Raw genomic sequence first — 131065 nt, forward strand, 5'->3', positions numbered from 1 at the left:
GAAAGTTCTCCATTCATCAGACAGCCCTGCTGCTTGTCTGCATGGTCCCAGCTTGTTAGGGAGGAGTGTATCAGTGGGAGAACCAAAAGATATTCATCGTGGAAGTGGTAGAGAGGAAGGTGTGATGTTTCAACTGAATATGTGTTATTACTGTTATGCCCAAATTCCAGTTTTTTGGGAAGAAAGGCCAGCCTCCCTAAATTTGGACTCTGAGATGTTAGGGGTGACTTGTGAGATTATTTCTGCCCACAGTAAGGGTAGAAGCAGTTAAGAGAAGACTCCACAGGTCCCTGATGTTCCTCACAGAACAGAGAATGGACATGCAATGCTTGTTTCCCAGAAGCAGACCCTGAGATGAGGATTCATGTGAAAAGGATTTATGAGGAAGCATTCTCAGGGGAAACTGGGAGGGGAAGGAGGGAAATAGGGATCTCAAGGGAAGGAAAAGAGGCCGTGCAGGGACGTGGTACCAAGGACAGTTCCAAGGGAGTAATCTTCACTTAATCCTGCAGGGGCAGCTCTGGAGACAGTGTAGTCAAACCTTGGAGTTGTCCCTATAGGAGGCGAGGGGGTTGGAGTATTTGCGCCCCTGCACCTGTCAGTCACTAGTTAAGGGAATTCCCAGACTCTTGGGGTTCTCTGTGTCACCTATGAGGCAGCCAGCATGCATGAAAATGGTAAAGGGATCCAAGGCAATCTGGATGGAGCCCTGACAGTGGTTGCCACTTCTCCCCAGAGCAAAATTGCTCAGTCTTTAGAGCCCCAATTCAAATCCTCAGCAACAGAACTCTGATTGGTACTGTGTGAGTGTGTTGACCACCCCTTTCTCAAACAGGTGTGGCTGGGGGATTGCGTAGGACATTAAACGGCCCATTTGAAGGAAGGTTGTAGGTGGAGCAGGGTTAAAAAGAAAGAGCTAAGGGGAACCGGTCACATCCCTAGTACAGAGATGTTCCTCAGCAAATGTATGTTGGAAGAATGCTGTGTACCTGGCACCGGGGCCAGGTTCCTAGCAGATGCAAAGATGTCAAAGACAAGAGCGTCTTTGAGATAACACTGGGATAGTGGTTTCCCCAACAGCCATGTGAATTTTTCAAGGGCTAGGACCACATCTTATTGAGGCTTCTGTTCACACAGATCTAGCACACAGTAGGTGCTTAGTAAATGTTGGTTAAGCTGAATTGATGTTCGTTGAGTTCAGCCGTGGGGAGGCAATGCTGTTGGCATTTTGCTCCCACCCCCCACTGCCCACCTCCTTGATCTCACCCTCGGCCATTTCTTCTGACTCCACCCAGAATGAGAAGGACCCACCAGGGCAGCAAGGGGGTTCTAGAGTGGAACCCCGCTGAATAGGATGTCATGATGTTTGAGTTTCAGTCACAGCCTTGCCTGACTGTATGAAATCAGGGTCCCCACTTCCCCAGTACAATGAGGAGGGGCCTTGCTAAGGTCCTTGTTCATGCCACCATTCAGAAATGCAGTTAACGATGTGGTCAAATGGTCAGTGTTGGAGAAAGCTTCTGAGGTCAAGGCCAGCTCTTCCACTCTCTGGTTTGCCTTTGGGCTAGTTACTTGACCTTTCAGTGCTGTAGTTCCTCATAAGAAAACTGGCATGGTAATGACAGCTCTTCCTTGTGGGGCTTTTGTGGGGATTGGATAAGATGTTACAATATTCTTCAGCCATGATGGACTGATAGAGGCTGCAACATGGAGGAACCTTGAAAACCGGATGCTGAGGGGAAGAAGCCAGAGCTGAAAGGTCACATACTGTGTGATCCCGCTTATGGAAAATGTCCAGAATGGGCAAATCTATAGAGACAGAAAGTAATTAGTGGTTGCCAGAGGCTGGAGGCAGGGAGAATGAGAAGTTAGTTTCTAACAGGTACAGGGTTTCTTTTGGGGTGATGAAAATGCTCAGGAATTAGATAGCGTTAATGGCTGCACAACCTTGTGAACATTTAAAAACTACTGAACTGTACAATTTTATTTTTTATTACTTTTATTGAAGTATGGTTGATTTACAATGTTGTTGGTTTCAGGTGTACGGCAAAGTGATTCAGATCTGTCTATCAAAATCCATATATGTATCCTTTTTCAGATTCTTTTCACTTACAGGTTATAACAAAATATTGCGTATAGTTCCCTGTGCTATACAGTAGGTCCTTGTTATTTATCTACTTTATATATAATGGTGTGTACATGTTAATCCCAAACTCCTGATTTATCCCTCCCCACCCCCACTTTTCCCCTTTGGTAGCCATAAGTTTATTTTCTATGTCTGTGGGTCTGTGAACTGTATAATTTTAAATAGTGAGTTTTATGGTGTGGGGATTATATCTCAATTCAAACAAGCAAACAAAAAGATGTGGTTTGTAAAGTCCCTAGCTCACAGCAAGTACATGATGAATTATCTTTCCCCTGGGTTATTGCAGTGACCTCCTAACTGGTCTTTGCACCTCTCCCCTTGCTCCCCATCAGTGCACTCAGTGGTTTGTAAATTCATGTCACTTGGGCTCTCTGAACTCTTTTGTGGCACCTGTCTCTCTGAGTAGAAGCCCAGGTCATTACAATGACCTATAAGACCCTACACCATCAGGCTCCTGGCTTCCTCTCTCATAATATCTCTTGGAATTCTTCCCTTGGTCTCCCTGTTCTGGCAGTATTAGCCTCTTGCTGCTCCACAAACACATGCTAGGTATGTCCCTACCTCAGGACCTTTGCACTTGCCATACCCTCTGCCTGAACAAATGTCCCTTAGATGTCTGCTGTGCTTGCTCTTCTGCCTCCTTCAGGTGATTGCTCAAACATTACCTTCTCAGTGGGACCTTCCCTGACCATTCACTGTATTTAAAATAGAAACCTCTTACCTGGGTGCTCCCTATTCACCTGCCCAGATTATAGTGGCACTTAAACGTTTATTGCCAGAATGTCATGAGGGCAGGATTTCTGTGTGTCTTGTACACTGCTATCTCCCCAGTACCTGGCACCATCAGTACTCAATATTTTTTGACTGAGTAAATAAGTGTTAGTGCCTACTATAATTGTTAATAAACTTTCTGAGACTTTTGATCCTTTTATTTTCTTCTCACGAATGTGTCTTGCAGATTTCAACCTGCCACTGTTTTGAGGCTTCTTTCGTCCTTCCAGCGTATTCCTACTGGGTGTTGGTTTTAGGGGTGTTTTAGAGGTAAACATTGTCCTTGTGGTATAATTATGAAGTTGCTCTAGAAAATAGTTTCATCTCCCTTTGAAGTGAATCCTCTTCTTGAAAAGGCATCGGAACCCCCTACTGAATTCTTCACCGCAGCGAAATTAGTTTCCTAAAGCTGACGGGGAAGCTGATTTGTGTATTGCTGTCAGTTGGAAGGTTTTGAAATTAATTGTCTTAGCTAACCTTGTTGAGATCTAACCATGTTACGTTTAGTGTGTAAAAGCATTATCTCCTCATTAGTGTCTGGTGGGATGTGGGTCCTGCCTTATTCTCTTTTCAGCAGGAGAATGTAATTTTTGTTGGTTTCAGAATTAAGATGGAGAGCTAAGTGGTTGTGGGAAGAACTCTCAGATTGGGAGGCAGATTTTAGAATTTCAATTCTAGAAATATCCCTGAAGTAGACTGATCATATGGCTTGGGGTCAGGCTATCCCTTCTGGACCTTTTGGAGGGGGTACATCCTGAAATAGTTTTAAATTACATAAGTAACAGAGAATACACTTTTATAAAAAATTAAAATTTACAGGCAAAGCCAGTATCGCCTTTGACCATGACTCTCCCATGTTCCTAAAGTATCCTATTTGTTAGATGTTTATATTTCCAGATAATCTTTATGCATCTGTGTATTAATATGTATAGTATTGTTATATGAATGTGTTTTACATAAATGTACAATACTGTAAGATTGTAATCACAACTGGCTTATTCCACCCAACATGTGTCTTAAAGTTCTTTCCATGTCATTACATATATGTGTGTTATATTTTTAAATAGCTTCACGGTATTTCTACTGGTCAGCTCAGGCTACACAACAAAATGCCACAGACTGGGTGGCTTAAACAAGAGACATTTATTCCTCACATTTTTGGAGGCTGGGAAGTCCAAGATCAAGGTGCCAGATGAGTTGGTTTCTGTGGAAGCCCTCTTCTTGACTCACAGCTGGCCTCCTTCTCTGTGTCTTCACCTGGCAGAGAGAGAGCAAGTTTTGGTGTCTCTTCCTCATCTTACAAGAATGTTAATTCCACCATGGGGTCCCCACCCTCATGCCTCATCTAAACCTAATTACCTCCCAAAGGACCCACCTCCTAATACCATCACCCTGGGGGTTAGGGACCCAGCATATGCATGTTAGTTGGGGGGGAGGGCAACAAACATTCAGTCCATAACAGTATTCCATCGTACAGATATGTCATTACTTACTTAGCCATTTTCTTTTCTTTTTTTTTTACATCTTTATTGGAGTATAATTGCTTTACAATGTTGTGTTAGTTTCCACTGTACAACAAAGTAAATCAGCTATATGTATACATATATCCCCATATCTCCTCCCTCTTTTGTCTCCCTCCCACCCTCCGTATCTCACCCCTCTAGGTGGTCACAAAGCACCGAGCTGATCTCCCTGTGCTATGCACTGCTTCCCACTAGCCATCTATTTTACATTTGGTAGTGTATGTATGTCCATGCCACTCTCTCACTTCATCCCATTAACCATTTTCTTATTGATGAATGCTGTACTGTAGTTCTGTCATCCTTAAAGTGAGGAAACTGAACAAGTTAAACTTTAAATCATTTCCATTATAACGTGGGTATAATTGGCATCCCATGTGGCCCAGGCTTTGTTCTGTGTCAGTTCAAAGAAATAACAATTTGACCCAAAAATACAGTTGAACACTATTTCATTTATTACTAGGTTGTCCAGGAAATCCCCAAAGGTAGTGGTGTGGTGTGGTATGGGCAAGGGTCAAAGTTAGAAGTACATTCTTTTTAGTGTATTGGTATGTTTGTTGTTTTCAGGTATTATTATTATTTTATTTTGCTGCATCGGTTCTTCGTTGTTGCGCGCGGCTTCTCTAGTTGCAGCGAGCTGGGGCTACTCTTCATTGCCATGTGCGGGCTTCTCGTTGCGGAGCCAGGCTCTAGGTGTGCGGGCTTCAGTAGTTGTGGCTTGTGGGCTCTAGAGCGCAGGCTCAGTAGTTGTGGCGCGTGGGCTTAGTTGCTCCGCGGCACGTGGGATCTTCCCAGACCAGGGCTTGAACCCGTGTCGCCTGCATTGGCAGGCGGATTCTTAACCACTGCACCACCAGGGAGGTCCCAAGTACTATTTTGATTCTTTTGATTTCAGGTAGAATTGTGTTTATCCTTATGGAGGTTGGCAAACCAGTTTTCTTTCCGTTTGAATGATAAATGCACACATAGATAAGAGGTATACATGGTTACAAATTAAAAGACAGAAAAGGATATGAGGTTAAAATCCTCCCTCCCACATCTGTTCCCTAGTTCTCTTGCCAGAGACGTGCACTAATTCCAGTCTCTTATATATCCCCTTGTCTATGAAAACAAATTGGCTTAAACACAAATGGTGCCATACTGAACATAGTTGGGACACTTGTCTTTTTAATTTTTTACCTATGGAAAAATTCAAACATAAACAGAAGTAAAGAGAACGATATGCTAAATTCCTCTGTACTCATCATTCAGCTGAACAATTACCAGCATGTTGCCCTTGCTTTTTCAACTATGTCATACATCTTGGACCTGATTCCATTTCAGTTTGTGCAGACTTGCCTCATTTATTTTCATGGTTGCTTAGGATTCTATAGTAAGACATCCCATAATTCACTTTACCAGTGTCCTGTTGATGGACATTTATATAGTTTCTAATCTTATGTCACTACAAACAGTGCAACAGTGAATATTCTTTTACATCCCTGTTTGGGCACATATGGGAAAAAATCTGTAAGAAATTCCTGGAAGTGAAATTGCTGAGTCAAAGGCGAATGCATTTAGAATATTGATACGGATTGCCAAATGGCCCACTAATGGAATTGCATTAATTCTTGCTCTCACATGTAGTATATGAGAGTGTTCATTTCCCCCCATGCTCATCAACATGATGTATTATCACATTTTTTATCTTTAAAATACTCTCTGGTTATGTCTTCAGCTGTGTTTCTCAAACCGAGAAGTGAGATCTGTTTAGTAGGTTGTGAAGTCAATTTAGTGGGTAGAAATCAGCATAGAATAGAATAGAACATAACAGAGAACATCCTTTTTGATAAGGGGAAGTGTTGTTTTGTGAAACTTCTGCTTTGGTCACACATCTGGGTATGTGTGTGTGTGTATATGAACTGGGTTGTGATGTAAAACATAGTTTTTACCATGGGTCTTCGTCTAAAGAGTTTGAAGAACATTGCTCTACAGTGATGGCAGCTACTTTCTAGAACAATCTTCTCTCACTTTCAACTCTCACTCTAAACTTAAAAAAAAGAAAATCTCCCAAATCCTCTCTTTCTTGCAGTTTCCCTTTCCCTTTCATCTCTCATCCTGTCCTTTGAGAAAAATATCCTGATGCAAATTCACTTCAGCCGGTCTCCCTTCTGTCACCCGAGCCCACCTCACCTCATGTCAGGTGTGACTTGGTTTGTTTCACAGAAGGAAGCTATTTACATTCAGAGTACATCAGCCTTTCTGGTGAGGAACTGTCCTGTACATTACAGGGCATTTAGAATCCTTGGCCCCAGACACTAAATGCCAGGCACATCCTCCTAGCCCCTGCAATTAAAAAAATGCCCCTTCTCTACTTTCCTGAGTTCCCCCTAGGAGACTGTACCATCCCCAATGGAAGGTCTTGCTGCTGGTTCTGGGGTGGTGGAAACAATGGCTGTAGCTGTACTTGAAAAAATTTTGTTTCAGTCACCTTTGCTTTAAAGTCCTTCCTGCCTTAGAGCCTTCAGATGTGCTGTTTCCTCTGTTTGCAACACTCTAGGCCCCCAGTTCCCGCCCCCACCCCCATCCCGCCAGCTTGGCCATTTCCTCTATTTATCCTTCAGGTCTAAGTGCCACTCATTTCAGGAGGTCTCCCCTGTTAGAAGCTCTTTCCCTTCATCTCACTCTGCACAATTGCAGTGCTATTCTGTTTCTCATTTATTCGGTATATGACCTGAATCTCCCTCTAGTGTTTATGCTCCTCCACTAGGGCAGCGACCCCGGTTGTCCCATCCACAGATGTATCCCCAGTGTGGTGTCTAATATCTAGAAGGCAATCCGTAGATATTTCTAGAAAGAATGATTTATATGTGTTCTCGTTTAGAATGATTTATATATGTTCTCGTTTAGAATGATTTATATATGTTCTCGTTTAGTATCAGAGGAGGTACTGATGGACCAATGACCATATCCTAAGGGTATTAAATGACTCTGCCTCCTTTGGTGAGAGGCTCTTTGCCGTCTGCGAAATGATAGCCTGAGGAAATTCTGATGAATTGTCCTAGACAGGCGTATCAGCCAGGGCCATGGCAGGAACAGGCCAGAAACAGAGGCACATTCAACCCAGGAGATGAACCCAGGAGATCTATGGAAGGCAGGGTTTAGGGAATCTTCCAAATATTGTGCAACAACTAGGGGGCTTGAACCAGCAGGAGAAGGTTACAGCTCTAGGTATTAAGGGATGAGGGGAGGGACAAGTTACCTGAAGCTTGAGAGAGAAAGTTGTGGAGAGCTCCACCTGACAGGGGCAGGGTGGCATTTGGCTAAGGGACTGGGCCAACCCATGGTGACTCCACTGGAGGGGGGCATGGGAATAAATACGCCAGCTCTCTCTCCTCCCATCCCCTGACCTCCTGCCAGGGCCTCCCCTTAGCCGAACCCAATGGGCAAGGGAGCCCAATGATGCAGTCTATATAGGTCAGCCTCCTGTATGCTCAGTCTGTACAGAGCAGGGTGGACAGGGGTGGAGAGTGCTCTGAAGGAGAAACAGAGTTGACTGGGACAGGGATTTTTCTTAGGGGACAGTAATGGCGTGGCCTTGAGAGGCCATGGAATAGAGTGGTTAAGAACATGGGTGCCAGGGAGATCAGCTCGGTGCTTTGTGTCCACCTAGAGGGGTGGGATAGTGAAGGTAGGAGGGAGACGCAAAAGGGAGGAGATATGGGTATATGCGTATACGTATAGCTGATTCACTTCGTTATATAGCAGAAACTAACACACCATTGTAAAGCAATTATACTCCAATAAAGATGTTAAAAAAAAAACAAACCAAAAACCATATGATCATTTAAAAAAAAAAAAAAAGAAGAACATGGGTGCCAGAGGCACTGTTCCTGGGTTTAGATCCTGCTCTTCCACTTCCTAGGTATGTCACTTCTCTCTGCCTCAGTTTCCTCATCTATAAAATGGGAATAATAATGGTGCCCAGTACATAGAGTTGTGTGGGCCATTGAATGTGTTATATAGCATGTCAAGTACTTAGACTAGTGATTGACACATGGCGAGTGCTCAGTAATTGCTAGCTCTTATTAATACTGTCATTGGGACATTGTTCTCCTAGGCTTATACAGAAATTTGAAGAGGAGGAGAAAATAAATAAGACCTTTCTTTGAGGGATGGGGCTTTGCAGAAGCAAAAAGAGGTAAAATATAATGATGGTGGAATTGGTTCCCTGGTGTGGAAAAGATCTTTCATTTCTTTTCCATTATGAAGCTTGACCCCAGCTTTGAAATTTTGATTGCTAGTACAAATTGAGTTTATTTATTTTTCTCACTTTCAGCACTGTCATCTTTTTTTCAGAAAAATAATCTATAGGCTGATGGAACATATTTGAATGGAGAGATTAAGTTAGTTTTCATTTGCTACTTTGTAATGTTTTAATCCCCTGAAGAGAAAGATTAAAGCTCTTTACAGACGGGAGGGGTATATTTTAAAAAAATTAATGTTGATATTCAGCATTCCACAGAATCTTCCTTGACTTCCTGGTGTCAGTGGATAGAATCATTTTGTTGCCCACATTACCGCCAGGCCATAGTGAAGGAGAAGCAGGGCTTGGGGGAGGACTGAGAGTACTGGAAAGGAAAATCAAATAACAAGTTTGCTTCATAAAGAAAGGCACAAGGGAAGGGAACGATACCAAGAAGATGTACCAAAGCACGTCCTAACAAAGGAACCAGCCATGTTGTGAAAAAATATATATCTTCTCTATCTTTAGATATCTATGGATTAATTTAACTGTAGGGACAGATCTCTATAGAGACAGACATAGATATACAGATATAGATAAATAGGTATTTTGGATTAACAAATTTTTAATAAGGGCAAAGAGTTTGGAATGAACGGAGAACTCTCTCAAGCCTGAGAGACAAGGTCTCAGACTGTCACTGTGTACAAAGTGTTATGATTAGTAAATGTGAATAAAATATTTATGATGAGGGAACACTAAACCTTGCTCAGTTGCCAATGCCCTGGAGACTTCTGAGACCACTGAGTTGAGAGTCTAGAGAACTGGCTTCACCCTTTGGAAATTCCTGTCTTTGGTTTGTTACCCTTCCAAAACATTGCGTCTTCTCAGCCTCGTATCTTGATTATACTATGTCTACTGCTTCCCTTGCAAGGTTTGGGTTAGTGAGTATGAAAATCCTTTGAAGAGTATAAAAGTTGTACAAAGAACATAGTATATGTTTAAAGCATAATAATAAGCAAATAATAAGTATCCATTCATACAGGAAGATTTATTGTCTAGGTACAGTGTGCCAGGCATTGTGCTAGGCCCTGGGGATACAGGGGTAACTGACTACTTTGAGGGAGAGAGAGAAACAGTGCTTGATGTGTAAGACAGTTGATAGAGATTAAAATTTATTCTAAGATACTGTCTTGGAGGAGGATAGAGAAATGGATTCATTTTAGATTAAGTCCCATATGCATGTTAAAAGGGGAAGGTAGCCACTGAAAGAATAGAAAGAGTATATAACTTTCCTATTAGCAGTGGGGGAAATAGGAGGCAAGAGAGGCAGAGGGAGGACCATGCAAAAAGCAGGGTAAACAGAAAGCACAAAATAAGATGGTAGAGAAAAATTCAAATATCTCAGTAATCATAATAAATATAAATGGTCTAAACTTGCTAGTTACAAGATAGAGATCAGGGAATTCCCTAGTGGTCCAGTGGTTAGGACTCGGCGCTTTCACTACTGTGGCTCAAGTTCAATCCCTGGTCAGGGAACTAAGATCCTACAAGCCATGTGGCATGGTCAAAAAAAAAAGATTTTAAAAAAAGGTAGAGATCAGAGATGGAGAGTGGGGAGAATCCAGTATATCTAACATATAAAAACAGAAAAAGGTTGAGTTGAAATATGTTTTTCCTCCCGGGGGTGGATTATAATTGTGTCCAACATCTTTTATCACTACTTTCATTTCCCACTTTCTCTAGGGACTTCATAATAAAGCTGGGATTGAGTTAAATTGGCTGGAGAGAAATCAAGGGTGGCAGAGAAAAGAAATGAGAGGGCATCTATTGAGTCAGGTCTGTGCTGGGTGGTTTTGAAAGGGAACAAACTTGTTTAGGATAGAAATGTTCATTCTGGTATAGCCTATTAGTCAAACACTCAGACTGTGGTGTCGGACAGACCTGGACTGGGATTCTACTTCATTTAGTCATTCATTCACTCACTTAACTAATATTTATTGAATACCTGCTATGTGCTAAGAAATTTGCTGGGAAGTTGCTTTAATCTCTCCATGACTTAGTTTCCTCATTGTATCAGTTATCTCTTCCTATGCTAATGTTATGTAAGAAACAGTCACAAAACCCCAGTGGTACATAACAATAAACATTTATTACTGCTCACTAGTCTGTAGGTAGCCTGGGTGGAAATGCCAATCAGGACAGGGCTTGGCTAGTCTTTCTGGGGTTGCATAGGGGCTGTGGGTCTCGGGGAGCCGGCTGGTTACAGATAGCCTAAGCTGGGCTTAGTTGTGTCTCATGTGACCTCTCTCATCTTCCAGCAGGACAGTTTGGGTTTATTACTGGGCAGGAGTTCAGGAGAGGAAGTAGAAGTTGCAAGGCCCCCTGAAGTCTAGGCTCCTGGCATTCTATTGGTCAAAGTAAGACACAGGCCAGCCTGATTCAAGGAGTAGAGAAATTGTTCCATCTCTTGATGGACAGAGATGCAAAATCTCATTGCCATGTGAAGTCACATTGCAAGGGCTGTGGGTACAGGAAAAGGAAGAATTAGGGCCATTTTTGCAACCAATCTGCTACAAGCTTCTTGTTATGCTGAGGTAATATTAACACTTACTTCTTAGAGTTATTGTGAGAATTCGGTGAGATCATGCATACGAAGCAGTGATTTTGAGCCAGGCTTGCTGGAAGGACTCAGCAAATAATAGCCATTTCTGCTGCCGTTGTTGTTGGGATCATTAATGTTATTATTATTATTGATCTGAGTCCTCCTCATCCCTGGGCAGTCTGCTCAGTGCAGTTCAGAGGTTCAGATCCCCGAGCCAAGCTTTGCTCCTGCATACCTGATTGCTTTTCCGCTTAATAAAGGAGCAAGTCAGTTGATGGAAAATTTCCTTGATTTTGCGAACACAGATGCCACTGTGTGTTAGCATCCTTTGGCCATTAGCTGTCAAGGCAGCCAGGGCAGAGATCTATTTAAAGAACACGTAGGTGCCTTTGCTTTTTGCCATCAAAGCTGTGCCAGGGAAAGAGACACATCTGAAACAGGGGCAGAGGGTCCTAACATAAGACAGACCTTCGTTTGCCATCTGCATTTACTCAAGAAAGTGGAATTAATTGCCTAATGAGGTTTGGTCTCCTCATGTTAATTAATGATGCCGCAGCCAAATGTTAGTGGTTTGTTATTTGCTTTTATTTGCAAAGGAGAGAGATTGAGCCCCCGGGTTAGAAATGCCTCACAGGCTGCAGTTATGCTAAATTCTATAGTCCTGCTCACAATGCCTCAAGCAGGCTGGGTGCTCCTAGTTGAGGTAAGAGAAAAGGGATCATTGAGTCTTGGCTTTGTTGGGGCTCTTGTTTATTGCCAAGGAAAGAATGGCCAAGATGCTTTTCACCATGTGGGATAAACCTCAATGTGGTTGATATTATGGGCCTGACATCAGCCTCCTTTCCAAATGGAAGGCACCCGCATTTGCAAAAAAGAATCTACATGTAGGGAGAAGAGCAGAACAAATTTATTGATATAAACCTCCACATATTTTAATTTTTTAAAAGAAGGGAAACACCTCTTTTGAGTTCTACCCCAAAACAGAAGAGCCAGAGATGAAATGTGTGATTCATCAGAAAACAGACAGGTTTTATTTCTCTTACTTTTAGAAGGAGCTGTCTAGGTACTGGGTTCTGTCGAATGAGAGAGGGATTATATTTGGAAATCCTAATTGTGGAGAGGCTTTCTTTAAAAAGCAGCCTAAAGCCAAACTGGCTCCCACTGATGCTTCTTTGGTTGTTTCTTTTTTTTTCTTTAATCCTTCTGACACTCTGAAAGTAGTTCACACATGGAATTAAAGGAATCCATTTTGTCCATCCTTGATGTTTACTTGACTTTGTAGTTCTTCTGTAGAAGCCCCAATCTCATCCTCTGGCCCTCACTTTGAAGAGTGATGTCGGGAAAATTGTGAATTTAATTTTTTTAGTTGGAACACTCAAATAGGCTAAAGCAAAAAAAAAAGAAAAAACACCAAATCAAAAAACAAGCAAGGAATATATTGACTTATATTATGGACAAGTGTAGGAGCTTCAGGCATGGCTGGATCCAGGCACTCAAATAATGGCATCAGGAATCAGTTTCTCACATCTCTCTCTCTTTTGCACAGAGTTCAGTCTCAGGCTGGAGGGAGGCAAAGATTCCCCTCAGCAGCTCCAGACTTACATTCTACCAGCTTAGCAATCCAATGTAGAAGGTATGCCTTCTTCCTAAGAGCACTAGCAAAGTTTCAGATAGGAATCTCATTGGCTTGCATGGGGTCACATGCCCTTCTCTGTACCTAACATTGGCTATTATGGCCAATCCGGTAGATAAATTGGTCAGGCTTGGGCATGTGCCAGCCCCTGGAGTAGAGGGAGGCATCAGCTCCACCCAGACCTCATGGACCAACTATGAGGGAGAAGTGATTTACTTGAAAGGCAGTCAGGAGCAGGGAAACGTGTGCTACTTGGGCAAAGGTAACAGAAGATTTTGGGATCATGCGCTAGTCTGGGTCCTTCAGGAAGCAGACACCAAGATGGGATTAAATATGCAAGGATTTAATTAACAGAAACACCTATGGGAGAAAATAGAAAGGGAGCTGGGAAGGCTTGGAGAGCCATCAGACCCTGAGTGAAGGGGAGAGGGAAGGAAGATTCAGTGGGAGTGTCCTAGACTCCCGTGCATTGTAAGGAAGTTTCAGCAAGGCGTCGGGAGGCCTTTCCTGTCAGTCTCTGTCAGAGGAGTCCCATGTCTCCCTGATTAGGCCTGTTTTAGTATTCCTGCTGTGTTCAGTTACTGGCTGGGAACAGCCTATGAGAAGCGTGGCCTTGTTTGTACCAATGGATTTGAGAGCACAGCAGCTGGGGCCCTCAGTCAATTACGCTTCCTGTAGCTGAAGTTCTATAAGGCACTTTCTCATGGCTCTCAAAGATAATAACTCATATTTATAAAGTATATCATAGATTAAAAGGTGCTATAATAGGTCTTGGCTTAGTTAATGCCTGTGATACAGATAATATTGTCATCACCTTTTCCCATTTTACAGATGGGGAAGGTAATACAGGAGAGGTGATGATTTGTCCAAGGCGCTCCGCTCCACCAGTTAGTGAAGAGCTGGACTCAGATCCTGACCTGCCTCCTTACCTATCATAACCCCTCTGCACTCAGTTGAATTGCATCCCCCAAATTCATGTCCACCTGGAACCTCAGAATGTAACCTTATTTAGAAATAGAGTCTTTGCAGATATAATTAGTTACGTTAAGATGAAGCCATGCTGGATTATGGTGGGCTCTAAATCCAGTGTGACTGGTGTCCTTCTAAGGAGAAAAGATGAGGACACAGCCACAGAAGAGACAGAGGGGAGAAGGCCATGTGGTGACAGAGGTAGAGATTGGAGTGATGTAGCCACAAGCCAAGGATTACCAAGGATTGTCAGCAACCACCAGAAGGTAGGAGAGATTCATGGAACAGGTTCTTCTCTACAGCCTTCAAGAGAGAGCATGGCCTTGTTGACACCTTGATTTGGACTTCTAGCCTCCAGAACTGTGAGAGAATAAGTCTGTGGTTTTAGCCATCCAGTTAGTGGTAATTAGTTATGGTGGCCCTAGGACACTGACACCCTCTTAAAAGAACCTGTCACCCCTCTGGTTCCCCTCTCTGTTCATGCTGTGTGACTCTGCCCCCCACCCAGCACCATGGGCAGTGCTGATTGGATAAATCCAAAGCCACAGAGTCTGTGGTTAATTAGTAGAGGCACGGAAATGCTGGGCCAAGAAGATTTGCGTCATATGCAAGTCCAAGGATAGTGTCTGAAAAAGAGACATAGTCATGTTGATACCATATACCCCCGATGGGCTGTGATAAGAAGGGATTCTTGCTCAAAGTCCGTAACTCCAGTCTAATCATGAGAATCATCAAAAAAACCCAAATTGGGGAGATATTATACAGAATATCTGATCAGTACTCATCAAAAGTGTCATGGTCATGGAACAAGGAAAGACTGAGAAATTCACAGATTGGAGGAGTTTAAGAGATGAGATGACTAAATGCAATGTTGGATCCTAGAACGACCAAAAAAGACATAAGTAAAATCCAATGAAGTCAGTTAGTATTGTACCAATGTTAATTTCTTAGTTTTGACAAATGTACCATGGTAACGTAAGATGTTAACATTAGGAAAAGGTGAATGAAAGGTATATGGGAACTCACAGCTTTTCTGTAAACCTATAATCATTACAAAATAAAAACATTTATTTAAGAAAAGAGACAAGAGGCAGAGAAGCAAAAGCAAAGAAATACTCTGGGGCCACTCAGAGATAGAGATAAACCTTAGTTTATGATGTACCTCTTTCAAATCATATGAGATCTGTCTAAATTTCATATCCTGTCCCTGGATATATCTGTCCATCCATCCATCCATCCACCCACCCATTCATCCATCTATCCATCCATCCAACAAATTCTTATCGAGCATCTGTTATATATCAGATACTATTCTAGGTTCTAGCGGTATAGCTGTAAAGGCTCTTAGGTGTCTGATCTCATGAAACTTATATTCTTACAAGAAGAACAGACTATGTGTCTACACAGTTTAATAATAAACCATCAGATGGTGATAACTGCTATGCAGAAAACCAAAATAGGCAATGAGGAGGAGGTGATCAGAGAAGGCCTCTCTGAGGAAGTGACTTAAACTGTACCTGATGGGCAAGGAGGAAACCTGCCATGCAAAGAACAGGAGGAAGTGCAGTCCAGGCAGAAGGAATGGCTGGTGCAAAGGCCCTGGGGTGGGAACAAGTTTGGGTGTTCAATAAACAGAACAAAGGCCTGAGGCCAAAGCATAGTGAGAGAGGGAAGGGTAGTAGGAGGTGAGAGCAGAGAAGCACACAGTGGGAGTAGGGGGCAGATGATACAGGACCTGTAGGGCAGGTAAAATCTTTTTTTAAAAAAAGTACATTGGGAAGATACCAGAGGGGATTTTAGGAGAGGGAATGACATGTTTTGGTTTGATTTTGAAGATATGCCTTTGGTTGTATGCAGAGAATGCACTGTAAGGACATAAGCTTGGAGGAGGCAACTGAAGTTTACTGTGGAGTTGATAATGGCTCAGAGGCTGGAGATTGGACTCAATGAGATCCGTCTTTACAATAAGCTTCTCTTTTCACTCCAGCTACTTGGAGGGGCAGCTACTTGGAGGGGTTTCTGTTTCTTGCAGCCACATATGCACTGATTATAACTCGGGTCTTCTGATGCCACATCTCATGTTTCCCCACTGTGCTGTGAGGTCTTCTGTGAAGTTAGCAAAGCTTTTTCTGTTAGTATGTCTTACTTTCTTATTCCTTGTCTCTCCCCGCGTTTCTCCTCTCTGTGTAGCCAGAACTCTCATAATATTTCTCTTCGTGGGGCTCACTTTGGCCTGACCTCTGAGAAAACACCTCATGATCCCTCATTTTTCTCTTCTTTCTTTAAAACTTAACCTGCCCCGTGTCCATTCAATCAAGTCTCTTGAGAAGGATAGGGTGGTAAATGTAATCTCAATACATTGGAAAGGAGTGTTTTTCCAGGTAACAGTGGCGTTTCTGTGGTGATTTTTTACTGCCTTCAGACTAAACAGGCATTGTTTTAATTAATTTATTTATTTATATTTAGTTGTGCCCAGTCTTAGTTGCCGCAGGCAGGCTCCTTAGTTGTGGCATGCGAACTCTTAGTTGCAGCATGCATGTGGGATCTAGTTCCCTGACCAGGGATCGAACCCGGACCCCCTTCATTGGGAGCGTGGAGTCTTAACCACTGCGCCACCAGGGAAGTCCCTGAACAGGCATACTTTGAACTCTTACTATTTTCTGAGCTTTTTACTGGGTCCTTTCATGTGTTTCAATCCCCTTTGATCTTTATAAACATCGAGGAAAGTAGATACCCTTAATCCCATTTTACAGGTGAGGATGGAGAGGCTCAGATTCTCCTCTCCCTTTCCCTGCAATGAATTATGGCAATATCAGAATGGGCCAAGGAGGAGAAATGATTTTGTGCTCTGATGCCCCTTAAGGTTGACTAGAGAATGACATATAAATTCTTATGAAAAGTACCCTCTGGAACTTATCTGGTTCCCCTGAAAAACCAGTAGGCATTTTCAAATGCAGCCAGATTCGTGTCCCCTGTGGCTTTCTCTCTCTTTGTTTCCTGTGCTAGAAAGGGTTGGCGTGAGGTTTCTGGGTTTGCTGTCTGAATGAGCAGGAATGTCCCATGTGGCTGCAGCTTTAGAAGCATCAGCTCTGGGGCAGGAGATCTGCAGCTGACCTCCTCCACAACCATCACTCCCCATCTTTCCTCCTATCCTCCTCTTCAATTTGTTCCAGATCCATGAGAGGGGCTCTGGGTGAATGGGTGGACTGAATTTCTGCTCAATTTCTTTGCAGTTTCCTGAGTGTGGTGATGATCTTGGAAGGCTCAGTGAGCTACAGGCATCCAGCCCAGGGGAAAAACCTTTTATCCAGGACATAAATGGCTAGCAAAAATTATGCCCTTTTTCATTCATTCATTCATTCAGCTGTTTATTTAGTATTTATCCTGTTAGGTACATAAGATAGATATAGTCCCCTGTCCTCAAGGAACTGCTATCTGGATGTAGCTAGCAACTCTGGCATTGATTTTCTGGGGTGATGATCTAGTCTAGGTCCTTTATTTTCCAGGGTTGCTGTAATCATTAAACAATAACCTGCATGTAAAGAACTTAGCTAAGGTCTTAGGAAATTGTTGTTATCAACCTTCATAAATTCTGGTGGGACAATCAGGGATCAGAAAAGAGGAACTATCAGAGGGGTCTCCCTGGAGGAAGTGACCTTTGAGTCTCTAAGCTTGGCAAGAGCAGGGATGGTATTACTTTTGCATCCTTCTGTATCCCCAGCGTCTGGCACATAAGTTGGTTCTCAGCATGTTTGCTGAGTGAATAAATGAATGCCTGGCCAGGACTTTGAAGGAGGGATATAATGTGCACGTAGAAGGACCTTTCTAACATTTCTCTCTTCCCAGGGACCATATTTATTAATGGGGTCAAACCATATATACCATTTTGTAGGGTTTTTAAAAAAATATGGAGATTACATCTTTTTAAGGTTATACCAAGACTATCAAGGTGTGGGGCTGCTTCACCTCCCCTGGTATGGAATATACCACATTTATTTAAATGACCCTCCTGTTGTTGGACATGTAGGTTGTTTCCAGTTTGTCACCATTATAAGCATTGTCGTGATGATAATCTCTGTACATTCGTCTAATTATTTCTTTAGGTTAAATTTGCCAAGAGAGTCTCATGGGTCAAAATGGTAGGTGTATGTAATTTTTAAGGTTTTGGACACATAGAGCTAGATCACCCTCCAGGAAGGCTGTGCCAACGTACGTTGCCATCTACCAATCAGCTAATCTGATCACCAGTCTGCTTCCTGAGAGATGGCCTCTCACCACTTCCATAGCACTTTTCACTGCCTTGCCTGCTTGGCCAAATGGGATTGGTGGGGAGAGCTAGCCTCTTCCTTTTTCAAGCCCGCTGGATATCTGTCGTGTCTTGTTAGGATTACATAAATGTGATGTTGAGAAATCTCCTTGGAGGAGAGATGCTCCCCAGATGTTGAAGCAAGTACTGGAGTAGGGAGGGAGGAAAGCTTGGGACACTGAGAGGTTGGTCACGTGGCATGCCCCCCTTGCCACCCATCCACTTCCCTGGGCTCCTGTGGAGGTAACCTTGTTCTGCCTCTCCCCACCGCACACACAGAACAGAGATAAGTGTCCTCTCTGTAGTATGCTTCTCACGGCTCTTTTATAGTGCTTGTCACACACTATTTTGTAATTTGGGGGACTCTTTTCTATCTCTCTGGCTGGCCTGTAGCATGGAGGGGTAGAATCTTACTCATTTCAGTATCCCCAGCATCGGGTAGAAGGTAATGATAAAAAACAATAAAATGAGGACAGTACTAATAATAGCAACAACTAATGTGTTGAGCACTTACTATGTGCCAGGCCCTTTACAGACTATTTTATCTCACTGAATGATTCCCATAAACCTATGCTGTAGCTATTATTATTATCCCCATACAGATGAGGATGCTAAGGCTCAGAGAGGTGAAGTGACTTGCCCAAGGTCACATAGCCAGTGAGTGGAAAAGGTGGGACTCAAGGCCCGCTCCCTCTCAGTCATTCTGCTAGGTGCTTGGTGAGTATCTAAGTCACTTCATGAGGAGCCAGCTTTCCCTTTGCTCCCTCCCTAATACTAGCTAATGACTGGAAGGTGCCGAAAGCTACCTTTTCCCAGCAGAAGTGAGGAATCTGGTTTATTTATTTCAAGGGAAAAGCCAGACTGGGGTTTTGAGAGGGTCTTCTTAGAGGTGTGCTTTGAAAGACCTAACAGGATATAGTTCTACCTCTCCTGACCTCCCCACCTCCAGTCAGAGTGCCTGGGATTCCTCCATTATGGATTCATGTTGTTGTTTTTTTTTAAGTCAGAGCTTAAAGCTTCTTATGAAAGTATGGATTCTTCTAGCAAATGTCAGTCTCCTCCACCCTTCACGCCTCGGTGGGCGTCAGGACAGCTGAGCTTATTTTCTCCAGCTGCTCTTCCTCACTCTACTCTTTTCTTTCCACGTGTCTAAATTCAACCAGCTCAGATCTCACTCCTCAGGCGAGTTTCCTGGCCTCTTCTAGCTTGTTCTGCTTTCTCCCTGTAGCCAGCAACTCTGGCATTGATCAACTTGGATGATGATCTAGCCCAGGTCCTCCTAAAATTGTTCAAAGCTAGCAGCATCTTGAAGATATGGGGCTCCTTGCAGAATCCCACAAACTGCTGGCATATTCCATTTATGATGACTAAACATGCAATTTCAGGTGGTCACATGCCCCATTCCTCAGATTACGATAAGATAAAAGATACAAACATTAAACATTCTCAGAATAACTCACTTATTCAGCATCGACCAGACATCACATTGATTCTGGGCCCTGAGAACTTAGAGATACACAAGACTGAACTGTGTTCTTGGAATATTCAGTCTGATGGGAGAACTGATTATAATGTAGGCTGGATCCAGGGAGAAGGTTAGGCTATATTTCAGGAGCTCAGATGAGGGACAAACAAATGGTTAGTCTTCGATAAGTGTTAGTTATTTATTTGTTATAGACCAGGAGCAGATTCTGGAGGGGACTTGGGTGCGCAAAGATTCTGCATGCTTCCTTGATTTTCTTGGCATTAGACCATGCTTCTGGATTTCCTCGAGTAACTGGGAAACCACACCCGAGAGATACAGTTGCTAAGGGTGTGTGTGAGGGGGGCGGTTGGGTAAATCTAGCATACCTAGAGGACAGACTCAGGGCAGATAATGCTCTTCAGGTGCTGGGAATGAAAGAGAAAATCAAACTTATTTTTGCCTTACATTACAGCAACTTAAGTATACTTGCATAGAAGAAAGCATTATGTCACTGTTAGAAATGGAAATACAATATTTTTTTCTAATGCACTTTAAAATAAATAAGTAACATTAAAACCTTAAAAAAATGTGTCTATAGGCCACCTAACATCATGTCTTGTTTCTCAGCACAGCATGTATCACCCTTTGGAAAACAGCTCTCTTCAGTAATAATCATCATCACAATAGTAACGATAATAAACAAAGATGATACACATAGGGCTTCCTATATGCCAGGAACTCTTCTGTGATTTACATACATTAGCTAATTTGATCCTCATGACAGCCATATGAGGAAGTACTGTTATAATCTCCGCCTTACTTATGGGGACACTGAGGCACAGAGAGGGTTAGTATGTGGCAGAGCCAGATTGGAACCTAGGTAACCTTACCGTAAAACCTGGCTTTTTAACCATTTCATTATACTGTCTCTGCTGATGCTCCTTCTTCCAGTACCGGTGGTAGTTTGGGGCTGGATGCTTAACTACACTCCTTGAGGAAGAAAGCCTAGTTAAGCACACAGCACACAGTAGGTGCTTAATAAATGGTAGCTGCTACTTGTTATTTAGAGGATACAACACTCATCCACATCCATTAGCTCAATGAAACGTCCTAGCCACATTGGTAGGTAGGTGGGAAAGGTGTTGCAGTCCCACTTCACAGTTGACAAAACTGAGGTTCAGAACATGCAGGTGACATGCCCAAGGTGACACAGCTGGTGAGTGGGGAAGCCAAGGATCAAGCTCAGAGCACCAGAAGGCAAGTCCAAGTTTCTTTCCCCTAGAAGTACCTTGCCTGATAACACTGAATTGACTGATTAATAAATAATCCTTGTTGACTTATCGTAAAAGCTTGTTTCGCCAAGTCCTGCAACATCTTCTCTGTAATTACCCTATTTTCTCCTAAGGGGGCTAATGGGCTTTCCCAAGACTTGCCCCTTTCCCGGTGAGATGGGATCCGTTGGGGCACAAAGGCCAACCTCAGGGACACAGCAGTTTGCTCTCTCCCTCTTTAGCTCATTTTTTTCTTTCTTTTTCTTGCTCTCCTGTCTCTTTGCTCCATCTACTTGTTTTGTCTTTGACTGATCTCCTGTGATGAGTTGTGCTCCTGGAAAGCTGCCCTGTGACATTTCTTCTCTTTTGTGTTCCTGATGATAACATTTCCCTGGAGGCTCTTAAAGAGAAGAAGGAAGTGAATAAAGCATGTTGTGCCCTGGCAGTGCCATCCAGCGACAGAGCTTGACGGTCAGGCTGAGGCTTTGAGCATGAATCTTTCCTCTTGTACGGCCTCCTTCTGTGTGCACACGTGTGCAGGTGCGTGTGCACGTGCACACACATGCACACACATGTACACTGTATTGTTTAGAACAGGCAGTGTTATGATTAAAGCACTGGATCCTCTGGCCAAAAGGGAGCTCAGTCGTGATTCCTAAGGTTGATGTGCTATGGGCTTCTCTTTGTAGGGTCCTACACAGTATGCTCTTCAGTATGCAAGCTTGCTGTTGGTTTCCTATGGCTTCTGTAACAAATAACAACAAACTTAGGGGCTTGCAACAACACGGATTTATTATCCTACAGTTTTGGAGGGCAGAAGTCCTAAAATCAAGGTGCTGGCAGGGCTGTGCTCCTTCTGGGAGCTCTAAGGGAGAATCTGTTTCCTTGCCTTTACTAGCTTTTAGAGGCTTCCCTCATTCCTTGGCTTGTGGCCACTTCCTCCATCTTCAAGGCCAATAACATAGGTTCTCTCTCTCAATCCTACACTCCGTTATCACTGCTCCTCTCTGACCCTCCTGCCTCCCTGTCCCCTTTTAAGAATTTTTGTGATTACATTGGGCCCACCCAGATAACTCAGGGTAATCGCTTTATCTCAAGATCCTTAACTTAATCATACCTGTAAAGTGCTGTTTGCCATGTAAGGTAACATGTTCACCACTTCTGAGGATGAGGTTGTGGACATCTTTGGGGGCCATTATTCTACCCCACTTGCCAAGTGAAATGGGAACATTCTTTCTTTCTGGGCAAATTCAGCACCATTTCTTTGGGAGACAGTAGAGCACGTGGGCCCTGAGATACACTGTGCAGATTTGCACCCTGCCCTACCCTCTCTTCCTAGCTGTATTACGTTAGGCACATCACCTGGCCTCTTTGTGTCTAATTTCCTCATCGCTAAGATAGGCAAATAATGTAGTACAACTTCATTTCACTGTTATAAGTCATGAATAGTGCTGGGGTGATAAAACATGTCACCTGGTGAATCATAAGCACCCAAAATAAATGGAAGAGGCAGTTATAACTAGGATGCCATATAGCATAATAGTTATAAACTTAGAGGACCTTCGTTCAAATCCCAGTGCCACCACTTATGAACTAATGGGCTAGTTGTTTTAGGCAACTGAGTCTCAGTTTTCTCATTTGTAAAATGGAAATAAAACGATCACCATCTTAACACATAGGATTCTTGTGAGGATGAAATAACAGCGTGGTACACACAAGTCACCCAGAACATAGTGGGTAGTTTTGTTATAGTTATTACCACCATCGTCACTGCTTGTCTACTCTGGGGGTGATGGAGAGTCTTAATGGGCTGCCTCTGGCCTCAGCAGAACAAGGGCCGGACAGGGCAGCTTGCTGAATCCAAGGCACTGAGAAATCCCTTTGCCGTGCTCCATCCTTGAGAGGACCAGAGCCTGGTTGGGCTCAGCCTTGGGGTGTCTGGTTTCCAGGCGTCTCCCTGCAGCAGAGCTGTCAGAGCTTACAGCAGCAGCTGGTTCTTTGAATGAAGAGTTCTCCAGAAGCTCTCAGAACAGAAGAGGGATTTGGAGATGGTGAACAGGGAGGTGGGAAGGCTGGAGGCAAGATTCCCTGAGAAGGCAGAGCTAGTTCTTAGATGGCATGGTCACCAGGGAAGGTGCAGAGCTCTGGTTTCAACCATATTATTACTTTTTAATTTTGCTGCAAAGCTCTGTTCCAATGAAGGCTTGGGCAGCTGCCCAGTATGCAAAACATTTAAAAGCACAACTGCTCAGGTTGAAACCAGGGGTGGGGGAGGGGGGATCTCAGGCCTCATTTACAGTCCAACAGGGGCCTCTTGGGTGGGGGGTGCGGGTGTGTGTGTGGGGGGGGGGTGAGGGGTGGGGCGGGCAGTCTGAGGAAAAAACTAGCAGGGTGGCAAAAACAGAGGCCTTGGAGTCAGACAGACCCAGGATTTGCATCCCTGCCTGTGCCACTCCTTGCCTGTGTGAGTTTCAGGGCTTTCCTTCACGTGTCTGAGTCTCAGTCTCAACAACTGAAAATGGGACAATAATAGCACCCACCTCGTAGTTGTGAAGACTGGAAGTGGCAACTGTAAGATGCTTAATACAGGTGGTAGATGTCTAGACATTTAGCAGGTTGTAGCTATTTTCATTCCCTAAGGGTGATCTGAATTCATGACAGACCCTCCCAGAACATGTGCCTAATGCCAGGGAAGCTGTGAGGTGCAGGTAGAGATTCCTTGGGACTGGGAGCCAAAAGGCTTGGAACTAATCGGATTCTGATTCCACCACCAGCATCCTGTGTGGGCTTCTTGAATCACTCTTCAGATGTTTATTGAGGGCCTACCATATACCTGACACTATTCTAGACACTGGAACACAGGACCTGGCATCTGAAAAGCCTGAGTTCTAGACTCAACTCTGCCACTTTCTAGCTCTTTGGCTATGGGCAAATCACTGTCCCTCTCTGGTCCCCAGTTTCTCCATGTGTACAGTGAGGGCATTAAACCTATGTCAGAGGATCTTCCTAGAAAAAATTCAATGAAGTCCTGCCAAAAAATTGTAGAATGCATTTGAACTTGACTCTGAGAGAGACATTCTGAAGCATGGGCTTTGGAATCATACAACCCTGGGTTTCAATCCTGTGTCTGCCACTTACTGTATAAACTTATGCAAGATAATTAATTTCTTGAGTCTCAGTTTCCTCATCTGTAAAGTGGAGATAATCATAGTTCCCTCAAAAGGTCATGGTGAGGATTCAAGGAGATGACACATGTAAAGTTCCTAGCAGAAGGGCTGGTGTGTAGTTGATTCTTGATAAATGATAGCTGCCATCATCGTCACTACCACCAGCATCACCACCAGCATCATCACAAGACCATCACCACCACCATCATCATGATCATCTATAAAGTGAAGTTCTAAATGGTCTCTAAGATCCTGACATTTTAAGTTCTACTTTTCAAGGTGGGGAGGGGGATTAAGTGACAAATGTGGTGGCTCACCCTGGGCCATCTAAGTGGGACCGTTTAGAGAAGGGTCCCCAGTAAAGAGGGTTCTTATTTACTTTGCAGAGAAGTTCTAAACAGATCTTGGCCTATTTGAGATTTCCTGCCCTTTCCTCACAATAAGCAGGAATAAGACCCTTGAGATCTGGAACATTGGAAGCCATGGGAATAAATTTCTCTTTGTATATTTCTCTTTTTAATGATTTTATTTTCTTGTCCATATAGTGGTTTCACTTCAGAAGATGAATCTGGGTCTTTTGGGGATAGGTCTTTGGCTATGGCTCAACTGTCTGATTTAGACCTTCTGTAATCTCCCAACTTCATCCCACTCAAACTGTAAACCGAAAGGTGAGGCTGGCACATACCATTCTGGATTGGCTGTCAATTCCTTTCTCCTTTTGTCAAAGACATTTGAATCACAGGACAGGTTATGGATCATGGGATTATACCAACCCAAAACTTGGGTGTTCTTATTGTTGCTTTTTTTTTTGTAGGTACGCGGGCCTCTCACTGTTGTGGCCTCTCCCGTTGTGGAGCGCAGGCTCAGCAGCCATGGCTCACGGGCCCAGCTGCTCCGCGGCATGTGGGATCTTCCCGGACCAGGGCACGAACCCGTGTCCCCTGCATCGGCAGGCGGACTCTCAACCACCGTGCCACCAGGGAAGCCCGTTATTGTTGCTTTTTAACTTCTTGCTTCCTGTCTTGAGGAAAATCAGATAGTCATATGCTCATTTTGCAGATAAGACTTGGAGACGTTCAGTGACTTTTCCAAGGTTGTATGGGGGCTAGACTTGGTTCCAAAAACCTGTCAAGTGCTATTTCAACTAAGCCATTCTGCCCCATAGAAATTTCCATTTCCTAAGCCTCATCTTCCTGCTCTGAATTCTGAGGCATCTGAGGTATAGGTCAGAAATCTGCAGCAATGTGGGTGAAGACAGGTCAACTGGGCTGATTTGTGGGGTGGGGGGAGAAGCCACTTTGAGGCTCCCACACTGGGGTCAAACTCTTTTCTGAGCAGAGATGAGCAGTGAAGGTCTGGGGGCGTGTGTGGGAAAGGGGCTGTGAAGTTACAGCTTCTTTGCTCTGAGAGTGAGCGACAAGATTAGAACAAGTGTGTGGTAGGTAGGCTGTCACTGACTTCACTGTGTGATGTTGAGAAGTCCTGTTCCCCCCCCCCACCTCCCCTGGACTCTCCCCCTTTTCTGTTCTTACCATCCAATAACTTGACTTCGCAGCCTAAGGGTTCGCTTCCCGCCCATACCATCCGCCGCCGCGTTTTAGCGCTGTCCGCGGTGCTGATCGCCAATCTCCTGATTGCTTTTCGACCAGCTAGGATCTCTGGTGCGCCCAATCTCTCCTCGCGGCCTCCTACCTCTCTTTCTCCAGGCACCTCACACTTAAATCACGGGTGGAAGGCAGGCTCGGTTCCCCTTGCGCCTGGAAGCTGCTGCCCCCTCCCTTGCTCACACCGGGTTTTGCAGCAGTGGCGGCAGCTGCCACTGATTCCGGCACTGGGGAAGCAATTGATACGTCTACTGCCAGCAGCGCGGAGTCGTCTACGCGGACGACAGAGAGAAAGAGGAAGAGAGAGAGAAAGAGAGAGGAGAGAGAGAGAGAGAGATTGATTCACAGAGCAAAAACCTTCATCCATGTGGAGGGCAGTCTAAGGGAGCCACTGTGTGCCTTGTCCACTGAGTGGTCTGAGTTTTCTCCTCTTCTGGCAGTGGTATTTCTTTTCATCATGGACCTGCATGATTTAGGGGTAGTTGGTGTGTTTGTGTGTGTGTGTGTGTGTGTGTGTGTGTGTGTGTGCGTGCGCGCGCAGTTGCTTCGATTTTATTTTGGGAAGAGTAGGAGAGTCAAATGAACAATTTTCTTTCAGGCATCTCCGCTGAGCTTTCAAACCAAGTCATCCGGAGTTAGCATTTTCCCACCCGGCAGGGAAGAGAGTAGTTGGCAAGAATTTGGCTCACCCATTCCCCCTGCAATCCTCTGGTGTCGCGGTAAGTGATATTCTTCTCAACTGTGCAAATGGGCTAGGGGTATTGGAATCCCAGTTGTGAGGAGATGTGTACATGAGCTTGTGGGATAGAGGGCTGGTGGGAGGGGAGGGGTGTTCAGGAATGACCACGTTTGTTTGCCCACATTCTGCGGTGTTTGATCGCCTAAGCAACACCCCAAAGCCAAATGAGATTTCTGCTCATTGCCCAGGGTGGGGGTAAAATATGCTAATGTTTTAGGTAATGCGATCAAAATTGTGGCTTCTGCCCAATTTGTCCTCTCCCTTGCAGCAGAGGCTGTTGGAAGTAGCCGGCAGTTCTCTGAGTGAATTAACCCTTTGTGGGGCTGGCCAGCCTGGCATGGGGGGATCACTGGGTGTTCTGATCTAGTGGGTGGGCACTTTGACTCTGGATGGGAAACGGCCACCTAAGGCTGAAGGGTTCACCCTTGCCTAGGGTAACCTAGGCATACCAAGTGAGTCTTGCATAGGACTGGGCTCAAAGAGTACCATATTCCAGGGGCAGCTGAATAATTTAATTGTGGTGGGGTTTTTTTTTTTGCAAGCTTGGATGTTCTAAGCTTCCTGAAATGAGAGAACTGGGAGACATGAAAGGACCACATTTTGCTTGGAATGAGTGGTCAGGCAGGCCAGAGGGCAGCGGTCAGCTGTCTGCTGAGCAGACAGTGTTTTATTTTCACAGGTGGTATAACCTGTAAGTGATTGTATAGAGGGTGCACCAGCCCAGGGGACTTTATCCTTGAGTCTGTCTCAGAGTAGGGAAAGAAGGGAACAATGTTTGTTCAGATTCTGGGGAAGGGCTCCAGGCTCCAGGCTCCAGGCTCCAGCTTCAGATCTGTTCCAGGGCAGACCATACCCTGCTCTAGTTTCTTTATTCTGATGGAATAAACCTCACCAACCTGTTAGTGAGTGGGAAGGGGAGGTCCCTTGTAACTGAATCCAAAACTCACATTTAATTTTAAATGCCTTTGCTGCTAATCTGTGACCCATCAAAAGGGGATTTTCTTTGCTTCCTGCTTTGATTACATCTATCTTTCTGGAAATGAATGTCCTTATTTTCAGCATCTTCGCTATTATCTCATGGGCCACTTCAGTGTTCCGCACCCCCAAGGATTTCCTCTTTCAGTTTTCGGTCTTGGAGGTGGGAGGAATAAAATATCAGCCCCAGAGACTGGCAAGCGTAAGCAGAGTCCACTCAGTCATTTTCTCCAGCCCCAGGGCCAAGTGGGAACACCAAAATCCCGGGGCATATGACTGCTCAGGAAAGATATGTGAGGCAGAGGGGGAGGGATGCTTGGTGGTTAGTGCCAAAGATTTGGTTCTCAAAATCCTAGGCTTTCCTTGTTGGGTGACCTTGAGGAGGAAGTTGCCTTCGTTTCCTCCCTGGGAAGCCTAAGTGTGAATGATGAATGTGGGGAAATTTGGTTCAAATAAGGAACCACGGATCTGTCCATGGGTGATATTTAAAATATTGAACTTTCCATTAACTGGTCAGACTGGACCATGGCTGGGGCCCTGGAGTGGGGGATCTTAGGGGTCCCCTGCTGTGCTGAGTGTTAACTCTTTAATTGCTGGATTATGGGGAGGTTTAGGGGGACAGGGGAGTATCAAGGGAACCACAGGGGCCTCGGTGCAATATATCCATACAGTACAGAAGTATTTATATATATATAATATATTATAGAAGAATATTATATATTAGAATATGTAATATATATTTAATATTCTAATATATAATATGTAGAATATATATGAATATATAGAGTATATAATATGTAGAATTTATATGTTTTTATATATCTATATATATATAAGTATAGTTGACTTACAGTGCTGTGTGAGTTTCAGGTGTACAACAAAGTGATTCAGTTATACATATATATTATAACAACTGGTTCAGCCATGCAGTGCATGCCAGCCCACCTGAGGTAGCTGGGACTGGGCTGTCCACACGTGGGTGTTTTTGAACATCTACTTGCTGCCTCCTAGCCTTACTTCCTTGGGGGTGGTGAAGATCCAAGAGGCTGCCCTCCCTCCTCCCTCATCACATTTGAATTGGTGCATTATGGTGCACCAGGGAAAGGGAAACAGAATCTCCTGGAAAGAGCCTTGGACTTGGATCAGGAGACCTGGGTTCCAGCCCCAGCTCTGCCTCCCCTTTCTGGGCCTCAGTTTCTCCATCTTTGCAGTGAGGTAGTTGGTCTGTGTGACCCCAAGGCCCCTTCCAGCTCTGAGGTTCTATGACTGTATGGTGAGTTTGCATGTGTGTGCACATACTCACGCTTCTAGGAATGGTTAGCACTGTGTTTGGGAATTTATCATATGTGTTGAGGAGGTTTTGTTTGGGTGAATCAGGATGGGGATCGACCCTTTGAGAACTTTGCTAGGTTCCTAGAATCCTGTGCTCAGCTGGAGAGGGGTCTTCTTTGTTTATGGCTTCAGTTGCATAGACATCCAGGTTTGGCAGCACTTGAAGTCCCTATAGAGATTTATCCCAAGGAGACACCAAGGACCCCTTTGAGAACCTCCACTCTGAAAAGGTGCATATACCCTATAGCCCCCCTGAGCACCTCCAGTTCGGAACGTCTGATCTAGTCTGACCCTTCACGGGCCCCAGAGAGGGAAAGCAACTTGCCCAAGACCACACAGTAAGTCGTGCACAGCAACATAAAAGACAAGGCATTATGCTCCCATTCCTGGCTCCAGCAGCTCCCACTCCCCACACCCAGCCAGGGTGCAGGGGGAGGACTTTCAGCCGCTCCTCTCCATCCTGTGCTGGTAATCAGGAAGCATAACCGTGGAGACAAATGTGGACATTTCCTTTCTCGCTGGTGGGAGGGAGGCAGCGGCCAGAGAGTCTGCAGTCCAAAACGGTGGCCTGGGAAGTCAGTCTCCCCAGCTTGCTCTGCCTTTTCTCTTTTCTTGCTGCCTGTACACATCCTGGCTGCCTAAGGCTGTGGGTCTGGTTAGGGTGGTTTATTTGTAGGCTGTGGTATTTACTTTTATTTAACCCTCTCTTTCTTTCTCTCTCTGCGGGTCATAGAGAGTTTGTGACTTTCTAACAAAAACCACCATGACATATGGACCTGTCTTCTGGTCTTTATCGCCTTCAAGAGGGGAGCTGATCATGAATGCAGACAAATCGGAGTTGATGTAAAGGCGATGAGAAGTGAACAGCATGGTTTATTTCTGTTAAGCACTGTGGCTGTAACCTGGGATAAAAATAAATCTGGGACCCAGTAGTGGTGGGCTGGAGCCGATGAGCTTAAATTATTCAGCTGCCACCCAGGACGGAGATCCTTGATGTGCTGGGAGAGTGAAGGAGGCACCACAGAAATAGCCCCCTCTCCTTCCTGTTCCCCACCCCTGTCTGCTTCATTAACCAGCCTTTTTAGCCTCCAGGGGCTGCAGTGTGGGTCCCTGGGAGCAGCCAGACCTGAGTTTGAATCCTGGCTCCAATGCTTCCTTGCTGTGTGACTTCAGGCAAGACCCTAAACCTCTCTCAGCCTCATTTTCCTCAGGTGCAGTGTGGTGGTGAAGAGTGTGGGCTCTGGAAATAGATCTCTTGGGTTTAGATCCTGGTTCTAGCACTTTCTAGTTATGTCATATCATCTCTCTGGGCTTCAGTTTCTCCATCTTTAAAGTAAGGATAGTAAAGGAACTGTGAGAACTTTGAGTTAATGTTTGCAGTGTGCTTAGTACTGAGCCTGGCAAGGAGTAAGTGTCCAACAAATGTGAGTGATGGGGATGCTGTTGGTGATGATAACAGTGAAATCACCCCGACCAAAGTAAGACTGGGCTAGGATAGAGGAAGGTGAATCCTTTGTGCCAGGCATACAGCTCTGGGACCCAGGAGGAAGAGGACATGGCTTGGAGACAGTAGACTTCCAGTCCCACTTATTCCGTATGTGGTCTTTGTGCAGTTGCTGAGGGTCCCCAGACCTCAGTTTATTCACCCATGAAATGGGCATAATGACTCTCTTTCTTTAAGCCTGTGAGGCCCTGAGGAAACAGGGCAGTTGTGAGTGTGGTGGGTAGGCCCTGGGGGAAGGAGTTCAGGAGGAGAAGCCCTCCTGACTACTCTGAGTCTTTCGTTCCTCCAAATCCTTGGGAGGCTTTTGCTGAATCATCTCGACTCACCAGCTTGGAGCCCGAGGATTTTTCCTAGGAGTCCTGAGCTTTCCCTCCCTTCCCTGTTATGGTGCTTTCCCTGCCACGATGCTCCTGCATACGGCTCCTGAGATGCTACAAGACAAGATCCTTGCAGGCCAAGGCTGTGCCGTCTTCATTTTTGGAGTCAGATTCAGCACACAGCAAATGCTCATCAATGACTTGCATGAATGAATGAATGAATGAAACCTGGATTGACTAGTGAACTGGTCAGTTTGGGGAGGTGCCTTTGACCTATGGTCCAGCAAGAGAGCTGCATACAGTAGGTGCTTAGTTACTGTTTGTTGATTATGATGAGTCATTGGTGAAGAGTTTAAAAGGGCTTGGCTTTCATCTCAGATCTGCTACAGGCAAAGGACTGGCCTCTCTCTCCTCCTGTCAAGAGTGTTAATTGACATTTATTCATGTGTCATACATTTATGGAGTACTTACAGTATGCCTGGTACCATGGTGGGCATTGGCAAAAAATAGTGACAAAGACATAATCCCTTTGGGACTTAGATAAAGTAAGCGGCTGCCTACAAAATGTGATCTTTTGGGGGGTTGGTACAAAGAGGGCTTCCTTTGTCACCCTAAAACGCTCAGTTCACTGATACGTGATATTCCATCATTAAAGTTTCATCCTTTGTCTTTAGACTTTGCTCTTGGATAAAGATGCTTTTGGGTGGAATAATGCATCCAGCCTTATTAGTCATTTACACTTCGGTGAGGAGGAGTTGTAAAATCCTCTCTGAAAAGTGAGGGGAGTGCTTTTTGGGAATGGGGAGTGGAATTTGCACATACTAAGCTTGAGGTTTCACCTGAGAGGGCAAAAGGCAAAGAAAGACAAACACTGCTGGATTCATATTCTGCTGTAAAAAGCTCTCAATGCTCAAGACTGATTCGCATGAATTGGGTGGTTCATCTAACTCAGTGGTTCTCAGACTGTGGTCCTGGCCACCTCCCCGCCCCCCCCACCCCCCCGCGGTATCGGCATCACCTGAGAACTTGTTAGAAAGGCGAATTCTTGGGTTATATTCTGGACCTGTCCCATGAGAAACTCTGAGTGCAGGGCCCTGAGATCTGTGTTTTCCTAAGCCTCCAGTGCTGTAAAGGAGTTTTTGAAATGCAAAACACTTTTACAGGTGTTAGTTATAACAGTTCTGGGTGTGTTGTGAGCTTCAGAATTTTTGCCAAGGTCCCCCACCCTCATCATCCCCCGAGGGGATGCTCCTCAGCTCACATCATTTACTTTTTGCTACTGGATCCCTCTGTTTCGTACGGGAGCACGAGCTGGACCTACCAGCGTTGACCCCATTCCCTGCTAACCTGAGTGCTCCAGGGGGCTGCTTCTTTCTCAGGCAGCACCCAGGGATTCAGGTTATAGGATGGCTCATTGTCAAGGCGTCAAGGGTCAGCCCTCCAGCCTGGCTAGGGAACAGACCTGGTTCCTCTTAGCCCAACACAGCTTCCCATTCGGGCCAGGGAAATGTGGGACACCACTGTGCAGTGCCGAGGCATCAGACTGCCATATGCAATGTCACTGTGGTTTCTTCGAAGTAATTGTCTTGCTGTCATTAGTTTTAATGGCATATAATGCACGCTTAAATCTCATTGCAATGGAGCTGTGTCAGACTCTGTCTTAGGAATCCAGCTAGTGAGCAAGATAACATGCCTCAAGAAGCTGGGGTTTTTGCCCACCCCTCTGCAATTAATCAACAAGAGGAAATTCATATGACAGCATCATTATGATGTTTGGTTTGTGAAGGATTTATTTGCAGAGTGGAAGAAAAAAAAATTTCTCCACATCTCTTAATATAATCTTCTAAGTTCATTCAGCTGCCTTTTTCTTTCTTCTCTCTCTCTCTCTCCCTCCCTCCCTCCCTCCTTTCCTTCCTTCCTTCTTTCCTTCCTCTCTCTCTCTCTCTCCCTTTCTCTCCTTTCTTTCCTCTTGTAATGCATCTACACCATGACAAGCAGCAACTTGTGAATGGAAGCAGCTTTCAGTAGAGAATAGATTCGGTAAGCAGGTTTGGTGCCAGCCATTGATGATGAGGCTGCATTCCGGGGCTGCTGAGAAGAGAGATGATTTCTTGAAGTTTGTTGGGAGGCCCTCCCTGCGAGATGCTGCCAAAAGGCATCTGTGTGGTCCATTCTGCCCCATAGCCTGTGCCTGCCCCCGTCCCCTCCCCCTCTACCTGTCAGTTTTTCCTGTCACCATAGTGCTGTGTCTCTAAGTCTGTCTCTGTCTCTGTCTTTCTCTCTCCCCTTTTCACACCCCCAACCCATCCCCTTTCCCATCTTTCCCATCCTTTAAAAATTCCCTTTCTTTCTTCCTGTGGTTCATCTTTCCTCCCCTTTCCCCCACCCGTCATCTGAGCTCTCCTGTCTCCCTTCCACTGGCATTTTCTCCCAATCTCTTTTTATCTTCCTGTCCTAACCCCTGCCCTTCCCCATCCCATCTTTAGTCTTGTCCATGCAGATATACCAGAGTGACTTGGGAAGGGAATGCATTTGTGAGTCCCAAGACCCCAAGTCAGGCCTCCAAGTAGGATGACCAGCTGTCCCAGTTAGCCTGGGACTGAGGGGATTCTTGGCAGGCAGGACTTTCTGTGTTCAAACTGGGAGAGGCTCAGGCAAACCAGGACGAGGTGGTCATCTTACTGCTAAATCAAATGCTTGGGATTTTGTGGAGCTTTCAAAAGACCAGACATGTGGCTTTCTGGGCAAACTGCCGGCCCTCCTGCTCGGGGGAGGGACACAGTGGTCTCCGAAGCCCTTCCCAACCTTGGTGTGCTCTGCATGGCTCTGGGGCCTGAAGACTACCTGGGCATGCAGAGGCCAGTTGTCAACCAAGGGCACAGGGCTGACTCCTTCCTCCTTCCCTACTTCCTCCCCCCCGCCAACAAGACTGACCACCCAGTCAGTTAGTTATACACTCCTTAGTCACAAGAGGGGATCCGGTGAGAGACTGTAGGTGGTTCTGTGACAGAGTTTCGCAAACTTAAGCCTGTGTCAGAATCCCTTGGAGGGCTGTTAAAACAGAGTTTCTGATTCAGTGGGTGGGGCCCAAGAATTTGCATGTCTAACACATCACTCCCAGGTGATATGGATTCTGCTGCTCCAGGAACCCCACTTTGAGAACCACTGCTTTCTACAAACTCATTCCATTTCATTTATTTACTCCTTCATTCATTCATTCTCAAATATTTATTGTATACTACCATGTGCCAGGCACTGGGGACTCAGCAGTGAATGAGACAGAGTTCCCTGCCTTCCTAGAGCTTGCAGTCTAGTGGGGAACAAAGGCAATAAACAAGGAAACACACAAATAAGTTGGTTTTAGGCCATGTTAAGTGCTATGAAGGAAATGGTATGACGTGATCCAGAGTGATAAATGGTGGGGGAAGAGAGATAATTTAGTTATTACAATTTAGTTATGAAAAGGATGGCCAGGGGAGATGGTAACATTTGGATTGAGAGCTGAGTTTCTAGAAGGAGCCAGAAGGATCCAGGCTGGAAGAACAGCAAGTGCAAAGGCAGAGACAACTGTGGTGTCTTGAGGGAATAGCAAGAAGGCCAGTGTAGTGGGATGAGGGGAAAGTGAGGGGGATGAGGTCGGAGGGCCCTGGGGACTGCAGGAGCTGCCAGGGTAGGCAAGGAGTCTGGATTTTATTTCACTGGGAAGGGGGGTTTAATCAGGAGAGTGACGTGACCTAATTTACAATTTTGGTAATGATCACTTTGGTTTCTGAGTGGAGAAAGGACTGCAGGAGGTGGGGTGGAAGCCAGGAGACCAGTGATGGGGAGCAACGATGGTGCCTGGGCCAAGTGGTAGAAGAAAGAAGGTGGTAAGATCTGGGGTGGGGGGCTTCGGCAGTAGCTCAGTCAGGTCAGGTATGGGGGAGAGGGAGGAACCAGGGCCTACACCAGGGGATGGGACCCTTCTTGGCAGTGGTTCAGCGGTTGTGATTCTGGGGATGTGGAGAGGGGCCAGTGGGTTAAGAGGCAAGACCAACAGGGTGTTCAGAGGGAGGGGCCTTTCAGTGAGGTCTGCAAATTCCCTTCCCACCCGGTTAATGTGCACCATCCCCCCCTCCCCAGAGGAAAAGGCAGCAACAAAGCCTAAAACCAACAGAATGTGAAAAAATGCTGGAAAAAGCAGACAGTTAAAATTGTGCCCCCAGCATCCTTCCTGGTGGGGCCCCAGCAGCTGGGGCTGTGAGTGCTTCCAGGTGGGTGCTCCAAGTCACAGAGCACCTGGCTACCGGCAGGTGGCTGATTCCCATGGGGAGCTGGGAGCCCCAGGGTAAACATACAGGGTTCTGTAGGCTACTTCTCATGCTTTGGGGGAAGTTGGGTATCTCCCTCTCCCTCGGCTTCTGTCCTCACCCCCCTGCATGTGCCATGAGCAAACCTCTGGGCTCTTTGTTCTTCAGCACCACCAGTTGGTTGGCTCAAGCCAGGGGTGTGTGTGTACCAGGCATTTGTAAAACCTGACTTGCCTGTGGGATAGCCCAGCAGTAAGGGGCTCAGCAATGAGAGCTAAGACTCCTTGGGTTCAAATCTGCACTTCATCCCTTTCTAACTGTACAGACTTGGCCAGTTACCAAAGCTCCCTGTACCTCAGGGTTTTTTTCCAACTATAAAATGGGGATGCTGTTAACAACAACATGTATTTTACCTGTAAAATACATGTTGTTCTCATAAGGATCAAATTGGTTCATATGGGCAGAGATCCCAGGACCCTATCGTCACCATTGTTGTTATTTCATAGTAGCCGATACAAACTCGTTCTAAGATCTTTGGATCTTCCTAGTTCAGGAAGGCTCTTGGAGATCACTTGCTTATGCTCGTGGTTTCCAAACATGCATCTGGCCTGTTATAAAGTTCCCACTGGCCTTGATGAAAGAAGGAAAATTAGGCCTTTACAGATAGGCAAAATATTGCCAACTAAATTTTCCTAGAACGGATTTTCCTTTAGTCTGACATTGTCTCTTCTGCTCGTTTAATGTTAAATTGTGTTCTTCAGAAATGAAACATTGGCAATAGTTGATGGTAGTTTCTTTCTTTAAAAAAATATTTTAGTGCCTTTCCTTGGAAAGTAACAACAACAATAAAAGTTGACAACCCTAGGGAGGGCTCCCCTAAAATTTGGAAGAGAATTTTACTCACTTGAGAAATCCAAATGTCTGGGAGCTAATTTTGCTTAATCGTTAACTTCAGGGATTATCAAATTTTACCATATTCAAGAATCTCCTGGGGCATTTTTTTTAATTCGCAAGGTCCATCCCTAGAAATTCTGATTCAGCAGGTTGTACCCAGGAACCTGCAGGGTGAAGAGTTTCCTGACCGATTTGGTTGCAGCCGGTCCATGGGTCATTCTGGGAGGAACGCTGCTCTTTCCCGTGGGTGAATCCTCTTCATCACTCCTAGGCCAATGGGCTTGAATGCCTCCATGGTGGTTGGCTCAGCACCTACAAAGTCATTCCACACATTGCTGGACAGGTCTGATCAGCATGATTGTCCTTCCTGGTGTTAACTTCGATCTGACTCCTGTCGCTCCTGATCATTTTACCTTCTGGAGCCAAACTGAAGAAATAAAAATCCTAAGACAGAACATGATCTGTAAGAGTTAAGTGCACATTAGGAGGTGATTGCATGAAGCTATAAATCTGAGTTCGTTTTTGTTAGGGGGATAATTCAGAAAAGAATGTCTAGTCTCCTCTGCATTGAAGTTAGGGGTCCCCTCAGTCGACATACAATCATTTTATTCATTCAACATACAATCATCACTATTCAGTTGATAGATATTTATTGACTGTCTACTACCATGTAGGTCAGATGGCCCCAAATACAAGGCTGACCTTCAATTTCCGCATTTTCCCAGTAAAATCAGTAGGAGCTGAAAATAATCTGTTAGGAGCTGAAAGAAAGAAAACAAAACCTATTAGGGATGTAGATGAAATGGTCAAATGTCCATTTATAGTATTTGATTCATCAATCATATTATACAAACATACTTAAAATCACATATTATATAAAATAATCAATTAATCATAAAAACTATTTTTTCTGCCACTGACACATATTTTATTTATTTATTTATTTATTATTTTTATTTTTTTTTGCGGTACACGGGCCTCTCACCGTTGTGGCCTCTCCCTTTGCGGAGCACAGGCTCCGGACGCGCAGGCTCAGTGGCCATGGCTCACGGGCCCAGCCGCTCCGCGGCATGTGGGATCTTCCCGGACCAGGGCACGAACCCGTGACCCCTGCATTGGCAGGCAGACTCTCAACCACTGCGCCACCAGGGAAGCCCGACACATATTTTAAAAATAATCAACAGACCAGAAAAGTAAGGAAAGTTTTATAACTTTAATAAAAGTCATCTACTGCAAAAACTTTTGTTGAAGAATGGGAAAAGGAAGAGATACCATTTGGAGCCTGATGGATGAAAAGTTTAGAAAGAATTTACGTAAACTATTCCGTTATTCAAAAAAGTAAATTGAGAGAGATAATGAGAGACACTTGACAGTGTAAAAAAATATTTTAAGGACCTGGATAGAAGGTGGATTTCTGTTTTCTGAGGGATATTTGGTTGGGGGATACTTATCTTCTATCTGGTCATTAGTAGTATTTGTCAGGCACTGTGCTCACTGTTGGGATATAGTAGAAAACAATTTAGAGTTGGTACCTTCCCTCAAGGAGATAGACATAAATCAGTAATTATACAAATGGATGTATAATTAGAACCTGAGGCAAGGGTTCTAAAGAGAGGAACACAGGTCTGTGAGAGCATGTGACAAAGAAATCTGATGTAATCTGAGAGGGCTTCCCTGAGGAAGTGACATTTGACCTGGGAGCTGAAGGATGAATAGGAGTTAACCAAGTAAAAAGAGGAGAAAAAACATTCATGGCAGTGAGAACAGCATGTGCCAAGGCCCTGAGGTGGTGGTATTCCAGGATCAAAGAAGGCCAGCATGGCTGGAGCACAGGGTTGGGGGGAGTGCAGTGCGAGATGAGGTTGATAGTACCTGCAGGGCCATGGTGTGGCAACTTGTCTTTATCCCAAGAGCAGTGCGGTTTCACAAGCAAAAGGATGACCTGATCTGATCTGTTTTGTAAAGGGCTCCCTAGTTGCAGTACAGGATTCACAATCAGGGGAGGAAATACTCTAAACTGACCCAGGAGTTTCATGTATTGGCCAATCCCCCTGCACCCCACCCTCTTTACAGCACTGACTCCCTAGAAAGGAGGAGGACAGTGGGACCCCAACCAGGGAGAGATTATGTTCTGCAGTTAACCATGGTGTAGGGTCCCTTCCTGAAAATGAGGGCGGTGAGAGTGGAGGGAGGAGGTAGGGATAGTTGCCAGTCTGCCTAGGTTTGAATCCCAGCTCTGCTGCTGTGTGACTGAGCAAGTTACTAAATCTCCCTGTACGTCAGTTTCCTCATCTGGAAAATATGGATGACAATAAATAACATCTACCTCCTGGGGTTGTCTTGGGAATTTAACAAGTCAATATATATAGTCTCTGCTTGGAACAGGCATAAGAGGTGCTCAATAAACATTAGTTGTTTTTATTTTGATGGTGGTGATGATGATGATGATGATGAAATCTCAGAGCTCAACATTCTAGAGAGGGTACTCTTAATCCTTTCCACTCTCTGCCCACTACCTCACTTCCTTTTGGACGTTCCTTAAACATCGCCTTCACAGTGAGGCCTTTTTGGATCATCTTATTTAAAATTGCACCCCCCTCCAGAATTCTACTTCTTCCTTCTTTATTTTATTTTTCTCCCTAGCACTTAGCACCATGTGACACATGATTTTACTTATTTATTTCATTTGTTGTCTATCTCTCCTCACTAGAATGTCAGTTCCACCAGTGCAGGAATATTTGAGTGTTTTATTTATGACAGTAAGCTCAGTGCACTGTATCCCACAGTGTCGGCACACAGTAAGTGCTCAATAATTAGTATTTGTTAGATAAATGAGCACTGACAGTGTCAAGCTAACGCTCCTTGCTCTTGTTCGAAACCTGACCCACTCCCCAGGCTGCTCTGACTCATCCTATGGTTCATTAAACAGCAAAAGCAGTAAAAGAAAAAACAATCCCCATATCTTGAAAGGGGTGGGGGACAGTCAGGGAAGGTGTTGAGGCACCAGAGATTTTGGTGATGGGGAAGAAAGTGAAGGTCTTTTATAAAACCAGCTCAGCAGCCTGAGCTTTGTAACCTGATTAGTCGTATTAAGCCTTTGTCGACATCGACATTACCTCAGCCCTGGCTGTGGCAATGGAGGAGCAGCAGACTTATTCAATATTTAAGAAGACCTGCATTGCAGGAGAAGGGTTTGGGCCGTGTGTGGAAGAACAAGCAGCAAATTCTCAGGGACAGTCTCTTAAGTGGTGGATTATTTTTATTTTATTTTTTTTATTTTTTTTTTTGTGGTACGCGGGCCTCTCACTGCTGTGGCCTCTCCCGTTGCGGAGCGCAGGCTCCGGACGCGCAGGCCCAGCGGCCATGGCTCACGGGCCCAGCCGCTCCGCGGCATGCGGGATCCCCCCGGACCGGGGCACGAACCCGTGTTCCCTGCATCGGCAGGCGGACTCTCAACCACTGCGCCACCAGGGAAGCCCTGGATTATTTTTAAAAGGAGAGAAATAAGAGAAGAAAAAGCCCCAGAGTATTCAGCCTCCCCCCTGGCCTTCCTTGGTTTCTGGTAACATCTGCTCTGACCCAGAGCAAAGAGGATGCAGTCGGCAGAAGAGAAACCATGGACCAGGATATTTGGTCTCCTGGGTTCCGTTTTTCTAGCACTGCACGCAGGGGTGGTCCCCAGAGTGTGTGTGGCCCCTAGACCAGCAGCATAACATCACCTGGAACTTAGAAATGCAACTTTTGGGGCTCTGTCCCAGGCTTCCTGAATCAGAAACTCTGGGGCTGGGAAGTGGGCATCGATCTCCTTTCCTGAGCCCTCCAGGTGACTCTGATGTACATTCAAGTTGAAGGTGCCCTGGCCGGAGGAAAGGGAGCCTGGAGAGAGTGTGGATCTGGGCACATGGTTCTAAGCTGGTGGTTCTCAGCCCCAGCTGCACATTATAATTACCAGGTGGACTTTCAGAAAGTATGATGTGGGTACCCACCGTGAGCATCTTCTTTAGTTGGTTTGGTTGGGATTCTGGAATTAGCATTATTAATTCCTCTCGTCCCGCACCGTGATTCTAGGGTGCAGCCAGGGATGTGACACTTTGTTCTAAGGCAATCCCTCTGTTTACCACTGATGTGCCTTTGGTGAGTCATCTTACCTTATGTGTCCTCATTTTTGGCATCTTTAAAGTGGGCCCTAAAACTCCCATCTTATGTGACTTGCAAGGAAATGGTGACGCTTAAGAGGGACGCTGTTGTGAAATCTTTGCAGTGTGTTAAAGTGCTATGCAGATAGGGGAGTTGATGAGGGTCTCCTGGGGTTGTGTCAGTGCCTTTTGACAGTTCTTGACCATTTCCTTCTGGTTGCCCCTCAGCCCCCCTCATCATCTTGGGGATCTAGGGCCACAGAATGCTCACCCCCCGAGCTTTTTAAAAGATCACTGAGGCTCCTCAGTATGGAGATTACTGTACCTGGCAAAGGAAGGGGCAGCACAAGGTGCAGAAGGCAGAAAAAACAAAAGGACATGAGTGTAAGTTCAAACCTTACAGGCTGTGGTTGGCAATGAGGACTTTGTATTAGAATTATCATTATTCTGGAATGAGAGCTGCCAGTTACTGAGCATTTAATGTGGGCCAGCACCATGCTGGGAGCACTACGTGTCTGATTTCAACCAGTTCTTCCATCGGTCGTGAGTAGAAGGTGCAATGATAAGCCCTATTTTCTGGACAAGGAAAGCGAGGGGCCAAGGAACTTGCCCAAGGTCCCAGGCTAGCAAGGGATAGAGCCAGGACCAGCCCTAGTGAAGTGTCTAGATTTAAATACTTCATATCCAATGAGTCCCTAAACTGAACACAGGTTGGTTTCCTACGAGAGGTGATTATTGAGGAGAGGTTCTGAAGATGTCCCCAGAAGCACTAGATGAAATGACAGTGGTAGGAGTTGAACATCACCTTCTTTCCTCTTGCCTCTAAATCCAGACCCTTAATACAATGCCTCCTGCTAGCTTCAGTTCTAAGTCACAAGAGCTTGGTTTTTCACTCAGGGTTTCTCTGTCCCCAGGTCCCACGAAGGCTTGTTGGGGACACTGTCGTTTCCTTTCTTGATTTTCCTTGCAGCTTGGCCATGCAAAAACCAGACCAAAAACTCAGAAATAACTGCAAAGCTTTAACTCTTCTTTTAGAGAGAAATGATCTTCAAGTTTTCCTTTCTTTCCTGAAGAAGGAGCTGGAAATCAGGGCCAAGGGGACTCAATCCTCACTTGTCCTCAGCTTTGAAAGATGAGGACCGTCCTACTCCCTCAAATCAGCCCTCATCAGTGACCCATTTTATTGCAGAAACTGAGCTGGCAGCCTGGCTGGAGAGGAACCACTTGCAACTACCCCTGGCTCACTGCAAACCTTCTGCCTCTGAGCATGCTCTGCGGATGCTAGAGATTGAAAATACACTTACCAACCCATTTGCTCCCAGCCCTGGTTTGTTATCTGATTAGGCTCCAGAAGGACTGTGTACTAGATGATTCCTGCAAGATTTCCATCCCCAGTGAATCCCCAAGTCAATTTGTTCACTCCTGGCTGGTTTCCATTCTTCTGCTTCACCTCATTCTGCCCCAGAAAGGTGATGGTATAGGAATGGGGTTTGAAATGCACCTTTGGTTTTGCATGGGAGAAAGTGGCCAGGAAACAAGCCATAATGACAGTACTTTGTAGGTCCTTGGCACTTTTCCTCCCTAATTACCTGTTTGCATCAATTATCTTATTATCTGCCCTTTGCCTCTACCACACTTGAAAAATAAAATAGAAAACAGACCAAACTACTAAGCATTTGTCCCACTTAATAGTCCTTATTGTAAGAGGAAAAGTGGAAATGTAGGAGTGCTTGCTGATTAGTCTAGTATTTTATATATATTTACATATAATACATATGTATGTATATAACATCATTACATATTATGTATATATTATTTATTTTATATATACATATAACTTGTATATATGTATGGGTATGTATATATCAATATATACATATCTATACATATATAGGGGAAGAGAGAGAGAGTTGATGATCATTATTTGTAGTAGTTATGTTCTTTGAAGCACCATGATCACTGAATTAGCAAATACTCAACCATTGCTCCCAGGGGAAATACAGGGTTAGGTTCCTGCAAGCTTCTGGTCACACTGCATCAACCAATCCATACATATCCATGTTTCATGTGTTTCTGTAAAAAAAAAAAAAACCTTATTTAATACTGATGGCAAACCTAACTCAAACTAATTCAAGTGATACAAAGGGACATCTACTGGCCAGTGTAATCAAAGAGTCCAAATCACAGCTGAGGTGTGACTGGATCCTGTGGCTCTAGGACTGAGTTCTAACCATCTCTTAATTCTGCTTTCCTTTGGGTTAGCCTCACTATCAGGCAGGCTTTCTCCACCTGGTCGAACCTCACCAAGTCCAAGTTTGTATTTTCCCATCTTCAGCCCAGTAAGGAAAAAAACAGAGAATCTCCTTCCTAAGATATTCCAACAAAAGTTGCAGAATTGAGTCTCATTGTCTTGTATTGGGTAACTAATACGACTTTGAACCAGAAGAGGGGAATATGCTGACTGCCCATACCAGGGTCATGTGACTGCCCCATAGCTGGTAGTTGAGGTCAGCTCCATCAGAACCCCATGGGTAAGATAGGAAAAAGATGGTTCACTAAAAGAAAATTGGAGCGTTGATAACAGAAGTTCCATTCCTCCATGAAATTTTCAGTCTTGTGGATGATGATTTCTGTGAACTATGGGAGGCTAAGCCCTGAGTTTCTGAATTCCAAGTACATTAAAATTTCAGAGAAGAGAGGGCTCAGGTGACTGTAGAAGGCATTATGGGACAGTGAGGGTTGAACTGGGATTTGAGGTGTTAAGTGGAGGAGCAGGAACATTTCAGGGGATGAAAAAGGCTTCTCAACACCATACCATCCTGGTAGCTTCTGCTGCATGAACCTCAGGGAGAAAAGTGTGAGTCACATCATAAGGGGATGGTGGATCCTAACTTTTAGGAAGTGCATCAGTTACTGGTTTCATCCCTACACACACGCACACACACACACACACACACACACACACAGAGAGGGAGAGAGAGAGACACACACACAGAGAGAGAGAGAGAGACACACACACACACAGACACACACACACAGAGAGAGAGAGAGAGAGACACACACACACACAGAGAGAGAGACACACACACACACATAGAGAGAGAGAGACACACACACACACACAGACACAGAGAGAGAGAGAGAGAGAGAGAGAGAGACACACACACACACACAGACATACACCCACTTCCATATATTTACTAAAACGGGGAGTAAAGTACATGTGCCGCTGTCTATGGTCTTGAATCATAGCTTTGGCCAAATCTCTGCTGACATCTCCCCAACTTTTCTGAGGAATGAGGGCTTCTAGTTTGTTGCTGCTGTTGTTTTCTGTCTCCATGAAATATATGTGCTGTTGACACTGCCTGTGTCAATCAGGATCCCAGCAGGAAAGAGATGGCAATTCAAACTGTGTAATTTGAGGACAGTTTTTAAGAGGAACAAAGCATGAGCAGGATTAAGGAAAACCAACCATGGTTAGTGAAGTACCCTGGGGCTAACAATAATGGGGAGCTGTTACCACCCCTAGTTCTGAAGGGGGAGATAAATAGAATTACCAGAATCATGTGAGAGCTGGAGATGTAGTTATAGGACAGGGCCTTCTGACCAGAGATGTGACCTTTGTCAAGGGAGGCAGCCAGCCCATGACAACACTGCAGAAAGGGAGCCCTGACCTCACTCTCCTACCTCCATCCAGTCTCCCCTAGTGCTCTCCATGGGAAAAATCAGAATGGAAGCCAGGGGACAAGGGAGTTGATTGAAGTAATATATACAAGTCAGCCTTCCACAGAGTAGAAAAGGGTGGGTAGTAGATGTGGAGGGGCAAGCAGAAGATATGGCACACTACCAGTATCAGTTAGCTATTGCTGCAAAACAAATCAGTCCCAAAGTTAGTGGATTAACACACAACCATTTATTTACTTGTAATTCTGCAATTTGGGCTAGAATCAGTTTGGTGGTACTTCTGTAGGTCTTGCCTGGGGTCACTCATGTGGCTACAGTCATCTGGATGCTTGATAGCTATATAGTACAAGATGGTCTCGCGCACCTATCTGTTGATCATCTGGGCTCTTAGCTGGGAGCCTTAATTTTCTTCCATGTAAGTAGACTGGATTTCTAACATGGTGGTAGGAACACTCCAGAGGGTAAGTCCCAGTAGGCAAGCACTTATCAAGCCTCTGTTTGTGTCATATTTATTGACTTCCCATTGGTGAAAGAAAGTCACATGCTAAACCCAGAGTTAATGTGGGAGGGACTACACAATGTGGAGGCATGTTCATTGAGGACATCATTTCAACAGGCTACCGTGCTGCCCCAGTACAGATAGAATCATTGCCAATATTTTACATTTTTGCTGCTGGCTTCATATCCTTTTGCCAGTTCATGCAAGTTCCTGACTATTAAAAAAATGATTCCTGGAAAGTTGGATGTTGAGAGGGTGTGTGTGTCCATGTCTGCCCCTAGTGCAATATAGATGTTTCACTTACTAGAGTGAGAAGAGAAACTAGGCCAGCTTCAGATGTAGTTTTGATATAATGTCTCTTGAGAAGGTCTTAAATCAGGGAATGAACAGTTCTTAAATCAGGGAATGAACAGTGGCTTATCTGGTGTAGCTTAAGGTAGGGTGTATGTGTGTGTGGTGTAATACATGTATGGTGTATGTATATCTCTGACATCTGGGATTTGAATCCTGGCTCATTGTTTGTGACTTTGGGCTAATACCTAACCTCTCTCTGCTTCAGTTTCCTGGTATAAAATGGGGCTAATGATTGAGCTGAGGATTAAGTGAGGTAATACTGTGTTAAGTACCAACATGTGGAAAGCACTTAGCACTGTGCCTGAAACAGGATATTTATTAAGGGTTCAGTGAAGAAGGATGGGGAGGAGGAAGAAGACAGTAGGGGGTGATTTAGAGTCAATCAGGACTGTGTTTAAAGCAGCCCTACTTCTTACTGGTTCTGATTCAGTCTTGGGGAAAGCCAATGAACGTTTATAAACGTCCATTTTTCTATCTGTAAAATGGACTCAGTGGTGTCTCTTTGCAAGTTTTGTATGAGCCAGTGTATGTAAATCACTTAGTGTGGTGCCTGGCACACAGTAGATGGTAAATACCATTATAGCTGTTATTCTCAGCCTTTATATCCTGGAGATGTGACAAGGGTAATGTACTTCTCTCTATTTAATTCTAACCATGTACCAGACACTGTTCTAAGCACTTTACAAGTATTAACTCATTTAATCCTTTAACATCCCTATGAAGTAGATACTATTATCACTATTATTATGAAGTTTTTCATACGAGGAAACTGAGGCACAGAGAGGTTTAGTAATTGTCCTAACATCCTACAGCTAGAGAGAGGCAGAGCTGTAATTTGAACTCTGGCCGGTCAGCACTTTTCAACCTCTGCACTCCTCTGCCTCCAGTGATGAGGGGCATAGCGCCCACCTGCCTGGTCATTGTGAAGACCAAGGGCTTTGTAAATTGCAGAGTGCTCCATCCATACTTAATGTTCTGATGGCCGTTTTCATGGGGACATAGGGAGAGGAACAGGAACTTTGAGGTTCATTCATATTCTCCAGCCAACACTGACCAAGATTGATTTTTCTGCTGCTTCCCCCCACCTGGTGTCAGGAGGGCCTGCACAGGAGAGAGGAAGGGATGGAGCCGAGTCTTGAAGATTTATTATTCATGGGAACTTTGTGATGTGGTCTCAGTTTTCTTAGAATCCACATTCCAGGGAAGTAGCCATGGCTGGACTGTATGAGGCAAGAAGTATCCTTCCTGGCCAGAGACCCTGTAACCTATGTTATTTTGGAGGGTGGGGTTCTGCAAGAGCCCCTGGGTGACACCTAGTGAGGGTTTGCCTTGCACCAGAACTAGACTTGATACTCTCTGCTACTGTATTTTCCACTCCAACCTCTCAACAACCCTATGAAGTAGGTGCTGTTACAGTCCCCATTTTACAGACAAGAAAATCGACGCTTTGAAATGTTAAGTATTTTGCCCAGGCTCACCCAGCTTGAGTTTAGCTGGGGGTTGAATCCAGGTGTGTGTGACTCCAAAGCCTGAGCTCTTGACGGAAGATTCTGTCATGACATTTGTACCATGGGTGAAAGTGAGGGTGGTGTGCGTGTGTGTGTGTGTGTGTGTTTTGGAGCTGAAGGTGCTTGGGGTGTAGGTGCAGTGGGTATGGGAGTGACTGGTGTAGATGTGGGTGTGTTGTGGGTGGGATGGTGCTGGGGGTGTGGGGGAGAGGTGAGCAGGAGCATGTGGAGGGTGTGGTGGACGGCGTGTGGGCGTGGAGTGTGAGTGTGGGCGGGAATGAGGGCATGAGAAGCGCTGTCAGTGGGAATGGGCAAGTGTAGGTGTGTGGTGTGGTGGGTAGGAATGGGGCTGAAGCAGGGTGTGTGTGTGTGTGTGTGTGTGTGTGTGTGTGTGTGTGTGTGTGTGTGTGTGTGTGTGTGTTGAGGTGAGAAGACAAGTAAAGCTCTTCCCTGGGCTCTAATTGCCTCTTCTTCCAAGGATGAAGTGAAATATGCATTTTCCCAGGACAGGGAGCATCTAAGGCCAGAGTACTTATTCTTTCTGTCTTGTAACCAGAAACTGGCTCTACTTGCTTGATAGGAGAGCCAGACCAAGTCAAAGATGAGGAGCTTTGCCTGCATATGAGAGGAGAGTCTGTGAGCTTGAACCGTTCCTTTCCAAATGCAGAAAGAGGCCATCTCAGAAAAGCATATTGCCCTTTTTACAACAGCCCCAATGAGTAGTTTTTCTGTTTGTGCTTGATTACCTCCAGTGAATGGGAACCCATTACTTCTCAAGGTAGCATATCCTCCTTTTGATACCTCTGATGGTTAGAGAGCTGTTCTTTACCTTAAGCCAGATTTTCTGTTACTGTACCTTTCACCTTTTGGTGCCGGGTCTGGCCAGGCAGCTGTGTTATATGAGTGGCTGTCCAGAGTAGTGGTCAAGAGTGTTGGTATTAAGGGGAGATACACTGGGATTTATACCCTGGTTGGCTCTACCATTCCTGGCTGGGACCTTGGGCATATTAAGGCACCCTTCTGAGTCTCAGGAGTGGAAATAACCTCATAGGCTGGTGTTGAGGATGAAATGAGGTGGTATATGGAGATTGCGCACCTGAAGGCTTGTGATGTTAATTTCTGTGCTACCCGGCCTTTGCTAAGTATAGACCCTCAGGGCAGGAGAGTGAGTTGGTCAAGAGCACAGGCTCTGGAGCCACACTGCCAGGATTCTAAATGTGGCCCCATCATTTACTAGCTGTGTGACCTGGGAGAAGCTAGCTACCCAACCTCTCTGTACTCCAGGTGTATCACCTGTGAAAAGGGAATAGTCATTGTTTATTAGATCATTGTGAGGATTGGGTGATTCAGTACCCAGAACAGTGCCTGGTATATAGAAGGCACTCAGAAATTGATCACATACCCAAAGGAGTAAATGAAGAGAGTTTAATTAAGAGACTGTTTATAGTCATGTGAACGAACCAACAAGGTCAAGGGAAACCAGGGTGCTGAAACACCCCAGCATCCATCAAAGGAAGCCATCACCATCTCCAGGCCTGGAGAGGCAGGAGAAGGAACAGTTATGGACCCAGAAGAGAAAGGGTTATATGAAGAGGTCCTCCTGACGAGAGTTACCACCTTTAGTGTAGGGCCACAGCCAGCCCATGGTGACCTCCATGAGGGGTCCAGGGAAGAAGTACCCCAGCCTCTTGCTCTTTCCTCCCTCCAGTCATCTGCAATCCCTCCAATTAGACAAATCCAACCAGAAACCAGAGGGTAAGGGAACCACTGATGCTGTCCACACAGGCCAGCCTCCCAGGACACAGAGTAGGGTGGAAGGGTGAATAGATCTGGAGAGTGAATGGAAAATACCCAGCAAAGCTATTTTTATTATTAGTTTAGCACGATGATGCCACTTTTTAAAACCATATTTGCCATATAAAACCAGCAAATTCATATGCTTAACCAAATATTATATTATTTGTACCAACAGTCAAGATAGCAGGTGTCTCTCTCCCACCTGCAAGAGGGAGGGGATATGGGGGTATATGTATACATATAGCTGATTCACTTTGTTATACAGCAGAAACTAACACACCATTGTAAAGCAATTATACTCCAATAAAGATGTTAAAAAAAAAAAAGATAGCAGGGTGGTCCGAAGGCTCATTTATATAAGACCCAGGTCCAGGAATATCTTTGGATATTCCATCTGCTACCAAGTGACCTTGGCAAGCCAGGGCCTCAGTTTCCTTATCTGTAAAATGGGAATGCTACATCTCCCATCTGTGATTTGTGAAAATGCTCCTCAGATGAGAGGATGCTGTTTTTTTAAGGGGTAAATGCCCCTCTCTACCCTGAGTATTTCATCCCTGAGGCAGAGGAGGGATCAGGGTGACACCTGTGGTCTCTGTGGCATGAGGAGAGTTAGGGCTGCAGATAAGTCAGTTCCAACTGAGTTTTAATCAGAATGAGTGTCACTGCAACTTGACCCTGAGTGGCAGCTGGAGGCCATTAAGCTAAATGACTTGTTTCAATACTCAGACCTGTCTAATCACATTTTCTTGTTTGGAGCCGCGTGTGTCTGTGCATGCGTGCTCAAGTGCAGAAATAAACCTGAGCTTTTCCTCTTCTCCTTACTCACCACAATGTGGTTGGAGCAGAGATAAGCTCGATAAGCAACACTACAAAGGCAAGCTTCCACTTTATCAAGGAATCAGGTAATTGGCTGGACTGTGCAGGGAGCCCTGAGGAGTGTTCTGTTAACAGTGTCTGCCTTTGCGTTTTGTTGTTCAGTATTTGGGTCTGTAGACTCAGGGCTCAGAGGGATTCATAACCCAGGGGAAGGAGGAAATGTTGAGGGTACCCCTGTCCAGCAAGAGACATTCTCCCCAGGAAGATCAATTCTAGATGCTCTGCCTTGCCTTGTGTTTTCCACTGTGGACTCATTTCGAATGCATGCACTGTTGTGACTTCCTCACTGTGTGTCCTTGGACAAATGACCTTACCTTTCTGGGCTTCAGTTTCTTGATCTGTAAGACTGGGTAACAAAAGGTCCTATTTTCTAGGATGGTTATGAAGATCCAACAAGATGTTGCACGTGAAACACTTAGTGCAGTTTCTGGCCCCTAGTGAGCACAGACAGGATGGGTTAGGTTGTGCTGTGGTAACAATCCTCAAAGTTTCAGGGACTGAAACAAAGGGATTTGTTTCTCATTCATGCTCCCTGGATATGGTGGGTTAGCAGGGGGTGTCTGCTCTGCATTTGTCCTCACACAGGGACCCAGACTGAGGGGGGATGAGGCCCCATCTTCATTCATCCATGATTGTCAAGACAGGAAAAAGGGGAAGTGCTAAAGTGGACACCAGCTTTAGAGTTTCCACCTGGAAACTTTTATTGGCCAAACAGGTCATGTGACCACTCCCAGCTTTCCATGGAGAGGGAAGGGCAATCCTATTACATGTTGGAAAGCCAGAAATATTTAGTTATCAGCACTAATGACAACCATAGCACTCTCAAATGACCCTTGCTTTAGTACAATTATATTGTCATTATCATAATAACAGAATATGTTTTGTTGTTGTTTTTATTTCTGTCATTCTTCATTATCATGCTTCATGTACTTAATCTGGCTTCAAGAATCCTGAAACATTGCCCTCTAGTGCTGAAGTTGGGTTCCCATCTCTTTAAGAAAACATACCTGAGATTATTATTAATAATAACATAAATTAATAATAGCTCCCACTTGGCCCCAGACCAAGGACTTCACATATATCATCTCATTTAATCCTCTTTTGAGATAGGTTCTCAAGACAGTTCTCTTTTGAGATAGGTCCTATTATTGTCCCCACTCTACAGATGACGAAACTGAGGCTCAGGAAGGTGAATTCACTTGTTGGGCTCATAAATGGCAGAATGGACTTGGCCCCCAAATCCATACCCTAAGTTGCCTTGCTGAACTGTCTGCTAAGAATATGTTGTCTTAGCCTCTGGATCTTTAAATGGGGAAGCAGTGGTTGTCTGGGTGGAGAGTGCTGGAGACACTATGCACAATCATTTTTGAAACCCACAGAAACGGGTTCATCGCTGGGACCCATCCACTCTTTTCTGTCCTGTTTTCCCCTCTTCTCAGTCCTGCAATCACCCCAGGCTCCATCCTCATGAATTTCTCCATTCCCTAAATATTCCACATCCATTGAAGCCTCTGAGCCTTTGCTCACTCAGTTCCCTCATCCTTTCCTCCATCCTTCATGTCTTGCACACCCCAGCTCATCCTTCAGGGACCAGCCCCAATTTTCCCCCTTTTGGGAACACCCACCCCACCCCCACCCCTAGGCAGAGCCAATCCCATAATCTGTCTGCTCCCATGGCATTTTGTACATTAATAAATCTAAACCTTTTCTACACACACACACACACACACACACACACACACACACACGTCTTTTTAGAGGAGGGAAGAAATTATTCTTTGTTTTTAATTAATGCCAACTCTCTCATCCCAACTTTTAATACTGCCACCTCATTTGTCTTATTAAGTACTTAGTTTTGCTTTTAATTAGTGCTGTTTATTTTCACTGAATTTTAATTGTCAGTGCAGGATCTCAGCAGACCTTGGTGAGGATGCTTTACAAATGTTTCTTGTCCTCCTGCACCACCTCAGCTTCAGTGGCAGTATCTCTGAGGTAAAGGAGGTGGGGATTCTGGGGGTGGCTGAAGGCAGGTGTGTTTTTTTTTGATACCTCAGCCAATTCTGGTTGCCTTTGAGATTCCTGTTTGCTTCAAGGTAGCTGGTCTATGAAGACACATAGAGCTTAGGAGCATTGCAACGGCAGAAATTCAATTCAAATTTGACTTCAGGAGAAAAAATAGGAACATATTGGCTCATATGTTCAACATATGGTAGCCAAAAAGACCAGGATTGATTCAGGTGTGGCTGGATCCAGCATTCCAGCAGTGTCATCAGGAATCAGTCCCTCTCCATCTCTCAGCTCTACTTTCATCCCTTCACAGACCTTTGCCATTTGGTGGCAAAAGTGACCAGTAGCAGCTCCAGGCTTCTGTTCTACCAGTTTAGCAATCCCAGTGGAAAAAGAGTGCTTCTTTCCATATAGTTCCAGCAAAAATCTTAGGGCATGCCTTCATTGGTCCAGACTGGGACATGTGCCTATCCCTGAACCCATGGGGCATCATACACTGATTGATCAGAGATGGATCATTGGCCCACCTCTAGGGACCAGGTTTGGGTGCCCCCTCATCTGAGCCACACAGATTGATACTGAGAGAGGGATGGTTTCCAAAAGGAAAATTGGGGTGCTTTTACTCAAGAAAAGAAGGGATAAGTGCTGGACAGACAAAAAACAAGGAATATCTACCCCAGGTGTCCACTGCAGTGTCTCACTCAGGCCTAAACAAGCACCTGGAGTTTAGACATTTGTTTTCCTCCCCAGCCCCACCCTCAAATAACACTAACAGTGACCTCCTTGCCTAATACTTAAAAAGAATTTATATTACCAGGCCCCTGCACATGTGTTAACCCTTCAGCTCTTCCCAACAACCCTTCGAAGTTGGCATGACAAAGATGCGAATTTTTATGTCCTCATTTTACAGATGCAAAAACTGAGGCCCAGAATGACTAAGTGATGTGCCAGGAAATGAATAGTGGAGCTAAGGTTGGATCCCAGGACTCTGGGTCCAAGGCCAGCAATTGTTCTACAACAATGGGCTGTACTATCAGCCAGCTTTTGCTGCATAACAAACAAAGCACCCCGCAGATTAGTGGGTTAGAACAACAGCCTTTTTTTTTTGAAGTGGACCATTTTTAAAGTCTTTATTGAATTTGTTACAACATTGCTTCTGTTTTACGTTTTGGTTTTTTGGCTACGAGGCATGTGGGATCTTAACTCCCCGACCAGGGATCAAACCCGCACCCCCTGCATTGGAAGGCGAAGTCTTAACCACTGGACTGCCAGGGAAGTCTCATCAGCCATTTATTTATCTCAAGATGTTTAAGTCAGTGACTGGGTTGAGTTCAGCTGGGCATTTCTTCTGGTCTAGGCTGGACTTGGATGATCTTGGCTGGGCTTGTTCACATCTGTGGTCAGCTTGTATGTTGGCTGGGCCTGGCTAGTTTATGATGGGCCCCCCCCCCACAAACGTGGCCTCTGTAAACTGCCAAAGTTGCAGAACAGTGCGGGATGAGCTCTTGCCTGCCTTAAAAACCCATAAAATGAGGACTGTCATATGGGATTTCTTGAAGGCTCATGGCAAGAACCATCTGTTATTGCTATATGGTGATGGGAGACCCATAGGGAGGTGACAGTAAATTTGCTCTGATTCAAGGCCAGGAGCACAGAGGTGCCTTCATCTCAAGCATCTCTCAGGCCTGTCTCTGTCCTTGTCTTGGATGCCAGCCAGCTCAGCATGGAAGGAGTCAGGCCTTGTCATTCTAGCTTTGGCCCGGTTCAGGGAAGTCTGGGGATGTTCCATCTGGCTCTAGGAGCAAAGAGAAGCTAGCAGCAGCCTGCGCCCTCTGGATGTAGCTGGACCTGTAAGGGATGCTGGGGCTCTGAGAGAGGAGGCTGGAATGTCAAGGCTTGCAGGCATTTGGAGGGGCACTCAGCTCTATCAGTAGTAGGCAAGGCAGGAGACCACCATCTTTCTCTTTGCTGAACCAAGTGTTCTTGCCATGGCAAATGTGTATAGGAACCCTTAGTGCCTGGCAAATGGTCAAAGCTGGATGCATGGTTGAGGCAGAACAGAATATATTCAGTTCACTTCTCAAAGCCCTTCTGTGGCTCCTACATCACTCAGAGTAGAAGCTTAAATGGTCCTATGATCTTGTGTCCCTTACCACCCCCACTGCTGCTTCGGCTCCCACTTACCTCCCCCTTGCTCACTCTACTCCAGCCACTCTGCACTCCTTGTCATTTCTCCAACTAACCAAGCACATACTCACCCCAGAGCCTTTGCACTTGCTTTCCCCTCCAACTTAGAATGCTCTGCCTCAGATATCCACGTGGCTCAGTCCATTACCCGCTTCAGTCAGGTCTTTGCTCAAATATCATTTCTCAGTGAGCCCCCATCTGACCACGACCAGCTTTTTTGTTTGTTTGTTTTGTTTTGTTTTGTTTTGTTTTGTTTTGTGTTTGCTGAGCCTCGCAGCTTACAGGATCTTAGTTCCCCAACCAGGGATTGAACCCGGCCCCCTGGCGGTGAGAGCTCCGAGTCCTAACCACGGGACCACTAGGGAATTCCTTGACCACCTACTTAAAATCAAACTTCCCTCTCAATCACCGATCCTCCTTCCCTGTTTTTTCTAAAGCACTCATCACCAGCTAACATGCTTTACATTTGACGTACTGTTTCCCCACTAGAAGGTAAGCTCCATGAGGACAATGATTTTCCTTTTTTATTTGTTTGAATGCTGTATCCCCAGTGTCTAGAACAGTGTCTGGCACATAGTAATAGATGTTCTATAAATATTTTTTTTATTCTTCCCATTTCTCAAGAGAAGCTGGTAAACTGTATTTTTAATTAAATCTCGTGCTTTTAAAATATTGGCTTAATGTTCCTTTTAAAAAATACTGCATGGGCCAAACAAAAACATAGTTTCAGCCTGGATGCTGTTCGTGGAGGACCCCCAACCCCACTCCACCCCTGTTTGGAGCCCTTGGTGTAAGTTGCATTTCCCACGCCGTCAGACAGTCCAGGTGATTTTTTTCCAGGTTCTTAATTGAGCAGAGGTAGGCTGGACTCAGGAGAAGAGGGAAGGGGCAGGAAAAAAGGCAGAAAGATGGAACTGACTGGGCACCATCCGAGCTGGTGGCTGCATGTTCTGCTGCGAAGCATCTGGTTTAATTCCAACACTGTGGGGCTGGGAGGCTGACTGTGGCATTGAACTCTATGCAGACAGCTGCAGCTCACACTGGTTCCCTACAGCACCATGAAGTGCTGCGTATGGGCCCTGCCAGCCCAGCCCAGGCCCACCGTGTCACTCTTAGACACCTGCTGTGGCTCTGAAGCTAAGTGGACTTTCAGGGTTGTTTTTTCAGTTCAACTAAAACCAGCAGAAGACCTTGGAGGTTCTGGGGGATGGAGGCACCGTTCCTTAACAAACTGTGCTAAAGGGAGTCAGGGGAGAAGTAGGTAGAGCAAAATGTAGAGGGAGAAAGGCAGGGTTCTGGAATCTGGCTTTTCTGGGCTTGGGACAGGGTCTTCATGTTATTTTAAGATGCAGGTGGCATAAAGATTAGTACCAAGCTGTGGAGGTGGGCAGATCTGGAACAAGGCCTGGCTCTGTCACTTACATGCAGATTTATTGAGTGCCCACTGCATTCGTGGAGCTCTGTGACTTGTGTGAAGATTTATTGAGCATCTACTGTATACCATACTCAGGACTGGCTGCAAAGTGAAAAATGCAGGGCCCCTTGTTCAAATATTACAAAGAATTTCAAGATGATGACAGCAGAGCATTAAGCCAAGTGTGGGCCTATCTAAGTACAGGGTCCTTCTAAGCTCAGGGTCCTTCTATGCATGGGGCCCTGTGCACCTATGTAGGTCGCAGGCCCATGAAGCTAGCCCTGCATGCACTGGAGTTACAACTGTTGAACAAATACAGGCCCGGGCCCTGCTCTCATGGACCTTACAGAATAGGTGTGGAGACAAACAGCGAATAAGTAAAAAATGATAATAATTGCAAATCACAATAACTATTATAAAGGAAACAAACAGGATGCGGTGAGAGTAAGGGGTAAGAGGAGGTGACTTAGAGAGTGTAGTCAGGGAAGGCTTCTTGGAGGAGGTGACGTTTGAGCAGAGACCAGCAGAGCATGAGCAGAAACCAGCCATGAGAGAGTGAGAGGAAGATGCTATCAAGGCAGAGAAAAAGCAAAGGCAAAAGCCTGGCAGCTGGAAAAGGCAGCGTGTCTGGAGCACGGTCCAAGATATACAAGAGTAGCAGGCAGAGGGTCATGACAGCTGTTTGAGGTCACGGAGAGAGTCTTAAATCTTATATGCAACGGACAGCCATTGAAGCACTTTATTATTTATCTTTTAAATAAGTCATTTATTTTTGAATAGCCAACATATCCACATGGTTGCAAATACAAAGGGGTATCATGTGAAAATTCTTCCCATCTCAGTCCCAGCCTCCCAGTTGCCCTGCATAGAGGCAAACAATGTTGTCCATTTCCTGTGTATTCTTTGCAGAGATACTTTATGCAGATATAACCCAAAATCACATGCACATATCCTACTTGCCCTTGTGCACACAGATGGTGTTGTTCTGGAATATTGTTCTACATCTTGGCCTTTCCACTAGACAGTTAATCTTGGTGATCAATCCATATCCGTCATAAAGAATCTCATTATTCTTTACAGCTGTGCAGTCCTCCACCATACAGATGCATCGACATCCAGCTAGCCAGTGCTTGTTATTCAGCATTTAGATTGCTTCTTTGACTAAAGCAGGTCATTGGGAAGCCCACTTAAACTCTCTGTGACTCAGTTACTCATCTGTGAAATGGAATAAGAAGAACATCTACCTTCTAAGGCTATTGTGAGGATTAAATGAGATAAAACCTGAAAGGCACTTAGGAGGTACCAAGCCCTTGATATTTGAACTAGCGTTTGTTGCTGTTGTTGCTTTCATTCCTAAAAGCAGACTGTTCCTTGGGGCTCACACCCGGGCTGTGGGGAACCTGTGCCCAGGAAAGACCTGAGCCTCTGGCTTCCAGGGGAGGCAATTATTTTTTGCTTTCTGAACTTGCAGCTGCAGCACTAGATTTTAAGCCAGGGCTTTTGACCCTGGTGGAGCCGAAGCATGTGATCTCTCAGAGTCTCCAGGCAGGGGTCTGGGTGGGCAGGTCTCTGTTCGTTGCTGAGGCTGAGGTGGGAATGCAGCCAGGGGCCAATGGCCATCAAACACTCATCAGAACCCAACAATCTGAAGTCCAGGGAGGAGTGTCCTACAGGTGTGAACACAGTGGTGTGTAAGCACCTGGGCTTTAGAGACAGAGTTCAAGGACTGGCTCTGCTACTTGGTAGCTGTGTGATTTTGAGCAGGTGGCTTAACCACTCTGGGTCTCAGCTTTCTCGCCCGTAAAATGAGGATAACACCACTTACCTAGGAGTAAGACTATAAGGATAAAGGCTTAAGGACTGTAAGGATAAAAGTTTCATTATTTAATGAAGCTGTGGAATTTGGAGCATAGTAGATGCCCAAGAAATGTTAGTCCTCACTGCCGGATAAACTATGATCTAGGAGAAGTAGGAAAAGGGAATTACCATTCTACAAGTGCTTACCGTGCATCAGGGACCGTGGAGGTGCTTAAACTCATCATCTCAATGACCCCAAGATTCTGCTGCAGTCCTAGGGCTGGAACACACATTTATCTGACACACACACCTCTACCTCTGCTCCTGGGATCAATGGTTGGTTTCCCTCTGCTCCTAGGATCAATGGTTGGTTTCCCTCTGCTGGTCCTCCCTGGCTTCCTGTCCATTATGGTGATGCTTTCTCTGTAGTGGACAATGAGAAAGATAGGATGATCTGAAAATGTCAGGGGCTCACCATTGGACTTCCTCCGTTTCTGTTAACTCACCTTTAAACTTGAGATCTTGGCTGGACTTCCTGGAGTATTATTTGCAGGCAGGCAGGGGATATGTTAGGATCCAGCTCTGTCAGATTGGAAATGGTTAAGCAGCTTGCCTGGGGTCACATAATGAGTTCCGGGACCAGAGCCCCGCTTTCCTAAGATTCTCCCTTCTACTTTCACATGAAGTCAAGTTCTCTGGAAGCAGAACCTGAGACAGGTTTTTTAAAAAATTTTTATTGAAATGTAGTTGATTTGCAATGTTGTGTTAATTTCTGCTGTAAAGTGACTCAGTTATACATATATATATATATTTTCATATTCTTTTCCATTATGGCTTATCACAGGATATTGAATATAGTTCCATGTGCTATACAGTAGGACCTTGTTGTTTATCCAATTCTATATATAATAGTTTGCATCTGCTAATCCCAAACTCCCAATACTTCCCTCCCCCACCCCGCTCCCCCTTGGCAACCACAGATCTGTTCTCTGTGAGTCCGTTTTTGTTCCTTAGATATGTTCATTTGTGTCATATTTTAGATGCCACATATGAGTGATATCATATGGTATTTCTCTTTCTCTTTCTGACTTATTCGCTTAGTATGATAATCTCTAGGTCCATCCATGATGCTGCAAATGGCATTATTTCCTTCTTTCTTATGGCTGAGTGATATTCCATTGTATATATATACCACATCTCCTTTATCCATTCATCTGTCAATGGACACTTAGGCTGTTTCCATGTCTTGGCTATTGTAGGTAGTGCTGCTGTGAACACTTGGGTGTATGTATCTTTTCAAATTAGAGCTTTGTCCGGATATATGCCCAGGAGTAGAACTGCTGGATCATATGGTAACTCTTATTTTTAGTTTTTTGAAGAACCTCCATACTGTTTTCCATAGTGGCTGCACCAATTTATATTCCTATCAACAGTGTAAGAGGGTCCCCTTGTCAGTTAGTCATGGCCCTGGGCTGCTCCCTGGGGTGGGGGTAGCTTCCTAGATATCTCTGGGCAAGGCAGCTGCTCTCTTTGGCTGAGGGCAATGCTCTGTAAAATGGGGCTACCATAAGCCCCTAGTTGCTAACACTCCTGGAGGCTGGGGGTGGGGTGGGAGCACCACCTGTAAAGGGCATCAACAATTTCTGCTATACCCGCTCACCTCCACCTGCATCTCCACCCCCAGCTGAGATGTGGACCCATGACCTTCTTTCTCTGGGCTGTTACTCCAGTTGTTCAAATAGCCTTGATTACTCAGGCTTCCCTCTCCAGGCCCAGGCTGCTTGACCGGGGCAAGGAGCCCATCCCGGGATGTTACACTGTGAGAAGCCTGGGTGGCAAAGCTGAAATAACCAATGCTGTCCAGGGTGGCTTCTGGCCTGGAGGGACAGAGCTGGGTGGTTTCCATGGGGCGGCCAGCCAGTGAGTTTGGACTTTGCAGGCAGAATTTTAATAGGAAATGAGCTCCCGGTATGCCTGGCTGAATGCAGGAGAGGGTGGGCAAGCCACGTTCTGCCTTGAGGGCAGCAGAATTTGGAGATCAGAGATCCTGGGAGGGGACAGTGTATTCCTTGTCCCAGCTCTCCCCCTCCACCCACCTCCTGGGATCCTCCAAGGTCAGTGCTGCCTCTCTGCCTTAAAGCAGGAGGCGAGGCAATCAAATGAACTGTTCGGCTGTCCAGACCAAGGGCAGCTGAGGACGCTCATTACCGGGAACTGAGGCTCTCGGCACCAGCAGAGGCCAGGGGTCCCCAAGGGGCCCAGGGCAGCCTCATTCAGCTCTTGACACAGGCAATAATGAGACGTTAAGGTTCTTTTCAGCAGATTTCCTTCACAACAGGAGTCATCTCTCCTTTCTTTCTGTTTTCAAAGTGGAAACAATGAAATGGTCATATTAATCTGGGAAGATTATGTTAACCACCCAGGAGCAGATGAAATGGCTTTTCTCTAAGGGGCCTTTCCTTCCCTGTGTCCAACCATCAGCCCCCCCGATCCCCGGCCTCACGCACACGAAGATTTAATAATTGCACTGGCTGTAGAATAGGAAAGAGAATTCTCTCCCTGTTCACCTCCCAACTACTCATCTATTCAGCTTCCTAGGAAAAAAGACTGTGTTGTACCAAGACCTTCACAGAAATCAGAACCCACTGGACACAGTGACCTACCTTCTAAGGCTTTTTAAAAAAATAAATTAAATGTGATCTCCATGGTCTCTTTCCCCTTATTCTTTTTAGAGATTTATTTATTATTTATTTATTTATATTATTTTTTTTTTGGCTGTGTTGGGTCTTAGTTGCGGCATGCGGGATCTTTTGTTGCACCGCGCGGGCCCTTCATTGTGGTGCACAGGCTTCTGCCTAGCTGTCGCGGTGAGTTTTCTCTTCTCTGGTTGTGGAGCTCAGGCTCCAGGGCGCGTGGGCTCTGTGGTTGTGGCGCGCGGGTTCCAGAACACGTGGGATCTGTAGTTTGCGGCACGCAGGTTCTCTAGTTGAGGCGCGTGAGCTCAGTAGTTGTGGCGCATGTGCTTAGTTGCCCCACGGCATGTGGGATCTTAGTTCCCTGACCACGGATCGAACCCGCATCCCCTGCATTGCAAGGCGGATTCTTTACCACGGGACCACCAGGGAAGTCCCTCTTTCCCCTTATTCTTTGCTTAGACCTGGGCGAGAGGGAAGGAGGGGAAGTTCAGAAAGGACATAAGCTTGGCTGAGTTCAGCTAAACTTAGTGTTGATGGAGACTCATTCACGCATTCAACAAATATTTATTAAGTGCCTTCTATGTGCCAGGCGCTATGCTGGGTATTGGACCTTAAGCAGAGAACAAAACAAAGAGTTCTGCAAGAGGCTTACCTTTTAGCAGGGAGATTCTAACCGTGATGGTGCTGTTTTCACAAGCTGTGATTTATGTTTGTGATGATCTCCTGGTCACTGTGTAGAGCATGGACTGAAGTGGGCCAAGGGCAGAAGCAGAGAGACCGGTGAAGAGGCTCCTGTAGTAAGCCAGGCCGGGATAGTAGTGGTTTGGATCAGCATAGTAGCAATTTTGGCACAGAACATTGGGAAGATTCTGGATCTATTATGACGGTGAAGCCAGCATGACTTTCTGATGGCTTGGGTGTAGGGTATTAAAAAGAAAGCAAGCCAGGGATGACTCTGGCATTTGGGAGCTAAAAACTCTGAGATGTGGGTTTGTTTTCTTTTTTACCTGACCAAGTCCAAGTTGACTAGTACATGAGTCAGATGACTTCCTCTAGTAGAAAGACCCTGGATTGGAGTTAAGAGCTCTGACCCTCCCTCCTGGATATGTGGTCTTGCATCAACAATGAATGGGAGGAACACAGATTAAAGGGAGGAAGTTCTTCCCTCTGATCCATTTCTGCCACGAGGGAGCTGTGACAGTTTCCCTCTTGGGGCCTGAAAGTCCCCATCTGGAAAGCGGAGAAGCTGGATGAAGTTCCGTTTCTTCTCTGTATCCCCCAGAGTGCTTGGCATAGACCAGGGACCTGAGAAATAAAGGGTGATTGAATAACTGTTTGCATGATGTCCTTTCTGGGTTGTTGTTTTCCAGGAGCACTGGGCTTCTACCATGACTGACACCGTGTTCAGCAACAGCTCTAGCCGTTGGATGTGTCCCAGTGACCGACCCCAGCAATCAAAGTAAGTTGCTGGGTGTTCCTGGGAGTTGTTTGCTTTGGGGCAATGAGGTCCTGATCTACACTTGAAGGAGGAGAGGAATAGCAAGGAAAGAAATTTCCCTCCCTGGGGTGGAGGAAAAAGAACCTAGTGGGAGTTTGTCGTGGAAACGTCACTGATTTTACTTCTTTGCAAGGTTGGAGTAACAAGATTAAATTCTGAGCTCCATGCCCTAAATGAGAGGTGGCTTGGTGGAATGGAAACAGCACTGACCTGTTGGTTAGAATCAGACTTGGTTCTGGTTCTAGATCTGAGCTACTCTGGGTGAATCTCTTTCCCTTCTTTGGGCCTTGGTTTCCTCATCAATCAAATAAGGAAGTTGGACTAGATCAGAGATTGCAAAGTGGCAGGCCACCAGCAGACTCTGACTTGCAGAAATGTGTTTTTTATTTTTTATTTTTGGCCTGATCATTTAAAACTTGGGAAATTTCACATAAAATAACTTCACATACTCTTTCTAGTAACTATTATACCTGATTCAGTGATGTGCTGGATCTGTACCATGGTGGTTCCTTAGAGCTGATGTTAAATTTTCAGGAATTTTGCAAGTCAGCTGTTAAACAGGGCCAGTATTAAAAATTAAGTTGTATAGTTTTACAATTAAATTATATTAAACACAAAGGTGGTGTATACTTAGCGTTAATCACTTCTTAATTTTTTTTAACATCTTTATTGGAGTATAATTGCTTTACACTGGTGTGTTAGTTTCTGCTTTATAACAAAGTGAATCAGCTATACGTAGACATATATCCCCATATCTCCTCCCTCTTGTGTCTCCCTCCCATCCTCCCTATCCCACCCCTCTGGGTGGTCACGAAGCACCGAGCTGATCTCCCTGTGCTGCTTCCCACTAGCTATCTATTTTACATTTGGTAGTGTATATATGTCCATGCCACTCTCTCATTTCATCCCAGCTTACCCTTCCCCCTCCTCGTGTCCTCAAGTCCATTCTCTATGTCTGTGTCTTTATTCCTGTTCTGCCCCTATCACTTCTTAATTATTTTACTATGTTTTGTTATTCTCTATGTTATTTGTGCCTATAATACCTGTATGGTGAAATACTATATAATAGTACGCTACTGCATGTTTCCTCCCAGTTCTGCATTTAGTGACATCATATAGGTACTCGAAATCAGCCACAGTGGGGCTTTTTCTCCAGAGGTTCAACTGTTAAACCACTGCGTGAAGACCTTTACAACCTAAGTCTATTGTTTATCTATACCTGCAGATTTTCACTCAAAGATCTTGTTTTTTAAACACTTGGTAATTTTTTATTGTGAGCTCAATCTGTGAGAATCCTGGGGATCTACCATGGGAATATTTTGTTCAGAGAGATTTGCACTTGCTTCTGCCAGGAATCAGGTGTGCTGCTCACCCAGGATGTGACCTGAGCTCCCTTAGAGGGTCCTGGCTCAAAGTGGGGGTCTCAGATTCAGCTTCCTCACCTTGTTAGGAGCTCAGAGTCAGCCTCTGGAACATAATGCTGGCATTTACATTGGCTTACTGCTCACAGCTCCCTGTTCTGGATTCAGTTTGCTGGGTTTTCTTTTTCTTCTTTAAAAAATTGCCTCATAAAGGTATAATTGATTTACCTCCAACAGTACACATTTAAAGTACAGTTTGATCATTTTTACGCATATGTGCATATTCATTCCCCTTTGCAGCCTCTCCTTTCTTCCCCTCCCTCTCCCCACCCATCCCTAAGTAATTACTAATCTTCTTTCTGTAACTATAAATTAGTTTGCATTTTTTGGAATTTCTATAAATGGAATCATTCAGTATGTACTCCTTTTTTGAGAGATGTCTTCTTTCACTTGGCATAATTATCTCATGATCCATCCATATTGTTTTTCATATCAATAGTTTATTCCTTTTTATTGCTAAATAGTATTTCATTGTGTGGATATACCACAATTTGTTTATCCGTTCACCTATTGATGAACATTTGGGTTGTTTCCAGTTTTGGGCTAGTACAAATAAAATTTGTATAAACATATACTTTCATTTCTCTTGAGTAAATACCTAGGAGTAGAATGTTTCAGTGGTATGTATAGTAGGTGTATGTTAAACTTTTTTAAAAACTGCCAAACTGTTTTCCAAATTGGTTGTACCACTTTAAATTTCCACCAGAAGTGTACAAGAGTTCCATCTCTCTTCCTCCTCACCAACACTTGATATGATTAGTCTTTTGCATTTTAACCATTCTAATGTGTGCATAGTGGTATTAGTTTTATGATTTTAATTTGCACTTCCCTAATGACTAATGATGTTGAATGTCTTCTTTTGTAATTTTGCCATTCGTATAACCTCTTTATTAAAGTGTCTGTTCAAATACTTTGTCCATTTAAAAATTGGGTCATTTATCTTCTTGTTATTAAGTTTTCTAAGCTTTTTTTCATGTGTTGTAGATAAAAGTCCTCTGCTGGAGACATATTTTGCACATATTTTTCTTGGTCTGTGACTTGCATTTTCTTTTTCAAAACAGAGTCTTGAAGAGGAAAAGTTTTTTATTTTGATGAAGTCTGTTTTGTTTATTTGTTTCGAAGTAGGGAGGGTTGTTGGAGAATTCCCTTATTTTCTAGCAATCTTAGGGTCTTTTGGAATATTTAGTGCACTCATATTCTTGAAGCAAAAGTCCCTGTCTATTTACTACTTCTACCTAAAACCTCCTCTAGTTCTACAAGTTTTATAGTTTTGAAGACATTATTGAACTCTGTTGGTTTCCTTTTTGAAAGGAAACTTGTAGTTTCCAAGCCCTTCCCGTGATGTCCTCTTGAAGCCAACCTTACTTGGCAGACAATATTCTATCAGCCAAAAATTGTCTCTGTAAGATAAACAGTTGCCTGAAGGTGAATGGGGTAAAATATTTATTTTATTTAAGAAATGTCAGTTAATTAAAACCCCATACATCAGAGTTTACTTTAGTCAATATGAAGCCAAACAATTTGCCTTACCATTAAATTAGAAGTATTCAAACAGTCTGGATGCAGTTTCATTAAAGTGCTTCTGGGCTCCTTTGAAACATGTTGGCATTCTGAATGCATCCGGCTGGCTTGATTGCTACTGCATTTACTTCAGATGTTAAAATTATTTTCCAATAAATGCTAATGGGTGAATTATAGTCATCACACATGCTGTCTAGTCTGCAGCAGTGATGATGTGCTAATGCAGACACTTCAAATGTCTTTCTCCAGTAAATTAAGAAATCTAGTCTTAATTAACTGCTGGCTATAGCCAGATACACTTTACTGCCTTTGTGATTTCTCTCAGTCTCCTTGAATCTAACGATGGTGTTTGGAACACAGTTGTGGTTGTGTTTGAAAGAAGTGAATGTATCTGTTTCTTGCATTGGTAGGACAGGGCTTCAGCTGTCTATGCTGGGGATACATGCGGAGAAATGCTGGTCTCCGACAGTTGATACTTCTCTATAGTATTCAAGTCTGCAAGCCTGAGAGTGCCAGAGATCAGAGGTGGAAACTGAGGCACAAAGAGGAGATGTGACCTGCCTATGGTAGCATGTCTAGTAAGTGGAGAGGCTTGTCACCTTTTTAGAATGGAAGGACTTGCTTCCCCAAACTGGGGCACTGCGAGTTCTGCTTTTGGATGATCCAGTCACGGTTCAGGGCTCATTGCCTACCTCAGTGTGCTCCTTATCCCCCAGTGTTTGAAACAACAGAAACCAAGAATGATGGTGGCCCTGTTGTCTTTAAGTGATTCCTTTTTAGTGCCAAAAAACATTATTCAAATACATAAATGATCAGATTGGTTAATTAAAAAGCTGAACTGATTGGTCATTTTAATCAAGGCTGTGGCTCATACAACCCTACAGTGCTGCAGCCTTGTTTTAGATGTGCTGGAATAAGATAATAAGACTGATAACAAATGGTTGCGGTTGTGGCATCCAGACAGTCTTGATATTGTTAAGAGATTTTTTTCCCCTAACTTTATTCATTTTGTTCTTTCTCTCCTTTCTTTGCCTTCCTTCAGTGATAAAGAACAGTGAGTATTTTGTAATACTTTTATTTTTCTACAGACTGAATTTTATCTCTTTTCTGATTGAAGTGGCTTGTCCCTAAAGAGAGATGGTTCAAAAAGGAACTAGCATGTTTCACATATCTAAAAACAAATTCAAGTTGTTAAGAAAAACACATACCCCTCTTGAGAAAGAAAAATATGAAATTTCAAAAAAAAATCTTGATAAAAGGTTGGAAAATATTCCTTAGGAGAGCCCTCAATTTAATTTTTGTTAGCAATTAGTAGGATTCAGCAAGCTTATTAACCACCCTGTACCTCTGTTTCTGCAACATTTTGCCTGGGAACACTGTTTTTAGATAAAGAAAATGGTGACTCAAATGACTACTCTCATTAATCAAAGATGATGGTGAGCAGAACAGAGCTTGTGGGAAGTTATGTGCTGTACACATGGTCTCTGTCACCTCATGGAAGGTCAGCCTGATTTCCCAGTGAAATGCCTTTGACTCAGAGGTCCTATCTTTGCTCATAACTTTTGTTTTAAATTGGATTCATTTCCTAAATATGCATGACAGATTGGATGCTGGGTCCAACAAATGAACAGTCAGGCTGCAAAGCAGATGGGGCTTTGGTTGTGTGTACACATTGGGAAACTATGGGAGGTCATTTTTACCTTCCCCTTGATGGGGAAGTTTCAACAGAGCCACAGCCAGAACGCTGAGTCTAGCCTCAGAACACCCAGGTCTGAGTCCTGCTCTGGGACTCAATGTCAGTGTGGCCTTGGGGCACTGCCCTTCACCTCCTTGAGCCCTGGCCATAATGTGGATATGTTAACCGTGCCCTTCCACCTTCACTGGGAGGTGGTATGGTCAAATGAGATGCATGGGAAAGCTTTGTAAACCGTAAAGCACCAAAATCAGAGAAAGGTGTGGATCACAACCTTGCTTTACCCTTGTGTGTATTTTATATATGTATACCTTGTATGTATACATTGTGTGTGCATGCATATATGTGTGGTGTGTGTTCTACAGTCTGTGTGTTGGCTGGTAAGATTCTGGTCTTTTTATGAATATTGTGAGCATATCATTCAGACATGCTAGGGAGAGATGCTGAGATGTGCGATTATAAATATGAACATCACAAGAGAGAAGTTCATGACTTCAGAGGGTCCCACGTGCTTCAGGCTTCCTGAATGCCGAAAGCTGAAAGGTAGGGTGTATGTCCATCCTCCTTCCCTCCCTCCTTCATCCTCTCCCTCCTCTCCTCTCCTCTTCCCTTTCCTTTCTCCCTCCCTCCCTTCCTTCCTTCATTAACAAACACATATCATGCACCGTGCTAAGCACCAAGAATACAAGGTTAGCCAAAGTCTGAGTGGATGTCTTTGTTTGTTTACAAACAAAGAAATAGTCAGTCACCAACAAATACACTTTATAGTGCTAGAAGCTATAATAGCAGAATCACAGGGCCCAAGGGAGCACAATGATGGGCACCTAACCAGACTTTGGGGTCATGATGGGAGAGCTTCCTGGAAGAAGTAATGTGTAAGCTGAGACCATGTAAAGGAGGTACAAGATAGAGAAGAGACAGAGGAGTTCCAGGTAAGGGAACAGCATGTGCAAAGTCCAAATAGGAGAGAGAGCATGGGATTTTAGAAAAGCTGAATGGCACTCAGTCTGGCTTAAAAGATTACCAGGAGCCCGAGATCCCCTCAGCTTTCTGAAGGGAGTCGGGGAACCACAGCATCCTTTCGACACCCTCTTTAGTCTGTTAGGTGTAAATTTCATCCAAAAGGGCCTTTTTACCAGCAGGGCTTATGTAAAATGTTTTGTGGTGTGGATGCCCCTCCTTCCACACACACCCCCCCTTCAGGATTCATTAAAATCTCATTCACTGAGCTGTAAAGAGACTTCCTGCTGGCACCTGCTTCTGTCGGCATCCTGGGGGAAGGGAGGGGATAAGAAGAAAGGAAAGAAAAAGGATTAATTTTCTGCACACCACCACTGTTTAATGCTTCAGAGCCTTCGTGCCCTGACAGCATTTCCATCATCCCACTCCTTTTGGGAGTTATAATATATTAATAGAGACATCCGGTGGGGATTTATTACGTGACTGTTGTGTGCATGAAATGAAGAATCAAGGTGGGAGGCAGGAAGGAGCTGGGAATCTGCCCTTAGCAGTATTTTAGGGGGAAACATCTGTGAGGGGCTTCCACCTGCAGTCAGGACTAATTTCCTTTTGTGTTAGAGGCCACTGGTGCTGGTTTGTTGGGAGAGTTCCTTCTGACCATCTCTAGATGCACCTAAACAAGTACATTCAGGTCACAAATGAAGCACGTCCAGAATGCTGGTGTCTCGAGCCTCTGACCATATTCTCCCCACACAAGAGAATTTCTTGGGAATTCTCTTCCCTCTTCTGAGTGTCAAGCATCTACAAGATGAGGTCAACTGCAGTGATCTTTAGAGTTCTGTTAGCAGCAAAATTCTTTCTTTGAATACTATTTTATTCAGAAGCTAAATATATGAAGAGTGGTGATGGATAAAGACCTGTCATGGCTGAAAGTATTAAACATACCACGGTGCAACTGTAAGTTAAAATAATACCAAACTGTAAAGTAAATGTAGGGAGTTTAACAAGCTTCACTTTTTTGTTGCCACAGTAGATAGTGTATCAGTTATCTTTTGCTGTGTAACAAACCACCTTAAAACTCAGTGGGATAGAAAAATGATGATTTATTATCAGGGACCTGGGCTCAGCTGGTGGCTCTGCTGATCTTGGCTGGGCTTGCTCACGTATCAAAGGGTTGTCTGATCTAGGATGGCTGTGGCTGGAATGCCTCAGCTCTGATCCACATGCCTCTCATCCTCCAACAGGCGGTCCTGAGCTTTTTGTCATGGTGATGACAGAGAGTAAGAGAGTAAGTAGAAACACACAAGGCTTTTGCAGGCTTAGCCCCGGATGGCACAACATCTCTCCCCTGTGTTTTATTGGCCAAACTAAGCCTTAAGTCCAAGCAGGATTCAAGGGGTAGGGAGAAAGACCCTGACTTTTTGGTGAGATCAATTTCAAAGTCACATGGGAAAGGGCATGGATACTTAGAAGGGTGAAGTATTGAGGTCACCAATGTAATAAACTGTATCTCATGATTTTATTAAACATCAAATATTATATTCTTAAAAATTTTTTTTCTCTCACTCTCTTTTTTTTTAAACTGGCATCCTTGCTTTGCTAGTGTTGGGAACCCAGCATTGCCATCTGGGCTGAAATGAGGATGGAGGGCCTGGTTCCCTGCCCACTCTGTCCGTCTACGGCCCACTCACCTGCAGCCCTTTGAGATCCCTCCAGGGAACTACAGACAATAGTTTGAAAACCATGGCTTAGACAATTTGGGGAAATAGGAGGCAGGTGCCCTTCAATGATTCTCCAGGAAGCATTGTCCTAGGTATGTGAATGAGAGCAGAGATGGGCCATCCCTCTTCGCCCTGTCTCAGCCGGTAAGCCAGGGGTCTCTCCTCATGCAGCTACTGAGGGTCAGGAGTAGCCTCTGAAGGTCCCCGCAGGAAACAGACATGAAATCATTCCCACTTAACAGATCTGGAAACTGACATTCAGAGTGGCTCAGGGCCCTAGTACACACTGCTAATAAGCCACAGGTCCAGGATTCCAATCTTAAACCCCGCTAGGTCAAGGAGGGCTCAAGTTGGTACACAGTAGACCCTCTGGGTATTTACTGGACTGGATACAATGCTCTGAGTAACTTGTCAAAGGAAGCAACACTTTGGTCTCCACCTTTGGTTTTTAACAAGATCCCAACACTGGACTCTGGTCTTAAGGATGTGGAGCTGGAATCCTGTGCCCAGAGGCCCTTGGCAAGGGTGCCACCATCCTGTCCCAGGAGCATTCTCAAGGCCCCCGTGCTCACAGTGTTCTCCAGCCCAGGAGAGGCCCAGACAAGCCCATTCTCTCCCTTGAGAGCAAAGGCTTTGGTTTGAAAAACCATCTTGTTTCCCTCTGTTTACTTTTGGGATTAAAACATGAAAATCCACAGGAGGCTTTCGAATCCCCACTGAGACTGATCAGTGACATTTTCAAACACTAGATGAACTGTTTTTCAACTGCGTGTTTTCGAGCAGAGGATGGGAGTCTGCGGAGGTGCCGGCAGCCTCTAGCAGGCCTTCTGCTCATCTGCAGATGGAGACAAGTATCCTAGGCAGGCCTCTTTTGGACCCCCATTCCTGCTTATCTTTCTGCAGTCGTGCATTTCCTGTGCGTTCTGATCCCAGCGAGTTGTGTGGTGGGGTGAGAGGCATTGGCTTCAGGTCTGACCCATGGCTGACCGTACCCATGAGCAGATTGTGAGCTGTGGGAATGTGCCCTTGAAAGGGTCTCCACTGGGTATGAGGCCCAGCGTCTCACCTGTGCTCTGTCTTGGTCACTGAGCTACTTTATAGAGGCAGGAAATAAATGGAGGGGGCGATCAGAAGAGAATGAAGGAAGAAAAGAAGGGATGAAGGAAGGAAGAATAGGGGCAGTTGAGGCATCCATTTCCACAGAAAACCAGAGGGACCTGGGGAGGTGGCTGGATGAGGTTATAACTAAGGCTCTTTGGGAAGGATGGGTGGTCTTCATTTTGCAGGAGTCCAATGTATCCTTTACAGTTCATGGGAAGAAACATCGGGCTGAGGGATATTAGCACACTGTAAGGAAGATCTTTCCAACAGAACGGCATAGACTCCTAATGAGAGAGTGAGGTCTTCATCACGGGGAGCATTCAAGCAAGGCTGGAAAGACCCCTGTAGGGAGGCTGTGCCAGATGGACTTTCAGGTGATCCTCAATGGGCCTCCCCTCCTGGTGTTCATGCCTTTGTGTAACCTCCTCGCCTTGAGTGCGTGCAGGACCTGGGATGTGTTTCTAACCTATAGAATACGACAAACGGGGTGGAACATCACCCTTGTGATTACATCATGTTATATAAGACCCTGTCTCATTTGACCGGAGCTTGAGAGTCACCTTGTATACTTGATGAAGGAAGTGGCCCACAGGATGAAGTTGGAGAAGTCTGCTTGGTTAGGAATTGCAGGCTGCCTCCAAGACATGGAGGTGACTTCCTGCTATTAGCCAACAAAAAGCTGGGGTCCTAGGTCACATGGCTGCCAGGAAATGAATTCTGCCAATAACTCAAATTTGCCTGGAGGCTGATTCTTCCCCCAGAAAGGCTCAAGATGAGAACCCAACCCAGCTGACAACTGATTGCAGCCTTGTGAGATGCTGAGCAGAGGACCCAGCTAAGCTGTGCCTGGACTTCTGACATGGAAACTGTGAGATAATAAATGTGTGTTGTGTAAAGCCCCTAAGTTTGTAATAACTTGTTATGTAACAATCGAAAATGAACACAGACACCATCAATGGGGCTTTGTGCCACCCTGTCTCTATCCTCCAGCTGGGCTGATTTTTCCAGTTATCTAATGCTGCAGAACAAATCATATCAAACGTAGTGGCTTAAACAACAGAAACTACTTACTACTTCTTGCAGTTTTTGTTGGTAGATATTTGAGAGTGGCTTGGCTGGGTGGGTCTGGCACAGTTGTAGTCTTCTGTCAGCTGGGGCTGCAGCCATACAAGGGCTCGACAAGGGCTAGAGGATCACACAGCTGGCACGTTTGGTGCTGGCTATTGGCAGGGGGCCTCAGTTCCTCTCCACACGGGCCTCTCCACAGGGATGTTTGAGTGTCCTCATGACATGGCATGTGACTTCCCCTAGACTGCATGACCCAAGACACCAAGGCAGAAGTTGCAATGTCTTTCGTGACCTAGCCTTGGAAGTCACCCACTGTCACTTCCATTGTATTTATCTGGTCACACAGGACCAGCTGGGATTCAGTGTGGGAGGGGATGACACAGGGAGGGTGTGAATACCAGGAGGTAGAGATCCTTGGCGAGCCATCTTGTAGGCTGGCTACCATATTGATCTTCCTTCACCTCCTCAGGCACACTGCCCACTCTCTCAACTCCAGGGCTTTGCAAAGACCATTTCTCTGTCAGGCTCAGTTTCTTCCTCTGCCTTCTTCTCACCAGCTCTAGTTTATCTCTGAGGTCTCAGTAGGAGCCAGCCATACCTTTCTGCAGCCTGGAGCTTATGTAATTTAGGAGAGCCCTCTTCAAAGTAAAGAAGACAAAAATATCTCTCTTTTACAAAATTTTCACGACAGATGAGCATTACGAGGCCTCTTCCCAGGGCGTTGGAAGGTGCCTGTGCTAACAAAGGATCCCAAATTTAAGCTCCACCAGCATCACAGTAAATCCTTTTCAGGGTCTCAGAGTAGATGTCACTCCTTCAGGGTGCTCTCCTTGGTCCCCTAGAATAAGTGACTTCTGTTGCTTCAGTCTTGCTGTGGGTCACACTTATAATCAGACATTTATCGTCCCGTTTGGCCATAAGGTATTGTGTCTTACTCAAAAACTCTTTCTGTGCTTACTCTCAGACACTATTCTAAATGCTATCGGTATAATAGTGACCCAGACCCAGACAAGGTCCCTGTCCTCCTGGAATCCTGCGTTCAGGTTGGGGGAGAGAGGCAACAAACAGGTACACAACAAACTTCTTTTAAAAGATAATTTCAGTTAGTGATGGATACAAGTGAACCTGGGCAATGAGAGCTCAAGGAAGACCTCTCTGAAAGGCTGACGTTTGAGCTGAGACCTGAATGATGAGAAGGGGGAAATCTGGGGAGATAAGTAATCCTGGAAGCCGGGACAGAAAGTGCAAAGGCCCTGAAACAAAAACAAGGTTTCAGTGTTCAAGATTGAGCAGAGAGGCCAGTACAGCTGGAGTGTAGTGAGAGGGGGCGAAAAAGATGGAGTGTCAGGTAAAGCACAGATGAGGTAGGACTTTGCAGATGGGCAAGAAACTGAGTTTTACTTTTATTAAGGTAAAATTCACTTAACATGCAATTAACTGTTTTAAAGTGCACACTTCAGTGGCATTTAGCACATTCACCACATTGTGCAACCACCACCTCTGTGTAGTCCTGGGTTTTATTCTAAATCAATGAGAAGCCATTGGAGGGTTTGGGGAAGGGGATTTGAGTATGTTTAGCATTTGTTCATCCCCAGAGGCCCCTGATCCAAGGCAGGATGTGTTTCCACCAGGATTTCCCCAGGCTACCCCTTCTTCCCTTTCTCGCAGCAAGACTTGCCCCCAAGACATCTGCTTCCATTGCTTTCAAACTCTTCCTTCTGTGCTCTTCTGAACAAACCAGCTAAGGTGGGAGGGTGGAAGAAGAGGCAGGAGCAGGGAGGAAGATGGGGCCTTTAATTTCCAACTTGGAGTGTCCAAAGGCAATTTCATGCCTGCTGACATGATTAGAGCAGTGGAAGTAATAGAGGCTGGCAGCTAATGGGGTGCTGGCCCCAGGGGATTCATAATTACTGATTTTTCCCTCAACAGGGACAAGAGTTTCTAGTGGCGTTGAACCCTGCATTCCACTTGGGCGGTGCACCTCAGTGCCGTGGGGTGTGGACCATGTTACTAGTGGAGAGGATGATACTTTGCCATAGACCACAGCGTTAGCTCTCTACCCAGCAGCCTCTGATCCTCTGCAGCGTTCAGTTCTCTCCGTACTGTGGAGGTTAAGTGTGCAGGCTGCCCAGGTCCGAATTCCACCTCTGCCACTTCCCAGCCATGTGACCTTGGGCAAGTGGTCTAATGTCTCCTCACCAGAAAATAGACAATAACAGTCCTGCCTTGTGGAAGTGTCGTGAGGATTAAATGAGATAATGTGGGCATCCAGTAGGTGCTACATCAGTATTTGCTTTTTTATTTTAAAAAAAAGATCAAGGAAAGCACAGGATGGAACTCAAAATGCTATAGGAGCTTTGGAGGCAGGAGAGCTAGATGTTTATGTGAAATCAAGAGATTTTTATAAAACTAGTTGACCACTAGTTTAAACTTTTTTTTTAAGGACTCTGTGGCCTACACCAAATGTATTTGTGCCAGACAGGGGCTGGCGTCAACCTGGGATCCAGGGCTTCAGACCAGCCTCCCAGAATTGTTTCCACTCCTGCTGTAGAAGTCTACTATTTAGATTCTTTTCCTGAGAACACCATTATCCTCCAGGTTTCCATGAACTTCCTGCAGATGCTACTTCCAGAGTGTCTGCCATGTGCTAAGCACTTAATTAACTCATCAGAACCTTATGAGGGAGGTATGTGTGTCCTGTTGTACAGATGAGCAAACTGAGGCTCTGAGAGATTAGATTCTTTTGCCCAGGGTCTCCCAGCAGGGATTTGAACTGAAGTTTACCAGACTCCAGGAGCTAGGGCCTAACCACCACTCTGCAACTGCTGACTTTGTCTGCAGCCTCATACCTTCCTATATTACCTTTCAGGCTACAGACAGGATGGTCCGTTCACCCCAGTGGTCAGCCAGACAGACAGAGGAAGCAGGAAGAGCTGACAGATGAAGAGAAGGAAATCATCAACAGGGTGATTGCTCGTGCTGAGAAGATGGAAGAGATGGAGCAGGAACGAATCGGGTGAGGCCTGATGCTTCCCATCCATTCTGAGAGCCAGTGAGGGCCGGGAGGCTATGCTGCTCGGGGCGGGTGTGCTGTGGTGGGGCAGGGCTGCCTGCGGGGTTTGTGATCTGTGATGTGCCAAGCCACCCACTCAGGCAGAGCTGGAATCCTTGGTGCATGAGCTGGGAGAGCTGAAAGACAGAAAAGAGAACAGGGGAGAGAGTGGGCTGGGCGTTGGCTGGGGAGGGGCTTCTGGACTGGGGGTGCATTAAAGATGGAGAAGGGGGGATCTTCTGAGAGGGGGATGGGAGATTGTCTCTGAAGGCTGGAGACGTGTGTGTGAGCACAGGTGTCATACCCATTCCAGCTGCATAGGGATATGTTTTAGAGACATTGGCCATGCAGATGCCAGAACGATAGCTGAGGGTGAGGTAAGGGGAGGAAGTGTATGTCAAAGAGACAGTACGTGAAAGAGAGAGCACATCTGAAACGAATTATATGAGAGAATTGGAGAAATCCATCCTGAAGGGAGGCCAGCATGAGAGCGAGGTAGCAGAGGTTGGGTCTGGACTCTAAGAACCCAGCTTCCATCCCAGCTCCCCCGCTTGCCGGCTGTGGATCCTGGGCCATGTTGCTTCACCCTCTGAGCTTCAGTTTGCTCACTTGTAGAATGGGAGAAATAAAATGAATAGTCCCACAGGATTGTTGTAAGGAGTAAGTGAAATGACGCTTGTATGGTTCCTGGACCAGGCCTGGTCATACTTCATGTTTAATGAATGGTAGGAGGAAGGGAAAAAGTGGGGTTTGGAGGGCAGAGGTAACAAAAAACATGTATGGGATGTAAGAAGGTGTGTGTGTCAGAGCATCAGTGAGCTAGGACAGTGTTAGAGAGAGAGGGAGGGCTCTGTGTGTGGACTTGGGAAGGGTGGAGTGGGGAAGTGAGAGGGGAGGAGTGTCTGGGAGAAGAGGAGAGTGAGCGTATGTATGGGGGGGGCGGCTCTTGGTGTGGGTGGAAACTTCCACTGCCAGGATGCAGGGAGGCCACCAAGGGGTCCTCTAAGACTGAACCTCAAATGGGAAATGGGAGGAGCTGCTGAGATGCCACCCCCTCCCCAAACCTTTCTTCCAAGGGGCAGCCTTTGCCAACTGCTTACAACTGGTTTGGGCACTGGGGTGCCCTTTCATCTCCCTACCCAGCCACTCAGTGGGAGGTTAACAAGATTCTTGGATGGAAAATGATGCTGTGAACACACAGGAAATGGGTGCCTTTGATTGGAGCCTCTGTAGATCATTTTATTCAGAGTGGACTGGGGAGATCAGAGGTGCCATTGACAAATGACAAATAACCTGGCACAGGCGGAGTCAGCTTTGTGCTCGGCCCTCCGTCAGGTTCCTCAGTAGGTTGCTAAAGGGATGGGTCTTGAGGGGTCTGCGTATAGGCTTGAGTTTTTATTTTGCTTTTTGAAAGATACATCAGGATTGAGGAGTTGTCCAGGCGGGAGGTCTGTGAGCATGTGAGTATGTGAGTGTGGGAGTGTGTGTATATGTGTTCACTTCAACCAACAAGGAGCCTCAGCCTTGCAGGAAGGAAGAATATAGATGTTAAATTCTTGCTTGGAAGCAAGAACTTCCAGCCTTTTTCCTGCGGAGCACTTTCCACTAGCCAACTTTGAATTTTATACATCGATTATATCTCTCTCCCCATTAGATTGTAAGATTCCTGAGTGTAGAGATTTTTGCCTGTTTTGTTTGCCACAGAATCCCCAGTCCTAGTACATAGTAGGTGTTCAGTAAAATATTTGGTGAGTGAGTGAGTGAACATGGTACAATACTGCCCCCCAATTTCTTTCTGCATCTCCTGTGACCAAGAGGCTGGAGACCTTAGAATGTTGTAGTCCAGGGTCCATATTCCCAGGGAAGACACTATGATTGGCTGCCTTATGTTTATATCAGATTCTGTCCCTGTTAACTGTGGCCAGAGGTGCTGGCTATATTGTGCAAGCGTGGCCACTAGGCTGCCTTGGGGTGTAAAGTTAAGGGGATCTCTATGGACTGAGCGGATTCTGGCTTGAACATTCTAGAACAGGGCTGATGGGTTCCCTGCCTTGTCCCCCATGTCCTGCCACATTGCCTGACCTGGTGACATGGTGGGAGAGCACAGTGGTTAATCCCTGGGAACCCAGAGTCAGAGAGACCTGGCTTCAAATTCCAGCTCTGCCACTTACTCCCTGTGTGACCTTAGATAAGGCACTTTACCTCCGCCTCAGTTTCCTCAGCTGAAAAATGGGGATAACATTAGCACACATGTCTTGGGGAGGGTTTAATTCACATGCAAAGGATTATCGTAGTGCCTGGCACAGAGCGCATGCTCAGTTAATGGTGACAATCATTAATGACAAATTTGCTGAGGAAACTTGTTTTTTTACACTGGCCCAGGTCTCCATTCTAGAATCATGCCCGAGACTCCTCTTTGGCAAGCCCCTGGCTTCCCCTGAAGGAGATTTCAGAGCCTTCCAGGGAAGCTGGGGCCAAGCCCTTGGTGACAGAGTGTCCCTTTGCCGAGAGAGTATGTTTTCTGCCAGAAAGGGGAGGATAGTCCTAGAAAATTCTGGCTGAAGCCGTCCCCCCCCACCACTCCCTTCCAGCTGCCAGCCCTTGCTGGTAGCATCGCCAGAGGCAAGCCCATGCTATTTGTGTCTTATGACCTTGAACCTGCCCTCATTCCCGTTTTACTCACACGTCCCTGGGAGAGGATCAGAGTGAAGTCAGATGAAAGGAGAGAGACACATCAGACACAGATCGAGGCTGAAAACGGGGCACCATCAGGGCTCCCCCTCCAGAACCTGAGGCTCAATTAATGAGCCTTGGGGGCTTCAGTTCCCCATTTGTCCAATGAGGCGGGTCAGTCTGAGTCTCAGGATCCTTCCTGATCCGACTCTACAGTATTTGGGGGTGTCTGGTGGAGGACCGTGTACCCTGTTGTTGGCTGCACCTCTCAGAGCAAATGAGCTCCTTCTGGCTCTTCTAACTGTTAAAACTGCAGATGTAGCTGTGTCCCCTTCTGGGTCTAGACACCAGCTCTGTGATGCTGAGTTTTCTTTTCTATTACCGAACAGTCATCTGGGAGACACGTGAAGTCATCGTTTACGTAATAAACAATCATTATAAATGGGTACCATTTATTGATTGAGCACTTACTATGTGCCACACATCAAACCTAAAAACTTCATATGGATTTAACTCATTAACTGCTCCTCTCAACCCTATCAAGTAGGTGCTATTTTGCAGGTGAGGAAACTGAGGCTTAGAAAGGTTAGGTCACTTGTCCGAGGTTACACAGAGCTAAGATATATGTCCCTGTCTGGCTGACTCTCAGAACTATGTTCTAAACTATTAGGTGTCTTTCCTGAAGGCGTGGCCTCAAATTCTTAGACTTTGCAGGACATGGAAATTTTTAAAGCTCAGGTTTGGAGGGGACATTTGGGGAGCTAGAAGCTAGAATCCCTTCTGTGCTGGCCCAGTGATTCCTTCCCAGTGATCTTATTAACCTGTTTGTACCTCCAGAGCTGCCAGAGCTGGTCTCTATGGTCCTAAGGCCATGGAGAGTTCCCTGGGAGAATCACCCTAAGTCATCCCAGGAGGTGCTGCCTCCCTGGGGCAGTTTTGTTAGAGTTTGCTGCCCCAGGGAGCACCAGATGATGCAGTGGACCAGAGTTGGTTCTTACCTTGGAGCCTCTGCTTTTGCCCAAGGTGTTGTCTAAACCTTCACTGAGTGGTAACTCAGCCCACAACCAAGCTTTGCTCTCTTCAGCACCCCCAGAAGGAAAGATGATGGTCAGAAGGGAAACTCATTAAAGAGCCTCATTTTGCCCCACATTCCTTATTCAACGCTAAGTGGGATCTCAGAATTTATTTTGCGTGACCTGACTGCTGTAGACTTTCTATACTAGTTAGGACACTTGGCTTGCAAGAAAAAGAATTAATTCCAGCTAGGTTGTTTCAGTTATCTTACACTGCGTAACAAACCACCCAAAACTTACTGACTACAAGCATCAATAGTATACTCTTTTTCATAATTCTGTGGGTTAAGAATTTAGGCAGGGCTCTGCTAGGTTGATTTTTGCTCCATGTGGCATAGCCTGGGGTCACTCACTCAACTGCATTCAGTGGGTGGCTGGGTTGGACTGGAAGGGCCAGGAAAGCTCCAATCCTTTGTCTGTGCCTCTGCACTCTGCATGGCCCCTCTCTCTCCACAGAATCTTTCCTTATTCAGTAGTCTGGCCCGAGCTCTTTTACATGGCCGCTGACTCCCAGGAGAGCAAGGATGGAAGTCTCCAGGATTCTTAACAGCTAGGTCTAGAACTGGTAGGGCATCACTCCACTGCAGTCTATTGGAGAGGAGAAACAGATCCCATCTCTTCCTGGAAGAATGACTTATGCATCCAGGGAAGGAAGATGTTAATGGTGGTCATCTTTGGAGACTCTACCCCATTAGGCAAAAGGGGAATTTAATATAAGGATTCAGAGGTATCTCAAGGGATCCAAGGGCAGGAACACAGCCTAATCTCATGAAAGGTCTGCTTCTCATCCCACATCTTAGAAAATATAATCTCATACTATACCTTCCTAGTTGTTATATTTCTTCTTAGTCCTAATTCCAAATTCCCGGGGAAGGAACTCTGATTGGTCCAGGTCACCCTGAGTGCCACCCCTCATCCAGTCAGCTGTGGCCAGAGGTGCCAGGCTATACAAACAAGGCTGCTGAGTGCTACTCCAGAGAGTGCAAAGGGCCTTTGTAAATTGAACAGACACCCAGGGGGTGTCCACAGGACTTTTAAAACATATTAAATATGGAACTAAACATTTGTCTGGGGAAATATGTGTGTGCGGGTTTTGTTTTTGTTTTGTTTCCCAGTGGTAGGTTCCTCCATGTCTTTATCATATTTCTATCCAGAGCCTCTCAAAGGCATTTACTCATATATTCTGCCCACAAGGGGACAGGCAGCTTGGTGGCTTCCATTCGAGGTCAACATCCCTCAACAGATGGGCCCAAAGAAGTAATTAGGATTTGTCATTAACCTTGGTGTCCAGACACTGTGATGGAGGAGGAAGTGAAAGAGATACAGAGAGACCTGTCGTTGACAGAATCTGTTGGATTGCTATCACCTCCCCATCCCAGTTCCACCATCCCCTCTAGTTTTGGCACAGAATTTTTCCAAAACGTGGACAAGGGGGAGAAGTGAGTAATAATGCTTGGAATTTGCTACATCTAATTAGGTAGGCATCTTTTCTGTGGTTTGGCAAGCTGACAATAGACCAGGTCATAGTCTCCTCTTTCTAAAGGAAGACTCCCCTACCGCCCTGCCACTTTTTTTTTTTTTTTTTTTGACTTGGAGTCCTAGACATTCTGTGGGTAGAACTCAGGGGTTCTGGGACATCCTGATATTATAGACATAGTTATCCATGTGTCTGTGTGCTTTTTTTTTTTAATAAATTTATTTTTTTAAATTTTACTTTTGGCTGCGTTGGGTCTTCGTTGCTGCACGCGAGCTTTTCTCTAGTGGCGAGTGGGGGCTACTCTTCATTGTGGTGCACGGGCTTCTCATTGCGGTGGCTTCTCTTATTGCGGAGCTTGGGCTTTAGGTGTGCGGGCTTCAGTAGTTGTGGCTCGCGGGCTCTAGAGCGCAGGCTCAGTAGTTGTGGTGCACGGGCTTAGTTGCTCCGTGGCTGTGGGATCTTCCCAGACCAGGGCTTGAACACGTGTCCCCTGCATTGGCAGGTGGATTCCTAACCACTGCGCCACCAGGGAAGTCCCTGTGTGCATTTTTAAGAAAAAATATTCATAGATTTCATCAGGTTTGGGGGGACTCTGAACCCCCCCCATGTTGAGAACCACTGAGTAGTACCTCAGTTTTCTCAGGGATTGGGTCGATGCCTTCTAATGTCCATCCAGCCTTAATAATTTATGGAATCTGTTTGCACAAAATGAAAATGAAGTCTTCTTAATTCCTTAAGCAGCCCAGTGCCTGGCATAAAAGAGAAAACAAATGAATACATATTGGATGAATTCTAAACTGAGCTAACTAAGCCTCTCATTGAATGTTTTTAACCTCAGGGTTTCCCGGACCTTATCTATAAAATGGGGAGTTGGACCATGTGGTCTCCAAGTCCTTCTAGCCCAAGGTTCCTGAACCTTGGCACTGTTTACATTTGGGGACATAATTCTTTGTGGTGGGTGCTGTCCTGTGCACCATAGGATTTTTTAGCAGCATCTCTGGCTCCCACCAACTCGGTGCCTGTAGTAACCGGGGCTGTTACTAAGCTGTGACAACCCAAAATGTCTCCAGACACCGCCACATGCCCCCTGAGGGGCAAAATCACCCCCTGTTGAGAACCACGGCTCTAGCCTTTTTGTTGAGTGGCTCAAGAAAAGAAGAAACAAATGAGAATTTCCCTGCAACCACACTCAACTTCTAGAGAAATAATAATAGCCCACCCTTACAAAGCACCATGTGTTGGCACTGTACTCAAAGCTTTATGTAGATTCATCTATGTAACCCTCACAACAACCCTATGCATTAAGCCGCATTATTATCATTCCCATTTTACAGATGAGACAACTGAGGCCCAGAGTGGTTAAGCAACTTGCCCAGGGTCACACAGTTAATAAGCAATACAAATGGGATAACAAACCCAGGCTGGCTGGCTTCAGGATTAGAGTCCTATTCTGCTATTCTATAGAAAGATAAACATTTATAGCCAAGCATTGTATTAGGAACTTTCTAATATGTTGTATTTCCTTTAATCCCTATTATGTTCTCTCAGAGAGACAGACTATTGTCTTTGCTTCACAGATGAGGTTATTGAAGTTCATGGAGGTTAAGACACTTGCCCAGGGACACACAGCTTTTACATGGCCAAACCAGACTTTTAATCTGTCTTTCCACATTATCCTATTGCCTTTTGGCAGTGCGGGTTGGGATGGCAATTGACAAATTACTTCAGAGTTTCAGGGAAGTCAATAATTTACAGGGTGTCTCACATATTCACTCAGATTAATTGGTTCAGTCTCATACTTCTTCCTACCATAGGACAGTTCACCCATCTCCACCACAATGACCCTTGTCCCCTGTGGGCCTCAGCAGCACATTCTCTCAACTCTACTTTCCACAACAGAAAAGGGCAGGTGGAGGGGTTAGAAAGAGCCCCAACTATAAGCACTGAAATGAAACAAAGGCTTCATTCTTCCAAAGCGGGTAACAGCGTCTGGGTAGCTAGACCTAGCCTCCGATCCCATCTCTGCCACTTGCCAGCTGTGTGCCTTTGGTAAGTGACTCCCTGTCAGTGTGCCTCGGTTTCCCCATCTGTAAAATGGGAGTGAATAATAGAACTGACCTCACAGGTTGTATGACTTAAGGAAAACAATGCACATGGAATGCTTAGCACAGCTCCTGATAACTGTTGCTATTATTGGGTTTAAATGACCCAGCTCCTTGTTTGACTGACTACATTAGCCCAGTGGAGCCCTCTAGCTGTCTTTCTCTCTTGGCTCCAACTCTGACCCAGAGTGACCCACTTCCCCAAAGTGCTGAGGTCCAGACAGGAATCCCATTCACCAATCCATCAAGGAGAGAGATTACGATCCACGGCTCCCCAGGTAGTGACGGTAATAAACAACAGTGGGAATTAATGAGTCTGAACTGCACACACCCTGCATGCCAGCCGCATGGCTTCATGACAGAGCAACTTAGTCATTTAAGGACAGGTTCCCGAGAGACCCTGGCATTGGAGTCTCAGACCACCCCCCTTCAGAGCAGCCATGTCCCTGTTCACAGCTGATGGCTCAATCTAGGCTTCAGAAACTGCCGAGTTTAATAAACTTAATGGTAACATCCACTTGGCAATTAGGGTGACGGGAAAAGCAGCATGATTCTGGAATTAATGGTGTGTGTGTGTGTGTGTGTGTGTGTGTGTGTGTGTGTGTGTGAGAGAGAGAGAGAGAGAGAGAGAGAGCGAGAGAGAGAGAGAGAGAGAGAGAGAGAGAGAGAGAGAAGTTGAGAGAGAGACAGAGAGACAACATGACATCCACTCTCCTGCTTTGCTGCATTTTACAAACCGTTGTGGAATCATGCTCAATCACAGCTCTAAAGGCAGCTGCTCTGGCTTCATACCATCAGTGATGGAACCCCATCTTTTCACCATTTCCCTCACCAATTCAGGAACCGGCACATAAAGCCATCACACCTTCACAGGCAGGGTGTCCTTAGCTCTGCAGCTCGCCACATTAAGCCCACTTCCTGGAGCAATTGTACATCCATTAGCCTTCCCTTCAGCATTCATCAAGACACCGCGGCATTACTGGTTTGAAAGCTCAAAAGCAGTTGCCTGAATGTTTCTAAGGCCAGTTTGAACTTTTTTGAGGGAGCCTGGGCTTAACAAGTAAGTACTGTCTGATCTGCATTTGGCTTATATCCTTGTCTGCAGAAGGCAGCCAACTAGGGCTTGGCTCCCTGCAAGAGCAGAGTGTGTACAGCCGTGTGTGTGAAAGTGTGTTCTGTACATGGGTGCTGATCATGCACCTGTTCCTGTGTGGGTATATGTGCCATCCGTGTGTGTATTTAGAGATGAGCACACGAGTCCTGTCAGTTTCTAGTCACTGTAGCCCCTTTAAAAGCTGTAGAAAGACGGATTTCATGGGCAGATTTTAGCACCCTCGGTATATAGGAAAAAAATGTGAGTATAGGGAGCTATGAAAGCCACAAATTTCCAGAAGAAACAATTAGCAGCAATCATGACTGAGTAGTTACCATGTTCTGGGCATTTTACAAATACTCTCATTTAAAAAAATTTTTTTAACGTCTTTATTAGAGTATAATTGCTTTGCAATGATGTGCTAGTTTCTGCTTTATAACAAAGTAAATCAGCTATACATATACATATATCCCCATATCTCTTCCCTCTTACGTCTCCCTCCCTCCCACCCTCCCTATCCCACCCCTCTAGGTGGTCACAAAGCACCGAGCTGATCTCCCTGTGCTATGCGGCTGCTTCCCACTAGCTATCTGTTTTACATTTGGTAGTGTATGTATGTCCATGCCACTCTCTCACTTTGTCCCAGCTTACCCTTCCCCCTCCCTGTGTCCTCAAGTCCATTCTCTAGTAGGTCTGCGTCTTTATTCCCATCTTGCCCCTAGGTTCTTCATGACCATTTAACTCTCATTTTATCTTTGCAACAATCCTAGGAAACAAGGACTTTGTTTTCCCTAATTTACACATGAAAAACAGAGGCTCAGAAAGGTTAAGTAACTTTCTTGAGGTCACAGAGCAAGGAAATAGCAAAGTCCAAATATGGACGCAGGCAAGGTCACTCCAGAATGGACACCCCAACACCTGCATCATAAGTGCCTTGTGGGACTTCCCTGGCAGTCCAATGGGTAAGACACCGTGCTTCCAATGCAGGGGGCGCAGGATCCATCCCTGGTCAGAGAACTAAGATCCCACATGCTGCGCGGTGTGGCCAAAAATTAAAAAAAAAAAAAGTGCCTCGTATTTCTAAATTCTGAAAGTGTGTGTGCGTGCAGGTGTGCATGTGTGTGTGTACGTGTGGAGAGTCTGTGTTTTCCTGGGGTTGTAGTTGGAGATGGTGATTAGAACCTCACAGAGTCCAAAGCCTGATTTGTCTGACATCCACAGCAAGGCAGGGAGGAACTGCCCAAACCTTGCTCTGGAGAGGAGGACTGGAATCTGATTTGGACCTGAATCAGGTGGAAATAGAACCTGGGTGGCAGATGAGGCAGGAATGTGGGTGTGGTGGGTAGAATAATGCCCTCCCCCACCACAAAGATGTTCACATCCTAATCCCTGGAACCTGTGAATATGTTATCTTACATGGCCAAAGGGACTCTGCAGGCATGATTAAGAATCTTGAGATGGAGAGATGATCCTGCATTACTCAGTGTAATCACACGGGTCCTTATAGGAGGGAGGCGGGAGGGTCAGAGTCACAGCAAGATTGAAAAATGCTACACGGCTGGATTGAAGATGGAGGAAAGGGCCACAAGCCAAGGAATGTGGGGCAGCTTCTAGAAACTAGAAAAGGCAAGGGAACAGATTTTTCCCCTCGAGCTTCCAGAAAGAACACAGCCCTGCCTGCCAACACCTCGGCTAAGTGAAACCCATGTCAGATATCTAATCTCTAGAACTATTAAGATAGTAAATAATATATGTTGTCGTAAGCCACTAAGTTGTAATTTGTTACAGCAACACTAGGAAGCTAACACACAGAGTGACTCCTTGAAGCTGGCTAGTGTGCAGTGGCATCTCTCACGGCCTTCCTGCTAGTGTACACTTTCACCACCACTGAGTTAGACCCACTGGGGGCAGTCTTGTAGTTTCAAGAGACCTGGTCCAGCCCCATGTGTAGACAAAGTCCAGGGACCTGCCTGCCTCATTCTACCTGGAACCACTGCGGTATCTGAAACTCTCACTGCTCCGAGCCTCCCAAGGACTCCATTCATATGTCCATATGTTGTCTCAAAATGGGGGAAGTTGAGTCTCCTCTACTTGAAGCCCTTTCATGCTGTCCCATCACTCTTAGACTCAAGACCCTGCATGGAGTGGCCCCTGCCCACCCTCCAGCCTCATCTTCTACCATCCAGCCCACCAGCCCTGCTAAGCATCTCTCAAGTCCCTTGCACATGCTGTTCCCTCTTCTTCCAGTGCTTTTCCTCACCCTCTTTACTGGGCCAGCTCCTCTTTATCCTCAGGTCTCAGCTCAACAGTCACTTCCTCCGAGGCCCCATCTTACTGTTCATGTCCCTCTCTCTGAGTTCTCATAGCTTCCCATACTTGTCCTCAGAGCACTTACTCCGAGTGTAATTATGATGATCGATGTGATCATTTAAATAACGTCTGAGTCCCCCACTAGAATGCCAGCTCCATGATGGCAGGCACCTCATTTGTTTTGCTCCCCCTTGGGTCCTCACTGTCTGCTGTCACATGGTAGGTTCTCCATAAATATTTGTCAAATGAATGAGTAGACCATCTGCATCTATTTGGACAGCAAGGTCAGAGCAACTTGGGAATCCACTTCCCACCCCCTCCAGAGGTCATCTGTTGGTGCTCAGAGGAGGGGACGTAAACTTTCTGGTGCCTCCAGGAGCATCCTGGGAAATGGGAGATGCCCCCCCAGCTTCACTGAGTAACCGCCAGCTCCCCTTAAGCACCCAGCCTGGTGATATATGGGTTTCCTGGATTGAGGTGCAAGTAGGAGCCATAAAGTTAATCAGACGTGTAAAGACATAACTAGAGAGTGACAGCCACTTACAGTGTCCAGCTAATTGGACCCCTAATGTGGAGACATTAGACAGGCAAACAGAAGTATCCCGCCAATGCAGACAGGTCTTCTCTTAGTCATTGAAGGTCCTTCAGTTTCAAAACACAAAGGGAAATCTTGATGTTTCAGCCTCAGCATCTGAGAATCCCTGAATGTTGCCCATGGCAGGAAGCTTGAGGTGCATCTCCTCTAACCCCTCACATTATTGTCTGGAAAGAGGGCACGCAGAGAACAAAGCCTTTTCAAGGTCATTGACTGGATAAGAGGTAGGATTCAAAGCCATTACTTTTAACCCTTGGCTTACATGTTCTCTGTCTTCAAAAATGCACTTTATTGTCTAATGTAACGCATGTTTCTTGTAGAAAGTTAAGAAAGTATGAAGAGTCCAGGTAATTGGTGCTTTAGGAAAGGGGGTAGCAGAAGCTTCATAGAAGGAAATAAAATTACTCATAATCCCACCATCTGGTGATAATCCCTGTGAATATTTCGGTGTGTTTCCTTTCTAATTTTTTTTTTGTCCAGTGCACACCATGAAGATATTCAGATGAGCATGTTCCAAACCCAACCTCGTATCATGATCACAATTCTACATCCTGGGTTTGGGGTTTTTTTCCCCCCACTTAACATAGTAAGGAGAGCATTTTCTCTTGTGATTTCTCCCACTGTTTCCTTCCTTACTGAAACATTTCTCAAAGTGTGGCCAGGAATTCACCAGCGTCAGGATCGTATAGGGAGTCACTTCAAAATGCACACGCTCTGGACCCACCCCAGTCCCATAGAATCATTGTCTGAATGTTGAACACTCTCCCCAGGTGATCTAGATGGACCATACATTTTGGAAACATCCCCCCATGCCGTGGCTCTCAACAGGACTGCATGCTGAAATGCTGGTATCCGGGTGTAACCAGATCCATAGCTGAGAAGTTTTAGAGCTGGGGCCCCAGGCGTTGGTATTTTAAAAAAATTCTTTCTGGGTCATTAACATGGGTTGAGGGTTGCCGGCATCTTTCATAATGCACATAGGTCTCTCCTGCTAAGACTGGTAACAACAAACATTCCTTATGGGGTGAAGAAACTGAAATGTTTTATCACCAGCATAAAGACCCATCTGTGACTCATGGTCTTCCATGACGTAATTTGGACTTAACTTCCCGCAAAGTTTTATTTCCAAGTTTATGCTACTTGGCTGTTGGGGCCCTCCCTGTTGAGGCCCTAGCATTCGGGGCTGCAGAGAGGATGTCCAAAAGGGCGGGCTACAGGAACCCCCTGCTCATCCTGATCTTTGAGCAGAGAAGGAAGGTCTGCCCATCGCCACTCCACTTCCTTCTCTCTTTATTGGTCTGGACTGAATTCACAAATAACAAGGGTCTGTACACTGAGAGATGTGAATAATGATCTTCAATCTGTTGTTTTTCCATGCCATTTGCTGCCACTGATAGAAGCTAATGAGACGCTCCCGGTACAGTGCGTGTTAATGGGGGCTTTTGGAGTTGAGGATCGAATGGTGGAAGGAACAGGCATCTTGGTAGGGATGCTAGAGTGTGGGTTTGCAAGAGGTGGGTGACTCCACACCCTTATTTTCCAAGAGGAGACAAGTAAGCCTCGTAGGTTTCCTAAGCAAAGTACGCTGCAGTTTAGAATTGGGTCATCTATCCCATGCTCTCTTCCTGAGCTGGGTGGGCAAAGCTTGACTTGAGGCAGAAGGCCATGAGGGGACTTCATGGAAAGCAAAGGTGGTTTACTGACACAGAGAACGAGATTCTAGCCCAGGCTGAGTGACCCAAGTGACTCTGTGCCTTGGGACCCCCATTGATAGAGTGAGAAGAACAAAATCTAACCACTTTCTGGCTAGGTCAGTCCATGAAGGAGAAAATAGGTGAGAACAAAGGTGTGTGCCAAAAAAAGAGAGAAAAAGAAAATACATACCACTGTGCAATTTCCATCCCCTGCCTCCGTTAGCTTACCTCATTGTCTCATAATTCTATGGCATTGAAAGGCAACCTGAAATTCATCTGCTCCAGACGACTTCAAACTGTTTCTTTATACAGTGGAACCAACTTTCCAAAGGAAATCTAATTCAACAGCTCAAACAAATGAAAGAGATAAATGCAGACATGCTCTGGACAAAATGGGGTTTTTTGGTTCCTCAGAATCACTCCGACCATACCACTATAGTGGGTGGCCCCAAAATGATCTCTAAAGAACCCCTAGGGTGCCATAAAGCACAATTTGACAACCACCAATTTAGCCCAACACCTTCCCTTTTACAGAGGAGGAAACTGAAGCCCAGAGAGGCAAAATTCAGGGCTAAAATCCAGATTTCTCAACCCTATGTTGAGGATTCTTTAGGGGGAACAAGATGATGGCACAGCTGCTGGGTGTCTTGCCCCGACCTCTGAGAAGTTAGAGGCAGGTGAGATAGAAGCAGCTGGGGTGACTGCACATGAGCAACTTGGTACCTACCAGTGATGGAGGGTCCCTTGGTGTGGGCAAGGCAGGGGAATCGAGCAGGGTGGAGGTTGGACTGTTCAAGAAGGTCCCCGTGGCTCTGCTTGGCAGTAGTGGCAGCGAGGTCTGATTAAGAACAGGAACTATAGCTGATTCATTTTGCTGTACAGTAGAAACTAACACAACATTGTAAAGCAACTATATTCCAATTAAAATTGATTTTAAAAAAAGAAGAAGAAGAAGAAGAACAGGCACTCGAGAGCCAGACTGCCTGGGTCTGAGTCCAGACTTTCTCCACCTCCCAGCTGTGTGACTCGGGTACCTCACTTAACCTCTCTGTGCTTCACTTTTCTCATTTGGAAAATGGGGACGAGAATAGTCTTTAGCTTATAGTGCTGCTGGAAGGATTCATTAAGAAAATCCATGTGGAGTGCTTATCTCTGTGCCTGGCACATTGGAATTGCTCAGCAGACCCTGGCTGCTGGTGTTCTGAGACTGAGGACTGGGCGCTCCTGGTTTGTGCTGCCTCCCATCATCCTATAAAAGCAATTTCTAGGGAAAATGTGGGGAGCGTTGGGGTAGAGGAAGAGGAGGAAGAGGAAGAGAAGAGCATGTTGCCTTTGGTTCTGCATATCCTGCCTCTCGAAGCAGCTCTGTCCGATCTGGGTCACAGCAGGCTCTAGAGCCTACAGGCTGCTTTGGGCTCCTCCTTGGGCTCCTCTGTTGAATGGAACACAGAGGGAGAAGCTGCTGTTTATAACACAGCGAGTAGCGAGTAGTGTGCTTTGAGGGGATGGCAGGAGTGAGGAGGGCCTGTGAGGACCGTCAGCATCAGGTGGCGGCCAGCAGGTCTGCCAGGGACTTACTGGAGCCTGTGATACCCAAGTCCCATCAGAATGGTTCTCACGCCTGTGGTGTCCACAGCTGAGAGCCAGTGCGTGGAGGGGTGGGCAGGGTCCGACCCCATCTGGGTCCACTGGCTGTGGCTGGAACAGGAACAATAAAGTTCTGTTTGAGGAAAAAGCAAAGAGGTGACTTCAGGCTGGTGGGAAGGGTCAAGAACAACCCACCTGAGATCGAAGCAGGATGCCGCCACAGGTGTAGTCATTATGTATAGCCTTGCTATTCCGAGTGTGCCCTTGGGCCAGTAGCATCGTGTGGAATCACTTGGGAGTTTTCTAGGAGTGTAGCGCCTCAGGCCTCACCCCAGACATGATGCTTCAGAATCTGTTTTAACAAGATACCAGTGTGACTTGTGTGCACATTAAGTTTCAGAAGTGCCAGTGTAATACACATGATACCTGGCTTCCAGTTTTAGCTCTGTTACTTCCTAGCTGTGTGACCTTGGACAAGTAATTTAACTTCCTTGTGCCTCACTTGCCTTACTTGTAAAATGGCTTCTTAATAGTGCCTGTCTCTTAGGGTTGGGTGCCAAAGCACTTCATACCATGCCAGGCCCATAATAAACACTGTGTAAGTATAAGCTGCTATTGTATGTCACTTGACATTCAACTCAGCTTGCTTTTGCTGGATACAAATTTGGGAAGTGGCCTGCCTTCATTCATTCATTCGTTCATTCATTCATTGGTTCGACCATCATGTGTGAGCCCTCACTGTGGACCCCCAGGTACTGTTCTGGTCCTGAGGACACAGCAGGGAACAGGACAGACAAGATCCCGGGCCCAGGGGAGCTCAGAGTCTAGGAAGGCAGCCAGGTATGGACTCACAATTAACTAATTACTTAATGTAGACAATTCCACAATTACTTACAGATGTGACAAGTGCTATGCAGAAGGGTTGCCAAAAAAGTAAATAAAATGGATGGTCAGAGAAGGCTTCTAAGAGGAGGTGATAGTTTAACTGGAATATGAAGGATAAGGAGAATCTAGGCAGGAAAAGTGTGTGTGTGTGTCTCTGTGTGTGTGTGTGAGAGATAGAGAGAGAGAGATCACAAAGATGTGTAATGAGGGAAGGCTGCATTCCAGGCACAAGGACCAGAATGTGCAAAAGTGCTGAGGCAATTAGGAGAACTAGAACTCAAAGAAGGCCAGTGTAACCAGAGCAGTGGTTCTTAAACTTTTGTCAAAATCCCCTGGAGGGCTTGTTTAAACAGATTGCTGCCCCGCCCCCAGAGTCTCTGATTAGGGTTGTTGTGGAGTGGGGCCCAAGAATTTGCATTTCTATCAAGTTCCCAGGTGACACTGATGCTGTTGGTCTGGTCATCACACTTAGTGAACCACTGAGCTAGAACACTGAAGCAAGACCAAGAGGGCGAAGAGGTTTGGGGTTTCATCTGGGGCCAGACCACATAAGGTCATGTAAACCTCATGGAATGAGAAGCAACTAAAGGTTTTAACGGGAAGTGGGAGTGCCATAATCAGATTTATGTTTTAGGAATATCACCACGGCTGTGATGGGGAGAACAGACTGTAGAAGGCATGAATGAAAGCATGGAGACTAAGGGGTTAGTCATCCAGGGGAGAGATGTCAGTGGCTTGGTTGAGGTGAAGATGGAGAGAAAGGGGTGGATTACAGAAATGTTAGAGCGTTAGACATGATAGGATTTGGTTGGGTCATTGAATATCTGGGAGGAGGGGCTCAGGAAGGCCCTCTAGGTTTCTGGTTCAAGCAAGTTAGCAGATAGTGGTGCCATTTCCTGAGAATGGGAGCAGGTTTGCGGGGATGAGGATGAAGAGCAGCAGAGATGAAGAGTTCAGTTGAAAACACAAGTTTGAGACCCAAGTGAAGACGTCATACAGACAATTAGCTAAACAGATCTGGACCTCAGAAGACAGTTTCTGGAGGAGGTGACATGAGAAAAGGCTAGATAAGGTTCTTAATCTGAAGTTGGTAGAATAGATGGGCTTTGGGGGATGTCGGAGGGGTTCCATGACGTTCTGAAAATATATCAGAATGTATGTGCCTTTTTTGGGGGAGGGGTCCAGTAGTCATTATCAGATACTCAAGAATCTATGACTCAAAGAAGGTTAAGACCATCAGCCAGATGATGAGGGAAAAGCTGGTGGTCCCTGGTCCTATAAGGTCTGTATAACCCTGACTCTGCTTCCAGGCGCCTGGTGGACCGTCTGGAGAACATGAGGAAGAACGTGGCGGGGGACGGGGTGAACTGCTGCATACTGTGTGGAGAACAGCTGGGAGTGCTGGGCTCTGCCTGTGTAGTGTGTGAGGACTGTCAGAAGGTACCATCACCCTCCCCTTCCCTGCTTCCCCGCTCATCACATGCATAGGGGCTAGGCCTGGGCTCCAGCCTTTGGGGGCCTTGGGTCTTGGGGATGGAGCTTGGATCAGGAAAGGTAGTTGTTAGAATATGATTCCTTCTGGGATGCTCCCATGCCCAGCTGTATTCCAAGGTAACCCTGATCCTGGTTCCTCCCCTAGAAGTCACCCTGACCCTTCTGTCTCCTTGGAGCTCAGCTCCATCCAGGATGAAGTTGGGAGACTGAAGTAGGACATGAACTATGGTTGAGCCTGCAAGTATCCTGGTTGTGGCTTAGCAAGTTATAGGTCAGGCTAAAGAGCATGCTGGGGGAATTCCCTGGCGGTCCAGTGTTAAGACTCCACGCTTCCACTGCAGGGGGCATGGGTTCGATCCCTGGTCGGGGAACTAAGATCCCGCATGCCGCACAGTGTGGCCCCCAGAAAAAAAAAAGCATGCTGGGCTTGTGACTACATGGAAGACACATGTGCATGGAAGCCCTACCCAGCATTCTCTACTCTGGGGTACAGTTCAAGCCACTTAGAAAGCCCCTCTCTAGCCAAGTTAGGCCAAGTTAGACTTTGGTCTTCTTTTTTTTTTTTTTTTTTTTTTTTTTTTTTTGTGGTATGCGGGCCTCCCTCTGCTGCGGCCTCTCCCTCCCGTTGCGGAGCACAGGCTCCGGACGCGCAGGCTCAGCGGCCATGGCTCACGGGCCCAGCCGCTCCGCGGCATGTGGGATCTTCCCAGAGCAGCGCGCGAACCCGGTTCCCCTGCATCGGCAGGCGGACGCGCAACCACTGCGCCACCAGGGAAGCCCAGACTTTGGTCTTCTTAAGCATTCACTCTAGAAGGGGAGTCTCCCTGTGCTCTCTCCACCCTGCACCCTCTCCTCAAGCTGTCTGAACTTGACAATTCCAGGACAGAAATACAACTGTCCTTGGGTCTGTCTGATTCCCAGGAAAGGAATTCAGGGGAGTGACCCAGCTGGAGACATCCATAATGTCACTTGGCATCTCCTACTTGGGGTCCCATTTAGCATTTAGAATGGAATATTGCGGAAAGGTTATCTACTCCAGAAAACTTGCCTTCTGTAGTAGACTAGATAGTGAGAATTTTGTGACCTATTTGTTTTGACTTCCAGAAAGCTCAGCCAAAAGTATAACGTTCCATCCTATAGTCCTGGCATTTACTCAGATAACGTCCTTCTCCATAAGGAGTTGAACCTGTAATCATAGTCTAGGGTGTCTCAGATTCATTTGGGAAAGAAAGAAGAAATAAAGTAATAAACAAAATGGATATACAGTCTCTCATGATTAAAAAATTATGTCAGTGATCTCCCTTGTATGGATGACGAAAACTCCAACCCCACAGGGACTCTTGGAGAATCCCTTCATCCCGTGCTTGGGAATGACTCCAGCTCTTGTTATCAGAAATCAAGACTCAGATTGGAACTTTATTCTAACTGGCCTTGGTCATGGAAGGGACGTGAGGAAAGGAGAGTTCTTTCTCTTTATGTCCACCAAGGGAGAATAGGGCTTCATTGCCACCATTCCCAGCCACTTCTCCTGATCACCGGCAGCTCCAAGCCTGGCTTATCTGAGTGTGCACTGGGCTATGTTTTGTCCCCAGAATGTCTGCACCAAGTGTGGGGTGGAGACCTCCAACAGCCGCCCACACCCTGTGTGGCTCTGCAAAATCTGCATCGAGCAGAGAGAGGTGAGTGGATTGGTCCCATTCACCTCCTGGAGCATCCTCCCTTCTTTGTACGGTTCCCCCTTCCTTGCTATAACCAGGGGAGTAAGGTGGCAGTTGTGGGGCTGGGGAACCTGTTCAGGCACATGTCTTAAGGGGTTGGTATAAAATGAACCAGCTCAGCTGTGAACACTGGCGGGACACAGTATTTGAATGAATTTCTTCTCTCATCTCTCGCTTCTGTGACTTTTCCGTCTCTCCCTCCTTGCTCTCCTCTTATTCATTGCCCTCTGACATCCATTATTGTCTACTCCCCACTTCTCATCTTCTGGGTCTTCCCCTACTGCCACCTTCTCTTTCCCTCTACTTCACTTCTTGTCTCACACTTTCCCTCATTTTCTTTTCTTTCCCTATGCAGATTTTCCTCAACTTACAATGGGGTTGCATCCCGATAAACCCATTGTTAAGTGGAAAATGCATTTAATACACCTAACCTAGTGAACGTCATAGACTAGCCTACCTTAAATATGCCCAGGGCATTTACATTAGCCTATAGCTGGGCAAAATCATCTAAGGTAAAGCCCATTTTATAATAAGTGTTGAGTATCTCCTGTAATTTATTGAATACTGTACTGAAGGTTAAAAAAAAGAAAGAAAGAATAGCTGCATGGGTACAGAATCATTGTCAGTGTATCAGTTGTTTCCCATCGTGATCGTGTGGCTGACTGGGAGCTGTGGCTCCCTGCCCCTGGTCAGCATCACGAGACAGTATCCGATCGAGTATTGCTAGCCCAGGAAAAGATCAAAATTCAAAATTCGAAAAGGACTTCCATGGCAGTCCAGTGGTTAAGACTTCGAGCTTCCACTGCAGGGGGCGCGGGTTCGATCCCTGCTCAGGGAACTAAGATCCTGCATACTGCATGGTGTGGCAAAAAAAAAAAAAAAAAATCAAAATTTGAAGTATGGTTTTTACTGAATGCATATCGATTTTGCAACACTGTAAATTCAAAAATATCATAAGAAAACCATTGTAAGTCGAGGGCCGTCTGTACTCTCCTCCTCAGAGCTCTTTTTTCCCTTTCATCCTTATCTCCTCTGCCTTTTCTTCTTTCTCTCTTTGCCTCTCACCCTTCACACTTCTTCCTCTGCACTGTCTTCACTCTATCTGTTTTTTTCTCTCATGGAATCTTTTTCTTACCTAGGCTTGCTTTTTATTACCCACTTTGTCCCAATTAACTCCCTTCACCTTTTCCCAATTTCTTCATCACTCATCTTCTGCTTCAGATTCCTGCCTTGGAGACTGTTCCAAGGACCATATTTCCCTCGATATCAGTCAGGGTCCTGGGAGGACAGATGGCACAATCCATCAGGATTATCAAGGAGGCTTTGATAAAGGTGCTGTTTGCAAAGGTCTGGGCAGGGATAAGGAAGATCAGCGAGGCATGGTGAAGCACGCAGCACCAGCAATAGCAGGGTTGCTGATACCACTCCTGAGACTGGAGGAGTAGAGGAGGGAGCAGTTACGAGACTGGACACTGGGCATCGACCAGCAGGAGTGTAGCCACTGCCTGCCTAGCAAGAAGGGAGCCAAGGGACTCAATACCCTGACCTCACTATCTTCTTTCTGCCCATCCCCCACTGATGCTCTCCTTGACCACATCCACCTGGAAGGTAGAGATCAAGAAAGTCCAGTTACTGTAGTCCTTACTGGTCAGCTTCCTGGGGCACAGAGCAGGGTGAAAAAAGATGTAGAACCAATCTGAAGGGGCAACAGAAGATGTCCAACACACTGCCCCAGGTGGAACGCTAATCCACAAGGCAGGGAAGAAGGCCAAAGGTCTTGGGGAGGATGTACGTGGATCATCCTCTTTACAGCAGACAGTGTAGAGTAGGGAGCACAACACATTTAAGAGGTGGGAGACTTGGTGTCCAGTCCACTCTCTGGCTGTGTAACCTTATACCTGTTCATAACCTTTCTGATATTCAACTGCTTCCGTCAAGAGGTTGGTTATTCTCTATTGAGTGTTCAGGGATATTGTGTGAATCAAATAAGAATTGTGAAAGACTGTGTACTGGTGAGAAAATGCACTGCCTATTGTGTCAGTGCTCTGTGAGCAGGGAGGAAAGTGAAAAATTGGCTCTCGTGAAGGCAGGATCAATAGTGCTTGGCTGTCGTGTCTTCATGTTCTACCTCTCTTCCCCCAGGTGTGGAAGCGCTCTGGAGCATGGTTCTTCAAGGGCTTCCCCAAACAGGTCCTCCCGCAGCCTATGCCCATAAAGAAGACCAAGCCCCAGCAGCCAGCCAGTGAGCCCGCTGCCCCTGAGCAGCCCACCCCTGAGCCCAAACACCCTGCCCGGGCTCCAACTCGAGGTAGGAAAATACAGCTTCTCCTTTCAGAACCAAGGACAGGTCTTGGCTAACTGGTCTACCTGGAGGGTGCCCTGACATCATGTCTGTGTTCCTACCCAGTTGGTGGACAGCCAGCCTCTGGGCTTGGGTCTAGGTCCCCTATGTCTCCTTCACAGCTCATCACAAACCTTTATCAAAAAGGTAGTTCAGGGAACTCTCCAGCAATGCCAGGCTGCCAAAAGACTTTGTTGTCATCCCTGATGGAGTATTTAGAGGTTTAACAGAGGTGGAAATCAAACTTAGGAACTGAGAAAGACTCCCAACATCAAAATACACGCTGGAGTCTGGGGGGCGGGGGAAAGGGGGCTTGCTGAGAAGGCCTTTTTTGCTCCTGATATTTCTTCTATCAATCATCAGCAAATCTGAAATTGGACTAATTAAAAATGAAAGATGAATAGCAAGGAAATTAGTAAAAGAAAATTACCACTACTCTGGATATTATCACTATTATCTAAGTGTTATTATTAATTATTAAAATGATGGTAAAAAGGGAGAGACAAAGCAATAAAAAGAAAAAATATGACCCCAATGAAAACACATTTTAATATAATAAGGCCACTAAGACTGACCAGATAAAGCCCTTGCAATACTTTCAATTAACTAAGTGTTAAAATCTGGTCTGAATGACAATTCTAGAGTAGAGCGCAGTCAGTGCCTCTAAAAGGAAGGTTATAGTTGAAGGTCTCAAAAATTGAAGCGCCCGACTATAACTTCTCAAGGTGCCCGGTACAGTGTCTGGCAGTCAAAAGGCACTCAACAAATACTTTCGTCCTGGCAAACCATCAGCAATTTCTGCTCCTTGCAGAGACTCACCAAATTGTCAACATATACTGCATCCCTGAGAAGCCCCAGGTTTCTACCTCTAGAACATCTTTCTTCCGGGTTAAACATTACTCCCTCTAGGCTGAGAAGACTGCATAGCTTTACTGTCAAGATCTTGAACATCGGAGCCCAGGAAGACCTGAGGTTGAATTCCGGCTCTGCCACTTACAAGTCATGTGAGCTTGGACGAGTGACCTAACCTCTCTAAAACTCTTTCCTCATCTATAAAATGAGATTAATAACTCACTGGGTTATTTTGAAGATTAAATGAGATGCTACAGGCATACCTCATTTTATTACACTTTGCTTTGTTGCACTTCACTGTCATTGCAGTTTTTTATAAACTGAAGGTTTGTGGCAACCCTGCATCAAGCAAGTCTGTCGGTGCCATTTTTCCTGCTCACTTTGTCTCTCTGTGTCACATTTTGGTAATTCTCACAGTATCTCAAACTTTTTCATTATTATTATATTTGTTATGGTGATCTGTGATCGGTGATCTTCAATGTTACTATTGTAATTGTTTTGGCATATTTTTCCCAATAAAATATTTTAAATTAAGGTATGTGCATTTTTAAGACATAATGCTGTTTCACACTTAATAGACTACAGTATAGTGTAAACATAACTTTTATATGCAGTGGGAAAAAATTCATGTGACTCACTTTTTTTGTGATATTCGCTTTATGGCAGTGGTTTGGAACTGAACCTACAGTATCTCCAAGGTATGCCTGTACATGTACAGTACTTTGCAGAGTGCAGCACTTAGTAAATGTTGGCCAGTAGTACATAATATTAATCACCTATACACAGACACATACACTTACACACATAAATGGTATGAATTAGCTTATTATGTAAACTCTAGACAAAACAAATAACTCTGAAAATGTTTCACCTCATTGGAAAGAAGTAACATCACCTGCATTGCATAGCAACTCCTAAACAATTATTGGCAATAACATCTAGTGCTGGTGAATATGTGGAGAAATGATGGCATAAACTGTTGGTAGGACTATAAGTCACCTCCAGCCTCTTGAAAAGTAATATGGCAGATGTTATTAAAATTTGAAGTGTATATACTATTTGATCCAATAGTCCCTCTCTGGGAATATATTTAACAGCAAGAAAAGTACCCATATGAAAGACATATGTATAAGCGTATTTATTGCATCGTTGTTTATAGTAGCGAAAATACTGGAAAAAACTAAGCGTTCATTAACGGGGTAATTGTTGAAGAGATTATGGTATATCCACACCATGGTGTATTAAGCATCTTTTAAAATTGAATAATGTAGGGACTTCCCTTGTGGTCCAGTGGTAAAGAATCCACCTTCCAATGCAGGGGACGCGGGTTCGATCCCTGGTAGGGGAACTAAGATCCCGCATGCCATGGGGCAACTAAGCCTGTGCACCACAACTACTGAGCCCACGTGCCTCAACGAGAGAGCCCATATGCCGCAAACTACAGAGCCCATGCGCCCTGGAGCCTGCGCGCCACAACTAGAGAGAGAAAACCCACATGTCACAACTAGAGAGAAGCCCGCGTGCTGCAATGAAAGATCCCGCATACTGCAACTAAGACCTGATGCAGTCAAAAAAAAAAAAAAAAAGAAAGAAAGAAAATAAATAAAGTAAATAAATATTTTTTAAAAATTGAATGATGTAAATGTATATTGTAGATTTGGAATTATGCCCATGATATGAGCTTTCAGTATTCTCTTAATGAACAGTTATGGAACACCTAGTGAGTTCCAGGCTCTGTTCTGTGCCCCAGCGAATCAGTGAATGGAACAGACAAAATCCATGCTCTCATGCAATTAAAATTCTAGTGGGGGAAACAGATGCTCAACAAACAGCAAATGCAAATACAACATATCAGGTAGTGATAAGTGCCAGGAAGAAAAATGAAACAGGTAGAGGGGATAGAGGCTTCATGTTGGACAGAATGGCCAGAGAAGGGCTGTCTGAGAGATGATACTTGGGGAGAAACCTGACCAAGGTGATAAAGAGGGCTCATAGAATCTTCAGAAATACCGTGTGCAAAGGGTTTGAGGTTGGAGCATGCTTGGTGAGTTCTGGGGAAATTCAAATTAAGTGAACAAAGCACATTCTAGAAACAGTACGTAGCCCATGATCCCAATTTGTTTGCAATGGAAATAATGTGAAATTTGTAGATAGGCTCTATATCAAAGGGGAAGTTGGGAAAGGAAACTTTTAATTTTTTTTTTAAAAGTTATTGGGAATGGTGGATGGGCCCTTTTGTGAGCTCCTTAAGTGTCAGCTCTCCAGAAAACATCAAATATTGGGGGTTTGCCAAAAAGTTCATTTGGGTTTTTCCATAGGATGTTACAGAAAAACCCAGGTGAACCTTTTGGCCAACCCAATACATACTCCTCATCAGTTTTCTCTCTCTCCAGGTGACTCTGATGACAGGAGGGGCCCAGGTCAGAAAACAGGTGGGTTCTGCCGACTCTGTCTTCTACTTTTGAGACAGGAGTCCTTTTCCCCATTTCTCCATTGGCTTTTCTCCATTGAATTCATGCTTTCCCTTTCAGGCCCTGACCTGGCCTCTGCTCCTGGGCGAGGAAGCTATGGGCCTCCTGTGCACAGGGCCTCCGAGGCACGAATGAGCTCATCTAGCCGGGACTCAGAGAGCTGGGACCAGAGCCACGGCGGAGCTGTTGGTGACCCCAGCCTGAGCCCAGCAGGTGAGAGAGATGGGCAAATCCAGACAGGCTTCCTGGATGAGGAGAATCAAAAGGAATGGGGAGAACAGTGGTTTTTTTCATTTATTCATTGGCTCTTGGTAGGCATTCAATGAACACTTGTTGAATGAGTGAGTGAGTGAGTGAGTGAGTGAGTGAGTGAGTGGATGGATGGACGGATGGATGGATGAACAAGGACCCAAATGAACAAGCAAACGGAAGTGCTAATGCAGGACGCTGGGACAAGAATTTGTAAGCCCCAGCCAGAGGTGGCAAAGCACTTTCTGTCATGAGCATTCAAGCATCTCTCCAGTGAAAAATATTTGGATTCAGGAAAGGTGGGATCCAGCCCAGTGAGGTGAGAGAAGACAGGGTATTCTTCTAGGAACGTCATACCTTCTCAGTACCAGGAACTGCTGTGTATATCATCCCCATTTGATCCTCCAGCAGCTCTGCAGGAGGCAGTAGCATCTAATAGTCTCAGGTAGACTCTGGAGACCAAACACCTGAGTTCAAACCCTGGCTCGGTTACTAACCAGCCAAGAGACATTAGGTGAGCTCCTTAACCCCTCTGTGCCGCAGTTTCCCCATTTGTAAAATGGAGCTAATAAAGCACCCACCTCATAGGGTGTAGAGATGAAATAAGTTCTTATAAAAATGTTAATCAAGTGGGTAGAGTTGTTGCCTCCATGAACCATCTGAGGTTCAGAGAGGGTAAGTGACCAGCCCAAAGACACACAGCTTATAAAAGAAAAATCTGGGATACAAAGCTAGGTCCATGTGAAGATAAGAACAGTCTTTCAATAATTATAAAGTAATATCAACATCTGCCAGATGTTGAGTGTTTACTACATGCCAGGCACTGTTCTGAGCACTTTACATGTATTGTATCATTGTGTCTCCACCACAACCGTATGAGGTAAGTACTGTTATTCCCATTTGATGGATGAGGAAACTGAGGCCCAAAGAGGATAGGTCATTTGTGCAAGGTCACAGATGTTGGAAGCAACGTTGCAGAACCTGAGCTTTTCAACATCCATGTTGTTGCAGTGAGTTGCCCAGGGGCATCTGAGTATTGGAAAGAGAGAACACACGGAGGGGAGGAGAAGAGGGTCTGAAAGAGCTGGGAATGTCGGGGGACTGCATCCAGTTCACACCCAGAGGACCATGCCTCATGCCGGCTGACCGATCCCAGGCTTCTTCCTGCTTTGACTGTGTGTGAGTATGTGTGTGTGTGCGCGCTATGACAGGCTCTTTCCTTTCCCCTGCAGGTTTGAGACGGACCAACTCAGTCCAGGCCTCTAGACCCACCCCGGCCTCGATACAGAGTCCAGCGCCCCACCAGCCTGGGCAGCCAGGTACGTGCCACCCACCCACCCGCCCAGGCTGTCACTCAGCTGTGACCCCAATACCTCCCACCCTTGCTTGTGGAACCTGCTGGGCTTTCTGCAAAGCTGCAGCCACCACCAAACCCTAAACTCTTCGAAGACCTTTAGAATGAATAATACTCCAGGCTGGGAAGCTGGTGGGCGTGGGAGGAAGGGTAGCATCATATCTACCTAAATGCAAGAAGTGACAGTACTTCATCCCTCACTGTTTCCCACCTTCTGACATCATCACTCCAATTTCACAATTTTTACCACATGCACCTATGATCTGCCCTCTTATTTCCTTAATATTTTCTTCAAATTGACCTCCTTTAAGAACACAATTGAGAGAAGTTATCATAAACTCTTTCAAGGAAATTTTAAGGACTTTAGACTTTTTTTTTTTTTTTTTTTTTTTCGGTATGCGGGCCTCTCACTGTTGTGGCCTCTCCCGTTGCGGAGCGCAGGCTCTGGACGCACAGGCTCAGCGGCCATGGCTCACGGGCCCAGCCGCTCCGCGGCATGTGGGATCTTCCCAGACCAGGGCACGAACCCGTGTCCCCTGCATCGGCAGGCGGACTCTCAACCACTGCGCCACCAGGGAAGCCCAGGACTTCAGACTTTAAGGAAAAGGCAAAGGTTCTCAGACAGATATGTGAGATTCAGGAAGAAATGGTAGGCAAAGAGATTAGTAATGTGAGAAAATCTGAACACATACGGCTTGTGTAAAACAATGGAAGTAATTCCTAATTGGTGCAGTTAAAAATCTGTTATTTTAAAAGAAACCTATAATAATGGCATAAGTGGGAAACCAGTATTCCATACCAGAAAAAGAGAGTATATTAGTTTGCTAGGGCAGCCATAACAAATATCACAAACTGGGTGGCTTAAAATAACAGAAATGTATTGTCTCACAGTTCTAGAAACCAGAAGTCCAAAATCAAGGTGTAGCCAGGGTTGGTTCCTTCCACGAACTGCGAAGGAGAATCTGTCCCAGCCTCTCCTCTTGCTTCTGGGGGCCTCGGGCATTCCTTGGCTTGTGGATGTGTCTTCACATCATCTTCCTGCTATGCATGGGTCCCAAATTTCCCCTCTTTATAAGGGCGTAGTCATATTGGATTAGGGCTCACCCTAATGACCTCATCTTACCTTGATCACTTGCAGAGATGATCAAATATTCACATTCACAGCGACTGGGGGTTAGGAGTTGAACATTGTTTGGAGAACACCGTTTGACCTATTGTGGGGGGGCTATTATAAAAATTAATGTACTGAAAATAAAACGGTGCAATGACATTCTCAGTACTCTGGCCTGCTGAAGGTTCGGAGCCCGAGGCCTGTCCTCTTTTGCTCAAAAGGGACATTTACAAAGGTTAGAGAAGTGTTAAAGTAGCACCTAGATGAGACTTTTCCCATGACGGGATCAGTATGGAAAGGCAATGGGAACCCAGAATGACTTTCTCACTCTGTCATTGAATGTTATTTCATGCCCCATCCCTGTGGCTCTCCCCCACATCCCAAGCTTCGGAAATGTAGTTATATAGAATCCTCTGGACCAGTGATGACCCTGTAATAATGGTGGACTCAAAGCCCGGACTTGCCTGTTACCTTCCAAGTGATTCTTGCTCCATTTGTTTGTCGACCTCATAACAGCCAACAAAACATGAAGAGCAGGTAATACCTGCTCATCTCTACTTCACAGAGGAGGAAGCTGAGGCCCAGGATGGAAGGATTTGGGCTTGAAGCCAGGGCTTTCCAACGCCAGAATCCCCCAATGAGACCGTTCCTGCAACCCTGGGTACCTCTGCACATCACCTGCTGCCCCTGGGCCTGTGTCCACACCTGTGAAATGAGGGGGGGCTCAGGGCAAATACCCAAATGATGCCGCCTTCTCTATTCCAAACTTCTTTCTCTCTTTGCCCCACTCAGGACCCCCAGGAGGCAGCAGACCCAGTCCCGGGCCAGCAGGACGTTTTCCAGATCAGAGACCAGGCAAGTGTTCGCCTCTTTCTGTGCCTGCTTAGGTGACCACCTCTTCCACTGACTGAGAGAGAGAGAGAGAGAGAGAGAGAGAGAGCAGGGGCTGCCAGACATTGGCCCATCTGCATCCTGAGACCTATCTAATGAGCCCTAAGGGAATTCCCTAATTCTAAAACTCTAGAGAGTCTGTACTAAGATTAGATAGATAGAAAATGACAATACATACAGTGGTTAAGAGTACAAGCTGCCTGCATTCAAATCACTCCTTCTTTATTTCCCAGCTGTGTGACCCTGGGCAAGTCACTTAACTTTCCAGAGCCTCAGTTTCCTTATCTCTAAAAGGAGAATAATCCAAGGACCTACCTCACAGAGTTGCTGGGAGGATTAAGTAAACCAATACGTGGAACACCTTAGCACGTGGCCTACAATGTATGAAGACCACACCGAGTGACAGTGATTATTACACATGATATATATGCAGCAGCACCAATCACTACAACAGAATCATTACTTTCTAACGCACCAGCTACTGCACTAAGTGCTGTGCATATACTAGAAAATTTTTAAAATAATAGCTAATACTATTTGAGCACCTTCAGGTCTTAAAATTCCCATTTTACAGGTGAGAAAACTGAGGCTCAGGGATAAGTAATCTTGCTCCAGCTGAGATTCAAATCCAGGCTGTCTGGCTTCAGAGCCCATACCAGTGAGGGCTCTCAGTGAGGTCTGTTTTGCTCATGGAACTTGTTATAAAACATAGATTCCAAGGCCCCACCACAGGGCCTGCAGATTCTAGATGGAGCCTGGGAACCTGCATTTTTGCAAGCCTTCCCTGGGTGGCTTTGACAAAGGCAACACGGCATGATGTGGCCCCCCTGTCCACTGGAATTGACAGTCGCCCATTGCAGGGCAGTGGGTGATTCTGGCACAAAGCTCGCCAAGCACCTGGTACACAGTAGGTGCCCATCACTCGCGGTAATGCTGCAGCAGTTGTCACTGCTGTCGTTATGACACAGGGACTCAGCTGCCTCTTTCCCATCCTCTCCCCATCTCCCCTGCAGAGGTGGCTCCGAGTGACCCCGCCTGTACAGGGCCCACCGCCCCACCGCGAGAGGAGAGAACCGGGGGAGTTGGGGGCTATTCGGCAGTTGGAGCCAAGGAGGACCGAGCGGGCCACCCACTGGGCCCCTATTCCCAAGCGTCTGCTGCTGCTCCCCAGCCGGCCGCGGCCCCGGCCCGCCAGCCCCCACGCCCGGAGGAGGAGGAGGAGGAGGAGGAAGCCAACAGCTATGATTCAGATGAAGCAAGTAGGTGACGCGTAACGGAGGGGTGGCTGGAAAAGTCACTTCAGGGGTCGCCCCCAGGGAAATAGGAATGGCTCTGGGGACAGCTCTGTACATCCCTAGCCCCCCAATATGCCAAACCTAATAAACATATTTACCAAGTTATAAAAATACAAATTCGTGTTACTAAATTCACAAAATAACATTGGCTTTCTAAAGTATAAGTGCTATTTTTTTCATTGTTGTAAAAGACACATAACATCAACGTTAACCATTTACATAAATTTTTAAAGTGCAATTCAACTATATTCACAAAGTTCTATTTGGTGGTTCCATAGAACTATCATATGACTCAGCAATTCCACTCCTAGGTGTGTATATAGGTAGATATCTATTTTAATCGTTTCCCAGGCTCTTTGGTGTGTGTCTTCTAAAAGTCCTTTTTTTTTTTTTTTTTTTTTTGCGGTAAGCGGGCCTCTCACTGTTGTGGCCTCTCCCGTTGCGGAGCGCAGGCTCCGGACGCTCAGGCTCAGCGGCCACGGCTCACGGGCCCAGCCGCTCCGCGGCACGTGGGATCTTCCCGGGCCGGGGCACGAACCCGTGTTCCCTGCATCGGCAGGCGGACTCTCAACCACTGCGCCACCAGGGAAGCCCTAAAAGTCATTTTTTAACCATGACTTTAAAATTTCTGATACTTCCTCTTGCATCCATCCATCAATGATTTATAAAGTGCCTGCTCTATGCCACACACACACACACCAGTGGCACTTCTCCTGGGTGTGGCTGGGAGCAGCAGGGGAGAGCTGGGGTGGCCTTTGTGAGCTGCAGGGAAGCATGGATGGGTTGTATCTGGACCTCATGCCTGCTGTGGGGTTGGGGGGACGTTCCAAGAGCTCCTGGTCAGATGGGGAGACTGGACCCGCTCAGAAGAAATGGACCAAGGGCTGTAATCGGCAGAATGGCTTTGGCCCATCACGTCACCTCCCCTCGTTGTAAAAGGGAAAGCAAACACCACCTCCCATGCAGGACTGAGGGGTCATAAACTGAGGTACCTGCTGAGAAAGGGCTTCATAAACCAGAAATCATTACTATATAGTGCGAAACACACATGAGGAATTATTATTATATGACATGCACATCAGAAGTAATAATAGTCAACACTTGTTGAGCCCTTATTTTGTGCCGGACACTTTTCTAAGTGTGTTATGTGCACATGCTCAATTTAATCATCCCAGTGAGCCTGGGAATAGTTGCTTTTCCTATTCCGATTTCACAGATAAGGAGACAGAGGCGCAAATAAATAAATAAATAAATAAATAAATAAATAAATAAGACATACTTCTGGGCTTCCCTGGCGGCGCAGTGGTTAAGAGTCCGCCTGCCAATGCAGGGGACACGGGTTCGTGCCCTGGTCCGGGAAGATCCCACATGCCGCGGAGCGGCTGGGCCCGTGAGCCATGGCCTCTGAGCCTGTGCGTCCAGAGCCTGCGCTCCGCAACGGGAGAGGCCACAACAGTGAGAGGCCCTCGTACTGCAAAAAAAAAAAAAAAAAAAAAAAAAAAGGAGAGGCTCGGAGAGGTTCAGGGGCTTGTCCATGTTCATGTGGCCAGTGAGTGGAGGGACTGACAGTCTCATTGCTGCAGCAGGTCAGAGGCCAGACCTGGAGGAAATATCAGCTGTCCTTTCTCTCGCAGGGGTCATGAGGCTGCAGGCTCAGGGGAAAGGAGTCTGAGGAGCCCACCCCCACCTCTCTGACTGGGGGCTGTTTCTGCCCTGGAAATGCACCATGTCTATCCCACCTTCCTGGCTTTCCACATCCTGGTCCTTCTGCCTGGAGCAGTGGCCACTGCTCCTTCCATCTGCCTTAAGTGTCTCTTTGCTGACCTGCCAAGCCTAGAAGATCCCTCCCAGCAGGTGTATGTCCCTGTTAGGAGCTGTCCCTAGTGATTTATAACAAGCCTGTCTCTGTATTCGGCTCCCTCCCTCACTCATCTCTATATTTGACAAGTATTTACTGAGCACCTACGAGGTGCCTCCAAACTATTCTAAGTGCTAGGGATACCATGGCAAAAAAAGAAAAAAAAAACCAGACAAGATGGCTGATCTAATGGAACTAATATTCTAGTGGAGAGAAACATACCAATGAGTTCATTTCAAATAAAGACAGAGCACCGTGAAGGAAATAAAATAGGGCAAATGACCATGAGGGTGGCTGCTTTAGATGGAGCAATCAGGGAGGGTCTCTCTGAGGAGGTGACATTTAAGCTGCGATGTGGATAATGAGAAGGCACGAGCCATGCAAGGATCTAGAGAGAGAGCATTCCAGACAGAGGCAACGGCAAATGCTGAGACTCATTTATTCCTTCAGCAAGTAAGTGAGCACAAACTGTGTGCCCTGCACTGTGCCCAGTGGGGACATAGCAGTGAACAGGGCAGTCACAGCCTTGCCCTCATGGGACTCTCAACCTAGCAGATGGAAGTCATTAACTAGGCAATTGCACAAATGATTAACTGATCACAGGTGTGCTGAGGGCTCCAAAGAAGAGGAGGGTCTACAGGATGGGGGATCCAGAGGGACTGAGTCTTCCTCTCCTCTGTAGGCTCAATGGCTAGCCCAGACTGGGCACACGGTAAGTGCTCAGGAAATGTTTGTTGAATGAATTAATGTCCTTTTGGTACCTGTCTGTCTTCTTCAGCCACCCTGGGTGCCCTGGAGTTCAGCCTTCTCTTCGACCAGGACAACAGCTCCCTGCACTGCACCATCATGAAGGCCAAGGTGGGTAAGGGGGCCAAGCTGGGGACCACTCAGGATGTTCTGGCATTTCTAGGTGACTTGGGGAGGGCATGGGTGACCAAGTCTGTCTCCTGTCATTGCCTTGTCTCTCTGTGACAGTGACAGTGATGAGAAAAGAGCAGGAATTAGCCACGGCCAATTCCTTTGCAGGGAGGACTTCCTCCGGGGACGGTCCCAGAGGGGTTTCACTTAACTGCAGTTGCCTCCCGGGAGTGGAGGAAACCAAGCTTCAAGGGCAGAGCCAAGATCTGCCCAGCCCCATCCACACCCTCTGGAGGAGATCTCAGAGGTGTCACCCGAGAGCAGTGACAGCCTAACTTGACAGCTGACATGCCACTGAACAGCTCCTTCTATAGACGGGGCTGTCAAGCTGGAGCTACAGACTGAGTCGGGACTTATTGTTGCAGATACAAGGACAGTAATCTGGGCTTCTGAGGGGCCGGGAAAGGCAAACCAGATTGGAAGAGCATCTCCATGCTACAGGCTCCAGGGGCAGTGAGCCAACTTTACTCCAGCCCGCAAAGAAAGCTGGATGATGCCAATGCCAATCCCAGGGAGTAGCTGACCAGGATCTCCCCCTGCCCCAAGTCTGGTCTATAGAAAATAACAAGCAAGGTTCAGGAACCAGACTTTCTGGGTTCAAATACCAGCTCCGCCCTCCTAGCTGTGGGATTTGGGGGAAGTTAACCTCTCTGTGCCTCAGGGATAATAATAGAATCTCTCCCATGAGGATGTTGGTGAGTATTACGTGGAAGGTGGCGGGGTGTCCCAGTTTGCACAGATGGTCCCCAGCTATGCCTGTTGCCTTGATGAAATAATTAAGAACTCTCCTTTCCACTCACAAAATGTCCCAGTTTGGATGATCAATAATGTATGAAATGCTTAACACAACTTCTAGATCAACATACCCAGGTCACTTCTTCAGCAGGCACTTAGATGCATTTCCGCGTGCCCTCCAATAACACAGTGAGGTAAGGCCCTACATTATCTTATTTCATCTTAATAGGAACCTCTGAGAAAGAGATTATTATTAGCCCCATTGTACAGATGGGAAAACTGAGGCTTAGAAAGTTAAAGCCTGAGGCCACTCAGCTGGTAAGGGATAGAGCTGGATTTGAATCCAGATGTAACCACCTCCGGCTCCAGAAATGGGGGAAAGCCACACCATTACAGCCCCCTTGAGACAGGGGTACAGAAAACTCAACGGCTCAGGGGCTGGGCTGGTAAAGAGAAGAGAAAAGCGTGTGAGACATTAGGGAATGGTAGTAACTTTGGTAAACTAAACTGGTGTGAGCAGGACCCAAAGATGTTCAAGTTCAAATTTGAAAAACACAGCGTCTGCCAATGTGTAACCTCCCAATCCAAACAGACGTTCCAGACATGTTTATTAAATACCTACTCTGTACCAGGAACTACCCTAAATGTTGGGGAATATTAGAATGAGTGAGAATAGGCTGTGCCCTCATGGAGAAATGGACAAGAAACCATCACTAAAGCATCTCCTGAGTGTTGTATACCCTCTGGGGCTTTCTACAAATTATTTCGTCCCATTTAATCTTCACAACAAACCTATGAGTAAGGTTTCATCATCATTCCCATTTTATAGATGGGGAAATTGAGGCACAGAGAGATTAAGGGACTTGCCCAAATCACACAGCGAGGAAGTGGTCGAGCTAGGATTAGAACCAGTGTTGTCCAGCTCAAAAGCCTATGCTCTTACCTTCTAGGCTACCCGGCCAGATTTCCCCCTTGCACCCCACTTTGTGGCCTCCTCTCCCCACCTAGTAGTAGCAAACGTTGTTCATACTGAACTTGTGCCAGGGCCAGAGTTCAGCCTTCACAGGTGAGATCTCATTTAACCCTCCAAGAATCCCATGAAGCAGGGTCTGTGATCAGCCCCACTGAACAGATGAGGAAACTGAAGTCCCCAGAGATCACAGGGCACGATACATGGGATTGGGGATTAGTGCTGTGAGAGGAGACAGTGGGAGCCCAGAGATAAGACACCTGCCTCAGCCAGGGCCTAGGGGGATGGGCAGAGCATATCTGAGCCCCAGGAATTTTGGAACTGCTCATGTTAACAAGCCCAGCTTAACTCCTCCTACCCCGGACAAACTGCTCTCCCCGACAGTGGCTCATTTTAGCCATTTTAGCCATGCCAGCTCTGTGAGGGGGGCCAGGCAGAGATTGTGATCCCCATCATATGGATGGAGAAACTGCGGTCTCAGAGTGAGTGCAAGGGCCAGAGCCAGAACTCAGGCCTCCTTTCGCTGGCCTTTCCTCCTCTCCCACCCATTCTGGGACATGTCCTCCCATCAGCAGTAACAATCCAGCCTTGATGGAGCACTTCCTGTGTGCCAGGCACTGTGCCAAGCACTTTACAGGTGGGATCACGTTTACATCTTACCAGCCCATGAAGCATCCCATTTGACAGGTGAGGAAAATGAGGCTCAGAGAGGTTAAGAAACTTGCCTAAGGTCACACAGCCAGTAAGTGACTTGGCCAGGCTTTAAACCCCGTCTGCCGGATTCCAATGCTCATTTCAAGATACCGCATTTCCCTTCTCTTTCTTTGGAAGAGGAAGCACACAGGGTGGAGTGATAGCTGTGCCCATTGCTTGTGATAGCTGAGCGCCCAGCCCTCCCCAGGCCCTCATGCCATTGCCTTCTTCTCTTCCAGGGACTGAAGCCCATGGATTCCAATGGTTTGGCCGATCCCTACGTTAAGCTGCACCTCCTGCCAGGAGCCAGCAAGGTACCATATGGCCTGGGCCTCTTGGCAAGTGGGGCACATGGGCTCTGGAAAGCACCCAAGGTTCCCAGCTCAGAGCCTAAAATAGCCCTCCCCAAACCCCCTCTTCCCTGATTGGCAAAGTTCTTACAAGGGGTAAGGGATGGGCCAGAGCCATTCTCCTTCAAGAGGCAGGGGCTCTGCTCATTTCTCTAACTCAGAAACCTGGGATCCAGGAGAGAAGCAGATACACTGATTATGCCCTTGACCTGCTCAGACACCTTCAGGGCTCTCCAGTGCTGACCATGGTCCACCTCCCCCACCCATTTTGTGCCCCAGCCAAACATCTCTCAACAGAAATGACTAACTCTTTCCAGATAACTTGAGAAAAGGTTCTATTATTAAGAGAAAATGTACCCCCATCCCTTCCACCTTTCTGGGAGGGAAAGTGGGATTAATTCTCCTTTCTTTGGATTGACCCACTCAGAGCACATGGCTGGAAATGGAAGTGTGCCTTCTTGGGTTTTATTTTTTGCTCTGTTGTGTTAATTTGACATGGATGTCCTAAAAACAAGGCAAGTATCAAATGCCCCATAAGACAAAAAAGGATACACACACACACACACGCACGCACGCACGCACGCACGCACGCACGCACGCACACACACACACACACACACACACGGGCACATACACACTTTATCTCACTCTTTTTTTGTTTGAATCAAGGAAAGACAGTCCCACCTGGCCATGGCCAAACTGGTTGGCCACTACTCCTTCTAACTCCCCAGCGACCTTTGCTTCTCCTTGACCCACTCCTTTGCCCACTCCTAAATCCAAACCTGCTTTGCCAAAGAATCCAATCAGTCATTTACATGTTAGTATGAATTGGATTTCTCACCAGGCCACCAGGTGCATTTCTAACCTTCTCTCTTGGAGTAAAATGAAAAATTTTGTCCTCTCTAAGGAATTTCAGGCATGGAGGATGCTTTCTGGGGAAACAGAGGGGACCATCCCAATATCCCCAGAAATTATTTCTTCACTGCCTAGGAATGGGAGACTCTCATTTCTGCATCCCTGGCCTAGAAATAATACTTTTTCTCACACAAAAAAAATCTTTGCTTTCTAATCTTTATGAAGAGTTCAAGGAGGGGGCCCAGTGCCTGGAGGGAGGGCTGGCCCAGTATCCAGTGTTGGTGATGCACCCTAGAGGATGACCCCACTCCCTGAGAACATGCATTTGGGAGCAACAGAGCCCCTGGACACTCCTGAGGGAAGTGGACTCCTAAGTCACCCACCCAGCGCAAATGAGCCCAAGGGATGGAGCTGCAGGGCTGGCTCCCCACTGAGACAGATGTCTGTCTGGGTTCTAGTCCAACAAGCTTCGTACGAAAACCCTGCGGAACACCCGAAATCCCATCTGGAATGAGACTCTGGTCTATCATGGCATCACGGATGAGGACATGCAGAGGAAGACCCTCAGGTGCCTGCCGGGAGGGTGGGCAGAGAGGGGCCTGAGGCTGGGCAGACTGAGGCATGCGTGGTTCCTGGGGGCAGCGCTTTAAAACATCTCAGAGTAGTTTTTCGTTTCTTTTTTTCTTCTAAGAAGCAATATATATTTCTGATAGACACTTTTGAAAATACAGATAAGTGAAACTGTTAACATCTTGGTGTCTGGACATTTGGGTTTAGCATGTGTCTTTATTTGTGTGTATGTGTTTGTGTGTGTGCGCACGAAAGTTTGTTTTTTTTTTAATAAAGTTGAGTGTTTTTAAAAGTGTTTATAAAAATGGACCATCCTTTTAAGTAATCAGCCAGTTTCACTTAACAATATACTGATGCCACTTCATATTCTTCTACAGTGTATTAAAATGCATTTTAAATTATATAAGTAATAAATGAGTACATTGTTCCTGTAAATAATTATTGAGAAAACAAAGCTGCTTTCAAATGTTAGTCCCCTCCCTCAGCCTGGATTGCCTTCCTCCTTCTGTGAGTGTGTGTATATTCATTATATACATACATACACTATATATATATATTGTCGTTTACAATATAAGAAATATCATGGTGAATATATCTGGAACGTGCCTTTTTTCTTAACAATATATCTTGGGGCTGTGGCCATGAGAAGACATTTAGATGTACCTAATTTTTAACTGCTTCAGAGTACTCCATAGCATGGGTTTATCCCAGATTTTTTTAAATGTTTTATTATTAAGTGTTATGAATATACAGAAAATATAGAATATAATAAAAACAAATACCCATGAACCCAATACTCAGTCTTTCAAAAATCTTAATATTTGTTTTATTTGCTTCAGATCTTTTTGTAAGGAATAAAGCACTACAGATGCAAATTGAAGCTCCTCTTGTATACTTCATCCCCCACCCCCTTCTCTTCTCTCCTCCCCAGGGCGAAACACTATCCTGAATTCCCTGGGTATCATTTCCAAGCGTGTCCTATGCTGCAGCTACTTAATTATGTATCTATAAACAATATATGGTATTGTTGGCATGTCTTAAAATTTTATGTAACTGTTCACCACTTTATCCAGTTCCCTGTGGACAGACATTTGGATAGCTTCTACCTTTTCTCTATTACAAACAAATTTGCAGTGAGCATTCTTCATGCTTCCTTGTGTTCATATGAGTATTTCCTTAGGACAGAAACCAAGGAGGTATATTTGCTGGATCACAGAATATGGGGTGTGGGTCTTTTTAATTTTGCAAGGCATACAAACTGGTTTACAAATGGGCTGTTCCAAGTACATTCCTATCAGCTACAATATTATTTTAAGGAAACATAAACATTTTTATTGCAGTGTAATAATATCCATTTAGAAAAGTGCACACAGAAAAAGTGTACAGATTGATGAATTTTCACCAAGTGAACAAACTGGGTTAAGAGAACAGAACATTCCCAGACCACAGAAGCCCTCCCCTTGTGCCCCCTTCCAGTGAGGACCTTTTCCCCCAGGGGATTCACTACCCTAACTGCTAACAGGAAAAATTAATTTAGTCTAGTTCTGTACTTTATACAAATGAAATCATACCACTTAATTCCTTTATGTCTGTCTTCTTTCAGTTAATAGTATATTTGTGATACTCATCCAGGTTGTTGTGGGTACTTGTAGGTTGTTCTTTCTCATTGCTATTTAGTATTCCATTGTGTGAATATAACACGATATTATTTATTCATTCTACCATTAATTGGCATTTGGTTGGTTTTCTGTTTGGGGCTATTACAAATAGTGCTGCTGGGAACATTCTAGTAGCTATTTCTTGCATACATTTCTGTTGTATATACACCTGGGAGTGTAATGGCTGAGCCATGGTGTATGTATATGTTTAGCTTTAGTAGGAACTGCCAGTTTTCCATAGTGATTGCACCAATTTACACTCCTACCGGCAGTGTCTGGGAGTTCCAGTTGCTTCACATCCTCATCAACACTTTTCCATTTTGGCCACTCTGGCGGGTGTGTAATGGTGTCGCATTGTGGTTTTGCATTTCCCTGATGAGCAATTACAACATTATTTTCAATGCGTACTGTTACATTTTTAGGGTTACTTCATAATTTTCTTAAGAAGTCCCCCCATTATAGAATACTTATGTTATTTCTGCTTTTTCACAACTATAAACAAAACCGTGGTAAAGATCTTTGTAGTTACGTATTTTTTCACTTATGTCTTCATGGTAAATTCCTAGAAGTGGCGTTACTAGGTCAAAAATGGTGATTATTCGTGAGTCTTTGGAGACATATTGTCCTACAGAAAGGATGGTGGTGTTTACACCCCCACCGGCTGAATGGAGACAATTTCTTTCTCCAGTTGTGTACAGTGTGGGGCTCAGCAGGAGGGTGTTCTGACCCTTCAGAACTTTGAACCTTGTTCAACAAATGTTAATGGCCAAGAAGCAAGGTGCTGTTAGTTCCTGTCTGTCCCCCATGGGGGAAAAGTCCTTTCTTCCTCTTAGCGTATGTCAGGATGAATTATCATGCCTCGGTTGGTCCGTTTGGCCTCCTGAGGGACCTTTCTCATGACCTGCCCTTTTTTTGTGCCTCTGGTCTACTCAGTGCTGTGCAAAGTAGATAGCAAAAGACAATATAGTGTTCTGGAAATCAGGAGCTTCAAATTCTGGTTCTGCCCCTTACTGGGGAAAAATTATTCAACCTTTCTGGGCCCCAGTCTCCTCTCCAAAGTGGGAAACTCAGAGGTCTGGGGGGAGAAAGAATTAAATGAGAAGAGTCAGCTAAGTTCCTAGCCTAACTTTGCAACAGATGATGCTGAAATGACCATAAAGTAGATGTAAAGGGGGCTGAACTTCATTAATCATCAGGGAAATGTATTGGGTTGGCCAAAAAGTTCGTTTGGGTTTTTTCCACAACATCTTAAGGAATACTAATAAATTAATACTACAAGGAGATACTATGGCCCACTCAGAAAGGCTTAAAATTAAAGACCGACAAAATCGAAGTTAGAATGAAGAGCAAACAGAACCTGCATAAACTGCTGGTGGGAGTGTAATTGGTGGAATCGCTTTGGAAAACTGTTTAGAAGTTTCTACTGCGGTTAAACTTGTGTGTAGTCCATGGCTCAGCAATTCGGCTCCTAGGAAGATACCTAACAGAAATATGTATCTATGCATATAGAAAAGACATGAACATGAATGTTCCATTGCAGCTTTATTCATAACAGCTAGAAATGGCTCAAAACCAAATGCCCGTAAGTAGCAAAATTATTACAACATATTTACACAATAGAATACTATACAACCAAAAAAGGGACAAATAACTATAGACATGGATGAATCTCACAGACATAACATTGAACAAAAGAAACCAAATGTAAAAGGGTCTATACATCTGATTTTATTTAAATGTAGGTCAAAAACAAGACACTGAATCTTGCCAAGAGAACAAGGTAGTGATTATCTTTGAGGGAGGTAGTGACTAGGAGGGCTTATGAGGGTCTTCTGGGAGCTGGAGTGTTCTATATCTTGATCTATCTGAGTGGTAGTTACATGAGTGTATGCAAATTCAAAAATCCAACAAGCTAGAAATTTTAAGATTTGTGCATGTTATTGCTTGTTAAGTTATACTGTGATCAAGAAGAAATTAAAAGTACCTGGCCTAGTGCTCAATAAATAGGAAGTTGTATTATTCCTGTGCACATTACACATTCCTTGCCAGCATCAATCAGAGCTCTTGGTACATAGTAGGAGCTCAACACATCCTCTTCTTTCTTTCTCCATCCTTTATGTCAATCGCAGGATCTCTGTCTGTGATGAGGACAAATTCGGCCATAATGAGTTTATCGGTGAGACCAGATTCTCGCTCAAAAAATTGAAGCCCAACCAGAGGAAGAACTTCAATATCTGTCTGGAGCGGGTGATCCCGGTGAGTGCCTTTGCCCCAAGGGTTCAATGGGGAAGAAGAGTTGCAGGGGTGGGTGCTGCCTTCTTCTGGGCCTGTAAAGGATGTGATAGATCTGTAGGGTGCCAGACAGGAGAGGGGCTGTGGCAGCTGTTGGAGGGAGGGTGAAGATTTCAGGTCAGAACATGGGGGTTGGTGCGTCCTGGCTATGCCTTCTACCAACCCTGTGTTAGCATCACTTCTGAAGGTCAGAGTGGTGTGGCAGGGTGGCCTGCCTGGGTTCAAAGCCAGCTCTGCCATTTCCCTGCTCCCTGGCCTTCACCAAAGGTCTGAACTATTCTGGGCCTCAGTTTTTCTTGTCTCTAAAATGTGTGTTACAACAGCACCTGCCTCATAGGAGGCAGAACCTAGTACCTAATAAGCACTCATAATTAACTGTTGTTATTATAGTAAATAATACTGCCTTACCCACCTGTCGGTCAAGAAGTCATAAAGAATCATAGAGATACACAGGAGGCAGGATACCATAGCACTTAAGGGCATGGGCTCTGGAGCCAGACTGGGTTTGAGTCCCAGTTTCTGCCACTTATAGTATAACTTGAGTCAAATGACTTAACCTCTCTGTGCCTCAGTTTTCTTGTCTGTAAAATGGGATAATATAGTACCAACCTCATAGGGTCTTTTAAGGATTAATGTAAAAGTACATGTAAAGCATTAAAACTGTTATTGTTAGATGTGATACTCGCCTTTTGAGAAAGAACAAGAACCAAATTGAGGTTGTCCAATTGGGCTACACCTTAGAATCAACTAGAGATTTTAAAACCAGAGCTTTACAAAATAGATTCTGTGGGGGAGCTCCCTGGATATTCTGACTTAGCAAGATAGGGTGAGACCTAGCAATCTGTATTTTTAGATACAATCCAACCTACCCTTTTTTACGTCTGAGCCACCTGGGGCCCAAAAAGAGGAGCGAGTTGCCAAGGTCATACCGCAAGTCAGTGACTGTGTTCTCAGGCACCAGCCAGAGCCCAGCTTTCTTGCAATGACCAGCGTGCCTGCTCCCCCTGGGCAGTGGGCCAGCTCCCCATTGGGAAGCCATGGGGGGTGGGAGGGGGACTCCTGCAGCATCCTCCCACCAGATGGCCAGCCTGAGGATGGGCTATCTGTGTGCTGCACCATATTTTATAGCACAGACAAAGGAAGACACAACAGGGAAAACTGCAAGGAAGAATTTACACCGAATGCCAGGCTCCCAATAAATCATTAGATGTGCCTAGGAATGAAGCCTTTCCTCTGGGTCTTTGCCTGGTAACAGTTGGCTCTTCAGGCTTCGTCATCCTTCCGTCACTCAGTGAGTCCAGTTGGTCAGCACAGGGGCCAGGACCCCGTCTGGGTCTTCAGCTCCTGGGTCTGCCATCTCACTGTGATGGACGCAGCCAGCCTCAGAGGCACAGAGGTGGCAGGACAGGCCCGCACTGGCTCCACAACCCTGCTAATATCTCCTTTGCTCTTAAACCTCCCACCACCAACTCCCCTCTTATGCCCCGCTAAGGACAGGGACCTCATAAGCTCTGACCCCTCTCCTCTGGACCTCAGTTTTCCTCATTTCTAAAGTGGAGAGGTTGGATTTAACCAGTGCTTTTCACATTGTGTTCCCCAGAGCCTTAGAATCCTGCAAAAGGGCCTTAGGAGCCATGGGGGAAGAAGCACCTGGTGGCCTCTGTGCCACTTCAACCAGAGCAGACAAAATCTTATCTGTTTTGTGTATGGGCGACTTTGCCACTTATTGGTTGTGGCAAGTGGTTTAACCACTCTGACCCTCAGTGTCATCATCTGTAAAATGGGGATACTAATACAACCTGCATCAATAGGCTGCTGTGCATTAACATGGTCTCTCAAATGGTTAGCATTATATACATTTTCGCTGAATGGGGGAAAGCTGGAGGGCCACAGAAGCTTGGAGCACCCATCCTCATGGCTCTGGATGCCAGTGGAGGGGAGAAGGGGTTTCTGGTCTTTCTTGTGTAGGGAGATGAGCCCCACTGACAATGTTATTTTTCCTTTCTGTCTCCTTCCTCAAGATGAAGCGTGCTGGAACCACCGGGTCAGCCCGAGGCATGGCCCTTTATGAAGAGGAGGTGAGCGCTGAGTGGGTGTTGAAGCCACAGTCGGGGTCTGGCATCTCCCTTTTCTCTCCCTCCCTGGCCCCTTTCCCACTCTTTTACCCCAAACCACCTGCCTGTTGGTTCACCATGAGAGGTGCCCTTGCTCAAGGCAGTAGAACATGAGACCAGGAGCGTGCTTTTCACACCTGGAGCCCCCAAGGTGGGGGAAGCCCCATCCTCTCACACCCGAGGGACACCCTTGAATTCCTTGACCTTGTTGGCAGAAGCTCTGCTGGCAATTCTGCTGCACTAGAGCAATGCCACGCTCCCTCCATGGGGATGTAGCGTAGGTTCTTTGAGCTGTGTGTCTGGCAGAGGCTGGAGTTTGGCTTCACAACCATGCCTTCAGCCCCAAGGACTGCACTTTTGAGAAAACTGGGTGGGTGGGTGGAGTCTGAGATGAGTCACGTTGGAATCAGGGTCAAGCTCAGCCTATGATCAGAGTCAGGGTCAGTCCATGTCTAAGAGTAAAGCCATTGGCCCCCATGTGCCTAGGACTGGGCCCCTTGGCTTTCATCATTTGCTCCTCCCTGGAGTCTGGGGTGTCTGCTGTCTGTAGTGCTGATTGCACTAGCACTGGCCCAGCTCCTACTTTCCACAGACTCTCTCTTTAATGATCGCCGTCCACGTTGCCCGGACCCCTTCCCTCCTAGGCCCACGCACCCTCTTCTCCTACTGCAGCAGGTGGAGCGTATTGGTGACACAGAGGAACGCGGCAAGATCCTGGTGTCCCTCATGTACAGCACACAGCAGGGAGGCCTCATTGTGGGCATCATACGCTGCGTGCACCTGGCGGCCATGGATGCCAATGGCTACTCAGATCCATTTGTCAAGCTGTGAGTCAATGTCTGGGGACTATAAATGGGCCCCAGAGGGGGGTCCTAGATCCTTGCAAAGAGAGAACCAGAGAGCTTCCCCAAGATCATTGTACATTGAGGCCCAGAGAGGGCAAAGAACCTGCCCAAGGTCACACAGTGAGACGGATGCCCAGAACTGGTGAGTGTGAGTCTGGAGTCTCAGTCAGCCTGGTGTGTCACCCACCCATATGAGAAGTTTTGTGGCTCTCCTCCTGTGGGAGAGGGGTGGTCGGCAAGGTTACAGTAATCCCATTTGTAGCCCCTGGGAATCAGCAACACATCCCTCCAGAGTCCAGAGCCCCACCACCAAAGAAGCAACCTGACTTCTTCTGGATTCAGTCTGGAAATGCTCAAAGAAAAGACCTTAGGCTTTGGGGTTATTCCAGTTATCTCAGTCATGGGGAATAAGACAGACTTTGTGTTCTGGGTCCTCTGATAAGATGCCAAGAGGGGATTAAACAGAGGAGAAATGCCTGTGTGAGGGAAAGTAGAAGGAGAGTCAGGGGAAATGAGACAGCAGTTAGACGGCCATTCGAGTCTGACCCTAAGTGAGGGGACGAGGGAGGGAGGGATGGGTGGAAGCATCCCAGATGCAAGTTCAGCAAAGCCATCAGGAAGTCCTCAAGCCAAAATTGGCCATCGCATGAGGCCCATGTCTCCTAGGAGTAGGCCTGCCATAGGTATCCCTGCCATGTTTGGTAGTCAGCTGGGAGTGTGGCTTGGCACAAACATGGCATGGATTTCCAAGCACGGCAGCTGGGGCCTTGGTCATTTATGTTCCCTGTAGTTGGAGGTCCTGCAGGCACATTCTCCACGCCGCCATTGAATCAGACATGGGATGCACCTCCCATCTCTGCCAGCTACCAGCTGTGTAACTATAAGCAAGTTATTTGATGTCTCTGAGCCTCAGATTCTTCATTGGTAAAGTGGAGAAAACAAGTCCACTTATTTCCAAGAGTGGCCATAAGGCTCAAATGAGATATCATACAAAAGGAATAAAATTACGCCTGGTACAGAAACATTTAGCTACTCTGAATAGAATTCTGCCTTGCTTGTGGCAGTAAAATGTGTGTTTATGTGGTTGTTGTTGAGAGCCTGAGCTCTGGATCCAGACTGCCTGGGTTTGAATCCCTGATCCAATAGTCTTCAGTATTCTCCAGCTTTGTGACCTTGGGCCCATGCCTTAACATCTCTGGGCCTCAGTGTCCTCATCTGTGAAATGGGAAGAGTAATATTGGTCATTTGGTCCTGTCCTCCAAGAGGCAGACACCAAGACTAGATGAGATGCTAAGAGATTTGCTGGGGAAAGCGCTTGGGAAGGAGAATTGAGAGAGAGCTCGAGGAGGACCATAGAGACAAAAGGCCTGGTGCACGTCTGCTTCCCGGGGGGTAGTGGGGGGATGGTTGGGCAGGAAGAGTCTTAGACTGCAGTGCAGTTCTGTGTAAGTTTCAACCACTGTGGTGGGGAGTCCTTGAGCGCAGTCGCCCATTAGAGGAGCCCCGCATCTCCCAGAAATGGGGCTGCCTACTGTCGCTGCTGGCTCAGGTACTGGCTGAGAGCAGCCTGTAGGGAGCGTGGCCACATGAAAACATAGTGGTGAATTCAGAGCCCAGCAGCTTGTCAGTCTCCCCCTGCAGTTGGAGATCTGAGAGATACATTTTCATGGAGTCGGTGCTCAACAAATACCTGCCATTATGGTTATAAATAATTACTATCACTGTCTTACTCATGGCAAAGAGTGTTTATTAATGATCTCTCCAACCTGGGAGACACTCCTTCCCCCATCCCCAGTGCCTCTGACGATAGATATCAGTGCTTCCCTAAGGTCATGGCTACAACTCAGGCCACAGTGGACTTTGCTCCAGATTTTCTTTGAAAGAGGATTTTAGTTAACAAAAGAACACACATGTCTGGAATGCATTTGATTTCTAGGAGTAATTTGGTGTAATTTTCTAATTTTCCCATATGGTCCAATAGAGAACATTAGCTCCTGGGCTCCTGTCCTGTACTCCATTGAATCCCAGACACATGCAAATTGTTTTTCTCAAATAACTCTCCCCACCACCCCTTCTCCCATCTACCCAACCCTCCAGAAGAAGTAGAGTTGCAGTGGTCACCAGTGAATCAGCTGCCCTGGTGGGCATTGTAAAAAAGAAGACAGGAGATCATTAATCAACTTAAGATCCAATAAGGTTTTTTAAAGTCAGAATTGCCCTTTATTTTTGTTCAGCATCTGGTACCTTTCAAATCCCCTTTTGTATCTCTTCTTTCAGATTATCCTCAAAAGCAGTTCTGTGAGTGAGAAAGAAAAGTTTGCCTTCTTTACAGATTGGAACGCTGAGGCACACCAAAGTTACTTAGACTCATGTTGAGAGTTGCACAGCTAGTGACAGCTTGCATCAGAATCCAATTGTCCTAACTCTTAAGAGTTTTTAGCCCATTTTATTTATTCGCCCAGAAAATATTGATTGAGCACCTACTACGTGTCATGCATTGTGTCTACACTGGGGAAGAGCCTTCTAGGCAGAAGAAATAGTATGTGCAAAGGCCCTGGGATGGAAAGGAGAGTGAATGGGGTGTGGGGTGAAGCACGTGGCACAAGATCAGGCTGGACAGGACCAGGGACCCAACCACGCAGAGCCTTAAGGCTACATTAAGGATTTTGAACTTCACCCTGAGGTCAAAGGAGAGCCATGGAATAGTTTTGAACAGGAGACTGATCTGTAATCAGATTTGCATCTTCTCCCTTTTGTCCATAACCTCATCATCTCCCCAGGACCTGGGGGCAGCTTAAGAGATAATCAGTAGTGAAGCCCCAGGCACCGTCATCCAGGTTCTCAATGATCCATTGGGAGAAAGTCCTAGCTAAGAGCACAGACTCCAGAGGCAACAGCTGGGTTGAGTCCCCAGCTGTGTGACCAGAGGCACATGTCTCAACTTCTCTGAACGCTCAGTTTCCTTATATGTAAATGGGTGGTTGTACCATCTAGGGTTTGTTGAGGATTAAATGTGCATAAGGTGCTTAGGTAATGCCTGGCACCAAGTAGATGCTCTGATGCACATTGGTCACTATTAATGTTGATTCACTTTCTGATCTGTTCATTATTCTCCTGACACTGGGAGGACCTTTGGGGTCATCAAGAGGCTGTTCTTGTTCATTAAACTTCATCCATAATAGCCTCTTATGTCTCCTCTCAGCTGGCTGAAACCAGATATGGGAAAGAAAGCCAAACATAAGACTCAAATTAAGAAGAAAACCTTGAATCCTGAATTTAATGAGGTAAGGCTGCCCCATTTTTTTTGCCATGCTCTGGGATAGTTCCTATATGTGAGGGAGGAACAAATTCCCTGCTAGAAAGTTGTAAAGCACAAAAAAAAAAAACCCAAAAAGCTTTCTTACATAGATCAGCTTGAATTATCTAAAGAAGGAGGAATGAGTTCCTCATCATTGGAGCGAATCAAGCCTAAAACAAAAGCCTATAGCTTTGGAATGTCATAGGGAAGACACTGTATTTGGAGAGAGAATGAATTAAATCATCTCCGATGTCTTTACCAATTCTAATAGTGTATAATACTGATATTTGAGGAAATAAATAGGGGCAGTTGTCCCCTTTACCACCCACCCAGTTGGCACTGCCCTCTCCCTCTCCCTCAATCCTCAGGTCCATCCAGTGCATCCAGTCCTGCTAAAGCCACTATCTGGATACCCATTGACTGTGCTTATTCCTCTGTATTCACACTGTGACTTGTCAGGCGTCTAAATACTCAAATGTTGAGCACTAGGTTATGGTGCAGCCACACAGCTGTTAGACAAAGCCATAAAAGTGGTACTGCAGAGAAAAAATTAAAAATAAAAATAAAGTGGTGATGTAGAAAAAAAAAGCTGCTAACGTGCAAAGTTGGTTTTTACCATATGTTATAAAATGGGAAAAGGAAGTCACAGTACAGTATATTCATATTATATTTCTATAATACAATATTCAAATATTTCATATGGTATAAAATTCAAATTAATATTCATATTAATTTTTCAAAACAGACACCAGTATGGTCACACATGGGGAATGTTGACAGTGGTTGTTCTTGGGTAGATAGATAACAAGTTTTGGTTTTCAGTTTTTGTGGGGTTTTTTTTTTTTTTTTGCTTCCTGGTTTGTTTTAAAGAGGAACATGAATGAATTTTATGATTAGGCAGAGAGTTATTGACAAAATCAGATTATCTGCAAACATAAGCACCTAACCTTCAACTACCTTTAATCTCTGAACAATGGAGAGGGAGGAAAACCACTTCAGAGGCTATCAGAATGGAAGGACTGAGTTCATGGCTATCTGCCGTTAAGGAAACTTGACCAGGACCAGCCCTCTTAGAAACACCCCACCAGTCTTCCCAACTTCAAGCAGAGTCATTGAAAAGAGAATTATAGGGCCTGGGGGGCTTTGTTATACAGACTGGTGGTTGAGAGGGGATCATCGGGCCTGGGGTAAAGGCCCCTTTGATTCCAGATACCCAGTACAAGGTCGTCCCCTTGGTCCATGAACCCCTAGGACTCAGCCTCTTAGCTTCTGATGCCGAAGGCTCAGAGAACCCTGTCACTCACATGTCTTCCTCTGCTGCATCTAGGAATTTTTCTATGACATCAAACATAGTGACCTGGCAAAGAAGTCACTGGACATCTCAGTCTGGGACTATGACATTGGCAAGTCCAATGATTACATCGGTGAGTGCTCCCAGCTCCCGGGGAAAACCCTATCCTCTATCCTCGGAGGAGAGGAGAGCCTTACCCAGGGATGCACAGGGTTGAGGGCACTGTTTTACTTTGGTAATTACATTGTCCAAACACTAAGTCGGGACCCAGAGTCTTCACTTGGGTCCAGTTTGCATTACAAAGCTGGGAAGATTGGATCACTATTGGTTATTTGCTGAACAAATCACCTGCAGCAGAATAATTAAATTACAGAAGAGTGGAGTGTGTGGCCTCTGCAGAAAATAGGGTGCAAAGGAAGTCTCCTTAATCTATTTGCAAGTCCAGAATGAAGGTTCTGCTGTTCCCAGTTCCCCTCCAAATAATGAGGAAGAACAGTCATTACAGGTGGAGCAGGGAGGGAATTCCAGACAACGGATACAGCATGAGCAAAGATGTGCAGGCAGGATTGAGCAGGGTGATGAAACTGACTCTTTGTAAATAGATGATGAGTACCAGAAGTAGTGAGAGAGAATTTCAGTGAGTGGAGTGGTGACTTAAAGAAGGTCTTAAAAAATAGACGATGAAGTTGTGACTTGATGCCACAGTAGGGAGCCATTGCAGGTTCCTGAGTAGGTAGTCTGTAGGCAGAGAAAGCCAGTAGTCATAAAAACATCATAACCACAACCTCCAGAGAGAATGGATCCCAAGTGGCTGGAGCGGGGGTGGGTCACTGCTTGGTGGCAGTTTTTCCCCAACTAGACATTTGGGTCCAGAATGAGATTCCCATGCATCCCTCCACTCTGACCGCCTGCCGCTATCTTCCCATCTTGTCCTCCAGGAGGCTGCCAGCTGGGGATCTCAGCCAAGGGAGAGCGCTTAAAACACTGGTACGAGTGTCTGAAAAACAAGGACAAGAAGATAGAACGCTGGCATCAGCTACAGAATGAGAACCACGTGTCAAGCGATTAGGATGGCGCCCAGGTCCCCACCTCCATGCCCCAGCCCATGCCCCGTCACCCCACAGCCTGTCCCAGCTGCCCGCTGTACTCTGGTCTCTCTTCTCTACACCTCCCCCAACCCCGTCACTCCTGGAGCCTGCCTTTGAAGTCTCCCCCGCACCTTGGACATTGCCACCAAAAACCTCCCCTCTCCTCAACGCTGCGATGCGGGCTCTGTATGCAGCCCCTCTCTGATCCCTTCAGGATGGAGCCATAGGGATGGGGATGGGGAGCTTTTCACAAGGAGGTTGTTAATTTAAAAACCTCTCAGCCTGGGTAAATTACAGAGGCTCTTCATCATTTAGGACTGTTTTTAGACCCTCCTGGCCTTGGACACACGCACATAACACACACGCACACACACGCACGCACACGCACAACTTGTTTCCTATGTCGCATCCACCTATACCCTCAGTTGTCAGCAGAGCCAGACAAGGCTGTGGGGATAAGCATTTGGGCAGAAATAGAGCATTCCAGGTCTCTCCACCTCTTCACATCATACACCCCAATTGCCACAAAACAGACCCCCATGTTTAAACTCCCCGGTGACTAGGAACACACCCTCCCGCCTCCAGGTGCATCAAGAAATGACCATGCAGAATACTCAAAGGAACTGGGTAGCCCCCCCTCTTTCAGGATGTCCCCTATTTGCTTCCAACAGAAACTAGCTCCCATTCTCTACCATCCACCTCCCCCCTTCTCCTCCTTCGCCTTCCCTTAGCCCAACGCCACGTTCACCTCTCCCTTCCTCACCCTCTCACCTCTCTGCTCCCACCTCTCGCCCCTTCTCCTTTCTCCCTCTCTGAGGGGGTAAAATAGCAAAAGCAAAAAAAGTGTATCTTAACACAGCCTCACCTCCTTGCCTCCTCTCACCAGCCGGACCAGCAAATGCTGAGCAACTGGCAAAACCCTGAACTTCCATGTAGGTCTGCGCTTCTACAACCACCCACTTCTCCCCTTGGCAGAGCCGGGCGTCCTCGGGCCTTGGGCTGCTGCTGGCGCTGCCCTGGGTGCATGGCAGCAGCCCGCAAGCTGTGTAGACACCCCGTAGAGGGGCTTTCTCAGCCCCTGGCCTCCCCAAGTGGGCGCAGAAGGTGTTTAAACCAGAGGTCTGGGTTCCAGGGGGCCTCTCCAAAGCCCCTAGCCTTTCTCCTTCCTTTGCTCTTAGCTAAATGAACAAATGACCCCCACCCCCCTCTCTCTCTCTCAGACTCTCTTGCATCCTGTCTCTCACTCAGAATCGCCTCTGGTCTCTCTGTCTCTCTATCTCTTGCAAACCCTCTTCATTGTGTCAGGAAAACAAAACACCATCATGGACATAAAACTTTAGAGAGTGACAGATCCTGACACCAAAGGCTTTTGTTCCATCATGAATTGTTCAGTCTTTCTTCCTAAAAATTAAAAAAAAAAAATTCTTTTCAAAAGAGGAAAAGGCAATGAGGACAAACATTATAAGGTTCAGGGTCAGGTCATCTTCAGTGCCCTGTGAGAAAGGTTTGATTTTTCCCCATTTCCAGTAAGTCTTCCCCCATGAAAATTGCCCCCCCTCTCCAGTACCCCACCATTATCTATAGAAGTAGCCAGAGGGACACTAAAACTCTCACTTTGTCCAAACACACATCTTTTAACCTTCCATTTCGGGGCCCTCCACCCCTAGCTCCCTTGACAAGTCATTGGATGTCATTGATTTCTTGCCTTGAGTAACCATTTTCTAGACACGTGGTGTTTCACCTTCTCCACGATGGCCAGCAGCTTCCTGGCTGCCACCTTCCCTCCTGAGCCTCTCTCTCCAGTGGCCCCCTTGGTGCCCACTCTCAGCCCACCTCCTGTTCATGGTTTGCCCTTAGGAGAAAGCATGCTGGCTGTGTCTCCCAGGCCTAACGCTGGCATTGGCGCTGGACTCAGCATGCGGCTAGCTCACAGTGCCTCGGTCCAGGCGCGCCCCCTCCCCCCCCCCGACAAATGTAAGCACCTCTCTGCTAGAACACACACACACGCACGCACACACAGACACACATACACGCCCTCTGGTGCATGCAGAACCACCCATCGCCTTTCTTCGTGATGATGTAGCCACAAATAAAGTAGGAATATCCAGGAAAACTGATGGCCTGGGTTTTTCCTCTCTGGTTTCTGGAAGCTCTTTCTCCCCACCAACATATATGATGTTACCTGGATAGTCAGTAGTTAATGAGCATCTACTATGTTCCAGCCACTGGGGATACAGCAGTAAACAAGGCAGATGCAGTCCCTGCCCCCGTGAAGTTTGCTTTCTGATGGATTTCATCTTGGAAAGGTGGGCTCCAGCCAACTTGACTGACCTCACGCCCTCCTGGAAGAATGCTTTTTGCTGGTGTCCACCCAATAAGAAGGCAGCATCCTCATCTTTTCCCGACTAACCCAACCTTGGGGAAAACTCCCTAGTGGTTGTGGAATCAGATAATTTCAAGGCTGAAAGACACCACAGAGTTGAGCCAAAGCCTAGTTCAGTCAACTCACTTATCTGACAGATGAATAACCCAAAGCCCAGAGAAGGGAATGGGCACATCCAACATCTCATGGCTGCAGTGCCAGGAAAGGAGCTAGATCGTTGGACCCCCTGTGCAACGCTCTTAATGCACCGATTATAAGAAGGCAGATCTGGGCTTCCCTGGCGCAGTGGTTGAGAGTCCGCCTGCCGATGCAGGGGACATGGGTTCGTGCCCTGGTCCGGGAGGATCCCACATACCGCGGACTGGCTAGGTCCGTGAGCCATGGGCGCTGAGCCCACATGAACGGCCCAACAAGTATTTCTAACAAGTTTCACTTCTCAACCCCAGTATTGCAGGGTGCCCCGTAAGTACATCACTCACACACACATTCTGCATCCATCACTCCTAGAGCCAAATTTAGTATGCATCTGTCCATTCTTTTCTTAGCTGCATCCTCACAAAAAAAAAAAAAAAAAAAAGGCAGATCACCAAACACCTTTTTTATATTGAAGCACTTTCCATCCTGCGATGAGCCTTTTCAGAAATGACCCCTCACTTGAGATTCTCAACAGTCCTGAAAGTGAGCTAGTAAGTAACTAACTTTCCAGAAGGATTTTTAAACTCACTACAAGTGAGATTTTCGGCTTACGTCAAAAGAGCTTAAGCAACTTATCAGGAAGATTGGTTGCTTCTCAGAAGGAGCTGACAGTTCCATCCAACGGAAACTTCTCTTCCATGCCAAGTTTGAGGCAATTTCCTTTTCTCACTCCCAAAAGGGTGGTTCTCACTGTTGGGGGCAGAGGTTGGCATATTAGAATCACCTGGGGAGATTTATTTTTCAAACTACCCATGCTCTCCCTGCCACCATTGCCCCTTCCTGCAGATTCTGCTACACCCTGGGGACCAGAGGTATATTTGAAAATATTTCCTGGTTGATGGCTTGGGCTTCCCACCTCCATCGTGACTTTGCAAACCACTGCCCTAGAAGTCCATCATTTTGCCTACGATTCAGTCAGCTGCCACTAAGTGGAGAGGGGTGCCAGTTAGGGCCACACAGCCTCTCGGAATGGCAGGAAACCCTAGTTGCCGCTCTCTTTCCTGTGCTCACGGTGGATCGCTAATCAATATGGCATTTTTCCCACGGAACCCACTAGCAGCATCTGCATCCTTCTCAACACAGCAGTCTACCCCTGGCAGCCACCACCAGTCAGTCATGGGCAGCTGAAAAGAAGCCTAATTTCCACCTCTGAAATGGTTGATCTCCTTCCCTAGGCGTGGGATATGCTTAACAGGCTGAGATGAATACACCTGAGGAAAGTTTTCATAAATATCAGTACACCTAATTTGACTAATTTTCTTTTTTCCCCACTGAAACCAAACATGGTGTAAGAGGCAACGTGGTGTGGTAGAAATCACCTGACCAGAAAAGCACACCAGCTTTTTAATCCACTCAGTGTAACATTCAGATCCTGACTGTCACTTACTAGCTGTGGAACCTAACCTCTCTGAGTCTCGGTTTCCTCATCTGGAAAATGGGGACAATATGTGAGCTTGAGCAAGTCCCTTCCTCCTGTGGGTCTTCAACTGTATAGGCAGGACATCATTTGTGGTCCCCCGGGCCCACAAATAATGCCTTCATTTCCCAGTCATTCAAAGAAGACCTAGATCTCATTGAGGGCAGATCCCCTGACTGCAGTCCTGCGTTATCTGTTTTGCATAAAACACACAAGAATGAGCCATCTATAATTTCCTGTTCCTGTTTCTTTAAAGAAAACAAGAACGTAAAGTCACCTGCAAAGACATGAGGGCCTAATTCTGGATTTTTCCAATTATGCCCTCAGTTCTTTTAGAGTTGTCTCACTCATACCTAATTCTCTGCACTGTTTTATGGTACTAGGCTTTATTACATCTTTCCAAAGAATTCAGTGCTGGTTTTCTAAGGACAGATAGCTTTCGCACTCATGTTGGATTTGTTTACATACATTTTGTCAAAAGTATATATTTCATTAACAAGTACGATTGTCCAAAAAGCATTTGGGAGCAAACAGAATCTTTGATAAACATACATTCCAACTGTATGTGTAGAGCGTCACATAGATGAATGCCCATCCCCTTCATGGTTCCACGTGCCTTAGGCATAAGTCAGTATGTTATACAGAAGGAGTGGGGAGTGTCAATTGATGAGCTGGTTAAGACAAGGGTGATTCAGAAAGATAACTAATTGGCACTGACAGACTACTTCACCCAACAACAGAATACACATTCTTCTCAAGCTCACATGGGATATTCACCGGGATAGACTACCGTCTGGGCCATAGAACGCACCTTAACAGATTCAAAAGCATAGATAGCATACAAGGTATGCTCTTTACCACAATGGAATTAAACAAAAAATCAAGAAAAGAAAGATCTGGAAAATTCCAACATCTTTGGAGATTAAATAAAACACTTCTAACACACACATGGGTCTAAAAGTCTCAAGAGACATTGAAAAAATATTTTACACTCAAGGAAAAGAAAAAATAAAATTTAGAGACAGTGAAAGCAGTGCTTAGAGGAGAATTTTTAGCACTGAATGCATATATTAGAAGAGAAGAAACATCTCACTCAGAGAGATCGTGAAGCAACAGGTGAGACTATTCTGCAATGATTTCATAATTGGTGGAGACAACACGTTATGATTTGGCAAACCCATAAAATGTACAACATAGTGTGAACCCTAATGTAAACTTTGAACTTTATTTAATAATAACATAACAATATCAATTCATCTGCAACAAATGTACCACACCAAATTTGATAATAGGGGAAACTATGGGTGGAAGGAGAGGGGACATAGGTGAACTCTGTACTTCAATTTTTCTTTAAACCCAAAACTTCTTTAGGAAATAAAGTCTATTAATCAAAAGGGGGAAAAGTATAGGACAATGTCATTTAGAAAAAAGAGACACATGGTTACAGTTTGTGTGTATGTGTGTGTGCGTTAACCTAGAAAAATCTGGAAAGATCTCCACCAAAATGTTTATAGATGTAGTCTTTGAAGTTTAGGATCCTGATGGTCATTATGCTCCCTGATTTTTCTGACATTTTTCTTTTTATAATATGCAGGTACTGCTATAAAGATCATAGGAGACCATAAACCAATTTTGTAGGTAACCAAAAAAAGACAAAGGAAACCCCCACAAAAGTTTTTGCTTAAGATTTCTCTTGGGTGGGGTACTAACCTGGGTTAAAAAGCAACATTTTCAGAACAGTCTGAAGAAAGGCCTGATGTTCTAGGGGGCTGGATAAAGGCAGAGTAAGTCTCAGAGAGCAGGGGAAAGAGCTGGGAGACACGGGGTCAAAGGGGTTTTTGATTTCTTAAAGGCAAAGAACAAGGGTATGGCTCCTCCCTTTCAAAGAAAGGAAACCAGTGACAGTCCAGACTGAGGGCACAGCTCCACCCTTTCGAGAAAATGAAACTAACAGCCTCCTAGACCCAGGCAGCAGAAGAGGTAGATGCTAACAAACAGGTTTTGGCAGCCAACTCTGCCGCCTCTGGCTCCCCTGTCCCTGCCTGAGCATCATGAAGAAGCTCAGAAAGACCCGAGCCAACCAACTGGACAAGTTCATCGAAGACCGCCTCCTGCCAGACGAGGATTTCCGCACGCAGGTCAATGAAGCCATCCACATCATCTGCAGTTTCCTGAAGGAGAGGTGTTTCCAATCGGCCCCCCACCCTGTTCGGGTGTCCAAAGTTGTGAAGGTGAGTCCAGAACTGCCTGGCTGGGAAGAAGGGGACTGAATGAGCAAGTGTTTCCACAGAGACAGAGAGCAAAAGGTTGAGGTCTCTGGGGCTGGTGGTTTCTGATTTATCCATGCCAAAACTATAACCACAGCTTGTGAAAGTAGCTTCTGGGGTGAGGGCCTCCACCTGTAAGTTTTTAACAAATGCCCAGGTGAAGTTTATAAACCACCTGTGTCACGTCCACCACAGAGATAGACAGACTGAAGCCCAGCTGTGTCAACAATCTGCTAATCCTTGACCAGGCTGGGAGCTCACCATTCCTGCAGACTCGTGAGCTGGTTAAGAGTATAAGTTTTGAAAGCAGATAGCACCTGCTGCTGTGAAATCTTGGGCGAGTCACTTAACCTCTCTGTGCCTCAATTTCATCATCCATAATTCCCAGTACTTTGCAGGGCTTGCAGATCAAGTAAAATAAGCCATGGGCCAGTTTACAGTATTAATTATATAAGGTCAAAAAGAACAGGGAATAAAGAACACAGACCCTGTAAAAAGGCAACCAGGGTGTGAATTGCATCTCTGCCACCTACTAGCTGCGTGATTGGGCTGATACATAATCTCTCTCAGCATCTGTTTCTCCATCTGGAAAATCAGAACAGATAATAATAGTAGCTAAATCATAAGAGTTTTTGTGAGCATTCTAGGAGTTGACTGGTAATGCCTTCAGAACAGTGGCTAGCACTCAGAATGTTAGTGATTGTTCTCAGCATTTTATTTAGAAGGCTCTTCTCAGTGATAAATGTCAGTTCTCATTCTCATCACCTTTTTCAGGGTGGCTCCTCAGGCAAAGGCACGACCCTCAGGGGCCGATCAGATGCTGACCTCGTCGTCTTCGTCACCAGCCTCACAGGTTTTCAGGAACAGCTTCAGCACCGAAGAAGATTCATCAAGGAAATTAGGAAACAGCTGGAAGCCTGTCAAAGGGAGGAAACATTTGAAGTGGAGTTTGAGGTCCAGAAATGGCGAAGGAAGAAGTCCCGTGCTCTCAGCTTCGTGCTCAGGTCCCCTCGGCTCCTCCAGGGGGTAAAGTTCGATGTCCTGCCTGCCTTTGATGCCCTGGGTGAGCACTCCCAGTCACAATGTGTTTCAACCTTTGTCCTAAGTCAGGGCTTCTTCCTCTTTTTTTTTTTTTTTTTTTCATGTTTCTGAGCAGAAATCTTCCTCAGCTCAAGAGTCTATTAAAACAGAAACATCCCTTCAACATGGGGAGGAGATCTCAGTATCTCTCTCAGAGCAAGATAACTAAGGTCATATTCAGCCACCACAGTGACATTAAACAACAAATTGGTACAATTTGGGGGTAAGACATTTCTTATACAACACCTGCCAGGCTTACTAGTTCTACTTATGGCAAATTGTGTGAATCTTACCTTTCCATAAATGAGGCAGCAAAAGATGCACACTACTACATATAAAGTAGATCACCAACAAGGTTTTACTGAATAGCATAGGGAACTATATTCAATATCCTGTAATATATCTTATATATTCGTAACCGAATCACTTTGCTGGACACCTGAAACTAACACAATATTGTAAATCAACTATACTTCAATTTAAAAAAAATAGATAAATCCAAACAAAATGAGGCAGCGTATATCTGGTGTAAACACAGTATGTTAATTTCATCTTTTATCCAAAGCATAAGGAAATATCATCAAATTTATCTGAGGGTTGGAATCTGTAGACAATCTGCAGGAACATTGGGACGGGAAGCAGTACATCTCTGAGGCTCAATTTCCACTGAGTACCTTCCATGTGCAAGGCACTGTTCTATGGCCATAAATGAGACAGACAGGGAACCTCTCTTCTGGAGCCTGACAATAACAATTTAAATACCATAAATGAAAGGATAACTTGTTGTGACAAAAACTAAATATGGTGATTCAAAAGAGAATGATGGGGCTCAGAGGGCGTTTTTAGACAGGGCAACAAAGGAGGTGACCTCTGACCCGAGGCCCGAGGGATGAGAGGAAGCCAAACCTGGGAAGATCTGGGGGCTCCAGGAAGGGCAAACAGCAAGTGCAAAGGCCCTGAGACAGGAATGAGCTTGGCATATTTGAAGAAGTGAAATAACCAGGGGAGTAAGTAGCAAAGGGATCAAGGCAAGAGGTGAGATGGCAGAGGAGGCAGGAGACAGGTCACACCGAACCTCCTGGGCCACTGCGAGGACTTTGGATTTTACTCAGATGTCCTGGGAAGCAAGAAGTGGAAGGATCAGGTTTTTAAAGGCCTCTGTGGGTGCTGGGTAGAGAATGGGCTGTGGAGGATCCAGGAAGGAGGCTGCTGCCATCTCTGCTGTGTCCAGGTGAGAGATGATGCTGGCTCGGATGGGGTGACGGCAGTGCCTGTGCTCCGCAACGGGAGAGGCCGCAGCAGAGGGAGGCCCGCGTACCGCAAAAAAAAAAAAAAAAAAAAAAAAAAAAAAGAGAATGATGGGCCTTAGAGGGCATTTTTAGACAGGGCAACAAGGGAGGTGACCTCTGACCCGAGGCCCAAGGGATGAGAGGAAGCCAAACCTGGGAAGATCTGGGGGCTCCAGGAAGAGGAAACAGCAAGTGCAAAGGCCCTGAGACAGGAATGAGCTTGGCATATTTGAAGAAGTGAAATAACCAGGGGAGTAAGTAGCAAAGGGATCAAGGCAAGAGGTGAGATGGCAGAGGAGGCAGGAGACAGGTCACACCGAACCTCCTGGGCCACTGCGAGGACTTTGGATTTTACTCAGATGTCCTGGGAAGCAAGAAGTGGAAGGATCAGGTTTTTAAAGGCCTCTGTGGGTGCTGGGTAGAGAATGGGCTGTGGAGGATCCAGGAAGGAGGCTGCTGCCATCTCTGCTGTGTCCAGGTGAGAGATGATGCTGGCTCGGATGGGGTGACGGCAGTGGAGATGGGAGTAGCGAGGACTGGGGATGGCCCTCAGGCCTCCTGGCTCTGGGCCTGCTGACTTTCCACTGCACCCATGGTCAGTGAGCTTGTCTCCTCAGAGGGATTGAAAGAAACTCAGAGAAAAGCTGACATCGTCACACTACGGATTAATTCCCAACAGGTCAGTTGACCAAAGGCTACAGACCTGACCCTAAAGTCTACGTCCAGCTTATCCAAGAGTGCGAGTCCCTGGGGAGAGAGGGCGAGTTCTCCCCCTGCTTCACGGAGCTGCAGCGAGCCTTCCTGAAGGAGCGTCCAACCAAGCTGAAGAGCCTCATCCGCCTTGTGAAGCACTGGTACCAAATGGTATGGCATGTCCCATCTAGACAGCGGAGGAGGAGGAGGAGGAGGAGGAGG

General features: G+C 45.8%; 2 protein-coding genes across 4 annotated transcripts in view; both read left to right on the plus strand.

The window, feature by feature from the left end:
- The first annotated feature begins 60059 nt into the window (after positions 1-60059).
- On the plus strand, positions 60060-121500 carry RPH3A (rabphilin 3A). 3 transcript variants are annotated; one of them, XM_007104649.2, is made up of 20 exons: positions 60060-60143; positions 64167-64178; positions 72537-72683; positions 89519-89648; positions 91295-91381; positions 93563-93728; positions 97007-97045; positions 97145-97297; positions 98566-98652; positions 100591-100653; positions 101703-101948; positions 104621-104700; positions 107398-107472; positions 108822-108931; positions 112721-112847; positions 114905-114961; positions 115670-115824; positions 119045-119126; positions 120468-120564; positions 121370-121500. In XM_007104649.2, exons 1-20 carry the CDS (start codon positions 60073-60075, stop codon positions 121498-121500), a joined length of 2115 nt encoding a protein of 704 aa, XP_007104711.2. In that variant the 5' UTR covers positions 60060-60072. The 3 variants fall into 3 exon arrangements, with proteins under 3 accessions (XP_007104711.2, XP_023976728.1, XP_007104712.2); XM_024120960.1 differs by lacking the exon at positions 72537-72683 and having other exon boundaries at positions 60073-60143; XM_007104650.2 differs by lacking the exon at positions 64167-64178 and having other exon boundaries at positions 60073-60143.
- A 5989-nt stretch (positions 121501-127489) lies between these two features.
- The window catches only part of LOC102996067 (2'-5'-oligoadenylate synthase 1-like), an 8551-nt gene continuing 4975 nt past the window's right edge, over positions 127490-131065 (plus strand). The window contains exons 1-3 of the mRNA XM_024121025.3: positions 127490-127745; positions 128556-128844; positions 130830-131014. Of these exons, the coding sequence (XP_023976793.1) occupies positions 127566-127745; positions 128556-128844; positions 130830-131014 (654 nt within the window). The 5' untranslated portion in view covers positions 127490-127565. The remainder of the gene's footprint in view (positions 127746-128555; positions 128845-130829; positions 131015-131065) is intronic.

This window comes from Physeter macrocephalus, chromosome 19, assembly GCF_002837175.3.
Source record: "Physeter macrocephalus isolate SW-GA chromosome 19, ASM283717v5, whole genome shotgun sequence".
Taxonomy (NCBI): domain Eukaryota; kingdom Metazoa; phylum Chordata; class Mammalia; order Artiodactyla; family Physeteridae; genus Physeter; species Physeter macrocephalus.

Coding starts and splice junctions, on each gene's coding strand:
- RPH3A (XM_007104649.2), top strand. CDS start 60,073: ATGACTGACACCGTGTTCAGCAACAGCTCTAGCCGTTGGATGTGTCCC. Junction 91,382..93,562: donor TCTGCATCGAGCAGAGAGAG/GTGAGTGGATTG, acceptor CTCTTCCCCCAG/GTGTGGAAGCGCTCTGGAGC. Junction 104,701..107,397: donor GCACCATCATGAAGGCCAAG/GTGGGTAAGGGG, acceptor CTTCTCTTCCAG/GGACTGAAGCCCATGGATTC.